Raw genomic sequence first — 144,179 nt, 5'->3', positions numbered from 1 at the left:
TGCAAAGAACTGACTCATTTGAGAAGACCCTGATGCTGGGAAAGATTGAAGGCAGGAGGAGAAAGGGACAACAGAGGATGAGATGGCTGGATGGCATCACTGACTCAATGGACATGAGTTTGAGTAAACTCTGGGAGTTGGTGATGGACAGGGAGGCCTGGCGTGCTGCAGTCCTTGGGTCAGGGTCGGACACAACTGAGCAACTGAACTGAACTGAACTAAACTGAACCCATGTTAGATCACTGGTTATACAAACTATACAGTCTTCACTTTAGCAGTCTTATACCATGTTCTTGAGCTTCCTAGGTGGCTCAGTGGTAAAGAATGTGCCTACCAATACAGGAGACACAGGTTCAATCCCTGGGTTGGAAAGATCCCCTGGAGAAGGGCATGGAAATCCACTCCAGTATTCTTGCCTGAAAAATCCCATGGGCAGAGGATCCTGGTGGGCTACAGTTCATGGGGTTGCAAAGACCCAGACATCACTGAGAATGCCCACAGGGTATCATGTTCTTGGGGCTTGGCATGTTCATATAGTTGGCCTGCCTTTCAAACATGACTGCATTCTGAACATCTTCAGCCAATGATATATTTTCATGAAATAGCTCAAAAGTAGACCTCATGTTTACACTCCTCCATTATTTTTGGACAGCAGTCCATGAATTAATGATTATATATCCAGGTCAGAATCTGTCTTCAGGAATATGAGGAAGGTGGACCAGGGAAAGAGGAAAAGGGGGAAATGTGACAGAGAAGGCCATGGAGAGCATCCCTGATCTCTGGAAGCCAAACAGTTCACACCTGGAATCAGTGGGAAAACAGTCACTGAGAAGCTGACCACCTGTTGCAGAATTATGAAACCTTACTAGGATTATAAACTTTTCCCACTCACTTTCTTTTTTTTTTTTTCAATTGGTATCTTGGAACTTGGAAAAACTGATTGTTGGTAGGCAAAAATTTGCTTCTAAGACTTGGGAAGAGACCACAGTTCTGAATCACTTCAGAATGCTGAGAGGACAAAAGCTCCTGGAGTGGAGCCCCATGGCCAGTTCTAAGTCTAGGGCTCACTTTCTCCCAGCAAAGTCATCACTCCTTGGGGTGTCTTTTTTGTCTTCCACAAACTGGGCTGACAACCTCCTCCCTACATCACCAGGGGCAGTAAGCAACAGCACAACTATTCTGCTCTTACCAGAGGAGGACCGCTCACTTCTCAGAGGCACTGAAACACTTGCATGCCACCAGGCAGTCCCCTTAACATGCATGAATGTAGACTCTGCTTTAGCTCACCATCCTGTGGTCTGAGTACCATAGAACAACAGAAGACAAAAATCCCTGATGTCATATGTTTCATGAATGTAATTGGATGTGTGGCATATAATTTTCTGATACACAAAAATAAAAGACTAAATCCTATATCATGTTCAACTGAATTTTCTTGCATACCTACTATGTGCTAGACACTATGCTAGTCACTTCTACACAGTCTATTTCATTCTATCTTTATAATTAGCCATGCAGACAGGTGTTATTATTTCCATTTATGCAGATGAGGAAACAAAGATTTGTGACAATGCATGGAGAATCCCCAAGTTAAGTAGCTTCTAGAACAACATTTCATTCAAAGAAAATCAAAAGGAATCTAAGGAATCCCTCCCTCCTCCCTCTTCTCCTGTCTCCCTTTCTTCTCTCTTCCCTTCCTTTCATAAGTTTTGAGTAGCCAGCACATGCCAGAATATTCTGGAAGCAGGAAATATTCTTGGTAATACAAGGAAGATGGCAAAGAAATGCTCGCATATAGTAGCATTTTCAGATGCAGATAAGCATAGGTCTTTGTATCTTACTGAAGAAACTATGGGCTGGGTTATGGTGGAAAGAACTTGAAATCTGAAGTCAGACAAACCTGAGTTCAAATTCTGACTCTGCCACTACCTGGGTTTGTGATCATGGACAAGTCAGATAACCTCCCCCGTCCCTCAGTTTTTTTCATCTATAAGGCAAAATATAATAATGCATCACCTTATAGGATTGCCCTAATTATGTGATTATGAGCAAGATAAGATGCCCAGAGCTTGGAAAATGCTCAATAAATAAGAGATGATAAACTATATCCACTGCAGGAAAAGGTCTTGCTCTCCTGCCCAGACCTGGGAGGTCTGTTTATCTGTCCATCCTCACATCTATCTCCTAATGATCTCTTTCAAGCGTCTTGTGCTGACTCTTCCGAAGAAGAAGCTGAGTGTATCTCCTCACATCCTGACACTGCAGAAACCACACTCAGGCAGCCTCCAGCTTCTTTGGCTTTGAAATCCCTGCTCTTTTGGCTGGCGGGCACTTCACGGGGTGGATGGCCAATTCGCCATGGCGGTTTGTATCTGCAGCCGGCCTGACAGGCTGGGAGAGGAAGGCGTTAATGTTTTCTGACAGGCGACCCCTAATTGTGGGAGCTTTTCTTCTCGAGCTTTCTGTGAAATTCTGACTTAGGCGAGCAGCGTAACAAAATGGCAGGGCATTGAGCTGGGCTTGCACTACACTGAGCTGGGTGGTTGGGGGGGTGGCGGGGTGTGTTGGGGGAAGGGGTGCTGGCCCAGCATGATTCATGAAGACTTTCAGCTGTTTTTGTCTTTTAACTAACCTTTGAGTTTGATCAGAGAGCTGACCGGCCTCCCTCTCGCCAAAGGCCCCGCTGGCACCTGGACAATGGAGGCAGACTGTTTTTCCTGGTAAAGAGAAGAGCTGGGGAAGGCCAAGGGCTGTGTGTAGGAAGGGAGGGTTGTAGAGGGCAGCTTGATTTCTGTCCTGGTCCTGGGCAGAGGGGTGGTTATTGATAGAACTTCCAACTGCCCCAATACAGGCAACTGCCCTCCTACTGCTGACTTTCTAGGTTCTACATCTTTATCCAGGAAAATGCACACAGCCTCTGGTTCTCCCATTTGATGTTCAAATCCCCTCCCTTCCCCTCCAAGTAGCTTTCTTCTGCTCTTCCTCCCCCCCGCCCATCCCTCCCCTCCCCGACTCCCTCTTTCCAAAGGGCTTATGGGCTGGAGTAAGATTCCAGTCTACAAGTATTTGGGTAGTGCTGGTTTATTATTATTATTATTGCAAATAATGATGCAAAGTGGGTGAGAGCAAATAAGTCAAAAAAAGACAAGGTGAAAGTGACCCTAGGATGAAGTCAGAGACCTAAAGAATGCTTAGTGGCTCAGTCAGGCCAGACTTTTTGTGACCCCATGAACTGTAGCCCACCAGGTTCCTCTCTCTATGGGATTTCCCAGGCATGAACACTGGAGTGGTTTGCCATGCTCTGGAGAATCTTCCCAACCCAGGGATGGAACCCAGGTCTCTGGCATTGCAGGTGGATTCTTTACCCTCTGAGCGACCAGTGAAGCCCTACTATTGTAAATAATAATGCAAAATGGGAGAAAGCAAAAAAGTGAAGAAAAGAGAAGGAGAAAGTGACTCTTGGATGAAGTTAGAGACCCAAAGAATGGTGGGAAGAGGGTTCAGGGGCCTGGAAGTCGTGGTGGAGCCTCCCCACCTGCAGGGGAGGAGGGAGGGGGCGAGGATGACTTGCTCTTGGTTTTGGCAGGTGCCAGGCTTTTGTCCCCTGCATCCACTTCCTGCCCGGACCCAAGGCCCAGTCCTCTCCAACGCACTTTACAGAAAGTGACTCCCTGCAAGGAGTGTGGGTTGGCGCCTTTCCCCCATCTCGTCCCCAAAATAGTCCTGGTCGCCAGCGCATCAAAGGCGGCTTTGTGAGCGGCGGCCGGCAGGCTGCCTGGAGGGGGGCGCACGGGGGACGTTCTGGGAGCGCGTCCCACTCCCCTCTCCGACCTCTCCGTCTTCTTTCATTCGTTCCCCTCTCTTCTCCTGCTTTGTCTCTAATTCCTTCTCGTTTTTTCTTCCTCCTCTTTCTCTCTCCCTCCCTCCCTCCTCTCCTCTTTCCCCCACCCACCGTTTCTTCTTTTTCTCTCCATCTCTTCTCTCTCCTTCTCTTCCTCCACCTTTGGCTTCCTCTCTCTTTCTCTCACCTCCGCCCTCTCCCTTTTCCCCACCTATCGCTTCCGAGCGAGTGACAAGCCTCCTCTCCCCGCCACCCCCATCACTGCCGTCAGGTAGCCGGGCGAGGTCCGGCGCGCGCAGCTGACAGCGGACGCATGCCTGCAGCCAATCACTGCCCGGATGCGCTGCAGCCTGAATAAATCATTAAGCCTGACACGCGCTCAGGGCCTGCTCTGTGCTGCAACTTGCTTCCTGCCATTAACCTACACACCCTCTTTTGTAACAACCTAATCTTGCATACAAAGGAAGTAGGAATATAACTTCGACCTGAGCTTAGAGCCCAGCCCTCATCACTCCCAGTGGGAAAAGAACGTTAGTGTCAGCGAATCCACTTCCCTCCCTCCCTTTGACTCCAGATAACCTGGAGTTTCTGGGGAAATCTGAAAACAGATCATTTCTGGGTCCAGGACTGGAGAGAAGGAGAAAAGAGTTCAGAGACTTCTCAACAACTGGGAAAGGAAAATAGCTTGGGGGGCACTAGGTACCAGAGAAGCATTCATTGTGTTTTGAAAACAGGTTGCCATAAAATGAGCTGAGAGAGTTCACTCTAGAAGATACAAATTAAGACAGTTGAGTGCTAGAAATGTTGACTAACCTTAATCATTTGTCCTTCCCTTTTTATTTATGAGTGCATACGTGGATGAGTGAGTGAATGGGTGGATGAAAGCAAGAATAGCTTCCCAACAGCAGCATGGTCTTTGTTTACCTTGGTGGCAAGTCCCCAGCACCACTGCTCTACCTGGTTTTGGAAGATTATGAGAAGTGGGTGTCCCTTCATGCTGCTATAATCATAGACAGCTCTAAAGCCCTTTCATTTTCTATCCATCTGTCTATGCAAGGGACAGGTCATTATCCTCATTTTCTAGAACAGAAAACTGAAATTGACTTACTTTGTAAGTCATTCCCAGTTCCAAAAGATGAAGTGCTCTTCCAGAGTTTGGTTTTGAATAAAGCTAGGTTCACCTCTGCCCTAGGAAGTTTCATGATGATGGCCCTATGATCCCTGAGAATCTTACTCAAAACAAGTTCATCCCTGAGATTCTGCAGGAGAACAGTCTGGGTACCAAACATGGTCAGCAGGAGCCGGCAGCGCACTTGAAAGCGCAAATGAGAAGAGTCTAACGGAGAGACGGAGGTGGGTGGAAATAGAGGAACCAAAACGATGCAGCACCCAGAGACTAGAAACAAGGGGAGGATCCTTAGCATCTCTGGATTTCAGGGGACAGAGGAGGAAGCTGTTACTGCATCTCTGCAAGAGTTGTTGCTATGGGAGAGAAAGGTCCTGACAAGAGCTGTGGCCTGAGACCAAAGAGCAGAGCCGCTGCTAAGGCAACTGAGGACCTTGTCAGTGAGGAGCAGGGATAAGCATGGTCAGACCTACCTTCCCTCCTACCTCACAAACTCCTAGTGGCGCCTCCTAACGGCCAAACCCGACAGGAAGCCAGAGGGCAAGGGAGACCTAGTGAAGAAAGGACTTGCCAGGAGATAAACTAAGACCATGCCGCTGTCGGGAAGCTGTTCTTGCTTTCATCCACCCATTCACTCACTCATCCACGTATGCACTCATAAATAAAAGGGGAGAGCAAATGATCAAGGTTAGTCAACATTTCTAGCACTCAACTGTCTTAATTTGTATCTTCTAGAGTGAACTCTCTCAGCTCATTTTATGGCAACCTGTTTTCAAAACACAATGGATGCTTCTCTGGTACCTAGTGCCCCCCAAGCTATTTTCCTTTCCCAGTTGTTGAGAAGTCTCTGAACTCTTTTCTCCTTCTCTCCAGTCCTGGACCCAGAAATGATCTGTTTTCAGATTTCCCCAGAAACTCCAGGTTATCTGGAGTCAAAGGGAGGGAGGGAAGTGGATTCGCTGACACTAACGTTCTTTTCCCACTGGGAGTGATGAGGGCTGGGCTCTAAGCTCAGGTCGAAGTTATATTCCTACTTCCTTTGTATGCAAGGAAGAGGCAGAGCAGGGCAGGAGCTGGAGTGACTCCAGAGAACAAGTAAGCTCCCTGTCCTCATGGAGTTTACCTTCTAATAGGGGGCAATGGATAGCAACTGCATAAACAAATAGGTGGTTTTTTGTTGTTTGTTGGAGTTTGGTTTCTGGTTTTTGCGTAGTAGTAGATGGCAGGGAGGAGAAACAGAAAAAAATGGATAAAGAGTGACTGTAGCCAGCAGAAAGCTGCTTTAGATAGGATGATCACGGAAAGCTTCTCGGAAGAGGTGGTATTTGAGGTAAGCTGGGCTGGGCTTCCCTGGAAAGACTACATCTATTCACAGATTTCTTTTTCCTGTGGGTAAACCTCAAATCTAGGTTGATTTGGATGCATCAACTAACTGACCAGTCCCCATGAAAATGAGATACTAGAATAACAACATCAGGTGCTCACATTTACATATAGTTTATAATCTCCCCTGCAAGGCCATGTGCTAAATCCTTTTACATAGCACCCTGTTGCTGTGGTGGGTACCACCAGCCCCATGTTGCAAACAAGAAGGAGATGTGGATTCTCTCATCTCATATCCCGAACTCTGCAAGAACAGTGAAGTGTTAATGCACATTGTACTCCCTCTTTCTCAGTCCTAGCCCTTTGATGCTCTAGGCAGAGAACAGAGCGGTTATTTTTCCCTCTTCTTTGGTGGGCCCGTCTGATAACTGAAGATATTTCTCCACTCCACACACATCCTCCTCCTAGCAATATAAAGTTTTGAAAGGTAGTGTCAGGGAATGAGATGTGCATCCCAGGAGCTCCAGTACAGCCTCTGATAATACTCGCATTCAACAGTTTTGCAGCCAGCAGAGGGTCTATTTTTTATCTTTCCTCTCCCGCTTGCTTGCTCCTCCTGGTCAATTTCAGGCGACTCCAGTCTTAACTTGGTGGTCTCCAGGCTTTTTCTTTTTTTGTTTTTGAATAGTTAAGATTTCTAAGTTAATAAAGTCAAGGCAGATTTTTTCTCCAGCATCTCCCTCCCCAAAAAGAAAGCAGGAGAGGGAGCTCACGCTGGGGCGAGGCCGCGACTGCTAGCCGCTGGGGTCTACATTTTGTATTTCGCTGACAGCCCAGGGCCGCTCCAAAGCCCGCCGCGCAGCCAATGGGCAACGGTGATTTATGGAGCTGACTAATGCTGGCTGAATGCGGCCTGTCAGAGCGCCCTGAATGGCTTCCCTTCGCCGCACAAGCCCCGGCTTTGTGTTGCTAAGCGATTAGAGCAGATGTAATGAGATTTTGCCCAATCCCCGCTTTGCCCTTTCCTAGCTTCGGCAAAATTGTGTGTGTTTTTGTGAATTTTTAGAGTTTGCCTCTGCATTGTGGCAAACAACGGCTAACTTTGCCCCGAGTTTAACGAGACTGGCTATTTCCCATTCAGACGTGAGTAAAAGAACACCTGTCTTCACAAGGAGAAGAGGGAAAAATCCCCTTTGTGGGGGCTGAAACATTATCCTAATGTTATATTCATAGCCATAAATGACTTGCTACACTTTCTTTGCGTACCTTATCTGGAAACTTGCAAAGGAGCTAAATTAAAAGAAAAGGAAATGCATGAGGGTCGGGAAGGGGTCGGGGTGGGGGGAATCGAGGTCCGGTCCTACAAATGAGAAGATAAAAATAAAGCAGGCATCTCAAAAGCATTACTTCCCTCAAGTAAGCTCTAAATTGGCCCACTGCTGGCAGAAAGTCCGATTATTTATGGCGACGAGGAATTTACTGATTTTTCCCCCCCTTAATTACGCTCATCTCTTTGAAAGGGACTGAAGCCTCAGTGTGCATTCTATAGAGGGTCATTTAGCAAAATGACATCAGACGCTGGGGCGTGCTCTGCGCATCGCGGCTTTAAAAAATGATTATTCTGTGCCACTAAATGGTATAGATGTACCAACACAGACTAGATTTTTAACTCTGGAAGACGTGCTGGCCCCCCGCTCTTTGTTGGGTTTTGTAAGATGCATTTTGCGCTCGGCTTTCCGCTTGGCTGGAGACACGCTAACTGAATCTGCAAGTAATGCAAGCGGCAAGCGAGGAGCCCACAAGAGGCGGAGTGGGATTCTGATCACGTCCTTGCTAACTGACAAGAAGCAAGCCAGCCAAAACCCCACCAATTTCTTTTTGAATCTTGGTAATTGGGTACTTTTGCACGCAACTCACGCCATTTGGATAGAGTCACAAGCTTAGATGGGCCAGTGTCTCAAAGCGACCACACATTTCTAAGGCTTTTATTTATTTAAATCTAACTCCTGTAAGAAATTTATATCATACGTACCCTTTACTTAAAACCGACATGGACAGCGTGTGCAGTGGGAGAAAGGAGTAGAAAATACATGGCTGGCAATGAAGGGAGAAGAACACGCCCACCCCTGGCAGTGTGGACAGGGCTACCTCCCCCAAGCCCAGCCCCAGGCACCACCATCCTTTCTCCCACTCCTGATGTTCATCATCTCATCCAGATCTGCCACAGTTTCACAATGAGAAACTCAGAGTGGAACTAAGGGTTAGAAAGTGGGGTGAGGACCCTCTCCTTCCAGTTCATTTGGGGGGGGGGATTTTTTTCAGTGTACATTTTATCGAAAGATGATGCAGCTACTAATCACCACCTATTTGCTAGGTGTCTGCATACATTTGCAGCATAATGTCAAGGAAAACTATCTATATATGTAGATATACAGGTAGAGATATATCTCCTTGTAAAAGTTTCATAGAGTCACCTCAGATAGGCCTGGTCACAGCATTTATCTTTGTCATTTCTGCCACTTAGCTTCTTTCACACCACCCTCTCCCTCTCCCTTCCCTTTGGCATTTTGATAATAACTTGGATGGGGCAGTAGCATCAAAGAAGACTTGGAGGCAGCTGATTATTTTCATTTGTAGAAAAAGAAAAAAGTTTTATTACGAAACTAGTTTGTATAAAACATGGTTATACACGGGGTATTTTCTTTTGTAAGTTTGTAATAAAACAGTAAGAAAAGAAAAAAAAAAAAGGGCAGTGGTAGAAATTTCCCCAAAGGTTCCCCAAAGGCAACCTATCGAAACCAACTGGCTGCCACTTTGTGTTTGGACAGTAGCTGCATAAACTTTGTTCTTCTTGAACAGTATTTAATAACATCATTAATACATTAACAAAGTTTCTATAAAGTAAGACACATTGGTGCTGAAGTACATCTGATGGCCTTTCAATCTCACCTATGAGGACAGTTCTTTACAAAACCACATAGGGGAAATGGCAGTTGTAAGGTGAACTACACATCTAAGATATGCAGAGGTAATAGCATTACATGGTAAAGTACCAAGATATACACATTTTAAAACATTTGTACAAAACTCTATAAATTTTTTTTCTTTCTTTCTCTCTTATGTACAAAAATATCTTAATATATCCCCAAACTGGTTAGGATAGATACAAATAGATTTTTCTTATAATAAAAAAAAATTCACAAAAGATTGGAAGCATTCTATGATGAAAATGGTGGAAAAGATGGTGTGAGGGAGTGAAGCTTGGGGAGGGGGGCCCCAAGAGGCTGGGGGCTTTTAAAACCCCCAGAGGATCGGGGTTTCAAATAGCATACTTTCACTGCAGACAAACGTCCACAGCTTTATCAGGGTGGGGCATACAGAGGAAGGACACCAACCCATTTCTAGAGGGCCGAAGAACTGCGCTTTCAAGAGAGGGCGGGGAGGTCAGCTCTGCCTGTTAGCGGTGGGTGGGTGTTCCTACAGGGCGTGTGCTGCTCCCTTACGCCAGGAACCCACTGCTTTTGCACACAAGCTGCAATCTGTGCATCCTAGTCATCCTAGGGTCCTAGCCACTCTATCTCCGTGAATGATTGGAGTGCAAAGATACTGTTCTGAGCGCATCCCTGTTTTGCGAGAGCCTTGCTTCTCAGGCTTGCGGCGCTTGGTTGATGTAGGGGTTGGGGTGCCTGGATTTGTTTGTTTTCTTCTTATTCTCTTCTTCTTCTTTCTTCTCCCTTCCAACATCGCTGAGGAGAAAGCACTAAAGATGCAGGTTGTGTAGGCCCTATAACATAAGAAGAAGGGGAGAGGTTAGTGCGAACTTGGAGGCCAGTAGTGGGAGGAAGTGGAGGTTGGGAGGAAGATCTGTCAGGTAGAGCGCCTCTTTTGACAAGTCGAGTACTCGGTACACCACCTCGGTACCCGTACCCTGCCAGTCTTTGGAGACCTGGGCAAAGCCGCTCTCTGAAGCCAAGGCTGAAACTTACACGCCAGGATTTGAAAAGGACAAACTCACAAACCCTTTCAATCCACCCCTCCCCTCATCTCCGTGGGGGCAGTCGCCCTCCTACAGAAGAAAAAGAATGAAGGCAAGAGCATCCCCCGTTTCAGGCCCCCATGCCACCTACCTGCTTCCGAAGTCCATTCGCACCAGGGCCTGTCCAGGCCGAACCCCTCAGAACCAGTTGGTGAAGTCGAGCAGTTCTTGTTCCTCGGGACTGAGAGGGTCGTAGGAGCCCTCGTCCGAAGAGTAGGATGAGACCGGCGAGCCGGCCATGGAGTTCATGTCGTTGGAGTAGTTGGGGGAGATGGTGGGCGACAGGACACCGGCCTGGAAGGCGGCGCTCACCGCGTCGTGCTCGTCCAGCAGCTGCTGGAGCGCGCGGATGTACTCGACGGCGGAGCGCAGCGTCTCCACCTTGCTCATCTTCTTGTTGGCCGCGCCGTTGGGTACGTGCTCCCGAAGGGTGGCGAAGCCCAGGTTGACCAGCTTGACACGGTTGCGCTCGCGCTCGTTGCGACGCGCCACGGCGGCCGGCTGCTGCTGCGGCAGGCTGTAGCCAAAGCCGCTGAAGTTGAGCCGGCGTTTGCAGCGCATCAGTTCGGGAGACGAAGAGCGCTGGCGCTTGACTTGCTTGGGCGCTGACTTGTGACCGCCCCCTGAGGGCTGGCCGTCGGCCGCGGGGCTCAGCTGCGGCGGCGGCGGCGGCGGCGGCGGAGGCTGCTGCGCGCTCTGTGCCGCGGCCGTGGCAAAGAAGCAGGCTGCGGGCGGCAGGAAGGGCTGCTGGGGCTGCGGGCCGGCGCCGCCGCTCTCCATCTTGGCAGAGCTCTCCATGCACAGCGGCGGCCAAGGAGTCGCGCGATCGGAGCGAGAGGGGACGCGAGGTGCGGGACGCACGCTAGGGGGACACAGACAGGACGGGGAGGGGCACGAACAGAGAAGGGAGAGAAGGGGAGAGATAAAGCTGGAGTCCGAGGTAAGTTACAAAAATACAAAATCCCCAGGAGAGACTTCTTAGGGTGGGAGCGAGGAAGGTGCAAATACGTCTCCTCCTCCCTCCACCCCGCCTCCTCCCTCCCCTCCTCCCTTCGCAGGTTGGCTTCAGGAGCCTCGCGTGGCGCTCGCGTGTGAGGCTGCCGCTAGCGCCTTCTTGTTTAAAAAAAAAAGGCAAGCAGCAGCAGAAGCAGAAGTCGGCGGTGAGCGCGCTCTGCTGCCTTCAGTTCTTCTCCGCTTAGGGTTGCGCGCTCTTGCGCCGGGTCTCGGTCTCTCCGGCCGCAACTCGGGCTGTTTGTGTTATTTGGTTAACCCTCTTTCTTTGCTTATTTCCTTCTTTTCACTCGCCCTCCTTGGCCGGCTCCCTGTCGCTGCGCCTTCCACGTTCCCTGGCCAGAAGTGAGAGAGTGCTGGGCGGCCGGAGTGCGGCCGCCTTTTCAACGGGACACCCAGCCCCACGCGCAGCGCTGGCCCCGCCTCGCCCCCCACTCCCCGCTGCTGAAGCGAGCGGCTGCAGCCCCCACCCCCCTCCTCTTACCGCCTCCTCCCACCCACTCCTTAAACTCCCCCTCCTCCCCTCCCTCCCCCCGCCCCCGCCCGTTCCCTGCGCCCGTTCCTTGCAAACTCTCCATTCAGCCGGGTTTGTTGTTGCAGTGCGTGCGCCTGGCGCGTGCCGGACTCCCGGCTGAATAAACAGGCGGCGCGCTCAGGGCGGGCTGCAGCCGAGGGGTGGTTCTGGAAAAGGGGGGGCCAGCGTCACCGGATAGGCGAATAGCTCTGAAAATTGGAGGTGTAGGGGTAGACAGGTTTGGGGTGACGTGTCCCGGGATTCTCCTGAAAACTTGGAAAAAAGCACAGGCAAGGGTTCGGGCGGAAAAAGTGACACCGGGCAGTGTGGAGGTTAGGGACAGTGGGGCTCCAGTTTTCCTGTTTTCTCCTCCTACCCTACTGCCACTCTTTTGGGGGGGGGGGGTCCGATGTCGTTGGGAGCAGAAGCAAATTAGCTCCTGAAGTTCAGAAAGATGGGGAGAACTCCGGGGAACTGAGTGACTGTTAAAACTTAGGTTCTGGTTCCGAGGCATCCTCTCACTAACTCTGTGACCCTTGTTGAGCGGCATCCGCATCGAGCCTCAGTTTCCTCATCGGGAACCACAGAAGGTTGGGTTAGGTGGTCTCTAATGTCCTATCCAGTTGTGAGAACTAGAATATGCTCTCCAAAACTGAGCAAGTGTGGAGGAGGTCAAGAAGGGAGGTGATCGCACTGAGGGGGGAGGGGGTTGTGATCAGCACTTAGACAGGTGTGTACAGCACGGATGCTCTTCCAGGGTGACCTCCCGCCTGTAGCATCGCCCCCAGCGCCAGGATTATTTCCTGACGGGCTAGGGGGATGCGTAAAGAGGGGAGCGCTTTGGAGTGTACTCACCGGGGATCTGAGAAAAGAGATGCGGGAGGTGATGGAGCTGGGGAACCGGGTTGGGGGAGCAGCTTCGCCGGTTGTCCGGCGCCGCCGCAGGCACCTCGGGTGCCTTGGCGCAGCCTCCATCCCGCCCCAGGCGTGTGCCCGGCGGGCCGGTGGCAGGCGACTGGGAGCCGAGCCCGGCCGGGCCGCGTGCTGGCGCCGCGAGGTGGGAGGAGACACTTGCAGCCGCCGCTCGGCCGCTTGGACAGCGCCCACCCAGGCGCCCTTTCTGGGCCCTCGGCCCTGGCCCTCTCTGGCCAGAGCCTGATCCAGCTTCGGGGCTCCTTGGGACACGGCGCTGCAGGGAACGCGGACGCAGACGGAGCCACGGGTCCTATCTCTGTGCCGCTCCGGTGACGGGAGAAGTCAACTGGGGCGCGTCTCAGGTCACCTTTACATAGGCTGAAAAAAGCAGAGAGTAACCATCTGGTTTATTTGTCCACTAGAAATAGGCAGTTCGGGTTATGGGTGCAGGAATGCTCGTGGTGAGGCATCCTAAGAATTGCTCCTAACTGAACTGCCCTTTGTGGAGATGGGTCTTTCTAAAAGATCTTGGGGGTGACCGACCCTGGGAGCCGACTTTGTTGTGTGAGTGGTAGCTGCGAGTGCTGGGGGTAGGGGGTGGGGCCTCCGGAGATGAATCTCCTCTCTTCTCGGCCTCAGTTTCTTCTTCTTTTGAAATAGACAGGTTTAGGAAACATAGGACTGCATGGTGCCAACAAAGCTCAGTTCCGTAAACCTCCCACCCCCACAGCCCTCTCCCCGACGGGAACCTGCGGCTCGCTGACCCTGGCAGGACTGAGCTGAACTCCGTCCTCTGGCCTTTCCCTCCCTGAGTCCTACCGCAGAAAAGGAGCTGAGAGGGCTCCCAGATTACACTTGTCTCCTCTTCTGGGAAGGACAAGAGGCCACGAGGCCTAAAGCAGAGGCGCACCCCCACGCTTTCTAACAGGAGGAAGCCTCGGACCACTCGGCAGAGTAAAGGGCCTTCAGGCACATCCCGCCACCCACTTGCCCCAGCTGGGAACGTCGGGTGCGGCCGCTAGGCGGCGTCCACTCCTCCTTAGTAAAATAGAGGCTGAGGGCAGGGTGCCGGGCGGGTAGGCAATAGCAACGCTTCGAAGTGCATTTTCCTTCACCTTAGGCTACATCTTGCGCCTTGAGCTCAGTTCCAATTCAGATTCTATCCTTCCACACTTGACAAAGGCCAATAACCCTGGCTCTACCACCGTTTCGAGTTGTGACCTTAAACAGTCTCTACGGCCCTCATTTTCCCACTCTGAACCAGACACGCATCCCCCAGCTCATTTAGAAACATGTCTGGGAGCGGGGAAATTTGCCGATGGCCAGCGCTTGTTCTCAGTTTCCTTCCAGAGTGTGGGCTCCACGGGTACACAGAGATCCTCATTTTCAGGGATGTCAAGGCCAGAGCCTACTCCCAACCTTCCACACACGCACGTGCGCGCGCGCGCACACACACACACACACCCGCCATGCAATGGGAGCTCAAATAGAAGCGCCAACTAGTGAAGCCGCGCATTGTAGTGGCCCTACGCTTTGGCCTCCACCCAGGAGCAAAGACAGCGGGTGCTGCGATCCTTCCGGCCAAAGCCACAGAACATTTGTCCCCATTCTTCCCTCCCAAGTTCCGAGCCAAAATCCCTCCCTGCTCCCGCATCATCAGCCTGTTTCCTTATAGGCTTTGCAAAATCTCCAGGCTTTCTCTTTCTCCTACTCAAGTAAACACAAAGAGTGCTCCCAGCCATTCCCCTGCCCGCCCCCGCACCAACACACAGAGGCTCACACACTTAAGAGAGCTGCCACTTCCTGCCCCAGGCCCAGGGGGCTCCAGCCTCTACACAGGGGGTTAAGGCAGAGGGACTTGATTTGGTATCCAGGCTCTGTTACTTAAGAACTGTAACTTTGAGCTAATAGTGGACACTCTTGTCTGTTTCCTCATCTACATGCCCATGGTTAGAGCACCTACCTCCAAGAGGTGTGAGTTTCAGAGAGATGTGCCTGGAGTGCTCAGGAGGAGGTCAAACAGAAAGTGATGAATTTTAATGGCCTTTTTCAAACGAGGAGCAAGGCCCTGCTCACAGAGCCCACCCAGGAAAGGGTTTGTGGGAAGAGGATGCTTGACCCCCAGCTTCCTAGAACCACACTGCCCTAATGCTCCAGCCCTTGGAGAGTCAATGCCATCGCGTCCCACTGTCCCAGCATCTGGGAGTCATTTCTGGAATGGTGGTGATGCTCACCGGCAAATGGTGGTGATAGAGAAGCCAATTTTTTTTTTTTTTTAACACACACAAACAGTAACAAGTCAGATCAAATACAGACAAGTTTCATGGACAGGCCAGGGATAGGCTTCAGCAGAGCCAGTGGCCCTGCCCTCCAGCTGTCTGTGGCTCCACTGACACCCAGAGGGCCTGACAGTGTAAATCTCCAGGCTTTACTTGACAGGGATGTTCAAGGTCCCATTTATCTAGAAATGGAAGGAGAAGAAGATAACTCACGAAAGGAGGGTTCCATGTGAAGTGCTCAGATGCTCAGTCATGTCCAACTCATTGAGACCCCATGGACTGTAGCCCACAAGTTTCCTCTGTCCATGGTATTCTTCCAGCAAGAATACTGGAGTGGGTTGCCATGTCCTCCTCCAGGGGATCTTCCTGATCCAGGGGTTGAACCTGCATCTCTTATGTTTCCTGCATTGGCAGGCAGATTCTTTACCACTAGTGCTACCTGGGAACCCTCAGGGTTCCATACTTTCATCCATAAATGGAGTAGTGGCATTGTCTGTTTACCTGTCAAGGAAATAGGATGGTGTTTGTAAATTCACTTTGCAGATCCCTCGACAATTTACAGGGGTTGCCATTGTTGTAATAGGGAGGCAGGACACTGACCCCCTTTTGTGTGAATTACTCAGAATATAGAGCTTCCCACATGGCTCAGTGGTAATGACTCTGCCTGCCAATGTAGGAGACACAGGAGACATAGGTTCGATCCCTGGGTCGGGAAGATCCCCTGGAGGAGAAACTAGCAACCCACTCCAGTATTCTTGCCTAGGAAATCCCATGGACAGAGGAGCCTGGTGGGCTATGGTCCAGTCCAGAGGGTTGCAAAGAATCAAATACAACTGAGTGATTGAGCATGCACACACACCCAGAGAAGTGGGGAGGTTCCTCTTTATCCTCCCATGCAAAAAGGTCTTAGTTTCTGGATCTTAGATCCCTCTTCTATGTTAGGGAATCCTGGAGGTAGATCATCCCTTGGATGAAAACTGCATTCGACTCCAGGATCTACATGGGGAACTGATGTTCCTGGTGATGCATCGGGATCAGCTACCCAGGACACGTGAGGTGCTGGGGCCCTGAATCCCCTGCCATCTTCTTTCCACCCTGTTGGAGGCCAGGCCACCTTTTCTCCCAGGCCGCACTCCCACTCCCTACTTGTTCGCCTTCTTCTCTCTGTGGAAAGGAGACAGGCCTCATCGCTTTCTCACAGTGGCTTCTGTGCTTTTTCTCTGGAGGGAAAGGAATTCATGTTAAAAGTGAAACTAGGCTTTCCATTGAAGGAATCATTTAATAGAATTCTATTTAGAGTGGATCCTGAATAAAGGGCAAAGAGAGTACAAAGATGAACACAGGCCTTAGAGCCTTGACTTGAACAGGAAATTTTGGGTGCAACCCTCAGTGTTGGGGAGTGTGGACCCCATAAACCAGGGGGAATTTTGAGAAAAGTGAGTGTGCAGGAAATTCATAGCAGACATCCCATTCCCAGTAGCTATCATCTGTCTCAGGGTCTTTGCTGCCCCAAGCCTGTGCTGACACTGTCCTACCCAGGGAAAAGGAGAAGTTCATTACTAGAACCCACTACTCTAGTCTACTCTCTCCAAGGCACCCTGCCCAAAGCTACTTCAGAAGCTGCCCAGCCTGGGTTGAGTCGACCAGCCTGGGATGGCCTGTGGGAGTAGGGGAGAGGATTTGGCTGAGCCTCTGGGTCGCAGCAGCCAGGCCTGCACCTGCATTAAGGAATCCAGGCTCCAAACCCATCTATTTGCTTTTTCAATACGCCTTACAAAGGGAGGGGAGGGGGGAAAGCTGGAAAAACAAAACAAAAAAAGCACAAACTATTATTTTCTTGTGGCTTTTTGGTGAGGGAGGGGAGCTGCAGGGAGGGGAGGAGGCAATTTGCAGCCACCCTCACAAATCCTTTTGAAGTTCTTCAAATAAGAAGTGATGCTGCAAAGTCTTTATTTTTTTTTCTAAAGCCCCATTTACATTATGATTAAATACCTTCCTCGGATAAGCATAAAGAAAGTCGTTAATCTATATAGCTCTCCAAAGCACCAATACATTCCGAACTTTTGTAGGATTTGTTACACCCTATTTTGTTACAGTAGGCCAGCTCCTCTAGGTCTAGGCACATGGCTCTCCTCCCCTCCCCCCTTCCCCACCTCCTCCAAGAAAGGAAATAAAGTGAAGGTCTTTCACGGTAAACAAAACCAGCTGATTCTTCACAGAGAACCCATGAATAGCTGGAGAAGGAAAAAAAAAACTTACAATAAATGGTGCATTTTTTCTCTGCTGGGTATAGTATTCAAGGATCGGGGCAGTATTCAAACAGAGGTCCATTTTTTGCTCAGCAAGAGAGTTTAGAAAGGGAGCGTGGGGTCCATTCAGCGCTTTCCCCCCTTCACAATCACTGGGTTCTATGAAACCTATCTTCCGTGCCTTGTCCGAGTGTTTCTGGGGACCAATTAGTGCTTTGTTGCACGGCTTCTTTGCTGAATCTTTGAGCAGCAAGAAAAAGCGCTCTCGACTCTCCCCTTATTTTGACCATTTCAGTCATTACTCAGTGTAATAATTAATATGACAACTGGACGCTCCGGTTTGTATAGAAACACCTCAGCGACAGGAGCGAGCGTGCAGTGGGTGGTAACGAGCGGCACATCAGCCCGGAGAAGCCACACACACAAAAAGGAATGAATGGCCAGGGAGAAAGAGAAGGAATAAAGATAAAATAGTTGGCACAACGCAGAAGAACAGAAAACAGACGCGAATGCAGAGCGGGAGGGGGAAGGGGGGACAATTAGAAAGGGAGGGGGAAAAACACCCGACGGAGGTTAACTTATTTTGAAACTGTTTTCTGAATAGGACCCTGGGCGGGAGTGGCCGGCTGTCAGCCCAGCGCGTCCTCCCCCTCCCCCTCCAACTTTCTAAACTCTGTTGGAACTCGGTGGGGAGTGGGGGGCTAGGGTGGGGAAGAGGTGAAAGGAGGCCTCCTGCATCCTTTAGGTCCTCCCCGAGGTCGCTTTAAAGGATGCATCCAGCACACCACTCCGCCCAAATCCCCTACTCCTTGTTTGCCTTCCATTTTTGCAAAAATCTTGCTTTCGGTTAGCAATAGAGATGCGGCGCGAGTACAGACGAGAGTTGAGTGCTGAATTACCTCCCTGAGGGTAAGTTTTTGGGAGAAGGCACTTCTGATACACCCCCAACAACTCTGCAAAGCTGCCCCCTGGAGCAGCGTCCCGCGGGGGCCCTCGCGAAAAGGGTCCTCCCGGGGAGCGAGCAACCAGTCTGCGCGCTGCGCCTGCGTCCCCGCAAGTGCGCCCCGGGGTGGCGACCCGCTCCGTGACGGCATAATAAATAATTAGAGGGTTTAAGCGCGTTAGACACAGCTCATGCTAATGAGCCAGATAAGGGCTCAGTCTAACCCGAAGTGACAGTTTGCATATCGCAGGAAAGAAAAAAAAAAAAAAAAGCCCGGTTATTCCCCCCCACCGCCCACCGCCCCCCCCCCCCCCAACCGCCCAACTTGATCGCCTCTTCTCAAATTCAGGCGTCCCCAAACCCATATTCCCCTGATTCCCTCTCCTCACACCCCGCTGACCTCCTGCCACACACGCAACACGCACACTACACCCCCCTTTTGACCCGTCCTCGTCTTTCACCCGGCCCGGCCACCTGGTGACAGGACAAAATCCCTAAGTGTCTCTATCTGACCTGCCAGGAAAGTTCACTCTCAGCGCGTTCGGGCCAGACTCAGCCCCCAAGCGGAGACGGTTCGTGTGTCTTTCTTTGCCAAGTAGGGAAAGCACCCAGGCACGCATCCTCAGGGAAGGACTTTGAGACTCAGGGTCAGAGGCCTCTGAGAGCTCCGGGGGCCCCAGCGTTCACTAGTGCGGGCGAGGGGCGCTACCTGCTGGGGAGAGAAACGCGGGCGCCCCGGGCCCTTGAGCTGGAGCTCCTGAAACGCTCCTGCGGTCTCCGGAAAGCAGAGGCAGTTTGCCGAAGTGACTGAGGTCAGTCGTGTGTCCCCATTGTGTGGCCACGTGTCCGGTGTCCATCATCACCTCCCCGAAGTCCGAGCTCAGCCCGACTCCTTGCGGCGCGGTCTGGGAATGCTCCCGCCTATAAATCAGCCCGTGGCTGCGAGCCGTCGGCACCTCGGGCGCAGCCCTGGACGCCCGCTCAGCTAGCCAAGGGAAAAGTTTGCTCGCACCAGGTTAGCTAGAAAGCCGAGGCTGCCAGGGCCCAGGGTCCGCTTGAGCAACTGTAAGCCCCCGCGGTGGGGCAGTAAATTATTTCCTCCCTCCCCACCCTCTTCCCTAGCATTTGCAGAATCTTTGAGGGGAGGAGGTGGAGGGAGGGGAAGAGGGTAATTTCTGATACATGGTTATTCATTGTCATGGAACCTTCAACACAGAGCAATAAAAACAAAATTAAATGAGTCAGTAATTGTAAAACACCGAGAACAGTGCTAGGCACTGAGTGAACACTGTTTATATATTTGTTAAATAAATGCAGGCATCCTAGGAGATGCTCTGCTCATCTCAGATGTTAGAAAATATTGCTTTGATCCCAAAGTGATCGAGGTGGATATGCTCACTGATTCGTCAAATAACTATTGAACATAATCAGAGATAAATAAGACTATCTGCCTTCAGTAACCTTCTAGTTTACCAGACAAAAAAGGAAGAGCAAAAGACAAGAACGTCCATTAAAACACAGTTTGAAAACAATGGAGAGCCCTCTGCCCTCTTCCCTCGTGGACTGTTAGTGTGGACTCTACCCCCCAACCCCTGCCCCTTGTCACCCTCTTGGTTACCGCAAATAAATACACAGCCTAGGTAAAAAGTTGACTTGTTGATGCAAACAGAAGCAGGCCCTCTTCCCCAACCAGATGATCACTCCCAGCTTCTCCTGTGTGACAGTTCATGAGCAGACACTAATGAAGTAAACACACACACCTTTAACTGTTCAGTTCAGTTCAGTCGCTCAGTCATGTCCCACTCTTTGCGACCCCATGAATCGCAGCATGCCAGGCCTCTCTGTCCATCACCAATTCCCGGAGTTTACCCAAATTCATGTGCATCGAGTTGGTGATGCCATCCAGCCATCTCATCCTCTGTCATCCCCTTCTCCTCCTGCCCCCAATCCCTCCCAGCATCAGGGTCTTTTCCAATATATCACCTCTTCGCATGAGGTGGCCAAAGTATTGGAGTTTCAGCTTCAGCATCAGTCCCTTCAATGAACACCCAGGACTGATCTCCTTTAGGATGGACTGGTTGGATCTCCTTGCAGTCCAAAGGACTCTCAAGAGTCTTCTCCAACACCACAGTTCAAAAGCATCAATTCTTCGGTGCTCAGCTTTTTTCACAGTCCAACTCTCACATCCATACATGACCACTGCAAAAACCATAGCCTTGACTAGACGGACCTTTGTCGGCAAAGTAACATCTCTACTTTTTAATATGCTGTCTAGGTTGGTCATAACTTTCCTTCCAAGGAGCAAGCGTCTTTTAATTACATGGCTGCAATCACCATCTGCAGTGATTTTGGAGCCCCCCCAAAATAAAGTCTGACACTGTTTCCACTGTTTCCCCATCTATTTTCCATGAAGTGATGGGACCAGATGCCATGATCTTAGTGTTCTGAATGTTGATCTTTAAGCCAACTTTTTCACTCTCCTCTTTCATTTTCATCAAGAGGCTTTGTAGTTCCTCTTCACTTTCTGCCATAAGGGTGGTGTCATCTGCATATCTGAGGTTATTGATAATTCTCCCAGCAACCTTGATTCCAGCTTGTGCTTCTTCCAGCCCAGAGTTTCTCATGATGTACTCTAACACTTGTACCTTTCCAGCTCTGTGCCCTTAGGCAAAAGGCTCACCTTCTCCTAGGCTATTCCCATGTACCAAAGGAGGCAACTGAGTAAACCACCCTCCAATCAACCCCCCTCCCCGGCCTTCACCTCTAACTACACAACTACACAGACAATAGAGGCGCAGCCATCTGCCCCTCTACTGACAATAGCTTTCCTCTTTGAGCAGAAAGACATCTTTTGCTGATCTTTACTGCAAGAACCTTGAGAAGGCACACGACCTCATCCAGAGTTTCAAGATGGAGGCCAGCCCTTTCTAGTGCCAAGATTATGGCTCCTAGCGGCCCGAAGGCTGAATTATAGGCTAAATTATAACTTTAGTCCTGGGGGCTAGATGGGCCATTGTCTCGTGGGGATTCACATGCAAAGAAAAGAATACCACCACTCTGACTAAGACTTTTGCCTGGGAAACAGGATTCCCCTCGACTGCCCGAGCAGATTTTGGTTTGGGATTTGGGACTCAGTAAAACGCGACGTCCTCCTTGCTGGGTGTGAATCGCTCGCCACCTGCTGGTCATTTCTTGAACTGCGGCGAGGACTGCAATGCCACATCTTACACGTCAGTTTTGCAGTCGCTAGCTAAGTCGTGTCCGACTCTATGCTACCCCATGGACTGCGGCACGCCAGGCTTCCCTGTCCCTCACCATCTCCCAGGTGCTCAAACTCATGTCCATTGAATCGGTGATGCCCACAACCATCTCACCCTCTGTCGCCCCTGCTCCTCCTGCTCTCAATTTTCCCCAGCATCAGTGTCTTTTCCAATGAGGTGGCTCTTCTCATTAGGTGGCCAGAGTATTGGAGCTTCAGCTTCAGCATCAGCCCTTCCAATGAGCATTCGGGGTTGATTTCCTTTAAGATTGACTGGTTTGATCTCTTTGCTGTCCAAGGGACTCTCAAGAGTCTTCTGCAGCACCACATTTCAAAAGCATCAATTCTTTGGCGTTGGGCTTCTCTTGTTGCTCAGCTGGTAAAGAATCTGCCTGCAATGCTGGAGACCCGGGTCCAATCCCTGGGTTGGGAAGATCCCTTGGAGAAGGGAACGGCTACCCGCTCTAGTATTCTGTCCTGGAGAATTCCATGGAATGTATAGTCCATAGGGTCACAAAGAGTTGGACACGACTGAGCGACTTTCACTCATACTCACTCAGCCTTCTTTATGGTCCAGCTCTTATATCCGTATATGACAAATGGAAAGACTATAACCTTGACTATACATACCTTTGTTGGCAAAGTGATGTCTTTGCTTTTTAACACACTGTCTAGGTTTGTCATAGCTTTCTTGCCAAGAAGCAATCGTCTACTAATTTCATTACAAGTAGATTCTACTAATTTTACCCTATACAGTTCAGTTCACAGAGCATTGTGCTGTCTGTGTCACATCCACACAATACTTACATTAGAAATATATGAGATGCCTATTAATGTTCAGATTATAAAGTTTCATCCCAGACCTACCAAGTCATAATCTGGCCAACTTGCCTTTTAACAAGCTATACAGTAATCATTTGGTACTCTGCAGATGGAGAATTAGCACTCTAGAGGTGTTCCAGATGATAAGACATAGCCTTCGTTATTCAGAGCTATGAAGAATTAATCTTCTGATAAAGAAGTACACTGTTTCCATAAATATACTTTCTTGGGATGAAGGGGTGTCCCAATGACTTCTGAAGGGAGTGGAGATGATTGGTAAAGTTATTACAGAGATGGTCTTTGATGCTGGCCCTGAAGAAAATTTGCAGTGGCAAGAAAAGGGCTATGGGAGCAATCTACCCAACACAGAGCATCTCGCTTCCTTGACTTTTGAGACTTCAGCAAACTTAATCTCCGCTCCCCTTTGTTACAATCCTCCAAGGCTACATCCTGGGTGTGGTCTGCACTCAGAGCAGCTCCACCTTGGAAATCTTAACTTCCCATCGATTCCTTCTCATCCTTGTGTTTTATTATCAAGTATATACCCAACAAGGAAAGAAATTCTGCTCTTTTTTTATTTGAAGGGAGTTGCTCAAGCACATGGTATTTCCCCCCAATTTTATAATTGATGAGTTAAAATTTATATTTAAGTACATTTAAGTTGTACAACTTGAGGTTTTGATGTTCATATCACAACAATCAAGTAATTAACATATTCATCAGCTCACATAATTACCATTTTCTTTTTCCTCTCTCCCTCTCCCTCTCCCTCAAGGCGGGGTTCTTTGACAACCTAGAGGGGTGGAATGGGGTGGAAGGGAGGTTCAAGAGGGAGGGGCCATATGTATACCTATGGCTGATTCATGCTGATGCATGACAGAAACCAACACAATATCATAAAGCAATTATCCTTTAATTAGAAATAAGTAAATTAAAAAGCAAAATAGAAGTAAAACCATAGAAGAGCATGCATGGAGGCATCTTTGAGAATGGCACTATTTCCATTGACTCAGCAGCCCAGGAGTCATCTTTGACCTGTTTCTCACCCTCACCCACCATATCTAAATTGACTCTTTCAACCTTCTAAGTCTTCCTCAAATGCATCCCATTTTCTTTATCTCCACTGTTTTAGTTCAAGATGTCCATTTCTTGCCTGAACAACTGTCATTACCTCTGAACTGCTCTTGCTATGCTTCCCTGCCCTCCACTCCACCAGCCCAAGTGATTTGTTATAATGCAAATATCATAAAAAGTGTTAGTTGCTCATTGGTGTCTGACTCTTTGCAACACCATGGGTGGTAACCCACCAGGCTCCTCTGTCCCTGAGATTTCCCAGGCAAGAATACTGGAGTGGGTTGCCAGGCCCTTCTCCAGGGGATCTTCCTGACCCAGGAACTGAACCCAGGTTTCCTCCATGGCAGACAGATTCTTTACTGGCTGAGCCACCAGGGAAGCTGGCAATCTCATAAAAGAGTACCATTTTATTATATACTTCAATGGCTTGGAAATTCTTACAGGAAAAATTAAAAAAAAAATAAACACCAACTCTTCACTTGGTCTATAAGACTCTGCATAGTATAGCTCTCTCTAGCTCTCCAGCTACATCTGCAACCTCATTCCCCATTGTTTCTACCATATTTGACTTTTGCATATGCTTCTCCTTCTGCCTGGAAGTTTCCAGACAGTTCCAGATTCTTCCCTTCCTTTTTCATCTAGGTATTCTTAAATCAAGAAAACCTCCAGGGGAAAGCTTCTTACAGTATCATGTGTGTCTCTTTCATGTTCTCTGTTACAGCTGTAAATTTGAATTTAACCCTGTAGTTTTACTAATCCTAAAAAGGACATAAACTCAGGGAAGCATTTTTGCTTGGAACTAGAATAGTGCCTGTTTTCCAGCAAAACTTTAATACATATTTTTAGGTTGTATGGATGAATCTCACTCACTTCTAGTCCTCCCAAGTATCTTCTCAATCTTAAGAGTCCTGCTAGCTCCCCTCCTCCCACCAGTGAGCCAGATGCAAAAGAATTAGAAAAAAATCAAGGTCTAAGGTCATGCATGTGTTTTACAAGAAACTGGGCATCCCATTGGTCTAGTGGGCTGCATGCCTCCCAAATTAATTACTCTATGAATAATGATCACAGTCGCTAAGACCGCAGCTTTCAAATGGCCAAGCCTACCGAGACTCTACAGGGACCAGGGATCTCTGAGTGGACAGAGGTGTTTATACCACCCTTGCCTTCCACAGAAGGCTCTTCTGTCACTCAGGAATCAGTGGGAAAGGGTAATGGGTATTTTTCTCAAGACTAACATCACCACCCCAGGTCTTTTGCTTATATCTCAGATTCCTCATCCATACAACAGGAATATCCAAAATCTATCCCACTGGATTCTAGAATGAATTAAATAAGATGGCCTCTGCAAAATGCCTAGCACTGAATAAATATTTAAATACAGAATAAATATGTGTTCCTTTCTGTTTCCAGAAAGGAGGAGACAGAAAGAGTAAAGCTGAGGGATAGCCTTTTATGTCTAATGGCTTTGGGAAAATTTTCTAGGCAAGCTCCCTTATTCTTTGAAAACTTCCTTCCTTATATACATTTAAATGGAAAAGATAACAACCACAGCAACGAAACCTGTTCTCCCAATCCCATAACTAGAGAAAGTTCCTCTTTCTCATTCTTTTTTTCTTGTTTTTATATGCCTCCTGACATATTTACACAATGTGGAATACAGGACTTTTATGTTTTGCTTTTATCAGTCATGAGTTGCATTGTGTGTATTTGGAGTAAGATAAATGTTTATGGAGTATGATAAATGTTTATGATTTAAAAAAATAAATTTCATGACTATATTATGTGAATGAAATAGAGTTTAATCAATTCCCTTATTGATGAAGTTTTCAGTTCTCCCCAAGCTTTTTGGATCTGAACGGCTTTGCACATATTTCTCTACATTCTCGTTAAGCTAGTATGAACGAGCACTTAGTATAATGAGCCAGACACCATGCTTAGTCCTGGAACTTAGAGAGGCTAAGGTCTGGTCTCTAGACTGAGGGTTCTTAGTCTTGAAGGAGGAGACAGAATAGTGAAAACAAGACAAGAGAATTTATGAGTTTAGTTGCTGAAGGAAAGCCAAGATGATGCCTGAGTCAGGGAGGGGTGACCGCTCCCACCTGGGGGCAGTGTGTTTTGGAAGAGGTGGTATTCGCCTGGACCAGCTGAGTGCCATCACTTACTTGTAAGCCCCACTACTGTGGCAGCTTCCCCTGGCTTTGACTTTGGACTTTTCTTAGACCGAATCTTACTTTGATCTACTTGGACTTGATGCCACAGCTCTATGGACCGGTGGCTGAGCCCACTCGGCCCCAAAGTGTCTTCCGCCCCTGGGCTGACCTTGTTGTCCTGCCCCTGAGGCATCTGACTTCAAACCAGCCCTACTTGTGCTTTTGCTGCTGCAGCTGTTGTTGATGGGATGGTGGTAAATGTTTAACAACCCACTGACTTCACTCCTGATGTGCGGTGTTTGCTGATTTCCATGGAGTAAATATTCCTGCTTTGGCAGATTTCAAGCTACCAATGTGAGCATGAAGTTGAGAGCAGAGCTGCAGCAGCATATTATTATGTGGGGTTCTTACCACACAGATAAAATGGACGTAAATAACCTGAGGAGTACGGATAATTAAGATTTAGTAAAATAATTATGAAGTAATGTCTTGAGGATTTATTACCTTTGTTTTAAATATAACTTATTTAATTTTAAGTTTATATAGTTTAGTTTATCATCAGGGATGTGTTTAGCAACAATCTCTCAAAACTGAAGAATGAGCTCTCTCACGTCTATATAAGCAGGCTTTAGTACACCATGGCTATAAATACAAGAACTGGTTCTGCCCGCCTCTCAAAACTCAGCTCACCCCTCTCTCCCCTTCACTGTCTACTTCAGTCATGACAGGCCTCTGTCTGTTCCTCAAAAAAGTCCCACTACTCATCGCTTTAGAGATTTTCTAAAATGTTCCCACAATTGGGATCCTTCTGCCCTCTCATCTTTGCATTTGGAGTTGAGCCTTCTCACAATTCAGTTCTCAGTTCAAATATTACCTGGTTGAATAGGTCATCCTTTTGCATCCAACTCAAATCGGCCTCTTCAGAACAGTTTATTTCCTTTATAATACCTCTTTTTAAAACTTTATTTCTTCTTGGCCATCATTAATACTGAGTGTATCTTGCCTTTTTTCCCTTCTTGTTTACTCATCATATTCCCCTTAAAAGAATGTGAAATCAGTGAGAGCATGGACTGTCCTGCTCACCAATGTCTTGAACCGTGCCTGATGGTTCAAGAGTATATTCAGTTGCCACGTCAGAAAGATTCCCTGGAGGAGGAATGGAATATACTCAACAAGTTGTTTAATGAATGAGTGTATGAATGACAATGTATGAATGATACTCAGTGACTTCAACCTGATGTTGCCAAAAGGGCTAATGGCTCTGGAGTCTTAAGATTTCTATGCCTATCTATCTATCCATACATATATATATTAAAAACCTTTGATCAAGTGCACTTGGTTTACCAGCTGATTTTATTATAACCCAAGGAAATGTCTGAGTTTTGCTAATAATTCCTAGAATACTTTGCCTTAAATCTTACTTTGATGGAAACCACTATGTATGTTGATTATTGGTTTGTGTGGGCATTGATTGATAGTGATCTTCAGATTTCTGGGTGGTCTGTGTGGGAAAAGTTAGACTGAAAAGAAGCAGACCATAGGAATGAGGTTCTAAAAAGCTCATGGCCAGTTGACTTTGCAAGGTGTGAAATGTGGGGGTCTCCGAAATTTTTTCCAATGAGGCATTGCTCTGTTTTAAAAATTCTGATGAGGAAAGAGTAATTCCTGAATAGATAAATCCATCTTAAATATTATTCTCACATCTCTCTTATTGCTAGAAGTAGGCTTGGCCGTGAGTGGCAGAAATTTCAAAATAACATGGGTTTAAACAAAATAGAAGTTAATTTCTCTCTTATGTCAGTGTCTAAGGCAGCGGCCCAAGGCTGCTGGAGCGACGGTCCACCGTGTTGAGCATCAGGCTCCTCCTGTCCTGTTCCTTCTCTTTTTCGCTCCGAAAATCACGGCTCCCATTCCTGTGTTTACCTCACAATGCAATATGCAATGCTCCTTCTCCAGTCAGCATTTCTGCATTCCAACCTGCAATAAGGAGAAAATAAAAGGACAGGCTTCCTTCAGGAACAATTCCTAAATGTTGCACAGACTACTTCTCTTTGTATGTGCTGTGTTGTTTCAGTCATGTCCGACTCTTTGGGACCCCCATGGACAGTAGCCCACAAGTCTCCTCTGTCCGTGGGATTCTCCAGGCAAGAACACTGGAGTGGGTTGCCATGCCCTCCTCCGGATCTTTCTGACCCAGCGATTGAACTCGTGTCTTTTATGTCTCCTTCATTGGCAGGAGGGATTTTTACCACTCTCTCCATCTGGGAAGCCCCTCTCTGCATTTCCTTGATCAAATATTAGACCTGTGGTCACATCTAGCTACAAGGAAACCTGGGAGATGCTTTTATTTTGGGAAGCCTTGGGGCTGGATAGCTAACATTCAGAGCTTCTATTTCCTGAGAGAGAGAGAAAGAAAATGGGGCAACTTGCCACAGATGCCACATCTTTCTTTCTTCTCCATCAAGTAGGTTAAGCAGTTCCCAAATACCAGTGTAACTACTAGGCTGACATGTCAAATTTCCATGAAATTGGCCAGTAAGGAAACAACAAACTCAAATGAATTTAGGCAGTAAATTTCTCGGAGCACAGCAGGAAACATGTTTTATGTTCATGTTGGCTCCCCTTGTCCCTCAAGCTCATGGGCATCAGCGCAGAGTGAATCTGGGAAGATGCTGAGAACACACTGGATCTGTGTCACAGCAGAGGAACAAGGGGCTCAGGAAACTCCGATTTTATTTGAAGATTGATGGCAACTTTCCCATCCTCCTCTCCAAAGTGAGGCATTATCCTTACCCTGGAACATATGAAAATCTTCTCTGGGTAGAGGAGAAAGCTTTATTATCATGGGGTGTCTTCTGGGATGGAGAGGTTCTCTATCTATCATGCTGATCAACATTCTGCCCCTTGACACACAGGATCTTATCTCCCAGCTCCAAGACTGTTTGCTCTGCCAATATCTTTGAAAAGGGGAGTCCAAGACATGAAGAAATGCTGTGGAAATTACCTCTCCACATGCTCCTTCTCTAAATTCTGCACAAATGCATACCCTAATTACAAACGTAAAGGAACATCTGAATTTGTTCGAGACCCATAGTTCCTGTTATTACTCTAATGATATGTTAAATGCGATTGTTTCGTGGTTGTTATTTTGGAGTCTGACACTCTATGCAGGACATTCTAAGAGATGCTGAAGCCCATTTGGCAACCCTCAGCTCAACACTCATTTTGAGGATTTATAAGGGGAATCTAGGAGACTAACACAAATGGCTGGAACAGAAAATTGATTAGAGAGAGATCTGTTAGTGTGCTGGGACACCTTTCCCTTCCACTGACTAGCGTGCTGCCCCGTTTCTCCTTTCTTTTTTCCCAGTCTCCCAGTTTATCCCTCCCTACCCTCCCATCCTGGTAACCATAACTTTGTTTTCTGCCTCTGTAACTCTATTTATGTTTTGTAGATAAGTTCATTTGTACCCATTTTTAAGATTCCACATAGAAGCAATATCATAAGATATTTATCTTACTCTGTCTTCCCAGACTTCTTTCTCCTTCCCCTTACAGCAAGTTAGGGAGGTTAAAAGAACCTAACAGAGAGCATGGCCTTTGTCCTCTGGAGTTTAGGGGATGGACGAACTATGCCTGACTCTTGTATAAAGGCAAGAAACTCTCTAGCTTATTTGAATATTGAACATGAATGTGTGGTTGCAGTGACAGCAAACTAGATTCCTCCATTGGAAGGACAGAGGTATGTCTTTCTTGAACTAGGCTACATGGTGAGATGACCCCAAAGAGACAATTCATTGTGGGATGAACCTCTTTAAGTCAGAGGCCATCACTCAGACCATAGAACCATATTTAAAATCCCCCCAGTGGGACATCTCCAAGCTAAATACAAGACTCTCTGTTAGAGAAATAATCAGAATTGGGACAACTTTTGTGTGTGTATGTCAAAGAACAACAATACTAGATTATACCTATAGATGCTTCCATGAAGAGCAGGTAGGTATCTTCCACAGTGGAGTGTAACTGGGGTTGGGGGGAAGGTTTGGGGATAAAGCCCCAAGTCTCTGTCCTGTCCAATGATTTAAACTGTAAAGGGCAGGGGTATAACTCAAGGTATAAATAATTCACAGAAAAGTAAATAGACACCTTGCTCAAAATAAAAGATATTCTAATGAAAAGTATAATGAGTTTTTTCCCCCTCGAGATTTTCAAGGATTTTAAAATTTGTAAGTGCAGAAGAGGTCTCATGGCCGGTCTAAAGGCCACATGTGCGGGTTCTCCTCTCACAGTGATGAATTCATAAGTGTTCTTGGCTCAAGTGGTTCATATTAGTATGAAGAGATGGTAAGAGGGAAGTTAGTTCTAGTTTTTGTGATATAGCATCTTCATCAGCTCATGCAATGGGTGGCTGAGGTCAATGACTTCTGCTTGATCCAGGAAAGGCTCCGAGATCCAGACCTGCCTTAGTCTCATGGTTATCAGGTTGGTGTGAAGGCAAGTGCTGAGCTTCCATAAGGTTTGATAGATCTCTCATTCACTCAGATATTCTAGTCTGCCTGTGTGTACTCACCCAAGAAGGCTATAGCCCTGCTCATCCCCAGATAAGGTTGATGACCCTTTTGCTGTGAATCCTGACTTGGCAGATTTTTAGGTTTCCTAAAGTGATGTCTGGTTTTTCTGTGTATCTGAACCTACTTGTTAAGACTTGTCAATACTGAGGTAAGCAACCTCATATTGAGCTCGAAAAATTATAGGAAATAGATAAAATAAATAAGTAATAAATAAGTAGATAAAATAAATAGAAAATAGATCAAAAATAAATAGATAAAATAGATCAGATAAAAATATTTATCTGATAGTGTATGAACTGTCAGAACCCATAAGGACTGGAAAACTGTTCATAATGATTTGCCTGAGATAGTCCCAATTTATACCTGTTATGTCAGTGTAATTATCACTAGCACTACTTTCACTATCAGAAAATTCCAGTTTAGATGATAAATTATATGGTTGCCCTCTGGAGGATAATTTGCTAGTATCTATCGAAATGATATGTCCATACCTTTTGACCCAGAAATTCTCCTCACAGTCTTTTTTTCACCCAGACATAAGCTAACATACATATAAAATGATACACATAAAAGTTATTTATCACAGCATTATTTGTAATAGCAAAAGATTAGAAGCAACAAAACTGTTAATTAACAGAATATGAATTGAATTACGAGAATTTATACAAAGAAGTGCAATGAAGCTATTGAAAAGGATGATGAGGAAGCCCCTGGCAGTGCAGTGGTAAGGACTTCAAGCTTCCACCGCATGGTGCACGGCTTCAATCTCTGGTCAGGGAACTAAGATCTTTCAGGCTGCGCAGCTCTGCCAAAAAAAAAAAAAAAGAATGAAGAAGGTATATAGTAAGCAGGATGATCCCAAGACATGTCATTAAGATAAAAGTTTAAAATGCCAAGGTACCATGTATGCTGCGCTGCTATTTGAATGGAAGAGAAAGAATACATGTACACACACAAATGCAAACATATATTGGCTTTAAAGTCTCTGGAAGAAAATAATAATGTTGGTTGTCTTTGGGGAAGAGAATCAGGCAGCTGAAGGATGTGGGAGTGTGAGAGAATTTTCATTATTTATGCTTTTACTTTTGGATTTTCGATCCACATGAGTGTGTAACTCATTATATCAAAATGGAAAAAATAAATAACAGCTTAGCAATAACCAGTGTCTTAGTTTGGTCTGCTATAACAAATATACCATAGACTGGGTGGCTAAAATAGCAAACACTTTTTTTTTTTTTCTTACAGTTTTGGAGGCTGGGACAAGATCAAGGTGCTAGCAGACCTACTATTTGGTGAGAACCCCTTTTCTGGTTTTCAGATGGCCGTCTTCTCACAGTATCATACACAGTGAAGAGCAGAGAGAGAAGAAGCAAACTCTTTTATGTCTCCTCTCATAAGGGGACTAATCCCTCTCATGAGGGCTCCACCTTCACATCCTAATCACCTCCCAAATTCCTCAGTTCTAAATACCATCACACTGAGGATGAGGCATCGCACTATGAACTTTAGGGGGGACACAAACATTTCAGGCCATAACAACCAGCAAAGAAAAACAAATAGAAGGGATAACATTTTTATCATAAGAACAAAACTTGATCTGTTCTTCCATAGAAAGGTTAAAAAGGAGAAAAAGAAATAAAGAGAAAGTGCAGGAAATGGAAAATATGAAATAAAATAAAAGAAATATGCCCTAATATAAATGTTGTTATAATAAATTTAAATGGGTTAAGCTTACTAATAAGAAGAAATTTTCAGATTAGATTAAAACACAAGATATGAATGTATATTGTAATCTCTGTATAAATGTTTGAATGTGTTGTTTGTGTTCTAGATCAGTTTTTTGATCTGATCTATTAACTTCTGAAGTGAGCATGTTAAGATATCTATATCTATCTATCTCTAAGAAATAAAGATGACCTATTTTTTCTATTGTATCTGAAAATTTTGAATATCTGAAAACAAAAATTGGCCACATGTACTTGGTCACCAAAAAAGCTTCAATAAATCCCAAAGAATCATAGTGACAAAGACTGGGCTCTTTAGCCATGAAGTAATTCAGTTAGAAATTTTAAAACTGAGAGCTAAAAACATCTCCAGTATTTTGAATTTAAAAGAACAGACTACTAATAACTCTTGAATTATGGAGATCATTATATTCAAAACTTAGAACCAAACAATAACAAAAACACTAACTGTATCAAATTAACGAGACACAGCCAAAGCAGTACTTAGAAACAGTTCATTTTAAATGCATTTATCAGGAAACAAAGAAAATTAAAAACAAATAAACTAAGTGTTCAACTCAAGAAGTTTGGAAAATAACAAGAAAGCAAGCTCAAACACAACATAATAAAGAAAAGTGGAGAGAAACAATGAGCTAGATGACAATACAAACAGCAGAGAGGAGCAGTCTTATGAAATGCTGACTCTTATTGGGCAAACATCTGGCAGGATAAGAGAAAATTCAGATAAACAAATTACAAAGTAAAAAAAGGAAAAATAAATATAGACACAAAAGAACTCCAAAAAATAAAAGAATGTTATAAACAGTAATATGGTAGTTTTGTTGAGACCTTGACAGAATGAATTAATCTCTGAAAAAAAATACAAGCTGAGAAGAAACATAAAAAGTAAATATGCCAATAAAAGTGAAATAAATTGAACTTTATTACTTTTCCTGCTTTCCGAAATTTCAGTCCAACATATTTACAAGCGGTCCTACCAAATCTTCATGAAACAAATACTTTCTATCTTCTATAGGTTATTCCAGAAATTATAAAAACAGGGCAAGTCATACAACTCCTTGTGCAAGGTTACTATAATCTCGATTTCAAAATAAGATGATGGTACAAGTAATAAAGTTTCAGTTTCATTTCACTACTAAAAAGAGATGGGAAAATCTTATATAAAACATAAAGCTAACCATATCTACTAGTGTAATAAAAATTAATATATTATAATTAAAGAAGTTTTATCCTGGCATATAACAAGAGTTTAACATCTAAAAAATCTACCAGTGTGATTCATTATATTAATAGATGAAAGGAAATACATCACATCATGTATAATATTGATGGAGAAACTTTTGCTGTGTTCACAAATTTGGATCTAGTGTGTATGTCTACTCTTGACTACTGCTGTTTAACACAAGTGTCCACAGATTATCCAACACATTCAGGGTTAAACTAATCAATGTTTCAGATGAAATATGGAAGAATAAGTGTGTACTGATACCCAAATAAACTTTTGAAAACATACAAGCAAGAAAGGGGACCTGACAACCAGATATTAGGATATACCACCAGACCATATTGTAATAATAAATGTAGTGTGATACTGACACACAAGAAGTGATATAATGCAATACACCAATGGAATAAAATTAAGCTTTAGAGAAAGACTCAGGTACAAATGGTAATTTCATCTTGACTCAGAAAATCCTGACATAAAAATCAGGGGGACTTGTTATAGAAAAGCTGGCTTGTGATTTGGAGAGAGAAGATAAAAACAGCTGGGTCATTACCATATCCCATATACAAGAGATCCAGAAAGATTAAAGATCTGAATGTGAAAGAGAAAACTCAGGATGACAGAAGAAAGAAGCAAGCATCATAGCAACATAGGAATAAGGAAGGACTTCTTTAAAAAGATCCCAATAGCACAAGCCACAACATTTTTAAGATCGATTTTTTATTATATCTGAATTATAACTTTTCTCAAGGAAAGACACCAGTTGACAGTTAACTGAGAGTGACTGGTGATGAGACGATATCTTTAGTGAGATGAGAAAGGCACAAGGCTAATATCGAGACTACACAAGTTATTCCTGCAATTAAATACAAAAGCCAGGAATCCTAACATAAAAATAGGTAAAGTGTTTGATAAAGAACTATTCAGAGCAGAGCCTGGTGGGCTGCCACCTATGGGGTCACACAGAGTCAGACACGACTGAAGCGACTTAGCATGCATGCATTGGAGAAGGAAATGGCAACCCACTCCAGTGTTCTTGCCTGGAGAATCCCAGGAACGGAGGAGCTTGGTGCGCTGCCGTCTATGGTGTCACACAGAGTCGGACACGACTGAAGTGACTTAGCAGCATTCAGAGTGTAGTTCTTAAGTACAAAGATGCTCAGACTCACTCATTAGACGTGTGTGTGCGCATGTGCAGTTGTGTCTGACCCTTTGCAACTCCACGGACTGTACCTGCCAGGCTCCTCTGTCCATGGAATTTTCCAGACAAGAATACTGGTGAGGGTTGCCATTCCCTTCTCCAGGGGATCTTCCTGACTCAGGGTTCAAACCTGAGTCTCCTGCACTGACTGGCTGTTCTTTACCAGCTGAGCCACTGGGGAACATGCCTTTTCATATTGAACATACTGGCAAGGAATCAGACATTTGGAAAAGACCAAATATTGAGGATACCTAGCAACAGGTTGCTGCCTATGAGATCGCACAGAGTCGGACACGACTGAAGCGACTTAGCAGCAGCAGCAGCAGCAGCAGCAGCAGCAACAGGAACCCATTTGCTCTGCCGGTGGGAATGTGGACTCATACAAGCCATTCAAAGGGGCAATCTGACATTACTTTGTGAAATTAAGGATGCATGTTTCCTACGATTCAGGACCTCATCCTTCTATCCCAGAAAAAATTCTCACACAGGATGTAAGAAGACAAGGATGAGGATATTTATCACAGTATTACTGTTGAGGGTGGTGGAAAGTTAGAGAGAGCCTAGAATTCATCACTGGGGAATGGAAAAATCAAATATGGTAGTTACACAGTGTGAAATATACTACACTAGTTAAAGGAGCAAAGAGTTATTACATTCAGTAGCATGACCACGTTCCAAGAATATGCTATAGTAAAGCTATACTGGGGCTTCCCAGATGGCTCAGTGGTAAGGTATCTGCCCATCAGTGCAGGAGACACAGGTTCAAACCCTGGGTCAGTAAGATCCCCTGGAGTGGGAAATGGCAAACTTCTCCGGTATTCTTGCCTGGAGAATCCTGTGGACAGAGGAGCCTGGCAGGCTACAGTCCATTGGGTCACAAAAGAGTTGGACATGGCTTAATGATTAAACAACAACAACAACAACAAACCTATATTATGACATCACTCATATTCATGAAAAATACATACACACACCGATATTTCCTTGTAGCTAATAAATCCATGACTAAATATTAAAGCATGTTAAGGATGTTGTATCTAGGGGAAAGGAATGGGAATGTGGCATGAAGATAAAAGAGAATGAATAAATAAAACAAGAGAGGGGCCTTGGAGGTTTTGATTACTTGCCGTGAACTCAGAGATTATGATTAACTCAACTCTCTATCTGTGAGGTTAAATGACAAGTGTTTGATAACCTCCAGTGATTGGGAAATCTTCAACTTCCAAGTGAAGGTCAACTCTAAGTTTACCAGGTATACAACTGCACATCTTGCGACATGGTGCCTACCTCTTCCTGGTTGGTTAGCAAATCTCAGTGGTGGACAGGCTGAATTCTCTCTCTTTATTAAAAAAAATTAATTTATTTATTTTAATTGGAGTCTAATTACTTTACAATATTGTAATGGTTTTTGCCATACATTGACATGAATCAGCCATGGGTGTACATGTGTCCCCCATCCTGAACCCCCCTCACACCTTCTTCCCCGTCCCATCCCTCAGGGTTGTCCCAGTGCACTGGCTTTGAAAGCCCTGTTTCATGCATCAGACTCGGACCGGTCATCTATTTCACATATGTAATATACGTGTTTCAATGCTATTCTCTCAAATCATCCCACCCTCGCCTTCTCCCACAGAGTCCAAAAGTGTGTTCTTTACATCTGTGTCTTTTTTGCTGTCTTGCATATAGGGTCATTGTTACCACCTTTCTAAATTCTATATATATGTGTTAGTATACTGTATTGGTGTTTTTCTTTCTGACTTACTTCACTCTGTATAATATGCTCCAGTTTCATCCACCTCATTGGAACTGATTCAAATGCATTCTTTTTAATAGCTGAGTAATATTCCATTGTGTGTATGTACCACAGCTTTCTTATCCATTCATATGACAATGGACGTCTAGGTTGCTTCCACATCCTGGCTATTGTAAACATTGCTGAGATGAACATTGGGGTACACGTGACTCTTTCAACTCTGGTTTCCTCAGTGTGTATGCCCAGCAGTGGGATTGCTGGGTTGTATGGCAGTTCTATTCCCAGTTTTTTAAGGAATCTCTACACTGTTCTCCATAGTGGCTGTACTAGTTTGCATTCCCACCAACAGTGTAAGAGGGTTTCCTTTTCTCCACACCCTCTCCACACAGGCTGAATTCTTGGATGTTCCTTTTACACCAATTTTCTTAGGGCTCACCACCACCCTTGTTCACAACAGCAACACATTGCATTCCATCCCGATTTAAATGATAGTTTTTTTTTAAAAAAACAACACAAAATTCATGTCAGCAGCAATCTCATGGTAAGTGAGTTTTAATCTTATTGCATGGATAAATTTCCCCTTTTAGCCAAAACAATTTTGAAAAAAAGCTACCAAATGTTTTCCCCTAAAGCAGCAGACTACTAATTGTGCTCTCCTCCCAACACAGATCTGGGTCATTTTTATGAGAGAGGAAATTAAGAATTTTATTTTTAGTAGATGAGAAAAGAAAAAAGAAGTGCTATTATTTTGTTGTCCTAAAAATCATTGCTGTTCTTATTTTTAAAAGGGAAGGAAGAGTGTGTAAGAGCCAGTGCCTTGGAACTGGGTGAAATGTAGTTTGACTTTGAACTACTTATTTTAACTTTCTGTGTCTCAGTTTCTTTATTTATAAAGTGGGGATTCATAGGTCAAGGTTTTGGAGGGGAAAAATGAAACCACACATGGGGAATGCTTGGCAGTGTCTACCATACAGTGTGCATTTATTTAAGTAAGAAGCTGTTACTGCTTGCTTTTATTCATTGCATGCCTCTTAAATAGCAACATAACAGGGTTGTCACATTCATTGCTCTCCTTAGTATGGCAGCAACATCAAGGGATGAAGTGATATTTGCAAGGCAATCTTGGGATGGAAGAAAACTCTTCATCTCATGTCTGTGTGTATGTGTGAGCTTAGTCACTCAGTCATAGCCTACTCTTTGCAGCCCCATGGACTGTAGCCCACCAGGCTTCTCTGTCCATAGAATTTTCCAGGCAAGTATACTGGAGCGGGTTGCCATTTCCTACTCCATGGGATCTTCTAGACCTAGGGGCCAAACTTCAAGTCTATCATACTAGAAAAACACTGGAGTCCAATAAAGGATATGGATTCTCCCGAAGGTGGAAGTCAAGGTCTTGTTCTTCTATGTTCAACAACACTGATTCTCCATCTGACCACAGGGAATATTAATCACACACCCAAAGACTCCTTTTGGATAGAAATTATACTTATGTCTGTATTCATAGCAACCAGTAGAAAGCTAGACATGTAATAGAGGCTCCAAGAATCCTAAACAACCCTTAAGACCCCATTTTATTTTATTTTTTTTTTGCCTCTTACATTTATTATTTATTTATTTTTAATTGGAGGATAATTGCTTCACAAAGTTGTGTTGGTTTCTGCAGTACAACAACACAAATCAGCCATAAGCACATATATACCCCTTGCCTCTTGAGCCTCCCTCCCACCCCATCTTCATATCACCCTCTAGGTCATCACAGAGCACTGAGCTGGGCTCCCTGTTTAAAGCCCCATTTTAAAGACAAATTGAGGCAAGGACTTGGCCAAAGTTAGTGGTGGAATCAGGAGTCAATCTGTTTGTTTTGAATCCCAAATCTGATTTTTTTTTTTAAATTTTTTGGCAGGTGTCTGGTCATTCCTTCAAAGAATTATGGGAGGGGAATGGGTGGATTTCTAGCAGCCTCTATTATTGGCTTGTTGACTTGTTTTCTCTTAGCCCATTACACTCTCCTGGCTAAATATTAGGCAGAGACTCAAGGCCTTGATGATCTTGATTTGTTTAACATCTTTTCTGAACTTCTGTCTTTGCAGTGTTCTTGTAAATTAGTTTTGCCTGCTGGGAATGAGTGTCTCATCTCAGTGTCAGAACTGAAAAAGTGGAGGTGAATGACATCTTCCTGCAGATTAGCCCATCCCCCTATTTTATTTTCTTCAGAAGGCTTAACTCTGCCTAAACTTACTTATATGTTTGCTGTCTGTCTTCCAGAATGGTAGCATGGTGGGGGAGGCGGGGTCCCCCCTGCATCCCCATCACCACCTGGCACACAATAAAGGTCCACAGTAAGATCTGCTATGGTATACTTTTAAGCAGTATCTCCCAGCTACTGAGTGCTGAACGATACAGCAAGAATTCTGCGTGCATGCTACCTCACTTCAGTCCTTTCAGATTTTGCAACCTTGTGGGTCCTAGCCCGCCAGGCTCCTCTGTCCATGGGATTCTCCAGGAATTCTCCTATCCCATGGACAGAGGATACAAGAATAGTGAAGTGGGTTGCCATGCCCTCCTCCAGGGGATCTTCCTAACCCAGGGATCAAACTGGCATCTCTTAGGCCTCTTGCATTGGGAAGCGGGTTCTTTACCACTAGCGCCACCTGGGAGGGTGGAGGTGGGGTGGCTCAGAGGGCAAAAACTCTACTTAATGTTAAAGGTGTCACCTCATGCTTTCTCTTACCCACAGTCTTACTAAAACGTCCTGGTAAGGTGGTGCTACCATCCTCTTCTGCGTGCTCCCTCCCAGCAGTGAGGTAAACAGCTCAGTGACACACTGGCTGCATTTCAACCCAGGTCGCGCTCTCACCTTTGCTCTTTAGCAACAGTGCCCAGCATTCACAACGTCATCTATTTAGTTTTCTGAGGTCAGACCCCAAAAGGTCGTTTCTTTGGTGGTTAATAGAAAGGAACCCCTCCCCAAGCATCAACTAAGATCTTGACTCTGCTTCTTACAATTGTTTTCATCAGGCAGCCACAGATTTACTCCAGTGGCAGAGAATCTGTGCCCAGGCTTTGGAGAGTCCTGGAAATGCCCAACCTGTCTAATCTCCAGGGCACAGGTGGTCCTGCCCTCCCTCACTGGCCTTCCAACATCCCAGGAGGGCAGGCAAGTTCGGCCTCTCCGCATCCGCCACAATCTCCCCGGCCGCTCCCCCTGCCGCTCCCCTCTGGGTGGCCCAGGTCCCGACCCAGAGCCTTGCAGCGTCAGGACAACGCCCATCGAGGGGCGTTCCTGCGGCGGGTACGAGGCAGGAGACATCTCGGAGGCGCTCCTCCCTAAAGCCAGGTTAAAAACCTCAGCACCACGCTGTTTGCAAATCTCCCTGTGGCTGACGGCGCATAACTGTAGAGAAGGCCAGCGCTACGAGCCAGCATGTCAGCTCTGGTCCTAGAGAGCGGAGCCTTGGGCAGGAAATTCAGCGACTTTGGACAGGTGAGCCTGGGGAGGCGGGGGTCGGGTCTTAGCTGCGCAGGGAGGGGAGTTTGCCCCCCTCCCGCCGTGGAAAGAGGTCAGAGCAGTGTTGGTGTTTTCAACTCCCATCAACTCACCAGGACATTGAGAGTTCATTTGAGGAGGACGGAAACGTTTAGGAAGTTGACAGATAACACATGTGTGCAACACGTTTCCCAAGGAGAGAACATCTATCTTGGGTGACTTTCAGGGAATGAGCTGCAGGAGTTGGGGATCGGCTTTCAGAGCTGCCACAGATGGACTCGCTGTGTGTCTTTACACAAGTCTCTGTCGCCTTCTTTTTCTTCTGTACATTGGTCCTTAACAATCTGGAATGGGAGTAGGGGTCCATCCGGATTTACTCTTCTGTGATGTTTTACAAGTGTTCTCAGCCAGGAATCAAAATGGCAAAATTGTAAGAAATTGTATCCTTTTTTTCACCTTTGGGAGAAAATGCGTTATGAAGAGGTCCCAGACTTACTCCCACCTGGGGAAGGAGGCAATTAAACACAGAGGAAAATACTTGTCAGCCTTGAACTTGGAATGTAAGAGAACCTTAATGTGGCAAGAATAATGACCAGGGTGCATTCTATTCTCTAGAAAGTGTTCCCTGTTCCTTGGGGTGAACAACTGCAAAGTACATTCTTTAATTGGCCACATTCCTAGAATTTAGGGTTCAGACTTAAAGCCCACCCCTGGGAGAGGAAGGTTTAGAGAGTGCTCTGTAACACCTGTGTGTTGAAAGCAAGCTATTTAACTTCGCAGAGCCTCAGGTCTATTCATTTGAAAGGTTGGAATAAAAAACCCCATATCCTAGAGTTAGTATGAGAGTCAAGTGAAATAATATCTTTAAAGCTCTTAGCACACTTTCTGGAATATAGAAGTGCCAGGGGTGTCTAGCCGGAAATGATTTGTTTGTTCAACAAAATGTGTCAGAATACTGGCACGAGGAACACACACTGAGTCAAGCCCAGTGGCTGGTGGAGCTTCTCAGTGGAAATGTGATGGACCCGGGATCAGGTGATGTGGACTCTGTGTTTAGTTTGCTGATGCTGTGTATCATCAAGAAGTTCCCTAACTGGGGAAGAGGCTCAGTTTGGGATCTGTAAAACGGGGGGCTGGGAGGTGGGGGAGGTGGATAGAAAATAGTCTCTGGGAGAGCTTCCCTGGTGACTCAGATGGCAAAGAATCTGCCTGCCATGTGAGAGAACCAGGTTTGATCCCAGGGTCGGGAAGATCCCCTGGAGAAGGGAATGGCTACCCATTCCAGTATTCTTGCCTGGAGAATTCTGTGGGCAGAGGAGCCTGGTGGATTGCAGTCCATGGGGTCAAAAAGAGTCGAACAGGACTGAGCTACTAACACCTTTGAGTCTCTAGGACTCCAGCTCTGACAATTTACAAAAAGACACATTTATACCTTCCTGAAGCTCTAACCCAGATAAGCAGAACGCCCTAGGTGTAGTCCAGATAGAAAGTTGATCTACACATGCAAGCACAACAATCCTGCAAGAGATGTCTGGCTCGTTCATTCACTCAACTCAACAAAGACTTATTGAGCACCTACTCTGAGCTAGGTACAGCTAGCTGGTATAAATTCAGCCCTGGTGAAACTTAAATTCTTGTGGAGGAGACAAGACTATAACATTTAACCAAATGAACATATAATTTCATGTGGAGGATAAGTGCTGTGAAGAAAAATAGAATGGGGTGACGGATTAAAAGTTGAAGGAAACTCAGAAATCATAGCTCTAAATGGCACAGAGTCAGTGTTCAAACCCAGGTCTGACTCCAACACCCTGTGCACTCCTCCAACCACACTGCTTCCTCCTGCAGCTAAGTTCTGCAATAGACAGGCTTTCAGTGAGTCCACAGCAGGATGTCTGCTCTTGTTTCCGGGTGTCTTACACTGTAGATGTGTGTTTGTATAATCACACATGTGAAAACACACCTCTGCCCATGACCCCCCCAAAGCACTAAGGTCGGCAATGAGTACCCCTGGAATATCTTTGCTGTAGATTAATTGCTTGCAGTTATGAAAACTGCTCTTTTTCCAAATATATTAACAATATAATGTATTTGTTAGACAAAAGCAAAGAGAACTTATTTCTGTTAAGTGTATTCATCAGTTCAGTTCAGTCACTCAGTCATGTCCAACTCTTTGACATGTGCTACCATGGACTGTAGCACACCAGGCTTCCCTGTCCATCACCAACTCAAACTCATGTCCATCAAGTTGGTGATGCCATCCAACCATCTCATCCTCTGTTGTCCCCTTTTCCTCTTGCCTTCAATCTTTCCCATCATCAGGGTCAGTTCTTCACATCAGGTGGCCAAAGTATTGGAGTTTCAGCTTCAGCATCAGTCCTTCCAATGAATATTCAGGACTGATTTCCTTTAGAATGGACTGGTTGAATCTCCTTGCAGTCCAAAGGACTCTCAAGAGTCTTCTCCAACACCATAGTTCAAAAGCATCAATTCTTTGGCATTCAGCAGAATATAGTCTTTATATTCCAATTCTCACATCCATACATGACTACTGGAAAAACCATAGCTTTGACTAGATGGACTTTTGTTGGCAAAGTAATGTCTCTGCTTTTTAATATACTGTCTAGGTTGGTCATAGCTTTTCTTCCAAGGAACAAGCGTCTTTTAATTTCATGGCTTCAGTCACCATCTGTAGTGATTTTGGAGCCCAAAATAATAAAGTCTGTCACTGTTTCCATTGCCTCCCTATCTGTTTTCCATGAAGTGATGGGACCGGATGCCATGATCTTAATTTTCTAAATGTTGAGTTTTTAAGCCAGCTTTTTCACTCTCCTCTTTCACTTTCATCAAGAGGCTTTTTTGTTCTTCTTCGCTTTCTGCTGTAAGGGTGGTGTCATCTGCATATCTGAGGTTATTGAGATTTCTCCCAGCAGTCTTGATTCCAGTTTGTGCTTCATCCAGCCTAGCATTTCTCATGATGTACTCTGCCTAGAAGTTAAATAAGCTGGGTGACAATATACAGCCTTGACATACTCCTTTTCCTATTTGGAACCAGTCTGTTGTTCCATGTCCAGTTCTAACTGTTGCTTCCTGACCTGCATACAGATTTCTCAGGAGGCAGGTCAGGTGGTCTGGTATTCCCATCTCTTGAAGAATTTTCCACAGTTTGTTGTGATCCACACAGTCAAAGGCTTTGGCATAGTCAATAAAGCAGAAGTTTTTTTCTGGAACTCGCTTGCTTTTTTGATGATCCAACGGATATTGGCAATTTGATCTCTGGTTCCTCTGCCTTTTGTAAATCCAGCTTGAACACCTGAAGTTCACGGTTCACGTAATGTTGAAGCTTGACTTGGAGAATTTTGAGTACTACTTTGCTGGCATGTGAGATGGGGGCAGTTGTGCAATTCTCAGTGATCAAAATTCTTTTCTTCTTGGTTGCTAGTAAAGATTTTTTTCTCCCTGCTTTCTTTCTCCTTTTCTAGTTTTTAAATTAATTTTCTGTACCTTTATGCATCCTGAGTGTACATGTGTTTTTAAGTCAACTCACATATCTATTTGAAGCAAATAATTACAGATTATGAGCCAGTTTAAACACATTCTGGAAAAGGTTTGCCCAAGATCCCATGCTGGTCCACAGAACAGTATTGGAATCAGAATCCACCCAAGATCACATCATTTCACAAAATTCTATAAGCTTCCTTTCAGTTCAGGTCCCTCAAGCTTTGAAAAGGGGAGCTGTTGTTCCAGTTGAGTCACTGGGATTTAGGTTAAGGATTTTGGAGTTATTGGACCTAGGTTCACTTACAGGCTCTGCCACTCATTAGCTGAGTGTCCTTGGACAAGCCGCTTAATCTTGCTGAGTCTCTTTCCTCATTTCAAAATAATAAGGGTGGTATCATCTGCATTTTTGAGGTTATTGATATTTCTCCCAGTAATATATATATATTATAATATATATATATGCTGGTATACATATGTACTACAGCTTTATCCATTCATCTGTCAGATGGACATATTGGTTGTTTCCAGGTCTTAGGTATTGTGAATAGTGCTGCTATGAATATTGAGGTGCATGTATTTTTTTGAAATATAGTTTTGTCCAGATATATGTCTAGGAATCGGATTGCTGGATCATATGGCAGTTCTATTTTTAGTTTTATGGAGCGCCTCCATACTGTTCTCCATAGTAGGAGCCTGAGTTCTTAAGCTGCCATGCACTGCCTGTGTGCTCTCCAGGCGAGTCACTTTCTTTGGCCCGTAGTTTCCCTAAAATGAGATTGTGGACAAGCCTATCTCTGTGAGTCAGTTATTCTCAAGTCCCATGTGGGCATCAGGAGACAAACAGAATACCTAGATTGAGGAGGGATTATTCACCTTGGCTGCAGAGTACAGAAGTTTTCTGAGAGAAGTACTACCCATGGCGCTTTTGAGGAAGGGTAATGGATTTGAAAAGGGACAAGGGTGGGATGCAGTACATTTCCTATAATAAGGTGTTGAAAGGGCAAGGACGAAGTCAGTTTTCTGTAGAGGAGTTTCCTGAGGGTGAATCTCAGGAGATGAGGCACCAACAAGACTTTTGACAATTCGAAAGAGGTATTGTATATTGTTGGCTATGTTGTTGTTCAGTTGCCAAGTCATGTCTTACTCCTTGTGACCCCATGGACTGTAGCCCACCAGGCTCCTCTGTCTATGGGGATTCTCCAGGCAAGAACACTGGAGTGGGTTGCCATGCCCTCCTCTAGGGGATCTTCCCAAACTAGCCATCAAACCTAGGTCTCCCACATTGCAGGCAGATTCTTTACTGTCTGAGCCATCAGGGAAGCCCTAAATTCTGCGAGGAGCATCTAGTCACTGCCAATCACTAAGGGCTGGATTGTTGTCAGTGGGAACCAAAGAAAGGCCTGACCCTGAGGGCCGTTTCTGGAGAAGGTCAGACTGGCCTGGGTGGAAGTGGGAAGGTGGTGGCTGGCAGAGTTCCATACATTCACATCTGAATCGCCGTAGTCGTAGATGACTTCTGTTGAAATGTTCTGTTTCCTGGAGGCCAACAGGAGAGGATAATGTTGCTAAGTGAACTAGAAATAGGAATTTTTTGTCATTTCAAGGAAGCTGGGAAGAACTGAGGGCTCAGTGTTCTCTCCTAGGAAGAAGACTGACATCAGAGACTGATTTGTGTGTCTCTGGCAGGATTAGAGACAGAAAGTAGAGTCCACAGGAAGTTGTGACTCATGGACAGAGTGCTGGCATCCAGTGACATGGGCTCCAGCTCTGGAGGAGTTATTAAAATTCTCTAAGCCTTCCTCTTGTCATCAATAAAAACGGCACTTGGAGAAAACCTACTTTCTAGACTGTTATCAAAATTAAATGAGATAATCCAAATCAAGTGCTTATTATAATGCTTCAGACAGTATACTAACCAGGTGGTACTAGTGGTAAAGAACCTGCCTGCCAGTGCAGGAGACACAAAACACAGGTTAAATCTCTGGATTGGGAAGATCCCCTGTAGAAGGGCATGGCAACCCACTCCAGTATTCTTGCCTGGAGAATCCCCTGGACAGAGGAGCCTGTTGTGCTACAGTCCATGGGTCACAAAGAGTCAGACATGACTTTATAGGGGCTTTTAATATATGGTAGATCAAAAAAATTTTTTTAGAAAGATAGTACTGTGGTCAATACAAAGATATTTAACAGTTCAGTCTTGCTATTCATCTAAGGCTCCCTCTAATCACACTTACTGATAATTCTGGTTCTTCCCCCATACTGTTTCAGGTGAGTTTTTGGGAAAATCTAAATTCTCTGAATTAAAAGAATTTCATCCTAAGGGCCATCAGTGGCCACACAGGGCTTAAGATAGCAAGTCACTGAGAGCCTGCCCAGCACAGCCTTCTCACTGAGATAATGCAACATCCATTCCACTAATTTTATTAACTTCCTTACAAGAGGGTAATTATTCTGCTGGAGTTTTTGTTCCCAGTTTTAGGTACATGATGTTTATTTGAAAGCACACATGGAACTTTGTGTATTATTGTAAAACCTAATTTAATTCTTAACTTTAACATTTTAAGATTTTGGCCATCCCTTTCCGGAGCGGCAGCCCTAGTCCCACCTTAATTTGCTGTCACATGCCTGGAGAAAATGTTAGATCCTAGACATTCTTTGCTGTTTGAAGACATCCATCTTCCAGTGGGTTAATTGTGCACTCTTATGTATTCTGTGGCTCCTTTTCAACAACTGGTATCTCAGATCCCAGCATCTGGGAACAAATTAATGCTCCTGTGAGATCTTTACTGAAGGCCAAGAAATCTTTTGTGGGTATTTTTAATATTTCCATCATTTTGTATGCTTTTATTATTATATTTAAAATATTTTCTCTCTGTCTTTCTTTCATCATCTGAATACTGTTTTGATAGGGCTTGGCAGGATTATACATTAGCCTGATTTCACACATGAAGAAATTAAGAATGTTAAGCTGTTGGTCCCAAAGTGCTCTGGTAGGTCAATGGAAGAGAGAGGATTCCAAACCAATGTCTTTGGAGCTAAAAGCCTGTGTGTGTTCTAATTTTAGTATTTTCTACCCTCTGTTTCTCAGTGTTTTCCTGGGACAATTATTGAACCATCATACCACCTTTAAGATCTTTTTCTACTTACCTTGCTTGTTGTGTATGTGTCTATTAAGTAAAAATTTGAGCTGCTGATGAATGGGGCATCCTCTTATTCATTTGTTTCTTTCAGAGCCCTGATTGTACCTCGCACTTGGTAAGTGTCACTGAAAGGCAATCTCTAGAGTGACTGGTGACATCAGTGAATAATTGTGTGTGTGTTAATTACTCAGTCGTGTCTGACTCTGTGAACCCATGGACTGTAACTGGCCAGGCTTCTCTGTCCATGGAATTCTCCAGGCAAGAATACTGGAGTGGGTAGTCGTTCCCTTCTCCAGGGGACTCTTCTCAACCCAGGGGTTGAACCTGGATCTCCTGCATTGCAGGCAGATTGTTTACCATCTCAGCCACCAGGGAAGCCCCAGTGAATAATTAGAGTTTTCTAAAATTGAAATTTGATCTATGCACATCATTTAATGTTTTACTTTCCTTGATTTACTTATTTTCCCTTGCACATATACTTCTATATAGAATGTATGTAGCTCATTGTATTCCAAGGCTTAACTAGAAAAGAAAGTTCATGCTCGCTTCTTTCTTGGAGGTTTCACAAGACTGAATTGCTGAGCTGTGAAAAAAAAAAAAAACATTTTACCCAAATGCATTTACTCCTATAGGAAACAAACTACATTGAAGGCAACTCTGATCAAAATGCTGTATCGCTGATCTTCTCACTCAAAGAAGAAGTTGGTGCACTGGCCAAAGTTTTACGTTTATTTGAGGTAAGTGCTCTGTTCATTTCTGCTGTAAATAATGACATAGCAGACTTCTGTGTTATCTTCTGGTTGGATGCAGTGAAAAGAACATAGGGTCTAGAACTGGAAGACTTGATTTTCAGCTTAGGCTCTTACATTACACAACTGTGTGATCTTAGATAAGGTTTTTATTATCTGTGAACTAAGGTTTCTCCATTTCATAATTAGGATCATTCAGAATCATGGTGGTACACCCAGGAAGGCAGCATTGGACTCCCTCTTCCTGTATCAAACTTTGCTTGAATTAATTGAGTTGGCCTTCATATTTACAAGTCATACCTCCTTCAGATTCAACCAAAATTTCTATCTGGGGTTGGTTGAATCCACAGATGTGCAGCTCACTGGTAGAGAGGACTGATTGTATTCATTATACTAGTAGTGCCAGTTTATATAAGGGTCTTGAGCATCCAGGGATTTTGGTACCCATGGGGTCCTGGAATCAGTCCTCGACGGATACAGAAGGATGACTGTACTATTCTCTCAGTGTTCCCAAAGCACTTTTTAACTGTGGACTACAGACTAACACTTTCACAGCACTTATTTACCCTGTGAAATGCATACATATCTGATTGACCCTGAGGATTGTTTACTCAGGCAGGGAGCCTTGTGTGAATCATCTTTATATCCTCCATAGGCTCAGTTTCATATATATAAAGTGTTCAGTTAAGAATGAAATAATAAATGGAATCTAGGAAAATGGTACAGATGAACCTATTTGCAGGGTAGGAATAGAGCCGCTGATGTAGAGAACAAGCATGGGACACACTGTGGGGAGGAGAGAGTAGGATGAATTGAGAGAGCAGCACTCACCTATCTTCAATACCATGTGTGAACTAGATAGCTAGTGGGAAGCTGCTGCAGAGCACAGGGAGCTCAGCTCAGCACTCTGCGATGACCTAGGGGGGTGGAATGCGGTGGGGCGTGGTTGGTGGGAAGAAGGCTTAAGAGGAAGGGGTATATGTATAGTTATAGCTGATCCACTTTGTTGTACAGCAGAAACTAACACAACATTGTAAAGCAATTGTACTCCAATATAAAGTCACAAATGAAAAAGAATGAAATTATATTTAAATATGAGCAAAGGAAAATAGACTTTCAAAAATGCTTTTGCCCTGGATTGTAAGAAGAAATATTTTAGAACCAAATGATTTTTTACCCCTAGTACTTTAGTTCTACTCTACCTGGTAACTGAGTACATAAAGAGGTGAAGAGACAGATCTCCCAGGCAGAAGAATGCCAAATAATTTAAACAGATACTCTGGAGTCAAAGAAGGAAAAGAACATGACTCTCCACTCCTTAGGTGTGGGCCATACAGAGCAACTTGATGAAATGGCCCTTCACCTCTGTGATCTTCTTTCCCTAAACCCATAACCCCATCTAACCATGAGGGAAACATCAGACAAATTCCAGTTAAGGAGCAGTCTGCAGAATACTTGACTAGTACTCTTCAAAACTGTCAAGGTCATCAACAACTAGAAGTGTCTGGGAAGCTGTTCTAGTCCAGAGGAGCCTCAGGGGATATGACAACTAAATATAATGTAGTGCCCTGAGTAGGATTGTAGAGTAGAAAGAGGACATGAGACACAAACTAAAGAAATTCAAATGAAGTATGGTCTTTAGTTTGTGAAAGTGTATCAACATCAGTTCATTAATTATAACACATGTTCTGTACTTATACATGACACTAATATTAGCAGAAATTGGCTGCAGAATATATGGGAATTCTCTCTACTAGCTTTTTTGTAAATCTAAAGTTGATCTAAAAATAAAGCCTATTTTAATGAAATTAAACCTGGCTATCCAAAGTGAGGAAGAAAAGTATCTGCCTGAGTGAGAGCAAGAAATGAGTGTAGAAAAGAGAGACAGAGAGGTTTCTGAATGGCAAGCTGATCCTGAGAAAGAATATATCTGTAAAATACGGGAATGTCACATTTTTGCCTTTGTATTATATGGTTCATAAGCATTTTCCTTGTGAGAGTCAGAACTTAAGATTAATAAATTAAATAATAGTAAATTAACAGGATGTTTTCAACCTAATAAATAAGCCACAGGTAACTATTTACCAGGATGAAATGCACCCAAGAAACATGGACTGCATGTGGGATGGTTGAATGCCGAAGTGCACTGACCGTGACGGGTTGTTTAATGTGTGCCTTTGTTTACTCATCTGTAAACTGGAACTAATGATCCATACCTCCCTAGGTCCTGGAGATTTTATGTGCTACATAAAATGCATGGTATGACTCTCAGTCCACAGAAGATTCTCACATGATGTCTGTTCCTTTACTGCTTCCACCTGTTGTCTATGAAACCCATGAGAAATCTTTGAGACTGTGAAGAGGAGGAAGATATTAGAAGCCTAGAGATATTCAGGAGACTTGATTTAATTTTTTCCCCAAAAAAGTAAAAAAAAAAAAAAAAAAAAAAAGGATGAATGGCTTAGTATGTATTGTGAGTATTTACAGCAAATTGCAATGACCAAGAGTCAAGGCAGGACCATTTAAAAAAAAGGTAGAATAGCATAGGGTGTCAAAGAGCCAGACATGACCGAGCTAGTAATCACAGCACAGTAAGCACAGCTTAGTAGAACCAAGGGGTTATGGTGGCCACAGTGTATTTGTGTACTTCACATCTCTCATGATACCCTCAATGAGATGGAGAAGTAAGTGTTAGATACAAAACCTGTAAATTGTGTGCATGTGTGCTTAGTAGCTCAGTCATGTCTGACTCTTTGTGACCTCATGGACTATAGTGCACCAGACTCCTCTGTCCATGGGATTCTCCAGGCAAGAATACTGGAATGGGTTGCCATGCCCTCCTCCAAGGGATCTTCCCCACCCAGGGATCAAACTTGTGTCTCCTGCGTCTCCTGAATTGCAGACAGATTCTTTATTGCTGAGCCCATGGGGAAGCCATTTATATTGTGTAGATGATGCTAAACTTCTGGATCATATAAAATGAAATCATTTTCTTTCAGAAAAAGAAAAAAGAAAAGAAAAAGAATAAGGATGAATCTAAACTACACTTTAGGGCAGTATTTCCTAAACAATAGTCTATCAAATGCCGCATATTATTAGGTGTTTTATTAGATGAGAGTTCCAAGGGTAAATAGGGTTGGAAAATTCTGCATCTAGATTTTGGAGACCCCTCATGCTTGTGAAAATATTAAAGACTTTGGAAAGCCCTGCAGAGTGGAAACTTATTCAGTGTTAACTTACTCAGCATTTCCCAAATGTTTTTGACCGTGGAATCTTGTTCCAGAAAGACATATTACCATTTTGCAGGCACTAGTATCCCATTGAACTTATGCTATTATAGAGTTAGGAGCTCCAGACTCTCAGTTATGAGTGAGATTTGGGACCCTGAGGAATAGAACAGCATTGGGATTAAGACTATGTTGTCTGGAACCAAACTGTTTGGGTTGAAAAGCCAGTTGTGCCACCTGTGAACTGGGTGACCTTAGGAAAGTCATTTATCCTTTCGGTGACTTAGTTTCCTCATGTTTAAACTGAAGGTAATGAGATTTTTTTGTAGGGCTGTTGTGAAAATTAAATGAATTAACACAGGCAAAGTACTTAATGATAGTATCTGTCACATAGTAAGAGCTCAATGAATGTTTGCTCTCATTATTTCTATCCAGTATCAGTTTGGAGAGTCATGGAGCATCAGAGACTTACATTCTTAGCTCTGTGACAGATAGCTAAAGGATTAAGATTAAGGTTAATTGACTTGAAAAGGGATTATGGGGTGAGGAAACAATAGTTTCATTCAAATATTTGAAGTGCCATCATGGAAAAAGAATGGGGCTTCCCTGGTGATTCAGATGGTAAAGAGTCTGCTTGTAACGTGGGACACCTGGGTTTGATCCCTGGGTGGGGAAGATCCCCTGGAGAAGGGAATGGCTACCCACTCCAGTATTCTTGCCTGGGGAATTCCATGGACAGTGGAGCCTGGCAGGCTACAGTCCATGAGGTCAAAAAGAGTCAGACAGAAGAATAGTGCTTATTTTTTGTTACTTCACAGGCAAAAGGACAAAGCATGAAATTACAGGGAGCATATTTCAAATCACTTAAAGGCATCATCTCTACTGCAGAAGAGAACTGGAAGGCACTGATTTCAAGCATTATTACTATCAAAATAGCTAGTAAAAGGCAGGGCAGAATCAATGCAAAAATTATGGTATAAATAATCTTACCTTTCCTTAATAAAGACAAAGGAAAAATCCGTTATAGTTCCTCCAAATTTGGCAATGGAGGAGAAATGTTATATGGCGGAATCACCTGCACCTGTGAGTACCTTGCTAAGTACTCTTGCAGTCACCTCCATCCTTAATGAGCACGACTGTCTTTTCCGTAGCTGATTAACACCAAAGTCATCATCCCACTAAGTGGTGATACTGCCTGCCAGTGGGCTCATGGTCTATTAGACCTCAGCTAGTAACAACATCAGAATGCAATGCAAACTTGGAGAGGTGGGATGGGTGGCCGTGGGAGGGAGGCTCAAGAGGGAGGGGATATATCTATATATCTATGTCTATAAATATTGGACTTCCCTGCTGGTTCAAATGGTAAAGCGTCTGTCTACAATGTGAGAGACCTGGGTTCAATCCATATACTAACAGCTGATTCGTATTATATAGCAAAAGCTAATACATTATAAAGCAATTATCCTCCAATTTAAAAAATAATAAAAATACAAAATAAATAAAGATTCATTAACTTAAAAAAGATGAATAGGTTTGATATTTGCATTGGAGATACAGAGGTATGGTGTTTACATGCCTTGGTTGTGTGGTGATGGGGGCAGTGAGGCAGATGGTTTTGTGAATTGAGGCCAAACAATTACGAACATACTCAAACCTCTGTCTGCTAACCCCCCAAAATCCCACTGTCCTCAGTACATTGATCTTTCAGTTCCCTGCATTTTCCAAAGTTCTCTTTATTTTTAGCTTCTACTCGCTCATGTCCTGCACCTACTTAGAAAAATAGTCTCCTGAGAGTCTTTATTGCAAGTGGCCTAGTAATGGGCTATAAAATTAGAATCAAACTCCTGGGGGAAGTTGCAGAGAAGAGGTCTCCCTTCCTGCGCCAGAACTCCACTAATCATTTTACCTCGAATTCCCTAAGGACGGGAATAAGCCATCAGGCGCATATAGAGCTTTGAAGTACATGATGAGTGTGGTCAGTTATCATCATTTAACAGACGGAGACACACACGTTCAGACTAAGCCAGCTGCCCAGGGTTAGACACTTAGAGCTAAAAAATGCTTCCAAGTTCACCCTCCATTTTCACAGTAGATTTGAAAACAAATCTGTATATATGTTTATAGTCTAAATGTTTACAAGTACAGTCTGTATTTGTCACAGTCGCTTTCTGTGTTCCCTCTCTGCCCAGATGACCCACATCCCACACTCATAAGATGCTCAACGAGCTCATGCTGTCTCATTCATGCATTCCATTAACCTTCTGTGAGTATCAGCTCTTATCAGACCATATATAGGTGCTGAGGAGACTGAGATGAGTGAAGCAGTCATTCACTGCATCTGCAGAATGTGGAGAAGCTCAGGCTTCCATGAGCATTCTTAATCCAGGCTGGGGAAAAATTTTGTTAAGAAGTTTCTTGCAGACATAATGTTTTATGCTGAAACCTAAAGGACTGACTAGTGAGGAAAATGGAGTAAATTCCAGAATGAAGAGACAAATGACTTGAGGGGAGAGAATAAACACATGGGCAGGTCACGGAATCCTTGAATCCTTTACCATCCACCAACCTCAGTGTTCCTGGGAACAGAGGTGGGGTTGCAGAGGAGACGTTTGGCAGATAATAAGATGTTTACTACTCTCAAGTTTGGACTTTAGGTCCTACCTGTGACTCCTGGGTCTGGTGAGCAGGACAGCATCAAAACTGAATCATGAAGGTTCCTTGTATCCTTTTGGCCTTGATCCAGAGCAGTTGTGGCAATAACATGTTTACAGGAAACATTCCATCTTTAATCAAAATAAGAAGAGCACTGTGTTTCACTGGGGAAAAGTTCTTACAACCCAGATGACTTTTTCATCTTATTTAAACCCCCAAATATAGATAACGATATAAAGAATGCCCATGTAGCTCACTTCCTGTTTAAGCAGTAAATCATTACAGGAATGACTTAAATCACTGGGTACCCCTTCCCCATGTACCTCCCTCCTCAGAAGTAGCTATTTATCTGAATTTGTTACATGTTATTCCCATGCATCTTTTTAGGCTTTGTTATATAAAGATATCCATTAGGATATATGGCATGGTCTTGCAAGTTTTGCGTTTTTGAAGTAAAGTTGATTTACAATGCTGTATTAATTTCTGGTGTACAGCAAAGCAATTCATTTGTATATGAATATATATACTTTACATACATAGACTTCATATTCTTTTCCAGTAGGGTTTATCATAAGATATTATATATAACTCCTTGTGCTATACAGGACCTTGTTATTTATCCTGTAAGCTTTTAATCTTTATAAGATTGGAATCATATTGTAATAGTCCGTGTGCAGTTTTCTTTTTGGGGAGAAGATGGGGGACATTGTTTTGAGATTTGTGCATCTATTTTTGCTCGTTCAGGTTTTTTTCCCCTCCCTATTTTCCATTGTGTGACTATACTTTATTTCTTATTGATGGACCTTTAGCTTGCTTCTATTGTGTGTCCATGCAGATGGTTCTGCCTCAAACATTTTGTGTAGGTTTGATGATCCAGTTATTGAATAGAGGAACCTCCAATGGAAAACTGGCACTGTTTTCAGCTGTTCACCTGTTCAAAACCAGGCATATTTGAGAAATAATAGCATGGAGCTGACTTTCTAAACTTTCATCATAAAGTTCAGTCCCACGTTGTGAAAATGTAGACAGAGTGCTATGGTCCATTGATGGCACGTGGGTTGTGATTGCTCATGGATAGCTTGTACTGAAACAGGCCACTGGGCCATTTTGATTTTATCTCTTTGGTGCCAAAAAAAGAGGGGTAGAAAGAGGAACCTGGGATAGGACAGCTCTTTCCTGTAAAGCCTTGAAAAGAGCCTGGATTAAGCTGCTAGCCCGGTTCTTCCCCAGGAAAGGGGTTCCCTCTGAATTGGACACAGTTCCAACCACATGGAGGGGAAGATGGGGAAGAAATCACCCAACAAAGAGGGACAAGACCAAGGGAGGGGAAGACCAGGAGCTGATAACAGAGACACTCCCAGGGGAGGCGAGAGTGGGACCCTAAAAGATGGTTCAGGGGGTGAATCCTGAAAGTTAGCGTGAACCTGCCCGAGAATGCGCCTCTAGCGTGGAGTAGGGAGAATCTTGAGCTCCCTCTGGACTTTAATTGTGCTGCTCCTGCTTTCCTGAATGTTTTTGGTTTCCTATTTAGCCCAGTGGGTTTAATTTTTAGACTCTTAGTCAACTGGGGCTGTTACTGGACCTCTCACAAGAGGAGATCAGTAAAATACACAAGAAGCCCTGCCTGTACCTCTGTGAGACTTCTCTTTTTTTTGTAACTGTTATTTCTCACCCCAGATGTTGTGGCCATCCCCAGACAGTTTCTGCCTTTGTCCCATTGCAGTCTTTCTTTCTTTCTTTCTTTCTTTTTTTTGGTGCCCCAAGGTTTGTGGGATATCAGTTCTCCAACCAGGGATCGAACCTATGCCCTCTGCAGTGGAAGTGCAGAGTCCTAACCACTGGATCGCCAGGAAGTCCCCAGTCTATTCTTAAAATACCTGCCAGAGTGCTTCATTGAAAACATGAGTCAAAATCTCTCTCTCCCTCTGCCCTACTACCTCTCATAGCTTATTTTATTGGAGTATAGTTGATTTACAATGTTGTGTTAGTTTCAGGTGTACAGCAAAGGGTTTAAGTTACACATATACATATATTCATTCTTTTTTCAGATGAAAGTGAAAGTCTCGGTCATGTCTGACTCTTTGCGACTCCATTGTCTAGACCAGAATACTGGAGTGGGTAGCCTTTCCCTTCTCCAGGGGATCTTCTCAATCCAGGGATCAAACCCAGGTCTCCCACATTGCAGGCAGATTCTTTAGCAGCTGAGCCACAAGGGAAGCCCAAAAATGTTGGAGTGGGTGGCCTATCCCTTCTCCAGTGGATCTTCCTGACCCAGGAATTGAACCAGGGTCTCCTGCATTGCAGGCAGATTCTTTACTAACTGAGCTAGCAGGGAAGCCTTTTTCAGATACTTTACCTTTATAGGTTATTACAGAATATTGAGTAGAGTTCCCTTTGCTTACGGTAGGTCCTTGTTGTTTATCTACTTTATACATAGCTTCTTTATATCACTCCAAGGGAAAACCAAAGTTAAGATTATGGCCGATAGGTTATTTTTGGCAGCTTCTCTGCCTCGTGTCCCATTGGCCCTGCCCCCTGCTCATTCTGGCCTCACTGATGGTCTTCAGTCATATCGTGAAATGGCTGACCCCAGGACCCTTCCACTTGCTGTTCCCTTATGACTTGCTTCCTCACTGATTTTAGGTCTAGGCTTACATGTCACCTGTTTATTGTTTGATGATTTCATGACCCCATTGTTTAAAATGGCACCTCGATTGAACCTCTGGAATAGTCTGCCCCTCTTCCCTGCTTATTTTTGTATGCTCCATCTGAAGACTGTATATTTTGCTTATTTATCATAGTTATTATTTGTGTCTTCCTTCCAGAATGTAAGCTCCAGGAGGGCAGGATTTTTCCTGCTTTGTCTGCTCTTATAGCCCAGTGCTTAGGGCAGTGTTTGGCACCAGGAAGGTGTTAGATTGAATGAGTTATGAAAGGCTCCTGTCTGTTTACCTGAGCCCAATGATGTGGACCATCAGCTGTGACTGTCTTTGATGTTGCCTCCCACCCCAGAAAGCTCTGAAACAGACAAGGACATAACTTCATTTGAGCTTATGCCAAGGCAACAGCATGTAGGGAGTCTAAGAATTCAAGAAGCTCCCCTTTTCCAGTCTAGTCTCATCTGAAAATATGCTCTCCTTTTGGAAACATACTTTCAGGGGAAAATCTGAGAAAAGCTTAAAGTACAGCAAATATTAAAGGGGAAGTGACTCGTCAACTTAATGTGTTTCAGTTTCCAGGAGAACATATATCTGTGCCAGATTGAGAAAGTTAGGGCATACTGACTTCTTACTGAGTAACTGTGATTGAAGCCACAGTGGGGCTAGTTGCTTTCTCTCTTGTTAATGCTCATTAAGCTGCCAGATAATATGATTTTTATATTAAACATGGAAAATAAAAGTTCATAATGGCTAACTAATGTATCCAACGGTAGTGAGTACAGAACAGAATTTGAACCCAGATTAATCCCAAAGCCCACACTTTTTGCGTTATCATTCTTCTTTCCTTGAGGAATGAAATGGAAGAGGAGAGGAAGGAGCTTGAGTTTAAGAAAAGGTCCAGAAGCACGAATCCATTTTTCACAGTTCATCATATTCATTCTGTGTTTCATCTACTTGTGGCAAATCCCCCTTTAGGAAGATTTTCCTCATGGATGGGAGCACAAAAGGGTTTCTGGTCAATCCTTGTTAAAACAGACCATTCATTTCACTTTGCTTTTTTCTGGTCCCCACACTCTGTTCAAGAGTCCTGAGTCATCAGGTTCTTACTCTGCCTTCTTGTATGCAGAAATTAACTACTGGGCAAATTGTGAAATTGTCTTTTTAGTGTTGAACTCTAACTTTTCCTGCCTCTGCCAAAATGTCCATGAAGATGTGATGAGTGTGCATGGGTCAATTTTTAACTTGCATAGAGTCCTCGTTTGAAAATACAAATTTAGGGACTTCCCTGGCTCTCTGGTGGTTAAGACTCTGTGCTTCCACTGCAGGGGATATAGCTTCAATCCCTGTTGGGGAATTATGATTCCACATGTCACGTGGCATGGCCAAATAAATAAATAATAAGAAAAATTTATTTCTTTTGGTGTATGGCAAAACCAATACAATATTGTAAAGTAATCTCCAATTAAAATAAATAAATTTATATTTTTAAGAAAAAAAGGTAACTATGATCATATTTAGATTTGGAGATATATTTCTAAAGTATTTCTTAGCAACCAAAATTATTGGTATCTAAGGATCCACACTATTAAACCAGAGAAACACCACTAAGGAAATTGCATGCTAAGCTAGAGGGTTAATTGATTCAAATGGGAAAGAAATCATTTGAAGAATTTAGCTGGGTGATCTTAGCCAGAAATTTCACTCACATTAAAAAGATTTGTGAATGAAACTGGAGCCTATTATACAGAGTGAAGTAAGCCAGAAAGAAAAACACTAATACAGTATACTAATGCATATATATGGAATTTAGAAAGATGGTAATGATAACCCTGTGTGCGAGACAGCAAAAGAGACACAAATGTATAGAACAGCCTTCTGGACTCTGTGGGAGAGGGTAACGGTGGAATGATTTGGGAGAATAGCATTGAAACATGTATATTATCATATGTGAAATGAATCGCCAGTCCAGGTTCAATGCATGAGACAGGATGCTTGGGGCTGGTGCACTGGGATGACCCAGAGAGATGATATGGGGAGGGAGGTGGGAGGGGGGTTCAGGATTGGGAACACGTGTACACCCACGGCAGATTCATGTCAATGTATGGCAAAACCAATACAATATTGTAAAGTAATTAGCCTCCAGTCAAAATAAATAAATTTATATTAAAAAGATATATTTTAATTTTTGTTACATGGGTAATAGTATGAAACTTTTGGCAAATAAATGGAAGTTACACATAATCTTGTCATAACATCATGATACCTTTCATTCTAGCCTTTTTTCCTTGTGTTGGACAGAAGTTTCAAAACATATTTTAATTATCTATCACATAACTATATCCATCATAAGTAGTTTCCCAAAGGTCTGTCATTTAAAAGAGAAAGTTAAATTTTAGTAATAAATATTGTTTTTCGAAAAGTTGAACTGTGATCAAAAAGAAAATAGAGACAAAAAACACCCTGAGGCCCACCACTGGAGTTGTTCAGTTGCTAAGTCATGTCCAACTCTTTGTGACCTCACGGGCTGCAACACGTGAGACTTCCCTTGTTCACTGTCTCCTGGAATTTGCTAAAAACTCATCACTGGAGATCATCACTGTGGGAGTGCCTACTGGCACTTTGTTTTACGCATGTTGTTGTTAGTTTCTTTTTAATGGTTGCAGGATCTCCCGTGAATGATTGCACACTACAGTCCATCTAATATTCCACTATTATGTGGTCGGCTTACAAATTTTGGTAAAAAGTCCTCCCATAAGTTAGGTCTCTAGAGTTATAAAAACTGAGTCATGGGGCATACATTGTTTTTATTTTTTTAAATTGGAGCAAAACTGCTTTGCAGCGTGTTTGTTTCTGCTGTACAATGAAGTGAATCAGCTGAAAGTATATGTATATTCCCTTCCTCTTGAGGCTCCCACTCTCCTTCCCTCCCTTCCATCCCACCCCTCTCGGTCATCACAGAGCACTGAGCTGAGTTCTTTGTGCTATATAGCAGCTTTCTACCAGCTATCTGTTTTACTCATGGTAGTGTACATACAGTATACATTGTCTTCTGGCTATTTCCAAGGTCAGAGGCTTCTCCCTGGGAAGTGGTGTTGTTAGGAGGCGTGGGATGGAAGTGGCGAAACTCAATCAGCGTAGTTTCTGCCCTCTAGACTTTACAAATTTTTTGTTGCTCTACATCCCTTCCCACCTCCTATAGCACCCGCCCTCCCTTGCTGTCCCACAAATAAACATGCCCAAGGTGCATCCACTCCTATTTCTTGGCTTTGCTGTTTTTCCTCTGCTCTTAACAAGGCAGGAATTGGTTAAAGTTTAAAGTTACTTTAAACTTTATTTAAAGTTTCAGCTTAGGTCAATAGGTGGAGCTTAACCATTTGCTTTCATCCAGAGCCAAGAAGGATGACATTGCTCTTTGCTTTCATTTGGAAGTCACCTCTGTTTGCAAAGAAAGCTTTAGAGCAACTGCTATCTGTCTGGTCTTCCTTCCTCCATGTGATCTTCTCTCTCTCTGGTCAGGAGTCCCCACACTGGGTTACCTGGTCAGGGGTGTGTTCTGCAGTTGGTGCCCATATATAATGGCTGCATCATGTACCCCTGAGAATTATGGGGAAGAAGGAGCAGGAAGCAGTGCCTGTGTAGAATTGCTTCTTATTGTGTTTACTCCCATAGTGTTTTCACTTTGAGGGACTTGGCATAATAGTAATAAGAATGATGAGACCTGGTATTTGTGGGATGCTCATCATATCCCTGGCAGGACAGGTTGTGTGGTTAAAAGACCAATGTCTAAGGTTAGAGAAAATGAGCTTCTCTCTCTAGCCACTTTTTTTTTAAAAATAGGTGTGTAATTGCTTTGGGCTTCCCAAGTGGCTTCCCTGGTGGCTCAGATGGTAAGAATCTTGCCTACAATGCAAGAGACCCAGGTTCCATCCCTGGATTCGGAAGATCTCCTGGAGAAGGAAATTACAACCCAATCAAGTATTCTTACGTGGAGAATCTCATGGACAGAGGAGTCTGGCGGGCTATAGTCCATGGGGCTGCAAAAGAGTTGGACATGACTTAGCGACTGCTGCTGCTGCTGCTAAGTCGCTTCAGTCGTGTCTGATTCTGTGAGACCCCATAGATGGCAGCCCACCAGGCACCCCCGTCCCTGGGATTCTCCAGGCAAGAACATTGGAGTGGGTTGCCATTTCCTTCTCCAATGCATGAAAGTTAAAAGTGAAAGTGAAGTTGCTCAGTAGTGCCAACTCTTCGCAACCCCATGGACTGCAGCCTACCAGGCTCCTCCATCCATGGGATTTTCCAGGCAAGAGTACTGGAGTGGGGTGCCATTGCCTTCTCTGACTTAGCAACTAAACAACACTAATTGCTTCACAATGTTGTATTAGTTTCTGCTGTACAATGCAGTGACGCAGCTATATGTATACATATATCCCCTACCTTTTGGACCTCTCTGTTACCCGGCATCCCCCATCCCAGCCACCTAGGTCATCAGAGAGCACCGAGCTGAGCTTTCTGTGTCACACAGCAGCTTCCTCTCTGGCCCCTTTTAGCAAAGCATCTTTGTCTCTGATTTCGTTTTTCACATCTTCCTTAACCTCTACAAAGGATTCTTGAGAAGGTCACAGAAAATAATTTGAAACTGTAAAGTGATATTATTTGAATATCATTAGTGTATTTAAGTATCATTACTGTAATTATCCATGTGCTCTTCAACCACATGCCACTAACCATCAAGGAAAAAGATACGCTTCTTGAAATCTAACGTTGATGAATTTCATTTCTTTGCAATTATAGAATTATTCAAGTTAAGCATTTTTTTTCCTGGCTACATGTTGTCCATTTTTATGTTTGGGGAAACCCTCTTTTAAAGAAAAATTAATAAAGAGGATACTCCTTGATTTTCTTCACAAAAAACAGTACTGTCAATGATATCAGAGTTTTGAATAAGTAATAATGAAAACCACACATTGAAATTTGAGGGCCAGTTTAAGTAAGTGACTCTTTTTACTGATGAACTCCATAAGGGCTAAAGTATCACCAGCTAGAGACACTGAAGTTGAGAAGCTGTATGAAGTGATTATTATTTTGTGGCCTTTAATGCACATGAGCCTTCCCTTCTCAATGAGACTTCACGTGTCCATTCTACTAAATACTGCAAACTGCCCCGTTGCACTCCAAGACTGCCTGTTCCCTTCACCCTGCTCTGCTTTGTATTTTTCCCTAGCCTTTATCATTATAATACATAAATCAGTTATCTTTTTTGTTTGTTGTTTGTATCTTCAAAACTTGAATGGAAACTCTATTAAAGGAAAATATCTTTGTTTTGTTCACTACTGTATCCCAGCCACCTAGAAAGTGACCAGTACCTGGAAGGTGCTACATATACATTTGTGGCATAACTGGAATGAAAAGTCATTATATAAAAATATGAGTGGTATTTATACTGGATAATTTTAACTGAGCATGTATTGGGTACCTGGCAGTCTGTGTGTATCATCTCATTCAGTGTTTCCTACAAATTTATGAACCAGGTACCATGAATACCTGGAGAAGGGCATGGCAACCCACTCCAGTATTTTTGCCTGGAGAATCCCATGGACATAGGAGCCTGGCAGGCTGCAGTCCACGGGGTGGCAAAGAGTCTTACATGACCGAGTGACTCAGCACCACAAATACCCACAAAATTACAGACGGAGAAACTGACGGTTAGAAATATAAAAGTACATTTTCTAAGGTCTCATAGCTGATATAGTTGAGAACTTTGATTTAAACCCAATAAGCCTGACTCTTGTGGACTCTATCCAAGCAGAACAGCGTTGCTTCTGTGTACCAAACTGAAATCTTATGTTTGCAATTCTAGGCCTTGAGCAGATTTCCGTGTGATTAAATTCTGTGACATTTGAACTATTTCCCCAGCATTTGATTTGTTATTTGGTTTTGCAGAAGAAAAAGTAAACAATTTTGCCATGTTAAAGGCTTTCTTCTACTCTTATATTGGACAAAAAAAAGGAAGAAAGAAAAATAAAGAACTCTTCTCCTCACTTCTCCACATTTCATTGTGTTTGCTCTGGTTTTGTACATTTGGTCTGTGTCAATTCCAGTTACTGTCCCCTTCATACTCCCTTAACTTCTCTTTTCTAGGAGAATGATATAAACCTGACCCACATTGAATCAAGACCTTCACGTTTAAGGAAAGACGAGTATGAATTTTTCACCAATCTGGATCAACGCAGCGTGCCTGCCCTGGCAAACATCATCAAGATCTTGAGACATGACATTGGTGCCACCGTGCACGAGCTTTCCCGGGAGAAGAAGAAAGACACAGGTGAGAGACAGGAATTTCACAAGGTAAACAACTCTATATTCTCATCATAAAATGACGGCAAAGAAGGACTTACCTGGGAGCCCAGTGGTTAGGACATTGCTTTCCAATGTAGGGGGTACCAGTTCCATTCTTGGTTGGGAAGCGGGGGATCTCACATGCCTTGTGGCCAAGAAACCAAAACATAAAACGGAAACCATATTGAAACAAATTCAATAAAGATTTTAAAAATTGTGCTGGTGCTAGGTTGCTTCAGTTGTTTCTGACTCTGTGCGACCACGTCAAGAAATCTTTAAAAAAAAATAATTTCAAAGGTAATCTCTACCATGAAAGACCAGGATTTGGTAAGAGGATGTAGTTTAGGGATGCAGAATAGTGGCTGTCATAGTTAGACGTTTAATAGCTGTTCCTTTTCCCCTTCCTCAAGATAGCTGTTTCTTATATTAGTTGTCTTTAGTTGCCTCCTGCTGCAATTTTTATACATTTTCCATTGGTGGATTTTTATGCTCTCAAAATTTCCCAATCTCTAGAGGTAGGATGATTAGGGTGTCCAGGGTGCTTTCTGTTTAAATATAATGTCAGGACAAATTCTTTAGTAATCTTTATTGCATCTCATGGTCTCTCCCCGTGTGCTTCTCGTGAGCTGGAGCTCTTTGGTTCCTTGTTCTTAGGACTTTCATTGTCTCTTCCACTAGATTACAAGCTCCTTGTAGGCAGGGAGAGTCTCTTACCTACATTAATATCCTTAGAGATACATAGCTCTCAGCAATTATTTGTGCATGAATGACTAAACAGAGCAATTGTCAAGACTTGCTCTGCCCACTTGTTTACTTACTGAAACTGCTACCGAATCCAAACTGGTTCTGCTCTGTCACACGATGGACTAGTAAATCAGGAGACAAGTTGTTGGGGACAAGGAATAGTGACTTTATTCAGAAAGCCAGCAGACTGAGAAGATGGCAGACTGATGTCTCAAAGAACCATCTTACCCCAGTCAGCATTTGCGCTATTTTACTAAACATAGCCCGAATTATATTTTTATGTTAAAAAGAGAAGTTAGTTATCTATTGCAAACTTCTTGGTGCAGGAATCCTTTGTTCTTACAGTGTCCCTGTAGGTCAGGTCATGATGTTCCTGTGAATCTGCAACAAAACAAATGCTATTTTCTGTTTTGCAGCTTTTTACCCACATATGTATAAAGGCCAGAGCCCTGAGAATGGGCTATCCTGTATATTTTAAGTTCTAGGCAACATTCTTTTACGAAAGGTGGAGAGCCAGTGTGACTCACCACTGGCAGCAGAGCACAAAGGTTAAAATAAAAGAAACATCTAATATGGAGTCATATTTGTTCTTCCTTATTACAAAACTCTCCTCCTGGAGAGGAGTTAGGGCAATGGAGTGTAGGAATTTCATGGGCTTGGCCTTGGAGAGGCTTCAGTTCATGCCCTACTTTTTCCACTTATTGGCTTTGAGACCCTTGACAAGTCTCTTTAACAGCCCTGACCTCTATTTTTCATAGGACTTCTGTGAGGATTAAATGAGATCTTGCATAGTCAGTGCTTAAAACAGTGCCCAGCTGGATAAATGATAGTATGTGGTGGTTGTTGAACTGATGAGCCATGCTAATAGGTGACTATTAACTAAAGACCAGAGTTTCCATTAGGGATAATGCTTTGCATTTTATAGTTCTGTTGATTTTGACAAATGCGTAATGTCAGGTGTTTGCTATTTCATGTCATACAGAATGGTTTCAGTGCTCTCAAAATGCGCTGTGCTCCACCTGCTCATCCCTCCCTCCTTCCCCTTTCTCCCTGGTAACCACTGATCTTTTTACTGTCTCCATGATTTTGACTTTTCCGGAATGTTATGCTGTATGAATATGGAACCACAGACTATATAGTCTTTTTAAAAATATTTATTTATTTGGCCTTGTTGGGTCTTTATTAGCTCTTAGTTACGTTATGTGGGATCTTTTGTTGCAGACTCTCTAGTTATGGCATGAGGCCTTAGTTGCTCTGAAACATGTGGGATCTTAGTTCCCCAGCCAGGAATTGAACCTGTGTCCTGTGCATTGCAAGGCAGAATCTTAACCACTGGACCACCAGGGATGTCCCTATATCCTTTTAGACTGTTTTGTTTGTTTGTTTCATTTGGCAGGTTTCCTTCATGCCTTTTTGTGACTTGATGGCTCATTTTTTTGGTTATCACTGAATAGATGTATTGCATCTCGTTTATCCATTTTGCTCAATCTATTGAAGGATATTTTGGCTGCTTCTAAATTTTGGCAATTATGGATGAGGCTGTTAAACATTCATGTGCAGGTTTTTCTGTTTTCAAAGTTTTCAACTCATTTGGGTCACTACTTAGAAGTGATTGCTGAGATGAACTATTTTTTCCTATATAATCAAAAAATTTTTTTCTGTTGTAAAATTTAAAATCAAAAGCTTTTTTTTGGCCACAACATTAAAGACTAGCTCAAGAGGACTTCAGTCTTCACAGTTGAAGATAACATGTTAATAATTACTGCAGAGATGCTTTAAAATGAGACATAAGACTGCACACTCCCCCCCAACCTCCCACCCCACATAAAAAGACTCCTCTGAAACCATCCTAGGGGATCTCTTCTCTTCCTGCCCTTGCTCTCTTGTGGCTGTAACCAAGACCAGGAAGTCCATCCTGGGTGTCTGCCCTTGCTGAGAGTGGCAGGCATGCATGCAGGCTCTGGTCACCGGTGGGGAGGGGGGTACTTGGAATTCCTCCTCAAATTAACCCTATCTGCTTCCCTTCTTCTACCTTCTGAGTGAGCTGCTTCCCTGATGACCTCCTTCTCTTGCTTTTCCGGCCACCTGCTCCCAACAGGAGCCTCAGGCCCTCAGGGCAGAGGGCCTGCCGGATCCTGGGGCGAGCTCTGCCTTGCTGGGAGCAGGTGGAGGCCCGGCCAGCTGGGGCCCTGGGGTAGAAATTCAAAGCAATTGACAGGCAGGCAGGCAGCCCCTCAGGGAGGCAGGGAAGATGTACATAGATCAGCTGAAGGGCTGGCAGCCTGAACTGGAGGCTCAGAAAACAGATGTGGAAGAGCAGTTAGGAGCCCAGACTCCGGAACCAGGACACCCACTTGGTGTGATTTTGGGCAGATTATTGATCATCATAGTTTATCACTGTATTGAATTCAAGTAAGAAGTCTCTGTCCTACAAGATTAATGAACTAACACCAGTGGTGTATTGAGGACAGCCCAGAGCACATTTAAGGGCTTAATAGAGGTTCACTATTCTTAGTGTTATCATCATTGTTATTATAAATAATGACTTGAGCACAGGAGCCAGAAAAGCCAGCTGGTACACAACTACATTTTCAGAGGTTCTGGGAACTGGAAAATGACCTCAGAGATCATGCAGCCCAACATCCTCCTTAATTTTTCATCCGATAAAATCAGAGGCCACAACTTGTCTTCAGGCACAGAGTGAATTCTGTGCAGTTGTGGGCAAGTGGGTGTCGAGCAGCGCTCTACGCCGAGCACCGCTCTATGCCGAGCACCATGCTTGGAGCTGGAGGGAGAGAGAGAGCTGGCAGGGCTTGTCCTTAGGGAGCTCACAGGCTGACGAGGGCAGCTGGGCAGCCGGGTGAATGCAGAAGAGGGGTGGGTGCTGTGATGGAGACATGGCTGGTAGAATTCGGCCTCAGTTCCACCTTAACTCCGAGGACCCAGCAAGTGTGAAAGTGAGGAAGCCCACACTCTGACATCGAGGCACCACGTCATCAATGTTGGGCTCATCAGAGGTAGAATGTGACACAGGTCTGATTCCCTGGTGGGGCCCAAAGTGGCAGGGTATTGAGTTTAACATTGGGTCGATATTTTACCTAGTGAGGAAAACACTGCTCAGACTAACCCTCCAAAACACTATGTGTCTCAGGACCCTTGTTTCTTTGGAGGGTTCTTCACCCCGGCCCATATTGGTTGCCCTTCCCTGGCATGGTTTCCTGACCCTTGCACCTGCTGAAAGACATGGCCCTTTGGGTTTCTGGGTTAATTTTTGTGAACTGGAGTCTGGGCCCAGGAACAGATTTTTTTTTTTTTTAAAAGGGGAAACAGCCACCCCTTTGCAGAATTATTCTTTCCGTCAAACTCCATGGGAGGATGATTAGAAGAAAGCATCTTCGTAGATCTGAACCTTTGATTCTTTCATTCAACAAAGTGCCCTTTCTATTAAGGGGCTCAGATCTCAGGGGTGAGTCTGACAACAGGCTGAAGGAGGGGGAGATCTGAGCCCCTCAAATCAATTGGGCTAAATCACTTTCCATTCTAGTTGTTAAACCATTCAAAAGGCCGTATGGGTGCTAGAAAATGAAAGTTTTCAGTTTCTTAACTGCTGAAGTTCCCCACCCAAAACAGCTTAAGGGAAGGCTAATTATGGTGACAAGTTAAAGAAGCCCCAGCCTTCTCAGATGGCTCCTGGCCGATAGGAATTTAATAGGATTTTAATCCATAGAGTCTTTTGAATACTTGAGGTCTATTCTCCTGTGCTCCTGTCTCCTGATGAACTCAAATCCTTCTTCAACCCAACATGAAAGAGTGTTAATATCTTCCATCGATTAGTCTCCTAATCCTTTTACCTTTCTCTTCGAATCTTTTGCATGACATTACATTTAGCTGGGGGCGGGGGCTGTAAAATTCCTACATGGAGCCAGATTGCAGCCAGGAGAAGCAGATGGACAAACTGTCTTGGCTAGACTGAGGTGTAGGATCATCACCTTTCGAGAAATTTATCTGTTTGGAGTTATTTTCCAGGAGCAATTGGATTTGAGAGTTCTTTTCCAAGAGCAGTTGGGTAGATTTTGTTCAAATTGGGGGTGAGTATAAGGGTCTCGGTGTGGAAACAAAGCATGTCCACATTGCCAGGACAACTGTATTTTCTGTGGGGAGTAGAAAGGCTATTTAGTTACTTCTTCATCTATCTACTACCTATCTAGCCTGAAGGTGCTTATGATTTTGTCTTTTTTATTTGGATTAATTCCTGAAGCAATGATTTAAGTGGAAAAATTATTGCAGAAGACAAAATAACATTATATTTATTCTCTCCTTCTTATACATTATATTTCTTCCCTAGCTCTTCTATGCCCCGCTCCCCTCCCAACCCACTTGAGTTTTTCTCTTTTCTGCTTCAACATCGCTGCTCTGAAAGGTAGTGTCATGATAAGGCTGAAGCTTCAGACCCATCGTGGGAGGAAGAAGGGTAGGGTTCCTGGGAGGAGTCTGAATAGCCCCTGGGATTGTGGGCAAAATTGTACATGTGCACCTGCTTGCATATATTTTAGGAGAGAGGATTTTCCAAGGGGTCATGGTTCTCAAAGAGTTGAGATCCTGTAGAGAGAAGCTGCTTAGGGAAGGAGGGGGCTCCAGATGGTCAGGATATTTCTCCATTTCTACCACCTGCACCTGCCTTTCCTCTGGTTCTTCCTCTGCTCTACTCTTCCATCATCTTCCCTTTATCTCCCCCTCACTTCTGAACCTCCTCCCTTGCATTTCACGTGGCCCCACATGTGTCTCAGGGCTGGAGATGCTCGTGGACCTGGGTCTGCTGGAGACCTGGGATCTGCATGTTCATAAAGACATACAGGATTGATTGACAGCCTTTTCCAGTCTACCTGGATGCTTGCTACCTGTGACAACATCACTCTAAGTCCTCTGGCAGCTGGGGATGGGACTTTTGTTTCAGTAGCCTGCCTCATCATGACAAGCATACCCGCAGCTAAAAGGACAAACCTGTTTGTGAAGAGATGGCAGCAGCCCTGAAGCTGGAGGCTGGCCCTAGGGCTTGCCCTCTTGCAAGCTGTCAGAAGCATGTCTATTCACGGTGAGGGAAGATCCTGAGTAAATGCGGTTTCTGAGGCCAGTCTGCTTCCCAGGTTCCAGGGCTTCAAGCTGAGGAACATCATAAGATTATAAGCAGGCTTTCATTCTAACAGGAATTCCTTATTTGCGGGCCAAATCCAAAATATTTTCCCCTTAGGTTGTCTCCCTGACGCTTTGCGACTCAACTGGCCAGAGTAAGCAGATAACGTGATTTTTATTCTCCATATTAGGAAATGAGGCAGAGGTACACTTGAATGGCAGTGTGGATTTTGGAGTCTTCATTTTTCCAGTGAAATTCCTGGGCTGTAGTTTTTTGGCCAAGTTGCTCGCCCTCTGTAGGCCTAGATTTTCTTGTCTGTAAAATGAAGATATCCGTGTGCCAGTGCAGTTGTGTAAATTCTGTGATATGATTGTACAATGTGCCTGGCATAAAGGATCCATGCAAAAAGGTCAGGAAACTCATGCCTAGTCTTTTCTAAGGATACCCAATGAATCTCATGGTGGAGACACAGTCAGAATCTCCAAAGTCCTGATCTTTGATAAAGAAAGGCTACCATGATATGCTATTTGGATCAATCCAAAAGATGGTGAAGATTACAAAGAATTAGACTGGGAACACCCTTTCTCTGTATACAGATGTGTTCCCTCAGTTGAAGGAAGTAAAAAGAGAATATTAAATGCTTATAATGGAATGTCAATTTGCCATTGATGCTGAGTTGAGGGAGCAGCTTAGCAAGTAAAAAAGAGCAACTACTTGAAAAGAGTCAGGAGCCAGGATGTGAATTCCTATTCTGTGCAATGCCAGCTAGGCTTGAATCCCATCTGACTTCCTGCCAGCTGGGAGACCTCATTACCTCTGCTTCTTCATCTGTAAAATAGAGCTGAGATCCACTCTGTCACTTTCTGGGTCTCACAGGGGAATCATGCAAGATACTCAGTATGTTAGGATGTTTGAAGGATTGAGTTGAACTTGCTTGAGTTGAAGAGGCCCTTGATCTTAGTTAGATATCCTTAAGCCTCAGTAAGGAGGGAGCTTTATGGTCTGTTGCTGTTGTTCAGACACTAAGTCATATAAGACCCTTTGCAACCTCAGGGACTGCAGCCTGCCAGTCCCCTCTGTCCATGGGATTCCACAAGCAATACTGGATTTCTTTCTCCAGGGTATCTTCCTGACCCAGAGATGGAACCCATGTCTCCTGCATTGGCAGGCAGATTCTTTACCATTGAACCACCAGGGAAGCAACCACAGCTTAGTATCAGGCTATTTGCTACCACCAGCTCCTTGGGGTGGACACTCACCAGGCTAATGACAAATAGAGAGTTGGTGGCAGCCACTCCTTCACTGGGGCTAGCCCCGTCTAGAAGCCAGGGAGTCAACTTCCTGTGTGGGATGATGTGAGGGCCCCTGGGAATGATCTCTCACTCACAAAGATGACTTCCTATGAACATAGCTTGGATGTTTGACATTATCTGTGTGACTCTGTGTCATATTGGAGATAGCACTGGTCTAGGAGATGGAAGGCCAGCTTCACATTCAGGTTTCCTGCCTTTTCCTCTTTGTTCTTCTTTTCTTCTCTCCTTTCCTTTTTTTCCTTCTCTTCTTCCTCATCCTTCTGACAACATTCATTACCAAAAGCAGTAGCCTCTTTTTTTGTTATCTTCCTCTTTGAAATATTTGTAACGTTTGACAGCATTTTTCTCCCTGGAATCCTCTCTCTCCTTTGTGTTTGCTAAATCACATGGGTCTTACTTATTAAAATCCTGACGATTGGGGTTTTCTTCCTTTTTCTTTTACATCTTCTCCAGACCCAGAGTCTGCTTTACCACCTTCTTGTCGTTCATTCACATTTATGCCCTAATTCAGTGGATCGTTCATCCATTCAACTCATATATATTGAATACCCATTCAGCAGCAGCCACATGGAGGGATGCATTAGGGAAAGTCAGTCACGTGGTGTCTTGACTCATGTGTCTTGTGATGCTGTTCAGCCATGTCTATGTAGGGATAGGGGAGTGGGTGTGTGCCAGGCACACCAAGAATCTACACTGAGGCCAGTCTTGGGCATGGTGGGGAGAGGGGAGCAAGGGTTGGGGAGGGGCTTCTGTGGGGGGACAGACATTATATGGAAGAGGCTTTAGATGCATTCTGTTTGCACCAATGTAGTTTGACCATAACTCCAGAGGCAAGTTGCTGGTAATCAGATCTCACTGCAATGTGGTATTCAGTATTTGGGAACATAGTGAACATCCCCATCAAGAAGTAATTAATAAGATAAGTGACATCTTAAAATGGCTGTTGGGAGGATAGCTCCAGTTTAGATCTGTGATTGGAATACATGCCCTTTTCTTTGTTCATCATTTCACTGGCATCTCTCACTCATTCCATCCATTTTTTCATTTTGACACCTTTTCAGTCTTTACTTCTTGGTAGATGCCTTTTGGAGAAGGCAATGGCAACCCACTCCAGTACTCTTGCCAGGAGAATCCCATGGATGGAGGAGCCTGGTGGGCTAGGGTCTATGGGGTCACTAAGAGTCGGACACGACTGAGCGACTTCACTTGCACTTTTCACTTTCATGCATTGGAGAAGGAAATGGCAACCCACTCCAGTATTCTTGCCTGGAGAATCCCAGGGACAGAGGAGCCTGTTGGGCTGCTATCTATGGGGTCGTACAGAGTCAGACACGACTGATGCGACTTAGCAGCAGCAGCAGCAGCAGCAGCAGCAGCAGCAGCAGCAGCAGCAGCTGATGCCTTTTACTCACCTGGTTTCATTCTCATTTTGATACGTGGATGGAGGGGATCACATGCTTTGTCTGGCCTGTCAGTGATAACTGAGCCCTGCCTCCACCGTGCTTCCGTTCCATCCAGGAGGAGGGAACTGGCTTGGTACCATCATCTGCATTTGGCTCACCCATTCTTGCCAAGACCTTCACAGAGAGTGTTCTTTCTTCAGAAAGAAAATGGAAGCTCCTTAAAGGAGAAACCCAATGCCCTCAAAGGCATCCATCCTTCTCTGCTGGGCTGGAGGCCATGGCCTCAGAAAAGACATCCAGGAGCCTTGGAAGGGGGAGGAGTGAACACCCTTCTATTTTGGGCCTTGGAAGCCGAGGATTTATTGCTCTCCCTGAGACAGGCAGGAGGCAGAAGTCTGGGGCAAGCCTGGGTGCCTTGCTGGCTACACCCTGGGGCTGGTGAGCATCTGGTGGAGGGAGGGGGTCAGATGGGATTCAACCTGCACCTTGAACTGCTATAAATCTTCCTGGCCAGGAAGCAGGCTCCAGCCAGGCCTGTGGGGGGTGGGGTGGTGGTGGTGGTGGTGGTGATGCTTTTTGCTCAGGAGCACCCCTAAGCCAGCCGCCCCTTGGCGTCCAGGCTGAGCAGTTGACCCCGACTTAATGAGACTACAACGTGGGTGTCCAGGGCCAGCTCTCCCGTGGGCTGCTTCCCTTGGAGCCAAATCAATATTTATTAATGATCTGCCCCCCTCACCCCACCCCCGGATGCCTCTGGCTTCACAGAGGCCCTCTGTTGCACCAGCCTGCCGGAGCCATTCATTAACTGCTGAGCCCTGCCGCCTGTGAGGCCGTGGAGGGGCTCACAGAGGCCAGCCCACCACGGAGGTATTTGCAAAGGTCATTAATGAGCTAATCTGATTTCACTTTTCCAAACAGAAGCCTGGGTCGCTGGGGTCAGTCTCTATTCCCAGCTTTGTGAGTGAGTCTGGTTGGGACGAGAGAGGCCTGTGACCATCACTGAAGAAGAGAAAGGGAATAGGAAGGGGTCTTGGAAGAACCTAGAACTTGCATGTTAAAAAGTTACCACTTCTAAAGCCAGGGTGCCTGATAGAAGGTGGGGGAAGACCTGGGGCTGTCCTAGGGATTTTCTGTTAGCCCCTCTAAATTCCTGTCTTAGTTTGTCATTTCCTCCCCCTCTGTAGATGGGATAACAGAAATCTAAAATCAAGGGTCCCCCACTCTCACTTTATTCTAAGCCAGCCCAGTGGTTCAGTGCACGAGCTGCCCCAGTTCTGATTCCAGCCCTGCCAGCTCTGTAATCTTGAACAAGTCACCGCATCTCTCTGACCTTCAGTGTGCTCTGTTAATAATGCAAAAATAATCCTGTCTACCCCCCAGGGCTTCCCTGGTAGCTCAGATGGTAAAGAATCTGCCTGCAATGCAGGAGACCTGGGTTCTATCCCCGGGTTGGGAAGATCCCTGGAGTAGGAAATGGCAACCCACTCCAGTATTCTTTCATGGAGAATTTCATGGACAGAGGAGCCTGGTGGGCTACAGTCCATGGGGTTGCAAAGAGCTGGCCATGACTGGGTGACTAACACAAACACCTGCCAGGGTTACTCTGAGAATTAAAACAGACAGTGGAAGTCAAGTGCTTAGCACAGCATTTGGTGGCTGGGAAGCTCTCAAAAAGTGTAACTTCAAAGGAAAAAAGCAGTTACTGTAACCTTGAGACTGGGAAAATTGGAAGAACCCATAAGTTGATGATGGGGACATGGGTAAGTGTCCTGTCCTGGCCAACAGTGGCCTGCGGGACCTTACTTAACCAGACAAGTGTGTTCTGAGCATTTTCTGAATGATGATGGGGCCCAGAAGCTACCAGGAGCCCTTGGACTTGGATGAGGGCCCCATGGCTTCACACTGCCACCTGGGTCTCCCTGACAGTCTCCCTGATGGAGTCCTAGGGATTGTTAAGCTGCTTCAACCTTTGTCTTCTCTTTGCCAAGACTTAACACCTGGGGGATTTCCTGGTGGCTCAGATGGTAGAGTCTGTCTGCAATGTGGGAGACCTGAGTTTGATCCCTGAATCGAGAAGATCCCCTGGAGAAGGAAATGGCAACCCATTCCAGTATTCTTTCCTGGAAAATCCCACGGATGAAAGAGCCTGGAAGGCTACATACAGTCCCTAGGGTCGCAGAGTTGGACACGACCGAGCGACTTCACTTTGCCGAGACTTGAATCCTTTGAGTCTTTGCAACCCTCTCAAGTTCTCTGATTTTTTTTTCCCACCAAGAGGCTTGAACCAAGCCATGTGGCCCAAGTACAGAGTGTTTTCCTTTCGGAGCAGAGGAAAAGAGAAAAGGAGAGAAGAGAAGAGAAAAGAAAAGGAGAGGAGAAGAACCGAGAAATCAGCCAAAGCTGAAAGTAAGCTGGTTCTGCTGCCCTCTGGCGTTCAGCTGGAAGCTGACCAGCACGCCCGGCTCTGAACCCGGGTGGGGACAAAGAAGCTTGTTTCTGGAGCAGAGCCTTGTTTCTTTGGGAAGCAGTAGGGTCAGGCATTTGGGGAGCTGAAGAAACACAGTAGCGGTGCTTCTAAGAACAAGTCAGGCTGACACATAGATTGACTGAAAGTATTTTTTCATGAGTCGCCTAGCCAGCGTTAGCCGACCACATAGGCATGTGAAACCCCGAAAAGATCGTAGCAGCTGAGAATGCAATAGCCCACATTTTTTGCAGGGGAAACTGAGCCCAAGATCAGAAAACTTGTTAACATCAGAGCAGAGCCTGTCTGAGGAGGTGCTTCTGACTCCAGCCTCCCTTCTTTCCTCCCGTTCCCTCCCCTCCTCCTCTCCCTTCTCTCCTTCATTCGTCTCCTCCTCCTTTTTCTTCTTCCTCATCACCACTGAACTTTTCCCATCCTAGTGGTTAACACCAGTGCAACACTTACTGTGGCCAGCCTCTCTGCTAAAATGTGTCCCATTTCCTCTAGCATTTAACACAAGTGTGTGCGTGCTCACTCGTGTCCGACTCTGAGACCCCAAGGACTGTAGCCCGCCAGGCTTCTCTGTCCATGGGATTTCCCAGGCAGGAATAGTGGAGTGGGTGGCCACTGCCTCTTCCAGGGGATCTGCTGACCCAGAGTTTGAATCTGCGGCTCCTGCATTGGCAGGCGGATTCTTTACCACTGAGCCACCTGAACGTATGTAATGATGCAGTAATATGGAAAGACAGTTTTAATTCATTTTGTGGTTAAAGAAACTAAGGCTCTGAGAGATAAAATGCTTGCTGAGTTGCACGACTGGACGGAGTCCTAGCCTCGCTGCAAGACTTTGTGCTCTGCTCCCTGTATTATATTAAGGGCAGAGTAAAAACAAAAGCAAAGTCCCCGGAGTTTGTAGCTGAACAGTCCTAATGCAGGCACTCCTCTTCTATCATGCTTTGCTTTACCATTCTTCACAGGTACTGTACTTTTTACAAATGGCAGGTTTGTGAAAGCCCTATATGGAGCAAGTCCATAGCCTTCATTTTTCCAACAGCGTTTGCTCACTTCCTGTCTCTGTATCCTATGCTGGTGGTTCTCACAGTATTTCAGCCTATCTGATTGTATTTGTCATGGTGATCTGAGATCAATGATGTTACTACTATGACTTGCTGAAGGCTCAGATGATACTTAGCATTTTTAGCAAGTAAATATTTTTAAATTAAGACATATACATTGCTTTTTCAGATGTAACACTATTGCACACTTCATAGACTATAGCATAGTGTAAAAACACAACTTTTATATGTCCTGGGAAACCTCAGAGTTCATGTGACTCACTCTACTGTGATATTCTCAGTTGCTGCAGTTGTGTCTGACTTCCCAAACCTATGGACTGTAGCCTGCCAGGCTCCTCTGCCCATGGGATTCTCCAGGCAAGAATACAGAAGTGGGTTTCCATGCCCTCCTCCAGGGGATCTTCCCGACCTAGGGATCGAACCTGCTTCTCCTGCATTGAAGATGGATTCTTTACTACTGAGCCATCAGGGAATCCCTATTTCCAACATGAATCTGTATTTATTATGTGCCAGACTCTGTTCTCAACAGATCACACATATTAACTCTTTTAAACGTATGTGTTCCTATAGAGTGGTACTTTATTATCCCCACCGTATCGGTAGGAAGACTAAAGCGGGGTTAATTATTTGTCCACCTGACTTCACATTCCAGGATGTCTGGCTCTAAGTGAGTGATCACACCATCATGATTATCTGGGTCGTGAAGATCTTTTTTGTACATTTCTTCTGTGTATTCTTACCACCTCTTCTTAATATCTTCCGCTTCTGTTAGGTCCCTACCATTTCTGTCCTTTATTGAGCCCATCTTTGCATGAAATGTTCCCTTGGTATCTCTAATTTTCTTGAAGAGCTCTCTAGTCTTTTCCTTTCTACTGTTTTCCTCTATTTTTTTGCACTGATCACTGAGGAAGGCTTTCTTATCTCTCCTTGCTGTTGTTTAGAACTCTGCATTCAGATGGGTATATCTTTCCTTTTCTCCTTTGCTTTTCGCTTTCCTTCTTTTCACAGCTATCTGTAAGCCCTCCTCAGACAGCCATTTTGCTTTTTTGCATTTCTTTTTCTTGGGGATGGTCTTGATTCCTGTCTCCTGTACAATGTCATGAACCTCTGTCCATAGTTCATCAGGCACTCTATCAGGTCTAGTCCCTTAAATCTATTTCTTACTTCCACTGTATAGTCATAAGGGATTTAATTTAAGTCATACCTGAATGATCTAATGGTTTTCCCCACTTTCTTCAATTTAAGTCTGAATTTGGCAATAAGGAGTTCATGATCTGAGCCACAGTCAGCTCCTGGTCTTGTTTTTGCTGACTGTATAGAGCTTCTCCATCTTTGGCTGCAAAGAATATAATCAATCTGATTTCAATGTTGACCATCTGGTGATGTCCATGGGTAGAGTCCTCTCTTGTGTTGTTGGAAGAGGGTATTTGCTATGATCAGTGCATTCTCTTTGCAGAACTCTATTAGCCTTTGCCATGCTTCATTCTGTACTCCAAGGCCAAATTTGCCTGTTACTCCAGGCATTTTTTGACTTCCTAGTCTTGCATTCCAGTCCCCTATAATGAAAAGGACATCTTTTTTGGGTGTTAGTTCTAGAAGGTCTTGTAGGTCTTCATAGAACTGTTCAACTTCAGCTTCTTCAGCATTTCTGGTTGGGGCATAGACTTGGATTACTGTGATATTGAATGGTTTGCCTTGGAAATGAACAGAGATCATTCTGTCGTTTTTGAGACTGCATCCAAGTACTGCATTTCAGACTCTTTTGTTGACTATGATGGCTGCTCCATTTCTTCTAAGGGATTCCTGCCCGCAGTAGTAGATATAATGGTCATCTGAGTTAAATTCACCCATTCCAGTCCATTTTAGTTCGCTGATTCCTAGAATGTCGATGTTCACTCTTGTCATCTCCTGTTTGACCACTTCCAATTTGCCTTGATTCATGGACCTGACAGTCCAGCTTCCTGTGCAGTATTGCCCCAGAGACCGCGTTCAAGCCTGGGTTGTCTGCCTGTGTAATCAGGGCCCTAACCATAGCTAGATTGTCCCTCCCTGAGAAACGGGGGCCCTGATCTGGGCTGGGGACAAACTCTGGCTACTCCAGTCCCCTTGAGCCATGGCAAGGTCGTGTCATATCTCTCCGACCTTCGCCCTGGGGTCTAGAGCCATGAGATGTTATATAAAATAGTATCCTCTTCCTTTTCTATTTCCTGGCACTGCTTTTTTCTTCTTCAAGGACTTCCTGGCATTGTTATATTTTAAAATGTACTTATAGCTTATTCCTTGTCCCCCTCTCTCGGATGTGAGCCCCACAGGAGTGAGAAGCCCGCTGTATTCACTCCTCAACGTCCAGAGCCTGGCAGTGTAAGTGTTTAATACGTAGTCATGGAAACTCATCTTGGAGGGCTAAGGGTCCCCCAAGTCAGAAGATGGTGCAGGGAGGAAAGGCTGGCTTGCTGTATCCCCAGGGGCAGCTGTTATTGACAGAATTATGTATAAATTTCTGGCAAAATAGAGGCTGTGAATGAGCAGGGACAGGCATCCTTGGAAGGGAAGGGACGGGGCAGCAACACACTAGAGAAACAGGGAGGCTCTTAGAGGGGGTCCTGAGTCCTGACTGACTACAATAGGACACCCTTCTTTACGCCCTCCCAGACCCAAGCAGGGAACAGACCCATTTTCAGTGCTGACAACAGAGATCCATCATGCAAGGCTCTGGATTCAAGGAGAAAGAAAAGCTTGGAGAGAATTCAAGTGACAAAGTGGGAAGTCAGGTCTCATCTTCAGTGAGCTGAACGCGGGGCTGAGTCATCCCAGACTCCAAAGTCCAGCACCTGGGCCAGCGGAGGGCTGCGGAGGGACCTCTCCTCCCTGCCCCTTGGTCTCCTCTTCTGAAAACGGGGTGATAATAATACCATCCCCACGGGGCTGGTATGAGAATTGGGTGAGGAAGGGTATGTCGTGTTTAGGACAGCGCCTGGCACGAAACAAGAGCTCTGCGAGGCTTAGCTGGAATTACTGCCACAATGTCTGTCCCTGTTATTATTATTGTAGGGAGCCCACCTTGAGAACCAGGCTGGACTTAGGGGCATGCAGACATCCAGGTGGGAAACTAAAGAAAATCAGGCAGTCAGGCTCCAGAGCCAGCCCCTCTGCCCAGCCTCTGTGCTCCCCACTCCTGTACCTGAAAGGATGGATTTTGTGGTCCAGACCTGAGACCACAGCATCATCCAGGCCCAAGTTTGAATATTGAATCCACTGTTTCCAACAGTGTGTGTATTTGGGTTAATCACTTAACCTCCCCGTATCCCAGTTTTTTCATTTTCAATATGGGGATACCAATAGTACCACCAGGCTTTCCTTGTGGCTCAGACAGTAAAGAATCCACCTGCAATGCAGGATTTGATCCCTGGGTCAGGAAGATCCCCTGGAGAAGGGCATGGCAACCCACTCCAGTATTCTTGCCTGGAGAATTCCATGGACAGGGGAGCCTGGCAGCCTACAGTCCATGGGTCTCAAAGAATTGGACACAACTGAACAGTTAACACACACACAATCAGTTCAGTCAGTTCAGTCAGTTCAGTTGCTCAGTCATGTATGAAGCTTTGAGACCCCAAGGACTGCAGCACACCAGGCCTCCCTGTCCATCACCAACTCCCAGAATTTACTCAAACTCATGTCCATTGAGTCAGTGATGCCGTCCAACCATCAAATACTCTGTCGTCCCCTTCTCCTCTTGCCTTCAATCTTTCCCAGCATCAGGGTCTCTTCAAATGAGTCAGTTCTTTGAATCAGATGGCCAGAGTATTGGAGTTTCAGCTTCAGCATCAGTCTTTCCAATGAATATTCAGGACTGAATTCCTTTAGGATGGACTGGTTGGATCTCCTTGCAGTCCAAGGGACTCTTAAGAGGCTTCCCCAACACCACAGTTCAAAAGCATCAATTCTTCGGCGCTCAGCCTTCTTCACAGTCCAACTCTCACATCCATACATGACCACTGGAAAAACCATAGCCTTGACTAGATGGATCTTTGTTGGCAAAGTAATCTCTCTGCTTTTGAATATGCTGTCTAGGTTGGTCATTACTTTCCTTCCAAGGAGCAAGCGTCTTTTAATTTCAAGGCTGCAGTCACCATCTGCAGTGATTTTGGAGCTCCCAAAATAAAGTCTGACACTTTTCCATTATTTCCCCATCTATTTGTTATGAAGTGATGGGACCAGATGCCATGTTGTTAGTTTTCTGAATGTTGAGCTTTAAGCCAACTTTTCCACTCTACTCTTTCACTTTCATCAAGAAGCTCTTTAGTTTTTTGCTTTCTGCCATAAGGGTGGTGTCATCTGCATATCTGAGGTTATTGATATTTCTCCTGGCAATCTTGATTCCAGCTTGTGCTTCATCCAGTCCAGTATTTCTCATGATGTACTCTGCATATAAGTTAAATAAGCAGGGTGCAAGTATACAGCCTTGACATAGTCTTTTTCCAATTTAGAACCAGTCTGTTGTTCTATCTCCAGTTCTGTTACTTCCTGACCAGCATACAGATTTCTCAGGAGGCAGGTCAGGTGGTCTGGTATTCCCATCTCTTGAAGAATTTTCCACAGTTTGTTGTGATCCATACAGGGCTTTGGCATAGTCAATAAAGAAGAAGTAGATGTTTTTTTCTGGAACTCTCTTGTTTTTTTGATGATCCAGCTCATCGAAGAGTACCCACCAATAGTACCCACATCAATAGTACACACACACACAATAGTACCCACCAATAGTACAAATACTAAGTAAAGTGTTTGGAATTATACTCAGTGTTAGTTAGTTTTTATTATTAACAGAGGAGGAAGAAAGATTAGCATCTCAGATCTATGGAAAGGAGGCTGTTAAGTGGATCTTTATTACTTGTGTTCACATAATCATCTTGTTTTGATGGAATGCAGCTGTTTCCTGTCTGATGCTGTAATGTGTAGACCATGGGTGACAGTTCCCCAGTATGACCACTAGATGGCACGCATGTTCTTTCCTGCCTGACGAGCAAAGCCAGACAGAAATAACGTGCAAACAGTGGAAAGCTACGTTTTATCATCCTGATGCTGGGCTGCATCCTTTGCCTACATTCTCATTTACTCCTCACAGCCTCACAGCAGTCCCCAGATTAAAGGACATATTTCACCAAAAATGCTAAGCACAATTCCTGGCATATGACATGTTGCTGCTGTTTTTACAGAGTTGGGACTGAGACACAGAGAGGGTGAGTAGGCAGCTCGAGCCTGGGTTCTAAAAGGTATACCCAACTGGCTGCAAGTTTAGCATCTTTTCCCCTAAAATTTCCTCCCTCTGTTCCCTCTCTGCACACAGAACTACAGTGCAGTCTGTTTCCTAACTTCGTGGAACTTACAGTCCAAAATGTCCTCATCTCTGTTCATTCATTCCTGGGACAGTTCCGCTATCAGTGTGCTTTCTTTCTCGAAGGCCACAGAGATCTGGGTGCTGCCACCTGCTCTGCAGGACCCAGTCACTGTGGGTCACATCATTCGGACCCCATGTTCTCTCCCACTGTACTGCTACTGCTTCAGAGCAAGCCCGTGGGTTTTTAGGTACTGCATAGCATCTTCAAATCCCAAACTGCTGGATGGTGTTTATTTCATGTCACCATGGCTTTGACATCAAAATATTTTGCAAGGTTTCCTGGAAGCCCTTGGGAGAGAGATACATGAAAGGAAGATGGGTTGCAAGAGAAGGGTTCTTGGGCTTACCGCTGCTTACAATAGAAGGCTTCCCAGGTGGCACCGAAAGAAAGTGAAAGTGAAAGCTGCTCAGTGGTGTCCAACTGTTTGTGACTTCATGGACTGTCCATGGAATTCTCCAGGCCAGAATACTGGAATGGGTAGTCTTTCCCTTCTCTAAAGGATCTTCCCAACCCAGGGATCAAACCCAGTTCTCCCACAGTGCAGGCAGATTCTTTACCAGCTGAGCCACAAGGGAAGCCCAAGAATACTGGAGTGGGTAGCCTATCCCTTCTCCAGTGGATCTTTCCAACCCAGGAATTGAACTGGGGTCTCCTGCATTGCAGGTGATTCTTTACCAACTGTATCAGGGAAGCCTTGTGGTAAAGAACTCACCTGCCAGTGCAGGAGACATAAGAGATGTGGGTTCAGTCCCTGGGTTGAGAAGATCCCCTGGAGGAGGGCATGGCAACCCACTCCAGTATTCTTGCCTGGAGAATCCCATGAACAGAGGTGGGCTAAAGTCCATAGCGTCCCAAAGAGTCAGACATGACTGAAGTGACTTAGCATGCATAGAATGAATATTCCAGAATATATCTGGAACATATATCACATGAAATATTCTGCTGCTAAAGTAAACCTTCAAACACCACTCCACTGTGCCATGATAGGTAGACAAGAGATGAATTTTGAGATCATTCAGAGAAAATCTCCAGGAGAGGGAATAGGTGAGGGAACATGTTTTAAGTGAAATAAGTGAGACAGAAAAAAAAAAAAAAAAACAAACATACTGAATGGTATCATTTATATGTGGAATCTTCAAAAAGAAAAAAAAGAGTAAATTCATAGAAACATAAAGTAGATAACTGGTTACCAGGGTCTTAATGGTGGGGAAATAGGGAGAGGCTGGTTAAAGGGTACAAACTTCAGCTATAAGATGAGTGAGGTCTGAGACTTCCCCAGCGGTTCAGTGGTTAAGACTCTGTGCTTCCAGTGCAGGGGGCATGGGTTCAATCCCCAGGGACGAAACTAAGATCCCACATGCCGTGTGGAATGGCCCCCAAAACAAATGGGTCAGGCCTGAGAATCTAATGTAAAACATGGTGACTGTAGTCAACAACACTGTACTGTATTGTTGAAATTTGCAAAGAGAATAGAACCCTCTAAAGATAAATATGTGTGGTGATGGATGTGTTAATTAACCAGATGGGGGGAATCCTCTCACAATGTGTATGTCTGTCAAACCATCATGATATATGCTTAAGCTATCATCAGGATTTGTTACTGGCTTATTCAACTTCAATGTTGAATAAACCAATAAATATATACAATTTGTTTCCAAGGAAAATGAGATTTGACTTTTGAGTAGGAATTTGGGGGTTATCTGGGACCCTACTTGCCAGCACCATGGGCTTGCCTCATTGGAATTGATCCCCTGCTTCTGATCTTGGTGAGACCTTTGGCCACGTTACACCCATCTGCTAATCAGGCCTTTGCCCTTTCTGTGTTGCAGTGCCCTGGTTTCCAAGAACCATTCAGGAACTCGACAACTTTGCCAATCAGATTCTCAGCTATGGAGCTGAACTGGACGCAGATCACCCGGTGAGCCCGTGGCCCCGCCCATGAGGCTCCCTCAGTTCCCCCCTTCACCCTCTCCACCCCCTTTGGAGCAATGTGTCTTTGTTTGCTTGTATGACAAACATTTATTGAGTGTCTACTTAGACATCATCATTATCATGCTTATCTTTGAAGCAAATACAGATCACCATCCAGAAACTTATTTATTTATCATATATGTATGTAAGGGATGGGTATTCACACATGCACAAAAACACACGTGCACATATGTAAATCACCTTTATTTCTGATTTAGTCCTACCACAGAGGTTTAAACCAAGTGCTTGGGCAACACTAAGCTACTAATAACTCCACCGGCTACAGTGGGGCAGTGGGGAGTGGTGACCTGGAACTGGATTTCAAAGCCTGAGAACAAGATGCTGGTCATATAAGGAACCAAGAGGCTCTATGAGCCAAGGGAATAGCCTATGCAAAGGCTCAGAGTCCTGGTAGTATCTGGAATATTTGGACATGAATCTGAGCAAACTCCAGGAGATGGTAAAAGACAGGGGAGCCTGGAGTGCTAAAGTCCATGGGGCGCAAAGAATTGGAAACAACTCAGTTACTGAGCAACAACAACAATATTTGGGGAATGGCTGAGTTGATGTGTTAGGCGTGAGGGTGAGAGTCAGGAGATGAAGCTGGGCGGTGGGTTATGGTCAGATTTTAAAAGATCTGATGTATCAGATAGAGCATTTGACTGTATCCTGTATCCATTCATATTTTTAAGTAGAAGACCAAGGTTGGAGTCTTATTCTCCTTTTTAGGGTGGAGAGCTCTAGAAGGAGCAGCCTTCTAGAGGCTGAGAGGTGAGGCTTCTAGCGGTGAGAAATGCCACCATTGTGTTGACTGTCATTTACTCTCCGACCAGGCAAATGGTTCCTCAGTCTTTAAACGACTTGGAGGCTGTTTTCACTGGCGATGGTTACTGTAACTCACTTAGAGCCTCTGCATTTTATCAGGACTGTTTTCTCCTCCGTCTCAGCTATGTGGTCTTTACCGCTGAGCAGGTTGTGAACGTGCTCTTCACAAAGGCTCTTTTCAGTAAGCAAAGCTGACGTTCCCATTGTACTGACAGAGTCACTGAGGCACAACAAAAGTAAATGAGTCATCCCTAAGTCAGCCTCAACTTTGGATCCTTCGACTCTTTCATCTGTGCTCATAGTACCTGAGGACGGAAGTCTAACCAGTGTCAGAAATTCAGGCCCGTTCACAGAGACAAAGAGCAAGCTATTTGGGCAGGCAACCCACTCCAGTGTTCTTGCCTGGAGAATCCCAGGGACAGGGGAGCCTGGTGGACTGCCGTCTATGTGGTCGCACAGGGTTGGACACGACTGAAGCGACTTAGCAGCAGCAGCCTTTTAAAATATGAACAGTTGTTGCTTGTTCCAATTCAAATAGTAAACCCCTTAGAGTGGACTCAAAAGTGTAGAAAAGCATGAGGAAGAATATGAAGATCATCCCTAATCTTAGTTATTTCTCTTTTTTCTCTTGGTTCTATTCTGCATTTGTTTTTTAACTTGGAGAAGGTGTTTTATAAGCAGAAGCAAAGGTGAATTTCCTCCAGCTCCTATACTTCAAAACAGAAAAAAAAAATCACCCGTTATACTGTCCAAAACCATCAATATTTTATTAATTCATTTATTTAGACACCCGTGAGTACACATGACGCTTCCCAGGTGGCGCAGTGGTAGAAGGAAATGGGAACCCACTCCGGTATTCTTGCCTGGAGAATCCCATGGAGGAGGAACCTGGTGGGCTGCAGTCCACAGGGTCGCAAAGAGTGGTAAAGAATCTGCCTGCCAAATGCAGGAGATGGAGGAGACTCGGGTTCGATCCTTGAGTCGGGACGATCCCCGGAAGTAGGAAATGACAACCCACTCCAGTATTCTTACCTGGGAAACCTCTTGGACAGAGGAGCCTGGTGGGCTACCGTCTGTGGGGTCATAAAGAGTCGGACACGACTGAGCATGCATGCACACAGCATGAATATACATATTTTAAGTCAGTGCTATCTTGTACTAACCCACCCCCAACAGGAAGCTTGTGGGAGGGTTCAGGCTTTCAGGATGATTCGGCAGTGAATCCTCCTGCCTGTGCATCTTTATGTGAACTTCCCAGAGCTTCTTTGATTCTTATTTGTGAAATTATTTAAGGATAGAAACCGGATTTCGGGCTCCTCATATCTATTACTTAAACAGCTGCTCCCTGCAAAAACTAGAGGTAAAGTTGCAGCATTTGGAATCTCGTCCCATCTTCCTGGGTAGAAAGCGCTGAGTGGAGCCCGGGGAAGTGGGGGGGTGGGGGGGGCACACAAGGAGATGCTCTACCTGCCCCGTGACACGTCTTGGGCAGACCCACTTTGCCGCCTGCCCAGGGATACGAGCATCTCCAAAGACTCCGTTTCTCAGAAATGCTGTCTGGCCACCCTGACCCCGTCCCTGGGATGTTTTCTTCTCTTCTCAAGCTCCCTGCCTCCCGCCCAGCTCCGTGTCCCTTCCGCTGGCCACGTGCTGGCTCCCTCGGAGCGACGGGGAAGAGGCCAGTCCTCAGAAACGGCCCGTTCCCTCTCCTTACCCTCGTGTCTCCTCAGAGGCACTCGGGGCTGGTCTTAAAACTCCCTGGAATTCATTTTCTTTACAGACCCAGCCCATGTCTTTGGCTCCCTGGCCTCTCCATGTCATGCTTTTTATCATAAAAATGCAATTTATCAGGTACACAGTCCCCCTGACGAGGAGGCCAGGCTCTCTGTGTTCCTTTCTGTGACTTTTCATCAGATCTGGGGAACTCGCGGGCCAAGGACAGAGTAAACCCTCCAGGGTGCTTCCCCACAGCCTCCAGGCCCCGCAGGGCCTGGCCTCGCCGCGAGGGGTGGCTCGGGCGTTCTTCCCGAAAGGACCCTCTGTTCCTCCCAGTCCCCTGGTGTTCAGGCTGACCCCGTGCCCTTGGCAGTGTCCACTGACAGCTGAGCCAGCATCTCACTTCAGGGCTTTCAAAACCGCCCCTTTGAGAAATAAGGCCAAGGAAGACTTATTCCCGAAATGCAGGGTAGAGGGTACCTGCCTTTCAGCAGGAATGTGGAAGCACTTGCCTTCTTCTCCCCACTCTCTCCCGCTTTCCCCCCCAACCCCACCTTCCTTCCACAAATATTGATTAAGCAAATAACATCCACAGCTAATGTTTCTCCAGTGAGGACTGTATGCCAGATGCTGTGCTGAATGCTTTACCCACATTTTCAAAATTTCAATGTTATAACCTCCCTGGGAGGATTGAATTTTCTCATTTTCAGAGGAGACAACTCAGACAAGCAGACTGTGTAGCCTCACGTGTATGTGGACTGTGTCCCAGGCTGTGGAGAGGAAAGGGGCTGGAAATGATTAGTGAGACCTGCTTCCTTCTGCCCTCTACAGGCCTTAGGTCATGGGATAGAGTGGGGAGGGGTGTCCAGTCTTCCCAAACGGATGCCAGAGGGGGCTAGGATACAGCCTCGCAGGCGGAATTCAAATGGGTCTAGTTTTTGTTTTTTAGATCATTAATTAATTTGGTCGCTTTGGGTTTTGTGGGATCTAGTGCCCTGACCAGGGATCGAACTGGGGGGCCCCCTGCATTGGGAACACAGAGTCTTAGCCACTGGGTCACCAGGGAAGTATCCCAAATTGGTCTGTTTGATCCCTGTTTCTAAAACGGACTCTCCTTTCTCTGACATCTCCCAGCCTCTGTGCTCCTGTCCCTGTCATTTCCTTTCTCTGGGATATTTTTTCTGATCCTCTCACTTCTTTGCCTGCTGGCAAACCTGTCTTTTCATCTTTTAAGGCCCAGCTCACATATCTTGGCTTCCCTAAAGCCTTCCTCCTGAACAAGTTTTTCACTCTGATGCTGCAGAGCTCTGTGCACGGGGTTTTATACTTTGAACACAGTATCAGCTCGAAATAAATTCATTGCCTCAGAGGACTTCTTTAATGGTCATGTGCACAGTTCTTAAATTGTAGTCTTTGGAAAAAATTCTCATGATCAAGGAATAAAGTCTGTATTTTAGACTCTCATTTCAAGCATCTATAAGTTCCATTATCTCACTAGAGGCTTTGGAAAATCCTATAAAAATGAAACCCATTCAACCTAATGTTCCTTAAATTTCTTTACCCATGGAACCCACTTTTCATGGAATACCTAGCCACACTATTTTGAATGGTAGTGTTCCATGGAGCATAGTTTGAGTTCAGTTCAGTTCAGTTCAGTCGCTCAGTCATGTCCGACTCTTTGCAACCCCATGAACTGCAGCACGCCAGGCCTCCCTGTCCATCACCAACTCCCGGAGTCCACCCAAACCCATGTCCATTGAGTCGATGATGCCATTCAACCATCTCAGCCTCTGTCGTCCCCTTCTCCTCCTGCCCTCAGTCTTTTCCAGCCTCAGGGTCTTTTCCAACGAGTCAGTTCTTTGCATCAGGTGGCCAAAGTATTGGAGTTTCAGCTTCAAAATCAGTCCTACCAATGAACACCCAGGACTGATCTCCTTTAGGATGGACTAGTTGGATCTCCTTGCAGTCCAAGGGATTCTCTTCTCCAACACCACAGTTCAAAAGCATCAATTCTTCATTTGGTAAAATCATAACACAAAAAGTACATGATTAAACATCAGGTTTAAAGAGTGAGATAGTACATACTATCAGTTCTAAGGTCCCTGCAGACTAGAGTGGTTTGGGAAGACTTCTGGAAAGAGGGAGACCTGAGGTGAGCCCTCTAGTAACAAGGTCAGTAGTTGTTGTTCAGTCGCTAAGTCGTGTCTGACTCTTTGCAACCCCATGGACTGAAGCACACCAGGCTTCTTTCACTGTCTCCTGGAGTTGGCTCACATTCATGTCCATTGAGTCCGAGATGCCATCCAACCATCTCATCCTCTGCTGCCCTCTTCTCCTTTTGCCTTCAATCTTTCCCAGCCTCAGGGTCTTTTCCAGTGAGTTGGCCCTTCCCATCAGGTGACGAAAGTATTGATCAATAGGGCCAAATGCTTATCAAACAACCCCCAAATCTCTATGAATTAACCCAGTAAAAGTTCATTTCCAGTGTAGGTCAAAAGGGAAATTTCCTCCCACAGTCCTGCAGAGATCAAGTCTCCTTCGATCTAGTGGTGGCATCCTCATCTGGGTCCTGGGAGCCATCTCCATTCTGCCAGGCATAGGAGAATTGCTCCTGGGAGGTTTCTGTGGTCCAGGATGAAAGGTGACTCACATCCCTTCACTTCAGTTCCACTGCCTGCAGCTCAGTCACAGGGTTGCTGCTCCCTGAAAAAGAGACCAGGAACAGTGGTTTAGCAATGCTGTCTGAAAGCAAGAAGGCCCAGATCTTGGGGACCACCAGCAGCCTCTGCCACACAGACCCTAACCCCGTAGATTCCCTCTTCCAGTTTTCCTGGCACCTGTACCCGCTTCTAAACTGAAGATCTGCATGAGGGGATGCTTTCTGGTGGGGAAAACGTTAGCCAATACAATTGTTTTTCTGTGTCTCTTTCTACTTCTTGATTTAAATCTCTCAAATTGCTTTTCAATATTTCCAGAACATAGATGCTGAGTTTCCCTGCTCTCCAAGAAGAGCTTTGCTCTTTCCTGAAAGCAGGACTGTCTTTCCAATACTTCTCTTTCCCTTTTCCTTTGCCCATCCAACCTTCTCCATCCCAGGGTCCTGTCAAGGTCTGTTCTAAGGATCAGTCAGAGAGTTGAGTCATCAAAGTCTCCTTGTGCTTCTACTAAGCTGCTCTGTCAAATTATAACTTTTAAAAAGTTAAAAACAACTGTCGTACAGGTAGATAGTAAACATCTCTCAAAGATCTATGAACTCTGGAGCAAGGGAATCAATAACATGGCAAGGACAGTGCAAAGGAAGATATAAGAGATGAAAACATATGGTCATTGAAAAATGGGATGCTGGGATGAGATTACAAAGATGGGTACCTGGGATTCAGTTCAGTTCAGTTCATTTCAGTCGCTCAGTCGTGTCCGACCCTTTGCCACCCCATGAATCGCAGCACGCCAGGCCTCCCCTGTCCATCACCAACTCCTGGAGTTCACTCACACTCACATCCATTGAGTCCGTGATGCCATCCAGCCATCTCATCCTCTGTCATCCCCTTCTCCTCTTGCCCCCAATCCCTCCCAGCATCAGAGTCTTTTCCAATGAGTCAACTCTTCGCATGAGGTGGCCAAAGTACTGGAGTTTCTGCTTTAGCATCATTCCTTCCAAAGAAATCCCAGGGCTGATCTCCTTCAGAATGGACTGGTTGGATCTCCTTGCAGTCCAAGGGACTCTCAAGAGTCTTCTCCAACACCACAGTTCAAACACATCAATTCTTCGGCGCTCAGCCTTCTTCACAGTCCAACTCTCACATCCATACATGACCACAGGAAAAACCATAGCCTTGACTAGATGGACCTTAGTCGGCAAAGTAATGTCTCTGCTTTTGAATATAAACAATAAAGTCACAACCATGAGTGCTTTCTATTGGACAGAAGCCATTTGCAACTTGATCATAAAATAAATGTTTTGCAACTTAGTAATCTGTAAGGGCTTCCCTGGTGGCTCAGCGTTAAATAGTCTGCCTGCAATTCCAGAGACACAGGTTTGATCCCTGGGTCGGGAGGATCCCCTGGAGGTGGGCATGGCAACCTCCTCCAATATTCTTGACTGGAGAATCCCATGGAAGAGAGGAACCTGGCAGGCTACATTCCACAGGGTCGCAAACAGTCAGACATGACTGAAGTGACTTAGCATGCATGCATTCTTTCTACAACTCAACCCTACTGAAGCAAAATCATACTATTCAAGACCCCAAGTAAGAAATTGCTGAGATTAAGGCGAGAGATTCCAGGTGGACTGCAGGTGATGTTATAACTTTGCTCCTATAGACTTCTCTCACCATCTTCCTATCCACCATGCCTCTCTTCTGACTCCCCCCACCACTCCTTCACCAACAGTATATTTTCCTGTCAAAACATACTTGGTTACATGCAGTGCAACGAAAATTGCTGCTATTAGCTTAATTGAGACAGGGTGATTATAAATAAATTATATGCAGTCCTACAGAAATTGCTGCTATTAGTCCAAATTGAGATGGGATGATTAGTCATCACCAACTGTAGCTTAATTCAGAGTGTCTTCCGCGTGGTCACAGAGCCCTGTGGCCACCTGGCAGCCCAGGGGATGCAAGGCCAAATGCCTGAGAGGTGGGCTCCAAGGCTGCAGATCTCTATTGCTGGTAACAGAACAAGTCTGTGCTGCCTAGTTGGCAGGGTTCCTTTGTACATTGAGAATGAATTTCTTAGAAACTTGAAGCTGGAAAAGACTATACTTAGAAAACTTGCCATATAGAAAATTTTTGTAAAATAATAGTATACATAATTATATAAATAACATATAATGGTATATAAAATATTATGCAATATAAAATATAATAATATTATATTTGGATGTATTGATATAGCTCCCTGTATCAATCTTCTGTCCATTCCCATAATGATTTGAGATGGGTTTTTAATATTATTTTACTTTTTTCTAATTATAAAAGGGGTAGAGATAAATTGGGCTTCCCCAGTGGCTCAGCAGTAAAGAATTCGCCTGTAGTGTAGGAGACGCTGGTTCAATCCCTGGGTCAGGAAGATGCCCTGGAGGAGGGCATGGCAACCCACTCCAGTATTCTTGCCTCGTGAATCCTGCGGACAGGGGAGCCTGGTAAGCTATAGCCCATATGGTTGCAAAGAGTTGGACACAGCTGAAGTGACTGAGCCAAGATAAATTTTCAAGTTGGGATTAACATATGTTGTTGTTTAATCACTACACTGTGTCCAACTCTTTTGTGATGACCTCTCTCTTTTGTGATGGTAGCCCGCAAGTCTCCTCTGTCCATGGGATTTCCCAGGCAACTGGAGCAGGTTGCCATTTCCATCTCTATGGGAGCTTCCCGACCCAGGGATTGAACCTGTGTCTCCTGCATTGGCAGGCAGATTCTTTACCACTGAGCCACCAGAGACTGACATATACACACTGCTATATATAAAATAAATAACTGACAAGGACCTACTATATAGCACAGGGAGCTATACTTAATATTTTGTAATAACCTATAATCTGAAAAATATATATGTATGTATATGTATTCAGTTATACATATATATAAATATATAACTGAATCACTGTGCCATATACCTGAAATTAACATGATATTGCAAATCAATTATACTTCAAATAAATAAATAAAAATGAAACAATAAAATAAACCCAACTGCAAAAAAAAAAAAAAAAAAGGAGGGAAAAAGAAAACCACATTCACAGTAAAAAAAAAATTACTGTGTATTTTTACACATTAAAAATACATTTAGAAGCCTAAATGGCACGGAAGAATAAGAATTCCCATTTCATACCATGGATTGGATTTGGGTGTATTTATTTTGTCATTGTTTTTATTCTATTTAAATAATCCCTCTGACATAGCTGCTACCTACCAGAGATACAATTTTATGTTAAGCTTTTTTTTTTTAATTGGTGGAAAAATCTTTACACTACCTAGACAAAATACATTGAAGGTAAAAGAAAAATAAGCCAAATGGTTAGAGAAATTGTCATGGGCATGCCATTCTGGAGACATGATAATAAAGTGGATATCCACTGGTTAAGTGAATTTGAATTCTTCACTCCTCTCCCTGGGTAGCTATCTCAGACTTCAAACCACAACTCACCACCTGGCTAGGACGAGAAAACCTAAGTGGAGGTGCTGTTTCTGCAGTTAAGGGCCCCTTGGCAAATGGCTCTATGGGCTTCACTTTCTGTATATCTACATCAAAATATAAAAATAGATATTCTCCAAGGCAACTTTACAAGTGCAAATCCTATGCTTTGAATTTAGAGACTGGGAAGAGCCATGACCATTAAATAGGACTTGTAGTGAGGAGGACTGTAAGTCAAGCATTACTGACTGACAAACGTTAAGGTTAAATTTTGAGTCTTTAAGTTTGGAGATGTGTTCTTCATTTAGCCCAGTAGACAGGTTCCTCAAAGTGTTTGTTAGTGCTGCTTGGAAATAAAATGATAGAGTCCAATTTTCTTTAATTTATTTTTATTTATTTATTTTTGGACACACCACAGGGCATGTGGGATTTTCCCTGACCAGGGACTGAGCCCACGGCCCCTGCACTGAAAGTATGGAGTCTCAACCTGTGCACCGCCAGGGAAGTCCAATAGCGCCCAGTTTTCTTACTGTATTGTCCCAAAGCAACTTACTTTCATCCAGAAGAACTGAGTCCAGCAGTAGTTTTACGTTTTCAGATTCCGAAGCTTTCCTGTCTGTAGTTAATGATTAAAAATCATTCAGCGCTTGAGGGAAAACACTATAGTTATATATTGTAATAACTATGTTATGGAAACTTTTCTAAGCTGAATAATTGCTTAATTTGAGATTTAGTTTTGGAGTAAAAAATTAAATAATATGGAAATTTTACTTTACTTTTTCAGTGTGAAACATTTAGATTTTTCTTTTTCTCAAAAAAACCTGTAAATATCCTAGGAAACAAACTAGGGAACTCCTTTCTCCCCTTCCTTTCTCTCCCCCTCTATTTACCCCTCCCTCCACCTTATCCTTTTCTTCCTTCTCTATTTTAACAAGTGTTGGTGGTTCTTTCCATATGCCAACCAGAATCTGTATGCTATGGATACTCAGGTGAAACTACATAATATACATGGACCCCTGGTTCTTTGGAATTACTGGTAGAGTTGGGTTTTATAAAACAAATGAACACAATAACCAACCAACCAATCAAGTGAAGCAGAAAACAATATCTGAAAGTCAGGGAATACTTATCCTTTAAAAAGAGTTTTTAAATATTACTCTCCATGGCATAAACCTTTGTTGTTGATTCATTAATGCCTTGGTTTGGAGGGATGGTGGGACACAGAAATTGCAAGCTAAAGTGATGGATGGCACGGTTTATTGGTAGATGCTTGGAGGGAACAAAGCAAGGTTCTAGAGTGATGACACTGGTATCTTGTTTAACTAAAATACAGACTACAATCATATTTTTTTGGAAAATGGTGTTTTTTTCTAGCTTATTTGAAATATAATTGACATACAGCATCATGAAGTTTGGACTTACACCATGCTGATTTGATATGTGTGCATATTTGAAAATGATTGCCATATGTGATTACGATATATATTGTAACATGATTACCGTATGTAAGGTCAGTTAACGCCTCTGTCTTCTCACATAATTACCATTCTTTTCCTGTGGTGAAAACATTTAAGATCTACTCTCTTATCAGCTTTCAAGTATAAAGAGTAGTATTTTAACTATAGTCGTCATCCTGCACATTAGATCCCTAGACCTTGTTCATCTTGTAACTTGAAGTTTGACCCTTTAACCAACATCTCCCTGTTTCCCCCACTCTCCATCCTCTGGCAACCACCAATCTATCTTCTGCCTATGAATTTGGCCTTTTTAGATTCCACATATAAGTGATGTCATACAGTACTTGGTCTTTCTCTAACTTATTTCACTTAGTAAAATGCTCTCAAGTTCCACCCATGTTGTCAGAAGGCTTTCCCTTCTCTTTTATGAATGAATAACATCCCATTGTATATACGTACCACATTTTCTTTGTCCATTTATCTGTCAGCGAACACTTAGTTTATTTCTGTGTCTTGCCTGTTTGAATGGGGATGCAGTGGACATAGAGGTGCAGGTACATCTCTAAGAGTGAGTTTATTTCCTTTGGACATATATGTACAAGTAGGACTGCTGGATCATATGGCAGTTCTATTTTTAATTTTTTGAGGAACCTCCGTACTGTTTTCCAAAGTAGTTATACCAGTTTACATTCCCATCAGTAGTACACAAAGGGTTCCTTTTCTCCACATTCTGGCCAACACTCATCTTTTTGATGATAGCTATTCTAACAGATATGAAGTGATAGTTCATGGTGATTTTAGTTTCATCTTACTGATGATTAGTGATGTGGAGCATCTCCTCATATATCTGTTGGCCGTTTGTATATCTTCTTTGGAAAAATGCCTGTTCTGATCCTCTGCCTATTTTTAAATCAGACTATTTGATTTTTGTCTATTGAGTTGTTTGAGTTTCTTGTATATTTTAGATATTAATTCCTTAGCTGATGAAGAGTTTGCAAATGTTTTCTCCTATTTTATTGATTGCCTTTTCATTTCGTTAATTGTTCCCTTTGCTGTGCAGAAGCTTTTCTGTTTGATGTAGTCCCACTTATTTACTTTTGCTTTTGTTGCTTGTGCTTTTGGTGTCATATTCAAAAATTCATTTTCTAGGCCAAGGTCAAGGAGCAATCCTGAGAAAGAACAAAGCTAGAGGAATTACATACCCTGATTTCAAGCTATATTACAAAGCTATAGCAATCAAAACATTTTAGTATGGGCATAAAGACAGACAGATGAAGTAATGGGACAGATTAAGAGTCTGAAAATAGACTCATGCACATGTAGTCAACTAGTGTTTGATAAGAGAGTGAAGAATACTCAATGGGGGAAAACTGGATATTCATATGCAAAAGAATGAAATTAGACCCCTGTCTTACACTACTCAAAAAATGAACTTGAAATGCAGTAAATTAGGACCTGAAATGATAAAACTCCAAGAAGAAAACATAAGGAAAATGTCCTTTTAACCAATTGTGATCATCTGCAACTCTAGGATGTGACCTCCCCCAACCCTCAACACTGAAAGACACACTTGGCCTCTTTTCACTCAGAAATGTTTACAAATTGTTGTGGAAAGGCTGTCTGCAAGTCAGCCTCAGAGGAGAAACTAGTATCATCCTGTTTATGCCCTGGGGCAGAATCTTAGTTAGTCAGGCCCCTGCCAAGTTTTAAGGGTTTATATTTCCTGAAGTGAAGTGAAAAGAGTATGGAACTGAGTGATTCAAATCCTAACTTTACTGGACTGCTCTTCTCTGAACCACTGTTTATTCTGGAAAGAAAGGGATCATCACACTGGTTTACCTTACCTGTTTCTTGTGAGAGTTATAAGTTCCTAGCATGCACAGACTGGCACATAATAGACACTGAATAAATGGTATTTCTTAAAATTGCAATACCAGTAAGCGTTTACCTATTAGTCTATTAAGAAGTTAAGAGGCAGTGCTGGACTCATACCTTTGGTCAGGAGTTGAGTGGCTATTGTATATCATCTTCATAGACATTTATCCTAAGAACTCTGCCTAATTTAGCACATTTATAGATTAGAAATGCTATAGATGAGATTTCTTTAAAACCCAGACGCCATTTACACTTAGGAATCCCAAGCGAGTGCTCACATTGAATTGAAAGTGTGGCTAGTAATGTGTCACTCATGATATCTTGTGGGACAATTTATGCTCAGATTAACTGAGACTTTATTTTCAGAATATAATCAGGGGAAGGCGAGATGAAGTGTCAGTGGTCAAAGGCCCCCATTCAGAGCATGTGTAGATAGGCCAGGTTTCAAAGCCTGAAGAAATCAAGTGTCTGCTTTCTTTCTAGGGATTTAAAGATCCTGTATACCGAGCAAGACGGAAGCAATTCGCTGACATTGCCTACAACTATAGACAGTAAGTCTGCTCGGCGCGTTGGTCGGGGATGAGGAGAAGACCATACTCTCCTTTGCCCAAAGTTGGAAAATACCAGCTTGGAGAATCCTTCCCTCTGTGTATGTTTGTGTATGTTTAAATCCTCCCTTTAATAACACACATTAAAAAAGTCACCATGAGATAAAACAATATTACCCCCTACACCAGGGCCCAGCTCTCTCCCAAGCTTTGTTGTGTAATTACACAGTGACATCTGACATAATTATAAAAGGCATCAGTCCTGAATAAAAGAGCCTCTGGTGTTTCTGCATTAAACCGGAAAAAGGAGAAAGAAGTATTTACATTCAAGAAGGAGTTGGCTGCTTTACCGAATTAGTGAATCATTGGAGGTTTCAGGAGAGCCAAGCCTCAGGGTTCTACTTTTATCTGATCTGACCCAGATGCGAAGGGCAATTTTAGATGAGTTTATTTTTTTCTCTCTGGGATTCCGCCAGATTTTAGCCAGAGGAAAATGCAAATATCAAATGTTATTTGGGAAGAGAATTGTTTTGCTATTTTGAGTTCTTGGGAACTACAGAAATGCTCCCATGAGAAACTTACTGTTTGGGGACCTGAGCTCCATTCCTGAGTTAAGGGTGTGAGAAAAGATGTGCTCAAGAAGAAACATACAGGGTTTAGAACATGAGGTGATGGGACTTTAACAGCTTTGCTAGAATATGGGGGAGATAAACGAGATGCTAACACTTTGTATACAGGATAAAAACGACCTTCACAAGGGAAAGGCTTCCAGAGAAAATTCCTTTATCTGAATGAATCCTGGTAGTAGAAGGATCCAGAACAGCACTGACCTTAGTCATGTCTAGACCCAGCTGGACTTTGGCTTGTGGCAAGCAGGAATCACAGAATGTGGTGATCTCTCTCCCCGTCCCCATCATGACCCCAGCATGGTCAGGTGGACACATCAGGCAGAGACAAGAGTCCTTCTTCAGATAGTCAATAATAATAGGTCATTTTTAATCTCCTTGTTATGTCTGGGGCTTTGCTAAATGCTTAATGTACATAATTTCGTTTAGTCTTAATAATAACTCCCCATTTTTCAGATGGAAAAACTAAAGCTTTAGAACAGCCCAGTAAATAACTTGCTAAAGTCATAGAACTGGAAGGTGGCAGAGCCTGGTTTTGAACTCAAGCTTTTTTAACCACAAAGTCATTCTCAACCACTTCTTGAGTGTCTGGGGACTCTCCAAGTCAGGAGACAACACTTCTCCAGATGTCCCGGGAGCTGCTTACGGGGTGCATTCACTCCTTCTTGGCTGTTGGGACTTGAGGGAGAGAAACTCAAACCACCTCTTTTCCATAAAAATATTATACCTGGTGAAGAAGTGTGGAGTCGGTTGAATGCTTCCTGATTCTGGATGGTCATGAGTTAAATTGGCTACTGAAAACTATCCAGAGATGGCTGATACTCAAAGGCACACGAGATATTTTCAGGCAATTTTACACCTCATGTTCAGTTCAGTTCAGTTAAGTCACTCAGTCATGTCCGACTCTTTTTGACCCCATGAACCACAGCACACCAGGCCTCCCTGTCCATCACCAACGGCCAGAGTCTACCCAAACCCATGTCCATTGAGTCGGTGATGTCATCCAACCATCCTTTGTCATCCCCTTCTCTTCCTGCCCTCAATCTTTCCCAAGGTCAGGGTCTTTTCAAATGAGTCAGCTCTTCGCATCAGGTAACCAAAGTATTGGAATTTCAGCTTCAACATCAGTCCTTCCAATGAACACCCGGGACAGATCTCCTTAAGGATGGACTGGTTGGATCTCCTTGCAGTCCAAGGGACTCTCAAGAGTCTTCTCCAACACCACAGTTCAAAAACATCAATTCTTTGGTGCTCAGTTTCATTATAGTCCAACTCTCACACCCATACATGACCACTGGAAAAACCATGGCCTTGACTAGACAGACCTTCATTGGCAAAGTAATGTCTCTGCTTTTTAATATGCTGTCTAGGTTGGTCATAACTTTTCTTCCAAGGAGTAAGTGTCTTTTAATTTCATGGCTGCAGTCACCATCTGCAGTGCTTTTGGAGCCCCCCCAAAATAAAGTCAGCCACTGTTTCTACTGTTTTCCCATCTATTTGCCATGAAGTGATGGGACCAGATACCATGATCTTAGTTTTCTGAATGTTGAGCTAAAGCCAGCATTTTTACTCTCCTCTGTCACTTTCATCAAGAGGCTCTTTAGTTCTTCTTCACTTTCTGCCATAAGGGTGGTATCATCTGCATATCTGAGGTTATTGATATTTCTCGCGGCAATCTTGATTTCAGCTTGTGCTTCCTCCAGCCCAGCGTTTCTCATGATGTACTCTGCATAGAAGTTAAATAAGCAGGGTGACAATATACAGCCTTGACATACTCCTTTTCCTATTTGGAACCAGTCTGTTGTTCCATGTCCAATTCTAACTGTTGCTTCCTGACCTGCATACAGGTTTCTCAAGAGGCAGGTCAGGTGGTCTGGTATTCCCATCTCTTTCAGAATTTTCCAGTTTATTGAGATCCACACAGTCAAAGACTTTGGCATAGTCAACAAAGCAGGAGCAGATTTTTTTCTGGAACTGTCTTGCTTTCTCAATGATCCAGTAGATGTTGGCAATTTGATCTCTGGTTCCTCTACCTTTGTAAAACCATCCTGAACATCTGGAAGTTCACAGTTCACGTATTGCTGAAGCCTGGCTTGGAGAATTTTGAGCATTACTTTACTAGCGTGGGAGATGAGTGCAATTGTGTGGGAGTTTGAGCATTCTTTGTCATTGCCTTTCTTTGAGATTGAAATGAAAACTGACCTTTTCCAGTCCCGTGGGCACTGCTGAGTTTTCCAAATTTGCTGACATATTGAGTGCAGCACTTTCACAGCATTCTTTCTTTTAGGATTTAGTGAAGAGAAATTCACTTCATGTAGTGAATTCACCTCATGTAGTGAAGTGAAATTAAAAGACACTTGCTCTTTGGAAGAAAATATATGATGAACCTAGACAACATATTAAAAGGTAGAGACATTGCTTTACCAACAAATGTCCATCTAGTGAAAGCTATGGTTTTTCCATTAATCAAGTATGGATGTGAGAGTTGGACCGTAAAGAAAGCTGAGCACTGAAGAACTTATGCTTCTGAGCTGTAGTGTTGGAGAAGACTCTTGAGAGTCTCTTGGATAGTAAGGAGATCAAACCAGTCAATAATAAAGGAAATGAGTCCTGAATATTCATTGGAAGGATTGATGCTGAAGCTGAAACTCCAGTACTTTGGAAAAGACTTGGATGCTAGGAAAGATTGAAGGCAGAAGGAGAAGGGGATGACAGAGGGTGAAATGGTTGGATGGCATCACTGACTAGATGGACAGGAGTTTGGGCAAACGCCGGGAGTTGGTGATGGACAGGGAAGTCTGGCATGCTCCAGTCCATGGGGTCGCAAAGAGTTGGACGTGACTGAGTGACTGAACTGAATAGTTAAGTGAAAGTCACTCAGCTGCATCCAACTCTTTGTGACCCCATGAACCTGCCAGGCTCCTCTGTTCATGAAATTCTCAAGGCAAGAATGCTGGAGTGGTTTGCCATTCCCTTCTCCAGGGGATCTTCCCAACCCAGGGATCAAACCCAAGTCTCCCACATTGAGGCAGATTCTTTACCAGCTGAGGTACCAGGGAATCACCTCATATAGATGAACCCCAAAAGGTTAAGTGATGTACGGAAGGGCATGTGTCTCATTAGGGACCGAACTTGTCCTCCACTTTAAAGCCTGTTTCTGACCTCATCTCCGCTCATCTCTTTTGAACTTCTGATGCTGTTTTCTATCCCTTCCCTCTTTGCTTTTGTCTTTTATCTCAGCATCTGTTTCAGTTGATTCTCATTCTTTGAAGGTTACTTGCTTACATTGATTTGAGACCCCGGCAAACACAGGGCATTTCCACACTCATCCCCAGATATGTGCAGAGCAAGGGAAAATGTGAGTCTCCTGATGCATCAGTTCCCAACTGAGGTCAAACAAGGCAACACTGCCTTCTTGTTTCGGCTTTTCTACTGTAAACAAGTGTTTCTTTTGCGGTCTCTTTAGAGCCATGTTGTTGACTTTTTGTTCTTTTGGTTGGTATTTTTGTTGTTTAAAATGGCCCTCCAGCATAGAGCTGAAATTCTGTCTTGTGGTCTTGAGTACAGGATGGCTCTGACATGTCTAATGGGGAAAACGTGTGTTCGATATGCTTCCTTCAGGCCTGGGCTGTAGTGCTGCTGGCTGTGAGTTCAGTGTGAATGAATCAACCATATACATTAAGTACGGTGTCTTTAAACAAAGCCACATGCAAGACAGGGTTGGGATTATGAGTTGAAAATGATCTGGGTCCTGTACTTCATGTAGGAGCAACGGTTCAGTGTTCACTTACTCAGAGTTCATGGTGTCTTGATGGAGCAGAACTGCTGTCAGTAAGGAGAATAAACTCTGTTCTACTCTCTGAAGTTTTCCCTTCTTCCTCCTTCAGGCTGCATCTCAGTCTCCTCTGCCCTCCTCCTCCTACCCCAAAAATCATCATGCCTTTCAAGACCCAGTTTTGACCCTCTTCCTTGGGCTCTGCCAGCCTCCATGCCAACAGCCCCACATTCTGGCCTCTAGCACCTTCCCAGTCATCCTCCCACATGGAGGTCGAAATCTTGCCCCTGGAGTCATAGACTCACAGGATCACCTGACCCAATGTGTTTACTCTGTTCCAGGACACATGCCAAGAGCAAGACCAACAAACTCCATGTCCTCTGGGGATTATTGAGAAAGACAGACAATGACAAAAAGAACAATACATGCTATTGGTATGACCAAAGTCAAAACATGGGTGTCACGAAGCCAGATAATTAGGAACTTTAATTCTGACTGAAGGGTATTGGTTATAGGAAGTGACATTTAGACTGAGAACTGAAGATGGAGTAGGTGTTTATCAGCCCAGGAGAATGAGGAAAGTGAACAGGAGGGCAGGTATGGTTAGAAACAGGGCTTTTGTTGTAAGATGTATATTTGGGTCCAGAACTGAATTACTGGAGGCAGTCAGAAAGCAGCTAAACCCTGTTAGCAACCTTTTCTTGGCCCATCCACCATGTGATGCTCTGGTTCCTCCCTAAGAATATTTAGCAAAAGTCTTAAAACATCAGTTTGAAGAGGCACTGTCAAATTACTCTTGTGTTTAGGGGCACCCAATTATTTGTCTTGGTAATGATTGCATGTATGGGGACTTGGTGCAAAATAAGACTGAGTGAGGAAGCTGATACTTTCCTGGACTATAGGTGCTGGACTATCTTGAATGCCATCTTTGGCTGGTGGAATAATGCAAAACCAGTATCTTCTCCTTAAAATATGGTTTTGTTTTTGTTTTTGTTTTTGTTTGGAAGGGAGATCCCAATTGGCTGAAATCTTATTTCAAGCTAAATTGATAATTTTTATTTCAAGCCAAATTAATACTTTCCCTCAAATATCTTGGTTTATTTTACTTCATGAGATCATAGTTTGGTAAAACAATTGATGATATATTCAAAGACTGAGGATCTTGTGTAACATAGGTCTCTTGGTAGAAGGAGAAAATGGAAGCAAATGTGCAGAATTTAATTCCTAAGTAGACCATGGATGGACAGAGGAGCCTAGCAAGGTCACATGATTTAGTGACTAAACAACAATAAATATTCCCAGAACATCATGGGTGTTAAATAAATATTTGTTGAATGAATGCATGAACCTAGGAGACCCTATGACAGTAAAGATTCAAAGTACCAAATCAGAGATGGAGCTAGGGATTGTGTCTAGAACCACTTGGAAGGCAGCTGCTGCAGAGCTTGATTATGTTTCGGGAGTGGGGTTAGACTTTAGAATTTTATCAAAGAATATGCTAAATGGACTATGAGAATCTTTATCTTTTAGCCACAACTGAACTGAAACAAAAGGGGTGTTTTATTGGTTCCTATAAGTGCAAAGTGTAAAGGGAACCGTTGAGGTGGCTCTAGGACTCCGCATCTCATTCTCCTTCCCCCTGACTCTGGTGTTCCCTCTAGTGACCTTGCTCTGAGGCACTGGCCTCATCTCTCTCAGAAGTGGACCCAGCACCTCTAGGCTGACACCACAATCTGGCCAGAGGTTCTATCTCTTTTCAACAGAATCAACAACATTTCTTTCACGGAGTCTTATTGGCTCTGATCAGGAAATGGGCCCATCTCTCAGCCAATCACTGTGGCCAGGGAAACGAGACACTCTAATTGGCCAGGCCTGGTCACATGCCCCCTCTGAAGGTAGGAGGGGTGGAGTCTCCTCTTACTTGAACCCGTAGACCGGGAGGGGAGAAGGGTTCTTTACTGGAAGAATGGGAATGGGTATGGAACTCTGGAACAGCAAATGTCAACCAAGGGGATATCTCATTGCCTAGTATGTTACAGTCTCTTGAAAATGTGTTGCTGTTATAGCAAGAGACTTTGCTTTCTAAATGAGAATCTGTTATGGTGATATCCAGTCGTATTGTTTGTCAGCACCAGTGTTAGGTACTTTATACACAGTGTTTCACTTACCTCTCCACCATACCCTCCAAAGAGTTACTTGTTATTAGCCCGTGTCCTGGCTGTATAGGCTCAGAGAGGTTTACTAAATTTCCTGAGGCTACTCAGCCAATGGCAGAGCAAAGCAGTCTACTTACCTCTGACCTTTTCCAAAGCCTGTTCTTTCTCTTCGTCAGCACTTAACCCTGAAACAATGGTGCCTCTGTAGGCAGGTCTTTCGTGGTGTTCTTGTCACAGTTCCTACACCATTATAGACCCTCTGGGCTTTTAATTCTTAAGCAAAAATCGGTCTTTTCCCCCTACCCTCTGCCCATCACTCCATGGACCATAACAGTGACTTTGTTTTAATGTCTTTGGAAGAGCTACAACTCTGAAAGGGCAAGAGGGACCTAGTTTGGAGCCTGAAGACAATCCATAATTCTAAGGTAAACAGTCTTGCCTTGTCCCAGGCACTGTGTACCCTGTTAGGAAACAGGCTGGCAGCCCAGAGAACACTCATGGGTCTTTGAAGTCAGGCTTTGTTTGGTTTTCCTTTTCTGCTGTTCAGAACATGGCTCACTCTTAGCTGGTTTTCAAGAGGACCTTTTGAATTAATGACACTTGGATAATAGAGTATCACCTGGGAGTATATTGGAATCCAGAAGCTTGGGCTCTCCCCTCCCCCACAGTTCAGTTCAGTTCAGTTCAGTTCAGTTGCTCAGTCGTGTCCGACTGTTTGCGACCCCATGAATAGCAGCACGCCAGGCCTCCCTGTCCATCACCAACTCCCGGAGTTCACTCAGACTCACGTCCATCGAGTCAGCAATGCCATCCAGCCATCTCATCCTGTCGTCCCCTTCTCCTCCTGCCCCCAATCCCTCCCAGCATCAGAGTCTTTTCCAATGAGTCAACTCTTCGCATGTGGTGGCCAAAGTAGTAGAGTTTCAGCTTTAGCATCATTTCTTCCAAAGAAATCCCAGGGCTGATCTTCAGAATGGACTGGTTGGACCTCTTTGCGGTCCAAGGGACTCTCAAGAGTCTTCTCCAACACCACAGTTCAAAAGCATCAATTCTTCAGTGCTCAGCCTTCTTCACAGTCCAACTCTCACATCCATACATGACCACAGGAAAAACCATAGTTAAACTTTTCCAAAAAACTTTAGAGGAAGCAACATCCCAAACTCATTCTATGAAGCCTTCATTGACCTAAATCAAAGTTAGACAACCATACTAATCAACCAATCAGTGGATATCAAGGTGGCAAAGTAGGAAAACATGGAACCCACCTTTGGCTACAAACACAGCAAAAACACATCTACATGAGGAAAATTTCTTACAAAAAAACCACCTGGAAACTGGCAGAAGATCTCTTATACAACCAAAGCTACAAGAAAGATCTCCACATAACCAGTGGGATCAAAAAAAAAAAAAAAAAAAAAAGAATAGACCAATATCTCTGATAATTGTTGATGTAAAAATTGCTAATACTACCAAATCTAATTCAGCAGAATGTTTAAAAGATTATACACCATAACCAAATGATTTCTTCCTAGAATGCAAGGATAGTACAACCTGAAAAAATGAATGTAACATGCCACATTAACAGAATGAAGGACGAAGTTCAGTTCAGCCCAGTTCAGTTGCTCAGTCGTGTCCGACTCTTTGTGACCCCATGAACTGCAGCACATCAGGTCTCCCTGTCCATCACCAACTCCCTGAGTCCACCCAAATCCATGTCCATTGAGTCGGTGATGCCATCCAACCATCTCATCCTCTGTCATCCCCTTCTCCTCCTGTCCTCAATCTTTCCCAGGGTCAGGGTCTTTTCAAATGAGTCAGCTCTTTGTAACAGGTAGCCAAAGTATTGGAGTTTCAGCTTCAAAATCAGTCCTACCAATGAACACCCAGGACTGATCTGCTTTAGGATCTAGTTGGATCTCCTTGCAGTCCAAGGGACTCTCAAGAGTCTTCTCCAACACCACACTTCAAAAGCATCAATTCTTCGATGCTCAGCTTTCTTTATAGTCCAACTCTCACATCCATACATAACCACTGGAAAAACCATAGCATTGACTAAACAGACCTTTGTTGGCAAAGTAATGTCTCTGCTTTTTAATATGCTGTCTAGATTCGTCATCACTTTCTGTCCAAGGAGTAAGCATCTTGTAATTTCATGGCTGCAGTGACCATCTGCAGTGATTTTGGAGCCAAGAAAAATAAAGTCAGCCACTGTTTCCACTGTTTCCCCATCTATTTGCCATGAAGTGATGGGACCAGATGCCATGATCTTCGTTTTCTGAATGTTGAGTTTTAAGCCAACTTTTTCACTCTCCTCTTTCACTTTCATCAAGAGGCTCTTTAGTTCTTCTTCACTTTCTGCCATAAGGGTGGTGTCATCTGCATATCTGAGGTTATTGAGATTTCTCCCGGCAATCTTGATTTCAGCTTGTGCTTCATCCAGCCAAGCATTTCTCATGATGTACTCTGCATACAAATTAAATAAGTAGGGTGACAATATACAGCCTTGACATACTCCTTTTCCTATTTGGAATCAGTTTGTTGTTCCATGTCGAGTTCTAACTCTTGCTTCCTGACATACAGATTTCTCAGGAGGCAGGTCAGGTGGTCTGGTATTCCCATCTCTTTCAGAATTTTCCACAGTTTATTGTGATCCACACAGTTAAGGCTTTGGCACAGTCAATAAAGCAGAAATAGATGTTTTTCGGGAATTCTCTTGCTATTTCCATGATCCAGCAGATGTTGGCAATTCGATCTCTGGTTCCTCTGCCTTTTCTAAAACCAACTTGAACATCTGGAAGTTCATGGTCAAGTATTGCTGACGCTTGGTGGAGAATTTTAAGCATTACTTTATCATCATGTGAGATGAGTGCAATTTTGTGGTAGTTTGAGCATTCTTTGGCATTGCCTTTCTTTGGGATTGGAATGAAAACTGACCTTTTCCAGTCCTGTGGCCATGGCTGAGCTTTCCAAATTTGCTGGCATATTGAGTGCAGCACTTTCACAGCATCATCTTTCAGTATTTGAAATAGCTCAATTGGAATTCCATCACCTCCACTAGCTTTGTCTGTAATGATGCTTCCTAAGGCCCACTTTACGTCACATTCCAGGATGTCTGGCTCTACGTGAGTGACCACACCATCGTGATTATCTGGGTTGTGAAGATCTTTTTTGTACAGTTCTTCTGTGTATTCTTGCCACCTCTTCTTAATAACTTCTGCTTCTGTTAGGTCCCTGCCATTTTGGTATATATATCAATTAATGCACAAAAATCATTTCACAGAATTCAACAACCTTTCAATGTAAAAACCCAACAAACTAGATACAGGCAAAAACTACTTTGATATAAAAAATTAAAACTCACAATTAGCATTGTACTCAATGGTAAAAAGCTGAAATCTTTTCCTCTACAATCATGAACAGATGAAGATACCCACTGTCTCCACTTCTATTCAGCACAGTACTGGAAGTCCCAGACAGCGGTTAGGTAATAAAATAAATCAAAGGCATCGATATGGGAAAGGAAGAAGCAAAATGATCTCTATTTACAGATGATATAATTTTATGTGTAAAAAATCCTAAACATTCCATTGAAAAACTGTTAGAATAAATGAATTCAAAGTTGCAGGATACACAACTAACACAAAATCACATATGTTTCTATACACTAAAAATCAGTTTGTGGGTCATTCACCCAGCAGGAATGGGACTTATTTTATCGTGATTAAGCCCCTCCTACTGTCTCCTGTGGCTTCTGCTTTATCTTTGGACATGAGGTTTTTTTTTTTTAAGTGAGTTCCAGTATCCTCCCCTCCCCCACAGGTTCAGGATACAAGGGGTAGGTCCAACATATGTACTTTAGCAAACTCTCCATAGTTTTGTTATGTCATAGCAACAGATTCTGGGTAAGCAGATCTTATACCTAGCATGCATTTAAATATTCTTATAACATCCTAGGGGCAGAAATACCAAATCCAGCAAGTTTATGCCCACTCAACAAGGGATCTCAAACTCTTGGTGCATATAGTAAATCCACTTGAGCCCACAGGTATGGTTGCTTTAGTTGACAGTACAAAACACTATTGTTTTGCTTGAGCTTGGATGCTTTTGTTCAGAAAGAGGATGTATTCTTCACTTGTCTCAGTCCCCATCCTCCTATTATCTATCCCTGCTACTTTACACAGTAAATGCTACATGTTAAATGCACTTCTGAAGGTAAGTGCATTTCCACACTGGGTAGAGTAGGAGATAGAAGAGCAGAAAAGCCCAGTAGTTCCCCAAGAATGAGAAGAAATCCTTGGTGCAGTGGGTAAGGTTGCAAGCTTCTGTCCTTGCTTAACCAAGTCACATGAATATTTCCTATATCAAGAAGTGGAATTTTTCTCTTTCAGATAACTTATGAAATAGGAAATCCACTGTTGTCTGGGGTGGCAGCTCATGGACTCTGGACCCATGTCCCTCTGCCAAAGCTCCTTCACCCTTTCCTCTGTACCTGCCCTGCTGCTGATAAATATTTCATGTCTGTTTCCTAGCGGGCAGCCCATTCCTCGAGTGGAATACACAGAGGAAGAAAAGAAAACATGGGGGACGGTGTTCAGGACCCTGAAGTCCTTGTATAAGACCCACGCTTGCTATGAGCACAACCACATTTTTCCCCTTCTGGAAAAGTATTGCGGCTTCCGTGAAGATAACATTCCCCAGCTCGAAGAGGTTTCTCAATTTCTGCAGAGTAAGTGCACATCTGGGTCAAAAGGTTGGGGGCTGGGGATAGAAAGGGGGAGAGAAGGAAATTTAGGCAAGTGTGAGTGTGTTCGTGCTGATGCAGGCAGGTTGATTCTCCCAGGAAAATATGTATTTCACTGCTGGGCTCTGCCTCCCTGCCAGGCCCCCAAAATCCAGTGTGGATTTTGCCATGTCTATATCCCTGGAAGGTTTTTTTAATCCTCAAAGCCCAAGGTGCCTAGTCAGGGTTCTCCCCGCAGCTCCTGCTATGTTATGAGCTGGCTGCAGTGTGCATTTGTGTAAGACATGCACTGTTTGTGCCAAGAGATCTGAGCCCTAAGTCTATTCATCTGGTCTCTGGAATCTTGTTTTGATCCTCTCTAGTTGGGAGAACCTTCCTTAGTTTGGTCATTTGTCAAATGGAGACCATCCACCATTTAGTCTTTCATAGGGAAATTGTGAGAATGAAATCAAATACTGAAAGTGAAAGCCTAGCACTCATGTATAGTAGGTGCTTACTGAGTTTGGGATGCATTGCAATCTGAGTAATTCAGTAGGTAAACAGGTGATTGAACTGACCTGCCCATCATTTCAGGGGAGAAAAGTGTTTTCTTTTCTGCCAGGAGCTGTTGACTCAGCAAAACCAAGATAAACAGTCAACACATGTTAAACACCTACTATGTGCTAAGTAAAATGCGGGAAATTAGGGAGACAGACCACAGGGTTATAGAAGGAAGAGTTTTCTATGCCTCAGAGCTACGCAGAGATGGTGTGGCCAGCTCTAGGGCAAGAAGCCAGGGAAGCTACCTGGTAGGGAGGGAAGTGGGAGCTGGACTAGATGGGGAGTGAGTTGGATGGCCTTTTGAATCCCTTCTATTTAGAGTCTTTACTATTCAGATAGAGAGGAGCAGGGCTCAAACAAAATGAACTTCAACCTGAGGGTCTAAGACACATAAACCAAGGAACAAAGGAGTCTTAAAGATATTCTTTGGCTAGTTACCCATGTTGTTATGGCCAATAACAAGAAGAATACAACAGTAATACTAGTAGTTGTGTGTGTGTGTGTGTGTGTGTGTGTGTGTGTGTGTGTGCTCACATGCACGCATGTGTGCATGTGCTCAGTCGTGTCTGACTCTTGCAACCCCAAAGACTGCAGCCCATCAGGCTCCTCTGTCCATGGAATTTTCCAGGCAAGAATACTGGAGTGGGTTGCCATTTCCTCCTCCAGGGGATCTTCCTGACTCAGGGATTGAACCCACGTCTCCTGCATTGGCAGCTGGATTCTTTACCACCAAATGATGGGGTGGCGGGTGGGGGTGGGAAAGAAGTGTGTGCTAAGTCATTCCAGTCGTGTCTGAGTCTTTATAACCCCATGGGCTATAGCCCTCTAGGCTTCTCTGTCCACAGGGATTCTCCAGGCAAGAATACTGGAGTGGGTTGCCATGCCCTCCTCCAGGGGACCTTCCCAACCCAGGGGTCGAACCTGGGTCTTCAGCACTGCAGGCGAATTCTTTACCATCTGAACAACCAGGGAAGCCAATGGACTGTACACTGCACCAGTGCCTAGGAGAGAAGTCCAGTTCAGTTCAGTTGCCCAGTTGTGTCTGACTCTTTGTGACCCCATGGACTGCAGCATGTCAGTCTTCACTGTCCATCACCAACTCCCGGGCTTGCTCAAACTCCTGTCCATCGAGTCAGTGATGCCATCCAACCATCTCACCCTCTGTCATCCCCTTCTCCTGCCTTCAATCTTTCCCAGCATCAGAGTCTTTTCCAATGAGTCAGTTCTTTACATCAGGTGGCCAAAGTATTGGAGTTTCAGTTTCAACATCAGTCCTTCGAATGAATATCCAGGACTGATTTCCTTTAGGATGGACTGGTTGGATCTCCTTGCAGTCCAAGGGACTCTCAAGAGTCTCCTCCAACACCACAGTTCAAATGCATCAGTTCTTCAGTGCTCAGCCTTCTTTATAGTCCAGCTCTCACATCCATACATGACCACAGGAAAAACCATAACTTTGACTAGATAGACCTTTGTTGGCAAAGTAGTGTCTCTGCTTTTTAATATGCTGTCTAGGTTGATCATAGCTTTTATTCCAAGGAGCAAGCTTCTTTTATTTTCATGGCTGCAGTCACCATTTGCAGTGATTTTGGAGCCCAAGAAAATAAAGTATCTCACTGTTTCCATTGTTTCCCCATCTATTTGCCATGAAATGATGAGACCAGATGCCCATTGGAGAAGGCAATGGCAAACCTCTTCAGAATTCTTGCCTTGAGAACCCCATGAGCAGTAGAAGAGAAGCATCGAGTAGTGATTATAGAAACAGGCTCTGAAGCCAGAGTGTTGGTAGCTGTGACCTTGGGCAGAGCTTTAATTGCTGCATTTTCTCAGCTCCCCCATCTGTAAAGTGCAGAGAATAGGAGCTCTACCTCCTAGAGTTACGATGAGGATTAATTAATGTATATAAAGTGCTTAAACCTGTGTCTGACACATGGTGGGTATTATACAGCATTAACTATTACTATCATGATCATGGTCGTTACCATTCTCCTTCCAAGTCTGAAATTAGGGAGATTGAGAGACAGATACAAGAGCCAGAGGATGGGTGATCAAAATGGTATCGGTATTTTATTACCGATAGAAGCTGCTTTGAGAATGTGGTATAGATGTGTAGGCAAAATGGACTTTCTAATGTTTCACCCCTGGATTAGGTAAACTAACTTGCCAATTAATTCACTGGCACAGTATCTAGTCCATTGGCTGGCCAAGAGCCAACTAGAATGTGTTCCTGTGTGGACAGTCAGGAGAGAAAGGGCAGAGAGGGTGAAGTTGAAAATATTCATTTCCTCTTCTCAAATCTTCACTCAGAGAAGTCACTGTTCCTCATGGGGTGTACCTATATGTGCTATATGGAAAGCACTACAGAAAAGCTGGAAGTGCTCTTTTCATATTCCTCCCTCCTGGGAAGCAGAATGAAAATTCCCTGCTACTCTGGAAACATGAGAAGTAAGGAATAAGTGTTCCACCCTAACAAACAATAATGAAAGTTTAAATTTATTGGAAGTTTCCATGTGCTAGGCTCTAAGTCTTTTATACTTATTTGTTCTTCTGATTCTCAGAATAATCTTAAGAAATATCTCCCCACATTTTGCACATGAGAAAACTGAGGCTCAGAGAGGTGAAGTTACCTGACCCAGATCACCCAGCTAGAAAGTACTAAGGCATAGATTTGAAGTCAGTTTTGCTTGGCGTAAACGTCCGCGCTCTTGAACAGTTGAACGTGCTGCTTTCCTCCCTAACGGTCTTCAGGTCCCTCCGGCTCCCTGTGATGGGCTCTGAGTTTTCTCTCTCCTTTGCTTCCCAGGTTGCACTGGTTTCCGCCTCCGACCGGTGGCTGGCCTGCTTTCTTCTCGGGATTTCTTGGGTGGCCTGGCTTTCCGAGTCTTCCACTGCACTCAGTACATCAGACATGGGTCTAAGCCCATGTATACACCAGAACCGTGAGTACTGTCCTTTTGCTATCAGTTTCTAGCCACAATGAGTTCCATCTCACCCGGCTCCAAGAACAAGGCTGGGACTCACTGTGGGCTGGTCCACAGGACTCATTGCCTGCATTGTTTGATATAGTGCAACAAGGGAATTTCATCTCTTCTGGGGATTTTCCCCATCCAAATAGACTGTACTGATTGGAGATTCAGGCATCTTCTGAATCAAAGGTTCAGATGAGAGAATGAGAGTTCACATTCAAATTCCAAAGAGATTGTAGAAAAGTCAGAGCTATGAAATGCCAAATGGGAATAGGAACAAGTGACAGCCAGGCTGTCTCAACACTTCCTGATTCCTGGATCACCTCTAGATGATTCTCATCTCTTTGCCTAGGTTGGGTCTCAGCTGAAGATACAGAATGTCTGGCCACTATGCTTCTTATTTTTGCATGTAGCCATCTCCTCAGACAGCTAGAACTGAAATAGTTTATGTGAACAGTCAGCAGGATACCCCAAATGATCTTTCCCAGCCTGCAAAATTCATTACTAGAAATCAGAAAAGACCTATTCCTAGTAAATCTGGTACCTAGAGTGTTAAGTAAATGTAAGTTTTCTTCTGTAACCAGTGTCAGCCCCCTCCAGGATGAAACAGGAGCATCACTAATATTATTATTGTTATTGTTGTTACTGTTATTATTACTTCTACTATTATTATTATTTAGTTCTCATGGAGAATAACTGAGCATATTGTATCTGCCCAGGGATGTCAATACCAAGGAGAAGACTTGGGATGGGAAGTGTTTGTGATCTGCAGTTCATTCAGGTGTATGGCTGCCCATAGGAATACTGGCTCTTTTGTTCTACATCCCACTGGGCATACACTCAAAATCCCCTGGCCACTGTGTTCTGTCCTGTCCTTTACATTTCTTTTCCCTTCTTCTTTTTCTCTTGTATCTTGTTTCAACTGATACCAAGCCTTACATACCCCTTATTCTTAGGAATGAGGTTATAAGACTGAATGAGTTGCTTGTTGCTTTCTGCCCATTCCTCGTGTAGAAAGACTGAGTCCTGCATAGCTTATAACCCTCCTCCTCTCCAAGCTCTGTGCTTTTTGTTTTTCAGGGACATATGCCATGAGCTCTTGGGACATGTACCTTTGTTTTCGGATCGCAGCTTTGCCCAGTTTTCCCAGGTGAGCAATTAATTTCTCTAGCCTTCTAGTTACAGGGTAAGGCCTGGATTGCTCAGATAAATTGAACCCAAGGAGGGGCCCTCATGTCCTCTGCAAGGGTGGAATCCAGGTATAGTTCTGTGACCCCATCACAGGTGGGAATGTGGTCCCATGGGGCTGGCTAATTACCAATTCCAGTGACCACAGCATGGAGCTGGTGATTTGGTCATTCTAGGAATTGTGTGTTATTAACTTAGCTGATTTCACCTGTCCTACTGGATGTAGTTTAAGAACCTTTTCATCTGTGAAAACCTCCCAGATCCCCTTGCAGAAGTAACTTTGCTTTCTTCCAAGTTCTCGTGGCATCTTTCCCCTCATATTTTGGGTCTTTGCCACTTTCTACCTTATCAGGCAATCATTTTTGTATATGCTTTAAGTAAGTAAGATGGCACTTGCCAAGACTCTAGTGCCAATAGCCTGACTCATGGAAAAAAATAAAGAGCCAGTTGCCTTCTCACCATCATCAAGGCAGCAGGCTAAGCTTTGATTTATCTATTACAGTGGTGAGCAGGCTCAAAAATGTTTTTTGGATGACTGAAAGAATTTCACAAATTCTCTTCTGGCACTGAGAGGCAGCCCCAAACCATGGTGGGCAACTGGGATGGTGGGAGAGTGGAATGGTAGTGCTGTGTAGCCCAGAGCAAGTCGCCACACCACCCTGCGTCTCAGTCAGCACAGAAGTGGATCCATAAAGAGCCCTTCCTGATGGTCTCCTTCCTCACAAGGAGGAATAGTGATCAAATAGAATGACCTATGAGCAAATGCTGGGCCAAGGATGAATTTCACAGTAATGGGATTGTATGTAAATCACTTAAGCATCTTCCTTTAGCCAGAAAGAAAGAACTATTTCTACTCTTGAATGAGGAGTCTGCTACATGATAGCTGAAACAAACAGAGAGCAAAATTAACTGCTTACTAGACAAGGAAAAATGGTACTTGTTAGACACAGCCTCTCTAAACAGAAAAAACAGCTGCTTTTATGTGTGTTAGATGCTCAGTCATGTCTGACTCTTTGCGACCCCATGGACTGTAGCCCACTAGGCTCCTCTGTCCATGGGATTCTCCAGGCAGGAATACCGGAGTGGGTTGCCATTTCCTCCTCCAAGGGATCTAACAAACCGAGGGATTGAACCCCTGTCTCCTATGCCTCCTGCACTGGCAGGCAGATTCTTTACCACTGAGCCACCTTATGTGGGCTTGGGGGAATTGCAAAGTTCAGAAATTGTTGGACTTTTAGAAGTGGGAGTGTTTAGAAATTAGGTGAACCTTTGCTGTGGAAGTGTCACCACAGGAGTAGCTGACTTTCAGAAGCGTGGTTCCTGCTGCCAAGATGTCATAGATTGCTTTCAAACTAGGATTGGAAGTTTTTATTCTCATTACTAAAAGTTTTACTTCCCAGTCAGAGGCTAAATGGCCATCCTCCTTAAGCCATTTTCAATTTGGGGATCCCCACAGAGGGGTTAGAAGTTACCTGAATCAGCAGACAGGAGCTTCTGGCTCATCCGTGTTCCTGGTTCCAGTTTTGACCTGGACAGTTCCAAAGCAGGGAGTTATTTTGAGTTCCCTGAGCATATTCTTTTTCGATCTAAAAGCAGGACTAGTTTCCCACTGGAGTGCAGGATGGAGTGGGGATGAAGCACTTTGGGTTTCTTGTTTTAGGCAAGATCTGGGCTCACAAAGAATAGTGGCTATGAGAACAGGGAACCCTTTCAACCTTGCATTTATTGATGATGACTTCTGTTAGACTTGGGCTTCCCAGGTGGTGCTGGTGGTAAAGAACCTGCCTGCCAGTTCAAGAGATGTAAGAGACATGGGTTCAGCCTCTAAGTCGGGAAGATCCCCTGGAAGAGGACATTGCCTCTCCTTAGAGAGATTTTTCACAGGTTGTGCATTTGGCCTGTACAATTGTCTTTCCTCAGCTATCAGCAGAGCCAATAACAGCCTCACTTCCATCAAGTGTTTGCTCAAATATCACCTTTCCAATGATGCTTTTAAATTGTGGTGCTGGAGAGGACTCTTGAGAGTCCCTTGGACTATCGGGAGATTAAACCAGCTGATCCTAAAAGAAATAAACCCTGAATGTTCATTGGAAGGACTGATGCTAAAGCTGAAGCTCCAGTACTTTGGCCACCTGATGTGATGAGCTGACTCATTAGAAGAGACCCTGATGCTGGGAAAGATCGAGGGCAGGAAGAAAAGGAGGTGACCGAGAATGAGATGGTTGGATGGCATCACTGATTCAATGGATGTGAGTTTGAGCAAATTGAGTGAAGCACAAGGAAGCCTGGAATGCCTCAGTCCATGGGGTTGCAAAGAGTCAGACATGACTTTGAGATTGAACAACAGCAACAGAGTGATTTTTAAAAATCATTCTGAGGCCTTATTTAAAATCGCAGCCTCTGGACTTCTCTGACGGTCCAGAGGTTAAGAATCTGCCTTTCAATGCAGGCATTCGAAGGTTCAATTCTATCCCTGGTTGGGGAACTAAGATGCCGTATGCTGCAGAGCAACTAATCCCGCATGCCTGAACTAGAGAGCCTGCATGCCGCACCTACTGAGCCTGCAAGCGGCAATGAAGACCCAATACAGCCAAAAACAAAAGATGAAGGATAGGGCAATCAAGGCCCCCGACCCCACCCCTGCTTCTCTGGCACTCTGGATCCCCCTCGTCCCTTTCTCCTTTTGTTTCTTCTTTCCGAAGAACTTATCACCTTTAACATGCTAATTATTTACTGTCTATCCATTTAAATGTAAAGGTCAGGGATCTTTATCAATTTCATACATTACCTGTCACATAGAAGGCATTCAATAAATATTTTTGGAATGATTGAATGCCTATTAGTAGGAAAGAAATATAATATATATATATACACACACACACATATTATATTTGTATACATATATGTGCTCTGTCTGCTGCAAATCAGTCTGGAGCAAATGCTGTAAAAAGAGACAGAGACCACTAGGGGCTTCTGAGTTGGGAGGTGTGATGTAGAGGTGGCCGGTGACATCTCAGACTCTCCAGCTATGCACATACCTGGACAGATGTCAAGCACTTCACAGCAAGTCTCCTATGGTATCTTCAGGGGACTTGATGAAGTCCCATCTGGTGCACCAGGAACATTCCACTTGAACTTGGAAGGAAAATCAGGACTTGAAACATTAGACACAACCTACCGTGTGACCTTGAGCAGGTCATCTCTTTTCTCTGTGCCTCAGTTTTCTCTTTTGTAAAATGAATGAATAGAGGACCAAGTGATGGAGAAAGGCTTCCTCCATCCTCGAGATCTGTGGTTCCATGAAGTGTGGTCAGTGAAGCCTTGACAGAACAGTTAAGAGTCTACCTGAGTCCTTCTGAAGGTATCTAGCCACCCATCCCCTTCCTGTGGTCAAATACGAGGTTGGATCTGAGGGTCAAGGTTGAAGGTCAGCAGACCCCAGCCATGTCAGTGCTGGTTTCTCTGCCGTTACAGGAGATCGGCCTTGCCTCCCTGGGTGCACCTGACGAGTACGTTGAGAAACTTGCAACAGTAAGTACCCTCTCTCCCTGGTGGATGGTGGGAATGTCTCGGGTCTTTGAAACTTTCCTGTTTTCCTGAAAGCCAGATCATCTGAAACAAGAAAAAATCTGAATGCCTTGCTTACATTTGCACGAGTGACATTTCACATTTTGACTTCTTAGTGGTTTGATTTTGAAATCAACTACATGCATATGTTTACATGTAACTTTAAATAGTATGTCTTGAAAGCACCAACAGGCTATAATGATGGTCATTGAGAACCCCCTTGAGTGGGTGGGAAGTAGTCTAGATTCACATCTTTGAAAAGGGAAATATTTACTTTCTACCTGACACTGGAGCCAGCATTGGATCTTTCCTTTCTCAGATCCAAGGTGGAAGTGGGAACTGGCTTCTCCCTTCTAACCAAACACTCTTTTCCCCAGGAGTGTGATGACTGTCATCCATAGACACCATGGATGAGCGACTCTGCACAGAAGGGGCTTTCCTTCCTGTAGACCCCTTTCCAACTTGAGTGATTCCCTCCCTAACCTCTAAGCCACATTTTTTAATAATGTGCTCAGCTTGGAAGACAAGAAATGAAACTTTATAATGGAACTAGGGACTTCAGATTAATGCACACATATCATTCAGTTCAGTTCAGTTCAGTTCATTTGCTCAGTTGTATCTGACTCTTTGGGACTCCATGGACTGCAGCACTCCAGGCTTCCCTGTCATCATGATATATCAGTTTAGAAGTTTGTGAATTTAATTTAAGAGAAGGTTGAAACCTCCCGGATCCTTTCTCACTGCCTAGCTGCTTTGAGACCCTGGGCAAGTAGCTTTTGCACCCTCACCTCTAAAAATGGATACAATTGTTTATATCATTTCCATCTCAACAGTACATCATGAGGATCTTGAGGATCAAAAGGGTTAAATTTGTGTGGTTGTAAGTTTTTAAATTCCAGATGCTGTGGTGATACAAAAAGCAACTTTCAAGGAAACTGCAGAACTTGATAGAATTTCTCATTCGTAAGAAAAAAATAATCACATAAGTTACCTGCTGTAATTGTGATACAAGTATTCATTACCAACCTAGCTTCTCAAAAATAATCTTACTATTGATATACTGATCTGGGAATAGTCTTGGGCCCTTTGCTCTGCCCTTGAGACACTGTGTCACTGTATGTGTGTAACTTGACCTCTCTGGGCTAAAGACATCTCATCTGTATGTGAGGAGCTCAGACTGACTCAGCTCTGACAGCCTTCCCAGGTTTCACATTCTCTAGTGCAATAAATAGACTTACCTAGAAACCCTGGGCTGGAAGAAGCACAAGCTGGAATCAAGATTGCTGGGAGAAATATCAATAACCTCAGATATGGAAATGACACCACCCTTATGGCAGAAAGTGAAGAGGAACTAAAAAGCCTCTTGATGAAAGTGAAGGAGGAGAGTGAAGAAGTTGGCTTAAAGTTCAACATTCAGAAAATGAAGATCATGGCATCTGGCCCCACCACTTCATGGGAAATAGATGGGGAAACAGTGGAAACAGTGTCAGACTTTATTTTGGGGGGCTCCAAAATCACTGCAGATGGTGACTGCAGCCATGAAATTAAAAGACGGTTTAAGACTCCTTGGAAGGAAAGTTATGACCAACCTAGATAGCATATTCAAAAGCAGAGACATTACTTTGCCAACAAAGGTCTGTCTAGTCAAGGCTATGGTTTTTCCAGTGGTCATGTGTGGATGTGAGATTTGGTCTGTGAAGAAAGCTGACCGCCGAAGAATTGATGCTTTTGAACTGTGGTGTTGGAGAAGACTCTTGAGAGTCCCTTGGACTGCAAGGAGATCCAACCAGTCCATCCTAAAGGAGATCAGTCCTGGGTGTTCATTGGAAGGACTGATGCTGAGGCTGAAACTCCAATATGTTGGCCACCTCATGCAAACAGTTGACTTACTGGAAAAGACCCTGATGCTGGGAGGGATTGGGGGCAGGAGAAGAAGAGGACGACAGGATGAGATGGCTGGATGGCATCACCGACTCGATGGACATGAGTTTGGGTGAACTCCAGGAGTTGGTGATGGACAGGAATGCCTGGTGTGATGCAGTTCATGGGGTTGCAAAGAGTCGGACACAACTGAGTGACTGAACTGAACTGAGAAACCCTGGGCCTTGGCTTTCTCTTGGCCCTATTCAGTAGGAAAGAAAGTGAAAGTCACTCAGTCGTGTCTGACTCTGCGATCCCATGGACTATACAGTCCATAGAATTCTCCAGGCCAGAATACAGGAGTGGGTAGCCTTTCTCTTCTCAAGGGAATCTTCCCAACAGGGATCAAACCTAGGTCTCCCACATTGCAGCTGGATTCATTACCAGCTGAGCCACAAGGGAAACCTGAGAATCCTGGAGTGGGTAGCCCATCCCTTCTCCAGCGGATGTTCCTGACCCAGGAATCAATTCTAGGACCTTATTTCCCAAGCCATCTATCTGGGGCATGTTGCACTGGGAGCTACTGAAAGAAAAAGCCTTGGTTATTTGGGAGGCTGAGTTCAGTGACTGACAGGGTTTTAACACAGATTGTTGGATGGTGGGGATATTGAATAATAACCTTAGGCCAAATAAGGAAGCAGATAACTCAATAAAATACAGTGATGAAGTTTATTGTGGGTAACTTATACACAGGAAAGGGCGGGTAGATAGCAGCCAGAGGCTTTGGCAACCACACTCTATGCCACGAAAAGGGTATGGGGGGTTAAAGGGGCCAACACTACTAAGATCCAGTGCAGCCGAATTAAAATTTATTAGTTAATTAATTAAAGGGGCCAAAGCTAAGGATAGAATCTGATTACTAAGGGAGAAGCAGGTTCACACTGTCAGGAGTTAGGGGTTTTTTCCTCCCCCTGGAAGGAAGGTTTCATGACCATTATTTCTTGTGAGGCATTACCCATCTGCCTCAGCAAAAGTTTTTATATGTCAGACAAAGTTTTTATATCAGATAAGAAGGGTAAAAGTTGATGAGGAACTTATCTGGTGCACTCCTTGTGAGTAGACTAAAGTTCAACCATGCAGAAAAGGATGGGGTTAGGACTTCAGGCTTAGATGGAGCTGACAAAATGGAGTTGGTGTGGTTCAGCCACACAGATGACAGGATACTCCCTCTCTGATTCTATCATGACCCAATTCCCTACCTCCTGCTGAGCCTGGTGGGATTGTCTGGTAACTCCAGCCAACCTGGGGGAGCAACTCCCTCTAGCTGATGCCATAGAGAAGAAAGCGGAAGGGGTGGAGGAGTTCCTGTCATAGAGAGTAGTTTGTTGGGGGTATCCTTTGGGGGCTTCCTTAATACTCTCCCACAACTTCCCATCATATCTTGCATTCAGTTCAGTTCAGTTCAATCACTCAGTCGTGTCCGACTCTTTGTGACCCCATGGACGGCAGCACACCAGGTTCCCTGTCATCACCAACTCCTGGAGGCTGCTCAAACTCATGTCTATCGAGTCAGTGGTGCCATCCAGCCATCTCATCCTCTGTCATCCCCTTCTCCTCCTGCCTTCAATCTTTTCCAGCATCAGGGTCTTTTCCAAGGAGTCAGTTCTTCATATCAGGTGGCCAAAGTATTGGAGCTTCAGCTTCAGCGTCTTGCACTCAGCTGTCTTAATTCGACAGGTAACTGGGTAGGATAAGACAGCATACAAAACCATGACCCCAGGTCAGGCCGATTCAGAGAACAGACCTGCACAAACTCCCACCCGGGCACCTTGTCTCTGGCCCTGGGTCACCTGCTGTTTCCTTGCGTACACTTTCAACTTGACTTTCCATTTCAGATTTACTGGTTTACTGTGGAGTTTGGGCTCTGCAAGCAAGGAGACTCCATAAAGGCATATGGTGCTGGGCTCCTGTCATCCTTTGGTGAATTACAGGTATGAACCGAACAGAAACCATGGATGGATTTGAGAGTGTTAGGTACAGCAGACCATTCGTTTTCCCTTTGTGCTCTCGAAACGCTCTTATATCCACTTTGAAACTGAACCTCGGAGTTTCTCCTCATGTGATTGATTGACCTCTTAGCAGCTATGATTTGGTCATGACTGTGGGTTTTAGAGATTGAAATTGAACTGCAGATACACAGGTCTCCAGACCAGAGGGGCCTCCTGAATCTAGGGTTGAACTGTGCATTGGGACATAGGCAAATGCATGCTAGAAAATGTGGCTGCTCCCACACCATCTGTTGATCACCTTACCTGAAAATGTTTGGGGTAAAATATTCCTTTTGATCCTGATTGCTGTCTATGTGCAAAATAATTTAGTTCACCTGCATTGGGACTAGGGTATGGAAGGAATCAGGATAAGGTTGGGGGGGATGCGCAAATAGCCTAGGGGCTGCGGCAGGGACCAGCAGCCTTGACTTAACCATGACGACTTTCCGTTTGGGACACGCAGTACTGCCTATCAGGCAAGCCGAAGCTCCTTCCTCTGGAACTAGAGAAGACCGCTGTCCAGGAGTATACGATCACAGAGTTCCAGCCTCTGTATTATGTGGCTGAGAGTTTTAATGATGCCAAGGAGAAAGTGAGGTGAGATGGTAACCACGCTGGGCCAGCAGCCCTTGGGACCTCCTGACTCGACCTGGTGCCACCGGTCTGTGGGAGGTTGGGCAGGAGAATGGTTTCCAGTGCCTACAGCAGCAGTGTGCATCAGACAGTATTCTCTCCCCACCCTATCTCTTTCCACTCCCTGTTGAGAGAAGTGCCTTCCTTTGCAGGATCCCATTTCATAGCTTGCTAGCCGAACATGATGACCCCTGCAGACAGGCTACCACCTTTATCCTTGCTCAGTGCAGCCACCAGGTCCACCCCTGAACTCTCCTATGTTCAGAGCGGCCACAGAGGTACCCCCATCAAACAGCCCTAGGTGTCTTCTCACCCAAGGAAGTCCCTTGTTGCTTTAATCTCCCACATACTTGCATAACTCACCCCTCCCCTCTCTTCAGCCTTTACCCACATTTAACCTTTTCTGTGTGTCTTTCTCTAAGCAACTTACTTAAAATCACTACCCAGGCCTGTCCCCCCAGTACTCCTTACCTGCTCTGTGATTTACTTTTCTCCTTAGCACTTATTAATGTCTAAAATCTTGTATGATTTAAGGTCCATGAGGATAGGGAGTTTTGTCCTTTCTGCTCTTTCCCTCCACTTCAAGAACAGTGTCAGACACATAGCAAGCACTCAGTATTGCTATTGTTCAGTTGCTAAGTCATGTCAGGCTCTTTGCGACCCCACAGACTGCAGCACACCAGACTTGCTTGTCCTTCACTGTCTCCTGGAGTTTGCTCAAACTCATGTCTATTGGGTTGTGATGCCATCCAACCATCTCATCCTCTGAATCAGTGAGTAATTGGCAAATGTGCCAATCTCAGAGGCAATTCAGCACCAGGCTGGTGGAGTGGTACCAGGACTCTGAGACTCTCAGCCCTCCGAGAAGATTGCCCTGCCATCAGCCTGCTAGAGCCACACTGCTCCCAGCGGGAGATAGGCTAGGCAGAGGGTCTACTTAGACAGAGCAACCATGATACCATTTTTACCACTTCTTTTGTTATATCTTAGCAGTGATGCATAATAAATGTAAGTCTTACAGGCTTCTGGAATCCCATGAAGCTGGGCATGTCAGCTTTGAATACGCCAGGCTTAGGTAACCAACAGTAAAACGGTAGCCCACAAATGTACTTTCTTTGACCCCAAATGACTCCTTTTACTCTTTTCTCCAGGGCCCTTAGGTCCTTCCTGCCATTCTTTCCCATTTTTCTCCTAAATTTTCACCCTTACTGGGAACCTAGTCTTCCTGTAGCCCGAAAAGTTCCACTCTACCATTCCTGGGACTCCTTTAGGGTTACGGATTTTCATGAGTTCATGCATTATTCCACCAAGGTAATTATAGTTACGGGTAAGATGGCTCAGACAGTATAGAATCCACCTGCAATGAATAAGACATGGGTTCGAGCGCTGGGGTTGGGAAGATCCCCTGGAGAAGGGAATGGCTACCCACTCCAGTATTCTTGCCAGGAGAGTCCCATGGACCAAGGAGCCTGGTGGACTACATGCCATGGTGTCACAAAGAGTTCGACACATGAGAGCGACTAACACTTTCACTTTTTGAGATGCCTGGTAGCTATTTTGTACCAAACACTGTTCTCAGTGCTTTTCAGATATTAATTCATTTAGTCATTAAATAAGACCACAAATTGCGGATAGGGGTACAGAAACATTGAAGGGGTAAGTAACTCACTCAGAGTCATACAGCTCGTAAGTGGCTGGCCCAGGGTTTAGACTCAGGCAGTGGGACTCAGAGCTGGTACTCTTAACTGCTGAGTCGCACTGAGATTCCCATATGGACAGGCCGTTCAGGAAGTGATCAGCCCCATGCCAACAGGGAAGACCTTACCAGGACATGGGCCTCTCTTTGAAATCTCACCAGCTCTGCTAGTGTCCACTTCCCCTGGTGGACTCGGTGGTAAAGAACCTGCCTGCAATGCAGGAGACACGGGTCCATTCCCTGGGTCAGGAAGATCCCCTGGAGGAGGAAATGGCAACCCACTTCAGTATTCTTGCCTGGAAAATCCCATGGACAGAGGAGCCTGGTTGGCTATATATCCGTGGGGTGGCAGAGAGTCAGACATGATGGAGCACGCATTCACTTACTGCTAGTGTCTAGAGCCCAGAGAAGACACAAAAGCTCTCATCTGCTGAGAGCTGGCTCACAGAATGAAAGAGAATTCTAAAGAACACAGTTCAAAAAAGGAAGGGATCTGAGCATCTCTGGGATACCCTCAGAGCGTCCCGACTAAAAGAAACCGATGCCAACCATTTTCGATTTCGGTATTCAAGTCCTAGCAGAGACGGGGCTGAGTTTGTTCACACACCTGCTGAGGATGGCTGAGTGGGCCTCAGACTGAAGGCCCAACTCATATATCTCCAGTGGGGGAGGTCGATTCCCCAAATTAAAAACAAGGTGTGCCCGGGAATAAGAGGGAAGAGGGGAAGAGCAGGCAGAGCCACAGGCCTCTACTACTTGGTTCACATCACCAGCTGGACTGAGAAAGCTTTTTCCAAAGAAGAGATGAGGAAGCATACTTAACCACTTACTCTTCATGCATCTGCAGTCACTAATAAAAGGTTCCTCCCAAGCCCGGGAGTGATGCACCAGGGAGGCAGGGAAGTAAGGGGGCCAGGCCAGATTCAGAATACCTGTATCCTTTCCCTTCTTTATAATGTATTGCCAGCGTGGCCTTAGTAGTTATTTAGCTTCCTCAAGCCTCAGTTTCCTCATTGTAAAATGGGAACAGTAAAGTGGTACCTTCCTCTTAAGGTTTTTATAAAGACTAATTTAGTGATAATAGTTGTTAAGAGTATAAAACAGTTGAAACTTGCTATGGTTCTCAAACATAGGAGGCCCTCAATCCATGTTGAGTTTCATTCATAATGTTGTCTTCAACTTTGGAAACCATTTTTCTTTCTTTGCATTGATGGTCAAGCATCTCAGAGCTTTTTTTTCTTCTATAACATTCTTTGGCTAGATTTTATTTTCTCCTTTTATTTTATTTAATGATAAGAACTTGGCCTTATGTGCTTTTATTGTAAGCTACTTCTGACATTTTGGAGGCATGTGCATAAGTGTGTTTGTGTATACACAAACATACCTACTACATACAGAGGCTTCCCAAAGAGGACCTAAAACTCCATTTCACTTCTCAGCCCAGTACTAAAGCCCCTGGTGAGGTTTCAATGCTACTAATAACCAAGTGAATGCCACTGAAAAATCTTTTACAATTATTTTTCCCCAAATGGTAGCCTTCACTCAGACCTATGATTTTGGTTTCAGGAACTTTGCTGCCACAATCCCACGGCCCTTCTCAGTTCATTATGACCCATACACTCAACGGATTGAGGTCTTGGACAACACCCAGCAACTTAAGATTTTGGCTGACTCCATCAGTAGTAAGTAACATATACCCTTTGAGGCCATTCTCTCATAGGGGATTGTGTTTTCTTACCTTCGTCAGAGGAACAGTAAGAAATGTATTAAATATTTAAGAAAAGCATTTCCAGGGAAGCCACTGACTTATTGAGAGAGAAAAACTTAGCAATAAAAAGCCAGAATTGCCTTGAGTGTCCTTTCTGCTTTGACCTTCCTGGACCCCATGCCACCTCCTATGACCCACCACCTTTCCATGCTGGCTTGTTGCTGCCACGTTCCTCTTTCTCCTTTGCATTTTCACCCCTTTCCCTCTAAGTGTCCACTGGACCTTACTCTGCCTAGAATACCAGCTCCTAAGGATAGATTTTATCTATTTTATCAACCACAGAGTAGTTCATCCATTGGCCTTTTATTTTTTCTGGACAACAAGAATATTATAATAGCTGTTCTTAAAAAGTCATTGTGCTATTGTGTTCATCTCCCGATTCTTTCTCACCTTCAAATTCCCCTCGAGCAACATTGACCAGCTCTTAGTTCCCATGTTTTCCCCTGGCCTTTGCCCATACAGTTTTTGTTTAAAATACTCTCTTCACCACTCCCATTTAGGGACCCATCCCAGTTCATCTTTTAATCGTTCATACATGTCTCTTCTTAGGGTAAGCCTGGTTTGGGTGTCCCTCCTAGGTTTTGGCCTTCCCACAGTTCCTTCTCTCAGAGCACTTATCATAGGTTTTTTATTTTGTTTTTATTTTATAATTGTTTGCTTGTCTGTCTTCCCAACTAGACTTGAGCAGAGGGCCATGTCAGGTTTGCTGTCAAATCCCCAGCAGTTTTCCATATTCCTAAAAATCATATTAGGTACTCAAGAGCTATTGAATGAATGAACAAAACCACCAAAGGATCAAGCTTAAAGGGAGAAGTTCTAGTCCAAGGGGTGGGGAGTTTCTATCTGTAAAAATGTGCTAACAAAGGCCAGAAGGGCTGGTGGACTTGGCGTATCCCTCTCTACCCCTGTGATATTGCCTGAGACCATTGCTAATATGTAGAACTAGCCCATTATACTCATTCCTATCAGGTATGGCCTCCCTCCCATAATAAGCCATTTTGATAAAGTCCAAGGCTGATTCCCTCCCATAGATGCCACCTTGAACACTCAGCTGGAATAATTTGTTCACCGAAGAGGCCAGCCAAGGGCTCTGGAGGCTGGGGTGTGAGAGAGAAGGGTTAGGTCATAGCTGTTTTCTCTCTCTCTTTTTCATTTCCCCTGAGAAAGTGAAAGTAATTTCAAAGACTAATATTTATAAGAGGTTTCTAAAAATCACTGAATGACAGATTTAGGAACTGGAGGGTCCTTAGAGTTTTGTGACCTTATATAAGGCCCCATCATCTCTATACTGTCCTCAGGACCTAGGCAGGAATAAGGCTGGTCTGTCTCCAAGTCCCCTTCCACTTCTATGAAGAGTCTGTGTCGTTGTGGCCCCATGGCCTGTGAGAACCTGCATGAATGAAAGTGACTCCATCATACCTTAGTCTGGTGGTCTGGAAATCTAGGCTGAGTCATCTGCTTAGATCATGCCTTCTCAAACCTCGTACGTCTCAAAATCACTGGGAGAGCTAGTTAGAAATGGATAGTCCTGAGTGTTACTCCCAGACTAAATTCCCTGAATGTGTGATATGAGTCAGGGATTTGTATTTGTAATGAAGCCCCAGTGAATTCTGACATGGAGTGAGGATGGGGGGCTATGTGAACCCTACTTTTAGCTTCTGTGGCTTAGCCCCTTGCGAGCATCTGTGGATGGTCATGTGAAAAGCAAACAGAAAAGCTAGTCATTTCCCTGGGGAGAAAACCATTAACTCCTTCCCTGAGAAATAGACTATGGAAAGAGGAAGCTTAATTACATTAATAGCTCTTTAACTTCCTGCAACTTGGAATCATCTGTAATGGCTCAGATTGTATCCCCCTAACTAAGCTGTCAGCTCTTTGAAGGTTGGGGTAGTACCTAGTGTATCCACACACCCCACTGATTCCCTAGCCTTTTACACACTGCAGAAACTTGAAGGGTGTTTGTTCACAGTATGAGTGGCTCCTTTGTTTTTCTTTGTAGGTGAAGTTGAAATCCTTTGCAGTGCCCTCCAGAAATTAAAGTGAAGTTACGGACAGAACCTAAACTGAGAATCTCTCAATGGAAACCCATCTACTTCTTTTATTTCATCTTAAAAAGTGTAAAAAACAAGCCTTAATTCAAAATGACAGCCTTAAATCCTTTCGAGAGCAAGATGGCGGGTCAACAAATAAAACATGAAATGATAGCATATTAATAATACCCCAAAGCATAATGGTAGATCTTTGGGGGTCATCTATGATTTAGAGATGATAATCTCATACTCTGAATTGAATTAAAATTCAATAACCTGTCACATTTCATCAAAGTTAATGAAAATTTGGGACCTGTTTTATTCAAACTTCCTAAATAGTTTCATTATTTGCTGTAGAGAATTCCTAAAGGGATATATATCCCTCACTGTGAAACACAAGCCTATCAGAATTGAATTTCTGGATTTAATATAAATTTTAACCTACAAAAGTCATTTTCTGTTTCAGGGAACGATGATTTTACTTATTGCTTTGTTATTTTGCCTATGTAGATTTTCTTTAATTCAGAAGCCTATTAAAATCAATACAAATATTAAAGTTTATAATGTAATATCAAAATATTTCTGTATGTTTTATTAAACAGTGATACCATTCAACCATCTCATCCTCTGCCCTGCCTTCTTCTCCTTCCCTCACTTTTTCCCAGTGTTAGGATCTTTACCCAAATAAAATATCTGGGGATGGGACACAGAGACCTGTGTTTTCAAGCACTCCAGTTTATTCTCTTATGCCCAGCAAATCTACTGGGTACCTCAAGTTTGAGAAGCCCTGATTTCTGGTGGTCAGTTCTGCCACTTGCTAATGATGTCACCTTGCATAAGTCACTTCTCCTCTTTGGACCTTGGTTTTACTCTGACAATGAGGAGTTAAACTGGATGAATCAAGATCCCTTTCAGCCTTGAAATATAATTCAAATGCTAACATGTATGTTTAAACAGCTGTCACTAATCTACTAATGGGTGTAATAATACCCGCCCAAGTATGCCAGATGGGTGGAAAGAACAATTTGGTCTGAATGTGTCTGAGGTTTCATTGCTTTGAAAGGGGAATTTTCTTTTCTCTATTTCCTCATGCCATTGAAGAACTCATTGACAAGGTCTGATTCTAAAACTGGAAGTGTATTTTTCTGGTGTTCATCTAGGGTTCAAATACCCTGCAAAGGAACTATTTTGAAAACTATATTTTTGTTCTGCTGAGTTGCTAAGTTGTGTCCAACTCTTTGCAACCCCAAGGACTGCAGCCCACCAGGTTACTCTGTTCATGGGATTTTCCAGGCAAGAATACTGGAGTGGGTTCTCCAAACTGTTTCTTTACTTCACATTAAATGTAAGTTAGAACATTTCTTGATTTTGGTACTGAACTATCATAAAGTATTTTATACTGGATATTTTATTTTATAGTGATTTTTAGTTCTACTGAAGATAATTTAGTGTTTTCTAAGTGAAAGCTTAGGCAGGAAGAAATTATGTACTAGATAGAAGCTAGTCTCTGAAATTTTCATGTGTTACTCAGTACTTAGCTTATTTCATCTGACTATAAAAGGTACAGCAATTGGATTCAGTATATTTCTATGTGTTAGTATTATTATTTGTTCAGTACACAGTAAACAGTTTTTAAGGAAACAATAGTCATGTTTTACTGACAGCTAATCTTGGTATGTCCAAACAAAAGAAATATATGGAAGAATATTAAAACTGTGTAGTATTAGTGTTCAGTAAGTTTCTGAAAGGAGGAAACTAAATTTTAATTCTAAATTTCTGAGTTATATCATTTAGTTGTGCTTCAGAGAATCTACCACTAAAATATCATCTTCCTGAAGTCAAGAACCTTTATTATCTTTTTCACCCCTGGAAAGCCTTGGCATGTTATACATGGTAGATGCTCAATCTTCTTTAACCTTTAAAACTTTTTCTGAGTTTAATCACAAAGAGTGTCACTACAAGACACTACAAGACAAAGATTGTCTCTCATAAATAAACTATTTTGCAAGAAAAATTTGAGAACAACTAAACTTGTGATTTCCCCTTTTAAAATCTATTGAAAAATATTATTCTAAGCTATGACTTTTTAAAAGAAAAATATTATCTCCTGTTTAAGGTAGGTTATGGCTAGGTAGTTTGTATCTTACACTGCTTCAACAACTGACATTTAGAATTGCTTGTTGTTGCTTAGTTGCTAAATCACGTCCCAACTCTTTTGCAACCCCCTGGACTGTAGCCTGCCAGGCTCCTTTGTCCATGAGATTTCCCAGGCAAGAATACCAGAGTGTTTTGCCATTTCCTTCTCCAGGGGATCTTCCCCACCCAGCGACTAAACCTGTGTCTCCTGCTTAGCAGATGGATTCTTTACTGTCTGCACCACCAGGGAAGACCTTCGAAGTGCTTAATAAATGTCAATTAATAAAGGGGACAAAAATGCATTGGTGAAACTTCAGAGTTATCCACAGTGGGGCTGAAATGGTCAGAAAGCAATACGTGACTTGTCTAAAGATTGCAAAAAATCACATGAGACAACATAAGAAAGCTTAGTAAAATACGGACTTTTCAAAATAAGAAGGAAAAAATGTGATCAAAGCTTTCACTTCTCAATGAAGTCTGCACACACACACACACACACACACACACACACACATGATCACTGCCTTTTAATAGCTTTCCCATTCAGTTTCAAAAACTATAAGCCATAGTATATTTGATACATGTTAGAAATGAAACTAGTCTTTTCTGTGCCTTGAAATTTTACCTCATTTATACTCTTAACTTTGCTAGCTTCAAGGCACAGTTTACCTTTTCACCTGTAGTAAGCACAATTATTTTAAAAGAATAAGTTCAGAATGAGAAGCAATTGCAGAGAAAATTGATTCTAGCTCTCCAGGGTCTATACAACTCATCTATAACATTATTTATCATTGTTCAGGGTTGCTCTTTAACAATATTTGTTTTGTATGTCTCTTGCACACTGTTTCTTTTGTGACAACAATCTCTGAATAATAGAACACCTATGAAAAATAAAGAGACAAAATGTACCTCACTGAGAGATGGACCCAAAAGGAGATGATACTGCAAGAAGAATAATCCCTGCTTGTTTACATGTCTGTATAAATGGGTAAAACGTGAATGGTGATTCACGTGAACTGCAGTGTGTATTTTTTCTCAGATCATTCTTAGGAGGGAGGTGATGCCCCAAAGTCAGTTTCTTTCATTGAGGTTATTAAAATTAGTACATGCTTTGGATGTCTATAGTTTATTCTTCCCAGAAGCAAATTAAAGACTATTTATTAAAGAAGAAATAAACAGGTCTTCTCTGAGGCTTCTTTATTTCTACAGGTTTTTTAAAAATGTCAGCTGCATCCTGTCTCTTTCTGCAATCACCTTTCAAATGGAGAGAGTGTTGGCAAAAGGCTTACTGTCATTGTTCCTTGTGAGTTGTCAGGGGAGAGTGGAGTTTAGACTTAGAAAGAAATGATAAGGAATGTATATTCCTTTGTTTTCAGTTTTTCCCTTATGGCTCTCTTTTCAAAAATGTGGCCCTTGGGTTTCTTTGAAAAGAATCTCATCCTATCATACACACACACACACACCTTCCTTTGACCTCTAGAGACTTGACAAAAGATGAGTTGGGGGCTGAGTTAAGGTCTCTACAGATAAAGGCACATAAGACATATTTGGGGGTGAGGGGAACATGTTTTAAAGCATTTCTTTGAGAGCCTCCAGCTATTGACACCACCCAGAAGGAGAGAATCAGCTTGGAACAACAGCAGTACTTGCAAAGGGTAACTGTTGGCCTAGTAAGGCTTTCAATTGTCTCTAGCATCCAAATACTCCTCCCGCCCACCAGCATTAAAGCCATGGAGCCTGCTAAGTTCCATTTCTTTGGCCTAACAAAAAATCAAATTTCCAAATGAGAAATGAGGAAGCTGAACCTTTCCCAAACTTCCCATCCTCAGAATATACTTGGGAAAGGGAGGGAGGCAAGAGGCTCCTGTAAGAGTGTCATTTGGGGGAGAAAATAATTTCGCAGTGCACAGGGGAGTCTGGGATTACAAAACAGCTGATTGCAGAACAGTGATTTTATGAACATGAAGTGCCAGATAATAGAAAATGTGCCTGAGGTTGGAATGGAGGGATGCATGCTAAGTCACTCAGTTATCTCTGACTTTGCAATCCTATGGACTGTAGCCCACCAGGCTCCTCTGTCCCTGGAATTTTCCAGGCAAGAATACTGGAGCGGGTTGCCATTTCCTCCTCCAGGGGATCTTCCTGACCCAGGGATTGAACTCGAGTCTCTTATGTCTTCTGCATTGGCAGGCAGGTTCTTTACCACTAGCGCCACCTGGGAAAAGGTGTAAGTGAAGGGAAAGGGCCCTACTTATCTAAGCCTCCTGAAGCTGAGTGTCTCAGCACCGCGGACAGCACCCACTCCCAGCACGGGGAATCACTGGCCTGGAAGAGGATGGAAAACCTGATGCCTATCACTTCACTGAGCAAAAGTAAGCAGAAGGGGGAAAAAAGTAGAGGAGTAAGTACACAGATGAAGCGGCCAACTGTCTTGCTCACTATAGGCTGAATAAATTTTGACTGGGTAAAAGCAAGGCAGGATGGACCAGTGGGTCATGGTCCCCTTGATGACAATGCTTTATACAGGTGAAAGTTAGGTATTTTTGTTAACGGTACACACCCACATTTGAGATTGGAAGACATAGCATCTTTCAGTAGCACTGCTCTGGTGACCCCGATTCAAATGCCAGTTTTCCCATCAGGTTGAACCTACTTTAACAGACTCTTAATCTCCCTGAGTTACAGTTTCCTCCTCTGTAAAATGGGGAAGAGGTATGCTCACCTTATAAGATTGCCACATAAATCACATAAAATATTATGTGTGTATAAGCCCCTCTCAATCATTTTTAGTAACATTCCAACAATTCTAAATATTTATTTATTGCTATTGTTCAGTCTCTAAGTCGACTTTTTGTGACCCCATGGACTGCAGCACTCCAGGCTCCCCTCTCCTTCACTGTCTCCTGGAGTTTGCTCAGATTCACATCCATTCAGTCAATGATGCTAGCTAATCATCTCATCCTCTGCCACCCCTTTCTCTGTTTGCCCTCAATTTCCCCCAGAATATTAAGCTGACATAAAGCACAAATGAACTCCCATGAAGTTTGGTTATTATTATTATTATTGTGGTTGTTTGGTCAAATAACAAGATCCCAACTGACCCATTTTTTCCAAAGAGATGGATAATTGTGGAAGTGCCCTACATAAAGACTATTTGGTTTACACTTGAGAAAGGAGTTTGACTAAATCAGAATATAAACCTTTCAACACAGTCCAAATCTATGTACACATATACATAAAAGTTGTGAGCTATAAAATAATGAAATGTACATCAACTCGAAGCTAAGGCTCTATCTTGTAAAAGATAACTTTGGAGATCAAAATGGAAGTTTCGCATTTGAAGTTCAAAGCAATAGACTTTCACTCCTTCAGTCCCATTTCTGCAATTCCCACATCATTGCCTGTTTCCTTTTTCCTTCTGGAGCTATGGCATTACCAGCACTGTTTAAAACCATAACCTCCAAAAGCCAGCATTCACTCTTCTACTAATGACACTTCCTTCTGCTAGGAATATCATGTTGTGCTCATTCTACAAGATCGTTAACATAAACAAAATTGAATTGAAATCATCATTCTCTAGATATGTTGTTTTACTGAGGAACCAACACAAGAGAACTTAGCTTCACTCTGCTGCCCAGTTTTAGGGTCACCTTGGGCAGGCTTTTTATCTTTCCAGGGGCAGGAATTAGAGATCATTTTATAAAAAATAAAAGTAGCTGGTACTATGAACAAGACATTTCTCCCTCTGAACATTTTGCTCCAAAGTCAACCCAAGGAACAGCCAATGTAGAAGACCAGATGGAAATAACAATTCTTGCAGAATAGAATGAGTCCCTCAAAAATGTGGATGTTATAAGAAGGTATCATTATAAAAGGATTATAGAATAAATGCCTCCAAAATTTGTCATCAGCTATATACTTTGATAGAGGGGAGAGAGATCCAACCAGTATACCAGTATACAAAGCTTAAAAACAGAAAATTTATTGCACTTCCTTGGTTTAATTCAACAAATATTTATTTGGCTGTCTACTTCCTGCTCAGCCCTGGACCAAGCTCATTAAAATGATTACTGGGAGGGCAGTTCGGGAGTGCCTGCCTCCGTGGGCCCTCCACTGGAGTGTTGGTTTAGCTGGTATGTTTCCACCTCTGTACCACCACATTTCCTGACCTCCTTTTCTCTTCCCTCTCAGGAGCTCACTGAACTGAACGATATCACTTTCCATGCTTCAGTCCTAGCTCAGACTCTGTTCAGATGGAACCAAAACACAGGCTCCACTTTTACTTTTTTAATTGGAGTATAATTGCTTTACAATGTTGCATTAGTTTCTGCTGTATAGCAACACGAATCAGCTGTATGTATACATATATCCCCTCCCTCTTGAGCTTCCCCTCCCACCCCTCTAGGTCATCACAGAGCATCTAACTGAACTCTCATTGCTACATAGCAGCTTCCCACTAGCTATCTATTTTATACTTCGTAGTGTATATATGTCATTTTAAGGGGTTCAAACCTCACTGACCCAAAGATCCAGTTTTTATTTTACAAAATTAAAGCTTCATCCCCTGGATTTACAGGCCAGGGCAGTGAATTTTAAGCCAATCCCAAATTCTTTCCACCCTGAAACTTTCAGGACCAGTTTCAGGGGCTTGGGGATTCTGAGTAAAGCAGGAAAGGGCCATGCGGCTTTTCTGCCTGAACTGGGAATGGTGCTGGAGGAGGAATCGGGGGAGGCAGGCTAAGAGGGTGGGAGGCATCAACATCTTTCTAATTCACAAGGGGAGATAGTACTAGCAGGAAGTGGAAAGACTTTCAGGTTCACCCTGACAATTGACACATGATTGGGAAGGTGCGGAAATGCGGCACTGACACTCAGACTTTAATTAGCCGGCCTGCAAGTAGGTTGATTAAAACCAATTCCAGTACCATAGCTCCGTTTTGCTGCTTTACCCGTTTTACTGTAATATGGCGGGGGTGGGGTGGGGGGTGGGGTTGGGGGGGTGGGGGGGCGGTGGCTGCTGTTGGCCTTAAACATCCACGCACTGATGTCGGCCAGGACCATGGATAGCTGCCATTCCTAGGTCCTTCTGTCTTCCCAGCCCTGGGCAGTCTCCAGTTCCAGCCGGGAGGACTAGGACTGTGGCTGTCGGAATCGACTTCCTCTTGCTCTGCTCCCTCCCCACCCACCCCCGCGACTTCTGGGAGCCTGGAGTCAGGTCTTGAGCTAAGAGCCCTATGAAAGGTCCGAGCCAGAGGGCCAAGAAAGGGGCTCCCCCCTGAGTACCCAAGTCTGCAGCGCTGGGAGTTCCCCTTCCGCACCCGAGAGGCAGCACCCAGGGAGATGACAGAGGAGGAGAAGGCAGCCATGGGACCCAGGAGACGTCAGGGCGGACGCAAAGGAGGGTGGCTGGCTTGTCAAAGACAGCCCAAGCCCTCTAGGGGCTTCCGAGGGAGGGAAGGGAGAGAGATGTGTTAGAAGCGTCTCTGCACAGTGGAGCTGAGAATTCCCAGGACGGTAAGTTCCATCTCCCCACTTCCCCCTCCACTTCCAGTCTCTAGCCCCTGGAAACGTGGCTCTTTCGGGGGAGGGGTGGCAAGATGTGGAATTCTCTCCGTGTTAGTCTTGCATCTCAATGTCCCCATTTCACCAATCAGTGGGTGGTCTCCACATTCCCTCCCTCCTCTCTCTCCAGATCTCACCATCCCCAGGTCCTGCAGAAAGAGCTGAAAGGAAGGTTGGGTTACCGGGGCCCGGCTGGGGGTTGATGTCTGGAGATCCTTGCCTTTTGTAGGAAGGTAGGGAGGGGATTTGAGATCCTTCTGCTTCAGATTGGTCTTCTCTGCAGGCTTCCATTCCAAGTGTAGAAGCAGAGCTCAAGGAGAAAAGTCTTCTTCTCCATCCAGGACTGAGGAGGCTTCCCACAGATGCTTTCTTTGTCAAGGAGCCAGAGCTTGCTTTGTGTGTGTGTGGTTGGTGAGTGTGTGGCAGAAAGAACAAGAGGCATATTTCAATCCGACTGAGCAGCATCTTCTAAGGTTTCGGTGTCTGTGAATCCTCAGAGGGCCCAGGGCTGACCCAGGAGACAAGCCCAGGTTGAAGGCTGGACCTATGACAAGGTTGAGGGGGTGGGGAGAAACATTGGAGGAGGGGGGAGGGAAGATGCCCTCTGGTATCAGAATGGGAATGCAGACACACAATATTGCCTTTGGAGATTTATAACTTAAATTATTGCTACTATTAGTTGTGGGTATCTCAACTAGAATCAGTAGCAGGAATTATTTGTGGAAGGGGGTCTGGGACTCTGAAAAGTAAATATTCAGTTGTGTTTTATCTGGGTGGTTGGGGGTTGGAGGGAATTCCAACCACCTGGCACCTTCAGGCAAGTGCTAAACGCACTAGAAAGATGAACTGGGCAGTGTAGAGAAGTATACCAAGATGATTTCTATAGCACTTTTTGTATCAACAAATATTTTGAAGTAAGCCAAATGTCCAACAATAAGAGATTGTTTAGAAAAATTATTACCTATATACTGGAATATTGTATTGGTGGGGGTGGTGGTTTAGTCACTCCGTCATGTCGGACTCTTGTGACCCTATGGACTGTACCCCGCCAGGTTCCTCTGTCCATGGAATTTCCCAGGCAAGAATACTGGAGTGGGTTAATAAAGTTAATCACATTCTTTTTGTTTGTTTGTTTCTTTTCTCAAAGCCAGTATATAAGCTAAAGAATGAAAGCAATCTCTGACCTCTATCCCAGCCTCAGTAGTAACCCTAACCACTGGTGACATTCTGGTGCTCACAAGTCTTTTTTTTTTTTTTTTCTTGTAATCATAAAAAGGAGAAGAATATTCTCCTTAAGGAAGATTGTTGGGGGGGGCACCTCAAAAGAAAATGAGGTGCATCTGTTAAAACTATCAGGGAATCCTAGGAGGTGTGGTTAAGTGAAAAAAAAAGCATAATCATGTTTTAATTAAAATAAAAAGCTGTCAGTGGTGTGTATGCATGTATTTAGTCTACAGGTATATTTTTTATACTCACAGAGGGAAAAGAAAGACTTTCGAGCACCAGAATGTTGCCAGTGGCTAGAGTTATTACAGAGACTGGGACAGAGGTCAGAGACTGCTCTCATTCTTTACCTTATATAATGGTTTTAAGAAAAGAACAAAAAATGATGTGATTAAAGACAATTTCAATTTTTTCTGTTGTTTTTATTCTCATTATTTCAGTATTTTCTGTAATAAAAAAATACCACTGAAATGAGAAAGAAACAAGCACACAAAGATGTCAATTACTGATACATCTCTCCCTTTTAGTCCTTGGAAACAAAAATTCTCTGTCTAGAATCAAAATTTACTCCCAAGGCTAAGGGAGCTTTGTCCCAGCTGGAAATTTACGGGAATATGACATTGTTAAGTCCAGTGTCAGCCTGTCTATTGATGACTTAAAACAAGAGCTCAAAAATATGCATGTTCACCCAGAGGCTTATCATTAAATTTTTCTATTCGTACTTTCTGAATCAAAACATTTCCCTGGATTGGCTATGCTCGCTAACTTTGTCTCCTTTTAAAGGTAGTTCCTAGAATTGTCGAGTGCTACATCTACTCAAAACTTCGTTCTTGTAAATTTGCTGACTAGGAAGACAGCAGAACATAGTGATTAAGCAAGGGCACTGAAGTCAGATTGAACCTTGGGTTTTCCCATTCACAGAATATATGGCCTCTAACAAATTATTACCACTTGTGTTTCTGTTCCCTCATCAGTAAGTTGGGAATATAATAGTAAATGCCTCATAGATTTATTAAGATAACTCCTTTAAAGAGTTTAGGAGAGTGCTAAGTGTCAGCATTAATTATCAACAACTCTCCCTACAAAATGCTAATCAAGGGGCAATGGAAATCAGTTAGAAGCAACTTGGATTTTTTTTTTTCCTGGATAAAAATATTCAGCATAACCATGAAGAATGGAGCTAGAGAAATGGGAATTGATTAAGGAACCTACATAGATGGGAAAAGATAATGATTTTTAGAGTCAGACTCCCTGGATTCAATTCCCGGCTTTAGCATTTATCAGCTATTTGCATGTGAGCGATTATGTTACCTCTCAGTACTTTTGGTTAATTACAAAATGACAATAATAGTGCCCACTTTATATAGTGGCTGTGATCATTAAGTGAATCTAAGCATTCAGTAAGTGGTAGCTTCTACGTGTCTATTGTCCTCTAAAGGCAAAATTGCTTAGACACTGTCAGTTACCCGCTCGTATCCCTCTATCCTCTCCACTTCAGTGCAGAAAAGCTTGACTCCCAGCTACCAGCCCCTGCATTTCTCTTCCTGAAAGTTTTATCTGGATTCTAAGGCACTTTGCCTACCCTATGGTAAAAAAGAGTGCCTGGAAATTAATAACTTACCATCAGCTTTCTACCAATGGCCAATAAGAGTTGGTAGTGAATTTTTTTAAATGTATATAGACACTGGCTCCCAGAGTTTGCTCAGTGAGATGAAGCTCAGCTGCCCACAGTAAGAGCTGTTGATCACACTTCCTTTAATCATTGCTTTTCTTTCCCTGTGTCTCTTTCCTAATTTTTCCATCTTCAGTTCCTAAATAAACTATTTTGTACTAGAACCCTTTTCTCAGGTTCATCTTCTGGAAGAACCCAAAGTAAGACAGAGGCACATAGTGTTTCAGTAATGATTATAGTGGTGACATGTGTTTCTCCTACAAGCTTCTACATTATTTTCTTCCATGATGGCCATTCTTAAGCCTTATTCTATCACATAATTGCTCTCTTTTTTTTTTTGCTCAGATGTCTTCATTTCTCTTTCTTATATTTGCTTTGATTCCAAGGAAATATATAAGCTCTTGACAATTGCCACTACCTGGGGATCAAGCATGGACATAATTTGGACCATTATCACTTTGTTTATCTGGAACTTGTTTTGTAGCTTACAATGTGTACTCTCCAAAGTTCTAAAATGGGACTCCAGACATGCTTCTCATCTGCACTGAGGATACAATCACTGTCAGCAGGAATCTGACAGTCAGACCCTGATCTTTCCTAATAATATGGCTGGAAATATGAACCTGCAGTGTGTAGGTACTGCACAATCTCTGACCCCAGGCATATAGACAAAGGGAAATTGGACTCTTTTGTTCATGAGTATCTTATAAGGAACAATTCCACACAGTAGAGCTGGTAGCCTGAAGTCACATCAGTTCAGTTCAGTTCAGTTCAGTTCAGTCACTCAGTCATGTCTGACTCTTTGCGGCCCCATGAATCGCAGCACGCCAGGCCTCCCTGTCCATCACCAACTCCTGGAGTTCACTCAGACTCACGTCCATCGAGTCAGTGATGCCATCCAGCCATCTCATCCTCGGTCGTCCCCTTCTCTTCCTGCCCCCAATCCCTCCCAGCATCAGAGTCTTTTCCAATGAGTCAACTCTTCTCATGAGGTGGCCAAAGTACTGGAGTTTCAGCTTTAGCATCATTCCTTCCAAAGAAATCCCAGGGCTGATCTCCTTCAGAATGGACTGGTTGGATCTCCTTGCAGTCCAAGGGACTCTCAAGAGTTTTCTCCAACACCACAGTTCAAAAGCATCAATCCTTTGGCACTCATCTTTCGTCACAGTCCAACTCTCACATCCATACATCACTACTGGAAAAACCATAGCCTTGACTAGACGGACCTTAGTCGGCAAAGTAATGTCTCTGCCTTTGAATATGCTATCTAGGTTGGTCATAACTTTTCTGCCAAGGAGTAAGCATCTTTTAAGTCACATAAGGTTAGGGTTTCATCCCAGCTCTTTCACAACTAGCTATGCAACCTGGAGAAGTTTATCTTTCTAAACTCTGATTCTCCTCATTTGCAAATTCAGGATAATAATACATATATACATACCTCACAAGGTTTTTTAGCAATTAAATATGCTAATACATATTTTGGACTTCCCCAGTGGCTCAGTGGTAAAGAAATCCACCCGCCAGTGCAGGACATGTGGCTTTGATCCCTGAGTCAGGAACATTCCCTAGAGGAGGAAATGACAACCCATTCCAGTATTCTTGCTGGGCAAATCCCAAAGGCAGAGGAGCCTGGCCGGCTGCAGTCCATGGGGTTGCAAAAGAGTCAGACATGACTTAGTAACTAAACAACAAGTACATATTAAGTACTTAACACAATGGCATATGTCTAAGAAACGTCAGTCCTCATTTTAACTAATAATAATAAAAACAACAGCATCTTGTAGAGGAATCATAGAGTACCATATAGTATATAATGAATTTATACCATCTGGACACTGGAAGAAGATTGTTGACATCCTACAGCACAGCAACCCTCTAACTGAGGTAAGGGGAGGTAACATTTTACAGTCTACACAACTGGCTTCAACAAACAAATGTAGTCATTGTTCAGCACATGTTAGATATGATTGTTGGTGGTGCTGTTGAAACTACAGGCAAATGGTAGAGCTAGCTGTTGAAAAACATAAGACTACACATCAGTACAGAGCCTATTCACTGTCACCCAGCAGGTGGCCATTTGTTGTTTAGTTGCTAAGTCATGTCTGACTCTTTTGGGACACCATGGACTGTAGCCTTACCAGGCTCCTCTGTTTATGGGATTTCCCAGGCAGGAATACTGGAGTGAGTTGCCATTTCCTTCTCCAGGGGATCTTCCCGAGCCAGGGATTGAAACCTTGTCTCCTCCATGCGGGCAGATTCTTTACTACTGAGCCACCAGTGTAACCCACAGGTGGCCACAGGTAACATCTAACACCAACAGAGAAGGGAGACCACCTCTCTTCTCCAGGCCAAGAGTATGTGCAGGGCCCTGATTACCTTGGAAAGGAAGGCAGGGCTTCCTGGGTGCAGTTTGCCAGAGGCAGGGGTGGGTTTCGTTAGTGTGGCACTGAGCTGGGAGTACATTGAGACAGAGAAGGAGCCTGGTTTCTGCCTCCTAGGTGCACTCACAGGGTAAATACCTCGACTGGCTAGGTGACCAGTTCCCAGGATACAATGAGCATCCATATATGCAGGTCCCATTGCTGCTGGTGGAACACAGGTTCACCCTGGAAATTTCTGTCCCTTCTCTCCAAAGCCCCATATTGGAGACCCTATTCAGAGTGAGTTCTTACATCCTATCTTATCACACTATGGCTTTATTTTCATTTAATTTAATTTTTTAGCAGTGCTGGGTCTTCATTGCTGCACTGGTATTTTTCTAGTTATGGTGAATGGGGCCACTTTCCAGTTGCAGTGCACGGCTTCTTATTGCAGTGGATTTTTTGTTGCAGAGCGTGGGCTCTAGGCACATGGGCTTCAGTAAGTAGTTGTAGCTCCCAGGCTCTAGAGCACAGACTCAGTGGTTGTTCAGGGGCTTAGTTGCTCCACGACATGTGGGATCTTCCTGGACCAGGGATCAAACGCATGTCTCCTGCATTGGCAGTGGATTCTTTATCACTGAGCCACCAGGGAAGTGCCACAGTATTGCCTTCTAAGGAAACATCACTCTTGTGGCCAAGGGGCATGGTTGAACAATTTAATTCCTTACTGGAATCTTTGGAAAGTGCACCTAAAGGTTATTCTATTTCTTTTCTTATAGCAAAACATCCTGATACTCCACAATTTCTCTCCTTTCTTTCTCCTGTACTTAATATCTCTCAAACATACAACCTATGAAGATTGTCTTTCTCTCTTCTGTATTTACCTTTCTATCTATTTCTGACTTTCTGGCTCTAAAGATAGCACAGTGTCATGGTTCAAAGCATAGTCTCTGGAATCAGATTGGCTAGGTTTGAATCCTAGCACTGCCACTGTTTGTTTGTAGCCTTGGACAAGTTGCCTAATAATATTAGTTGACATACATTGATTTTTACTTTGTACCAGGCAGGCATGAAGTAACTTGCCCAAGGTAACTTAGCTCCTCAGTGATAGAGATAGGACCTGGGCTCAGGTGGCTTGGCTCCAAAGCCCACACTCTTGGAGGCTATTCTCTTCTGCTATGATATACCTTAGTTTTTTCATCTTTAAAATGGGGATAGTAGTAATACCTCCTCATGGCAAGGAATGCTATGTGCTAGTGAATGGTAAAGCTATAAGTAATTTCCTCAACTGAAGTTCAGAGAAGCTAAGTTACTTCCTTAATAGTCACATTAGTAAATTGCTAAAGCAAAGTGGATTTAAATTCAAATCTATACTACTTCTAGACTAGCCATTCAAACCGTACTCAGCCATCTGCTAATGTTGTGGCATTAAACATGTTTCTTTATCTCTCTGGGCTTCAGTTTTCTCATCTTTAAATTTAGGATGAAAAAACCTGTCCTGTCCACTTCACAAAGTTGGGATAAGAACAAAAATCAAATATGACAATGTAACTTGTAGACCTTCAACTGGCATGGAAATGAAAGTTAAGGTACCACTAGAGCTTTCTAGAAGCTTTCCCCTAAGTGGCACACAGCTGGAAAATGAGCAAAGTTTGGTGGACACACCAGACACCCTCAAATTACCCAAGGACACCACAGATGACCATTTAGTCTATGGGGAAGTCTATTAAGAAAAGCTATTGAGGAGAGGACAGGGGGTGACTGCCAGGGTCCCTGGAGCCAGAGGCACAGGAGAATCGGAGCACCGCCCCTGCTGCACACTGAGGATGGGAGGAGAACCTCTGTTGTACTGAAGCAACAGTGTACTTAAGAGGTTACGTATGGAGAAGGAAGCTTCAATAGTTGGGCTCATGGAGAACCCAGTTACCTATACATCCACACTTCCCTCATTCCCGTCCGAACAGAATCACTAGGATTGCCTTCTCCTAGGGAACAGGCTGCCTCATTCATTTGTTCAACAAATATTTGTTAATTATCTACCATGTGTCAGACACAATTCAAAAGAATATGATAAAGTTTCCTGCTTTTGTGGTGCCTGCATCCTGACATATAAAGATGCAGGAGGGGAGACATGCAGTAAAGAATGTAATCATTTTGTGTGATAAGGGGTATAAAGACAATAAACATCTAATTGTTCATGAATATAATTTCTGATGATAGATCACTATATACTTTTGGCAAATAATCTGAAGGTGTTCAAATAAATCAAGGGCATTACTATAATAAACCTTATGTTCTCATTTGCCTACTTGTATCAATAGATATCTAAAATTAAAAAAAATTTTAAACACACAAATAGAATCAATACTGGTTCCTGACTCATTCTAACAATAAGTAAATTAGTTCTGTATGAACTAATGGAGGTTAGAAAAATCTTCATTTACTGAATTAATAAATGCATTTCCAATTGAAGTGAACTTTTATAGTTTTTTAGTAATTTATAAATTGCATACTAATAATATTTGTACATTTTACCCAATCCAAAAGAAATATTTTAATGCTTAGGATCTTACAATAACAAGAAATTTTTAAAAAACACACTCACCTTTAACTTATATTCATATTTTTATTGCAAAGATCAACAAAATGCTTTAAGAAATGAAGCATGTATATCATTGGGATAAAATTCTGTATGCAATATGGAATGAAAATATGACTTTCTTAAACAGGAAGATACAAATTTTCTAACTATAAGCAAAGTGTTTATTCACATATTTTGAGTTGATTACAGTGAGTACCAAATTGGAATGGAATTCAGATTTCATTGGATACCTATAATAGTGTTGTCTATGGTTTTATTTTATTGTTTTTTATTGTCTTAGTTTTATTTTAAATGTCAATATTTTAATACACTAGGAATTATATTCTTGGTAACACATGATAAAATAATAACTTCAAAATATATAAGGGGTGTGTATGTTAGCTGCTCAGTCATGTCTGACTCTTTGCAACCCAATGGACTGTTGCTCACCAGGCCCCTCTGTCCATGGAATTCTCCAGGCAAGAATACTGGAGTGGGTTGCCATTCCCTTCTCCAGGGGATCATCCCAACTCAGGGATCGAACTTGGGTCTCCTGCATTGCAGGCCGATTCTTTACCGTTTGAGCCACCAGGGAAGCCCCATATAAGGGGTATATGGTTTATGAAATTTTTGTAGGGAGTGTGTGAGATAAAAGTTTGAATAAAGACTGTAATCCATAGGCCGCGTTATAGTCCATGACCCCTAGAGGGAGTTTCTTCCCAGTTCCACTCTAGGACAGTTTGGAAGGGTGGAGAACACTCATTTGCACTGATTGTTCCACAAATTATTAAAAATGCCCTGGATGGAAAGTTCACTGGGAGGGAAATGCTGCATAGTAGAAATAGTGCTGGATCTAACGTTAAGTCGAGTTTGCTTGTAACTAGCTCTTAGGCTCTCTGATCCATTGTTTCCCCATTTGACATATGGACAGAAAACCTGCTCCTCCTAATCCACAGCATGCTAGAACATAGCGATGAAGAACACAGACCCCTGGATCTGACTGCCTAGGTTCAAATCCAGCTTTGCCGCTTACCAGCTGGGTGACTTGATGCATGTTTTTTATACCTCTGTGCCTTGTGTCATCTAATAAAAAATGGAATAGTATCAATAACAGTGCCTACTGAGTAGAGTTGCTGTGATAATTAACCAAATTAATAATTATAAAGTGCTTTGAATAATTCTGGCACAAAGCTATTATTGTTATGTATTATCTTAGTTATTACTATCATGATAATCATTCACATGTTTATTGAGAAAATCAAATGGGACAATGCACAGGAAATGCTTTGAGTCCTGTGGCTGCTACGAAGATAAAAGAAATACTGATAAATCTGTATTGGCTGTGGTGCTTTCAGCAGCAATTACAAAGCAAAACCTACTAAAACTGGCTTATCCTGTGAGAAGATTTCTGATTTCCCATAACACCAGCTCCACAGATAAGACAGTTGGGATTCTGGTGCTATTACTCCAGCTCTGCCCATGAGTTTGCTTGGTCTTTTACATTGACATCCCTTATACTCACACAGGATGGTCACTGACAGAAGCTGAAGCCTTGTTCTTCCCATCTGCAATGGTCTGAATGTTTATGTCGTACCTCCAAATTCATGGGGTCTTTCCTGGTAGCTCAGCTGATAAAGAATCTGCCTGCAATGCAGGAGACCCCAGTTCGACTCCTGGGTCGGGAAGATCCACTGCAGAAGGGGTAGGCTACCCATTCCAGTATTCTTGGGCTTCGCTGGTGGCTCAGCTGGAAAAGAATCCACCTGCAATGTAGGAGACCTGGGTTCGATCCCTGGGTTGGGAAGATCCCCAGGAGAAGGAAATGGGTACCCACTCCAGTATGCTGGTCTGGAGAATTCCATGGACTTGCCACATGGGGTTACAAAGAGTTGGACACAACTGAGTGACTTTCACTTTCACTTTCCCTAAATTCATAAGATGAAATCCTCAACCCCAAAGATGATATATTTAGAAGGTGGGACCCTTGGGAGCTGCTTGGGTCATGACGATGGAGCCCTCATGAATGGGATCAGCATTCCTTAAAGAGACCTCACAGAGATCTTCAATGGCTCAGACAGTAAAGAAATTGCCTGCACGGCAGGAGACCCAGGTGAAATCCCTGGGTCGGGAAGATCCCCCGGAGGAGAGCATGCCTATCCACTCGGATTCTTGCCTGGGGAATTCCATGGGCAGAGGGTCCTGGTGGGCTACAGTCCATGGGGTCACAAAGAGTTGGACATGACTGAGTGACTAACACTTCCACTTTTTCAAAGAGACCTCACAGAGATCTCTCTCCCCTTCCATGATATGGAAAGGGAGACAGCTAGAGGAAACAGCCAGAAAACGCCAGCCAGGAATCAGAAAGTGGGCTTTCACTGGAGCCCTCTCACCAGAACTCTGGTGCCTTGCTCTTGGCCTCCTCAGCCTCCAGAACTGTTAGACATATACTTCTGTTGTTTATTTTACAGATTTTTTTTTGATATGGACTATTTGAAAAAATCTTTGTTGAATTTGTTACAATATCGTTTCTGTTTTGGTTTTTTTTACTTTGAGGTATGTGGAATCTCAGCTCCCCAACCAGGGATCAAACCCACAGCCCCTGCATTGGAAGGCAAAGTCTTAACCACTGGATCACCAGGGAAGTTCCTCTGTTGTTTATAAGCTCCCCAGTCTGTGGTGTTTTCTTATGGCAGCCTGGATGCAATAGGAAACACTTTCCATCTAATTAGCCTGCCTACGTAAATTAGGTGTCCATCTCTGGATCAGAAACATTTGTTAAGGAAGTACCATGCACTGCGTGCCTTCATCTGGGGTGTGCTGCAAATGGGATGGTGTGACTAGATTAAACTAGTCAGGATCCAGCCCTTAAAACTGGAGATGTGAGTCATGTGATTTCTTAGGGTCCCAGCAGGAAGTAGGTGGCATATTAGAACCGGTTAGATGAGGAAAATTTAATCAAGTGGTCATTTATGAGGTTGTGGGCAAAGCTGAAGAAACTCAGCAATGGCTGGTGCAGTACCCAGGGGCTGACAACAACAGAGAGGCACCATTGCCCCTCAGCCTGAGCAGTGCAGAGCTCTTCTTAGAACACACGCACAGGGCATTGGATGGCAAGGGCGACCCAAGAGGATCTTTGTCCATTTGTAAAGGGATGCTGTCAGCCTGCAATTACTTAGCCATGGAGAAAGCCAACAGAGTAAATACTCCAACCTTACTCTTCTTCCAGTTGCTGAAATTCACAGGGCCAGAGAGTCAATAATCCCACCAATGCACACCCAGGTCAGAATGGAAAAGGATAAAGATGGATTTGGAGGAGCAAATGGAAGAGGAAGCACAAAGGAATACTGAGCACACTCAGACCATGAAGGGGAGGGTAATGATCACTCAACAAAAACCATGACTTGCTAGGAAAGAGTAAGGGAAATGCTGGCTAGATAGCTAACAGGATTCACTAGAATGATCCTTATTCAAAATAACCATAGATTGTCTAAAATTGCAGACATCTCTTATTTGGAAGTAAATGGCATCTCCAAGGGAGCTGCACCAGAAGATAACAAAAGGCTGAGCTGCCACTAGTTGATGAGGAATACAGGAAAGGGGGATGTACTGACCTTTCAGAGAAAAGTGAAGAAATCCATTCCCATAAGGGATTGCAAAGAGAAGTGGCTGTTCCCTTGATAAAGCCAGAGACAGCAAGCTTAATGAGGCCTAAGCCAGTTACATGGTGTAATTTACTGAATGGTGTTGGCTGCCTTGCAATGTTTCAAAGCAATTTTTTTTTGTTTGTAATACATGATTAGTAGGAAAGGATTTGGATGTTACCATTTTCCAAAGGAAACTTGACTACACTTGGTAATAGAGAAAAATAAGTCTCCTTGGAAAGTCTCATATCTCTATGCAAAGCAGTACCCTAAGTCAGAATTTACACAATGTATTATTGCCTAATGTATGAGGATCAGCTAATTAATTCAGAACTAAATGTCGAGATAAACAGACCCAATCCCAAAGGGACTCCAAGACTTAGTGGCAACATCAAGTGTCCATTAAAAACCCTGCATCAGTGGTTCTCAACACTGGCTGTGCATTAGAACAACCTGGGGAGCTTTAAAATTTTTCTACACCCAAACTCCACCCTAGAGCAATTAAATAATAATCTTTCAGTGGGGCCCAGGAATTGGTACTTTTTGAAAAGTTCTCTAAGTGATTATAACACTCTCCAGGGGTTGATTATAACACTCTCCAGGGGTTGAGAAGCTCTGGTCTATAGATACTTAACATCTCTGGTAGAGGTGATATGCCTAAATCAATCAGATCGCTTGCTTTGCTAATTAACTCATCAGTTCAACCCAAGTAGACATCCCGGAATGTGGATCTGCCTTGCTGTGTCTTACAGCCCAGTACTGAGGCCGTTTAACTAAAGAGTTAGGAGTGGGGGCTCTGAGATCAGGCTGCCTGGGTCAAATTCTGAGTCTACTTATGGGCTTATGTGACTTTCGGAAAATCATTTAACACTTTTGAACCTTAGTTACATAATCTGTACAATATGGGAGGGGTAATGGTAGAAATTACAGCATAGATTGTTTTGAGGATTAATTTAGAATTCACTTCCCATTTATGAAGGTCTTAGTGCAGTGCTTAGAACAGAGTGACTAATGTATGAGGATCCATGATGCAAACTACTATTATGTGTCTAGATTTAAGCCAACTGGATGTCTCAGATGAATCCCTACTTTCTGCTCAACTGGCTTTCTGGGGTTCTCTCTGACACAGGGTTAAGATGGTGGGGATGTTAAAGTAGCTGTATCTTTCGGCCCTTCCAACTCAGAGTCTAAGGGTCTATGAGTTGCTTTGAGTTCACTGCATAAAGGCAAGGACATTAACAATCAACAAGCAGAAAATGACAATCATTCCAATGAAAATGACTGTTGATTCTAGCCCATAGTGTCAGGCACCATGTTAGGCACTTTCCATCTTTTCTCGCTTAATCTTCACAAGAATCCTGCAAAAGCAGAAAGTATCCCCCATAGTGCTGATAAGGATCCTTTGGCCCAGAGATGGTGAGTAACTTTCCCAAGATTGTCCAGCTAGTAATTGACTGAAAGGCTTCCCTTGTGGCTCAGCTGGTAAAGAATCTGCCTGCAATGAGGGAGACCTGGGTTTGATCCCTGGGATAGGAAGACGTCCTGGAGAAGGAAAAGGCTACC

The 144,179-nt window shown here is 43.9% G+C and overlaps 2 protein-coding genes across 2 annotated transcripts; one reads left to right on the top strand and one right to left on the bottom strand.

The window, feature by feature from the left end:
* Positions 1-10,464: 10,464 nt before the first annotated feature.
* Positions 10,465-11,124, bottom strand: ASCL1 (achaete-scute family bHLH transcription factor 1). Its single transcript, XM_052641279.1, has one exon. It carries the CDS (start codon positions 11,122-11,124, stop codon positions 10,465-10,467), a length of 660 nt encoding a protein of 219 aa, XP_052497239.1.
* Positions 11,125-39,461: 28,337 nt separating this feature from the next.
* PAH (phenylalanine hydroxylase) lies at positions 39,462-123,453 on the top strand. Its single transcript, XM_052640996.1, has 13 exons — positions 39,462-39,521; positions 46,798-46,902; positions 61,595-61,778; positions 81,149-81,237; positions 93,782-93,849; positions 104,933-105,129; positions 108,488-108,623; positions 109,731-109,800; positions 113,313-113,369; positions 117,161-117,256; positions 117,777-117,910; positions 121,209-121,324; positions 123,410-123,453. Exons 1-13 carry the CDS (start codon positions 39,462-39,464, stop codon positions 123,451-123,453), a joined length of 1,356 nt encoding a protein of 451 aa, XP_052496956.1.
* The last annotated feature ends 20,726 nt before the right edge of the window (positions 123,454-144,179 follow it).

The sequence above is a fragment of the Budorcas taxicolor genome, chromosome 5, assembly GCF_023091745.1.
Source record: "Budorcas taxicolor isolate Tak-1 chromosome 5, Takin1.1, whole genome shotgun sequence".
In the NCBI taxonomy this organism is placed as follows: domain Eukaryota; kingdom Metazoa; phylum Chordata; class Mammalia; order Artiodactyla; family Bovidae; genus Budorcas; species Budorcas taxicolor.
This window is presented reverse-complemented; position numbering and strand designations above follow the sequence as displayed.

Bases quoted from the DNA above. Each gene is read 5' to 3' on its own strand.
- PAH (XM_052640996.1), top strand. From the start codon at position 39,462: ATGTCAGCTCTGGTCCTAGAGAGCGGAGCCTTGGGCAGGAAATTCAGC. The intron at 108,624-109,730 runs GTGAGTACTGTC...TTTGTTTTTCAG, and splicing joins CCCATGTATACACCAGAACC to GGACATATGCCATGAGCTCT. The intron at 113,370-117,160 runs GTAAGTACCCTC...TTTCCATTTCAG, and splicing joins ACGTTGAGAAACTTGCAACA to ATTTACTGGTTTACTGTGGA.
- ASCL1 (XM_052641279.1), bottom strand. From the start codon at position 11,124: ATGGAGAGCTCTGCCAAGATGGAGAGCGGCGGCGCCGGCCCGCAGCCC.